At 37.8% G+C, this 122,710-nt stretch overlaps 1 protein-coding gene and 1 long non-coding RNA gene across 4 annotated transcripts; one reads left to right on the top strand and one right to left on the bottom strand.

Annotated features, from left to right (window-relative positions):
• Nucleotides 1-31,570: 31,570 nt before the first annotated feature.
• Nucleotides 31,571-38,986, bottom strand: LOC135417889 (uncharacterized). Its single transcript, XR_010432259.1, has 2 exons — nucleotides 38,903-38,986; nucleotides 31,571-32,129 (listed from the first exon to the last, which is right to left on the bottom strand). It is a non-coding gene; the product is annotated as an uncharacterized LOC135417889 (long non-coding RNA).
• Nucleotides 32,826-94,881, top strand: SH2D4B (SH2 domain containing 4B). 3 transcript variants are annotated; one of them, XM_064662524.1, is made up of 8 exons: nucleotides 32,826-34,205; nucleotides 46,873-47,032; nucleotides 48,151-48,298; nucleotides 56,679-56,823; nucleotides 64,970-65,180; nucleotides 67,998-68,125; nucleotides 91,059-91,279; nucleotides 94,646-94,881. In XM_064662524.1, the coding sequence occupies exons 1-8, from the start codon at nucleotides 34,022-34,024 to the stop codon at nucleotides 94,736-94,738; spliced, it is 1,290 nt and encodes a 429-aa protein (XP_064518594.1). In that variant the 5' UTR covers nucleotides 32,826-34,021; the 3' UTR covers nucleotides 94,739-94,881. The 3 variants fall into 3 exon arrangements, with proteins under 3 accessions (XP_064518594.1, XP_064518596.1, XP_064518595.1); XM_064662526.1 differs by lacking the exon at nucleotides 32,826-34,205 and adding an exon at nucleotides 40,945-41,024; XM_064662525.1 differs by lacking the exon at nucleotides 32,826-34,205 and adding an exon at nucleotides 45,467-45,582.
• The last annotated feature ends 27,829 nt before the right edge of the window (nucleotides 94,882-122,710 follow it).

The following is a 122,710-nucleotide window of genomic DNA, read 5'->3' as shown; positions in this document are numbered from 1 at the left end:
CAATACCTGCTGCAGGTTTGCAGCTGTTTTATTTTCGTGTTGCTTTGTTTCCTGGAGTTCTGAGTGGTTATCTGTGGGATCCAAGGTTCTGATTTAGCAAGGTACTTAAAGGCTGTCTCAGTCTAAATATATGGGCACATTCATCTGCTTGAATTGCAGCAAGCATGGTTCCAGCTGATTACTCTGCTTCATGCTGAATTGAAGCACAGGTGGCAAAGCAAAGAGGAAAACAGTTTCATCTTCTCTGACTATAAAAGGCTGCTTGCGTAAGGCACGGGAAGTCAGGGATTAAGATACTATTCCTGAGGTATGGCCTAGCAATTAATTTTGCAGGTAGGAACAGCATCTTTTATTAGAGTAGCAATTAGAATAGTCAATTCCCTTAGCCTTTTTTCATTAAAAATACAGCTAGCTGACCTTAATGTAGTTAATCACTATCTGCCATGAGATTCAAATAAATGCAGGTTTATGTGTTTTTAGGAGAATGTGCTGAGACTTTAAGGACTTTTGTATAAGGAGACTAGGAAGTACTTTTTTAAATGCCTGACAGGGTCACCCTCAGTTAATCCTAGGAGTCTATAGTAAATAGAAGGTTAAATCTGGAATTTCTCTGAAGCTTCAGGTGTTTTAGTGACCAGTAGCTTTACTTGGTCACAGATAGATTTGTGATTTTTGTACAGAGAGAAAAGATAAACTATAATAAAAACAATAAAACAAACCAGCCTGAGGACAACTATATGTCCAAGAGCATCCCCTTCTTGCAATACAGGTTACCACAACAGACAAAACCTGCAATGAATGCTTTTGGATTATGCAAACAGTTAAATGTTAATCTGGAGTGATACTTAGCTATCTTCAGTAAGAGCCAGGAGAATCCCATTCAAACTTTCAAGGATCTGATCTTCAGCTTCTGTATCGTTTCCACAAAGCCCAAGGTATTCCAGGCGCTTACTCAGGGTTTCTAAGCAGAATGGGATAGAAAATGGGGGTGAGCCAGTATAGAAAATATTTTGAGTTCTTTACGGTTGTTCTTTTCAGTCCCAATGGCTGACGAGAAGATCATTTCCTGAAGGGTTGAGTTCTAAATATGCTCATTAAATAACTCTTTTAATCCAAGAGCATGAGGTCAAAGGCTTGGTCCACTTCTCCAACAGCACATAGCTCTTGTACAGGCATAAACATGCAGAGATAAATTCTATCTGGAAAAAGAAATTAGCATGTAATAACTGTGGCAGAGTTTGAGGTGGGGAGGAGAGAGGAATAATGAGAGGACCCACATCGAGCCTGTCATTTCTAAATACTTGTTTATCATAAAGATAGTATCTGCAGTTCAACCTGCTGAGTGTCTGCTCTGATAGTGGCCAGTGGCAGCACTGGAAGAATGCAAGACACAAACAGATGTGATAACACACTTCTCCCTTTGTTTCTGGCAACCTGGACCATAGATAAATACCTAGTATTTACATCAATACATTTAATACATTTTAATCTAATTTTATGCAATAAATTTGTTTACCTATTCAAGTTAATTCATAATTTTTATCTCCACAGAGCACTGTGACATTAAATACCACAGTTTCACTGTTTTAAGAGGAAGATACTTCCCTTTGTTTTAAAATACCTACCAAACCCCTCAAAATGAATGGTCTTACTACCCTACTACTCTTACTATAGTAAGAGAAAGGAAATAAACTTTACTATTTGCCTTTCCCATGCCTATCATGATCAGAGGCTTTTTTATTATATCCCTCCATTGTAATTCCTCTGCCAATTCGCTTAACACTTAGAGAAACTTTTATTCTTTTGTTATTTTTTTTTCTTGGGTGAGGAGCTAGGTTTGAAAGTGTTCTCAAGATTCAGGTGAACTGAGGTTTTGTTTTCTACTCTGTTAGTCTTTTCTGCAGCTATTCCAAATGACTTGTTATCTTCTGGGCAGAGGGAATTAACTTAAACCCCACCAGCATTCATAATTAGGCCATCTTTTCCCTGTGTAGGTTGTCTTCTATTTACAGACACTGAACTTGATGTGCCTCTTTATCCCAAGTCATACAGGATGATGTGATTTTTCTGCAGTTCTGTACAGTGTTATTTGAATACTCCAGATAATAAAAAAAAAATCTCCTTACTTCTACTGTTTCTAGATTGTTTATGAATATATCGAATGACACAGGTTCTGGCAAAGATAACCTCTAATAATTTTGGCTTTCTTTAGTGAGAGCAATCTTTATTCTGCTCTTTAGACTTCATCAGATAACCTTCTCTCATATCCCAAGATAACTTAGATAAACCCTATTGAAAGGTTTGTAGAAATCGAAATGCATTATTAGCAGTGTCTCCTTTATTGATCTTCTTGCCAGGTCTTAAAAAACAGGTTGAACTTTACTTGCCTCCACAAAAGTCACATAGACTTTCCTTTTTTTATAGTGTCAATGTTTAGTAACTCTGTGCTTTACCATAATGCTATAATTTACCTACGCAGAGATCAGATTTCTGTACTTCAATTTCCTGCATTCTTTGCAACTGTTTTTTTAAACTCATCCCACTCTTACTGCTTTCCACTCTATCAATTCTGTTGTTGATCTGAATGATATTCTGCATGTCACAGTTACTGATTCAACAGTTCATTTTTTATTCTATGTGAACTCAGGAGTATAACATCCATTTCTGACAGTGGGTTATCCCTTATTTTATTGATTTGTTCTAAATCTTCTGCCCTTTCAATATGAAGATTCCTCCATCTACTTCCTGAAGACAAAAAGACCTAAAGTGCTTGAAATTAATGTAAGAAATAATGCTGGAAAATTGATGTCTGAAGTAGTTAGTATAGTGGGATACAATATAGGATGTTACCAAAACTGTAGCAAAGTAGCATTTCTACTGTACAAACTGTTTAATTGAAAACAATGAGGCATGAATCTTGCCCTAGAAATCCTTTGCTGAGGATTAATAATTGATCATTCATTTTTGTTGTTTGATGAATTCACTAATTTCTCTTTCCTTAATGTATCCATTAGTTAATGTGAGATTTTTTTTAAATTAAAATGCATGACTTTAGTGCATACAGGAATTTACTTCAGAGGAATGAGAAGTATTTTGAAGAAAGGATGAAGCAAAGGGAGCGGAAGTAGAACACAGTTAAGGGCTGTTACTGCCCTTGAGAAGAAAATTTATTTGACTTAAAAAATTAAAAGCAGTTTTTTAAGAACAATGACAATTTTTGTTTTTGTGCTTTAAACAAAATGCCATCTTTAGACAAATGGCTGGGTTCATCAGGTCCAGTTCTTCCGTCAAAATGTGCTGAATAAATGATTTTATATGAATGAAGTACAGTAGAATGCAGGTTTTTCACAAAAAACAAACAAAACCAAAACCCCCAAACAAACAAACCCCAGACCCCCTGACCTGAACAACCTGACAGTTGAATCAGCTTTGATCTTAAACTGGATCTCAGGGAGTGGGTGGAAGGCGGCTGTTAGCATTTGGCTCTTGTATTCTCTAATTAGAGCAATAGTGATATTTACAATTACATTTCTGATATAATTAGGATCTATCAAAAGATGAAAAGACAACTGGATCTCTTAAGTTGGAGGAGATTGTTTTACAAATAGCAGGGAAGAGTCTATACTGGTCACTCATTGGGTTGGTGTTGTGATAACTGGAAATCCAGATGCTTTGTTGTTTCTCCAGGGAATAGATCAGTAAAATAACACCATATGCATGATGACAAAGTCCTTGTAAAATATCCCTCTGGTTATAGTCTGTAGTGTTTTGAAATGAGTAGTATGAGCATCAAAAATCGACCAAGTAGCTGGCTAAAGAACTACTTTTATAAAAGTCTTGCAGAAATTATAGTGTGGCATTTAACTATAACAGTATTAAAATGCTGAAACTTTTTCTCAGATCCTCAGAATTTTATCATGGTTATTATTTATAAAACCTTGATTAAATTCATCAACATGGGACTGATTCCCCAGTACTCCCTGTGTTTAAATCCATGCTTCTGGAGAGGAATTGAAGCAGACACTGTAAGACACAGCTATTTTGGTGGAGAGGCAGTAGTACACATAGAGATTGTGACTAAAATTGACCAGAAAAGGCTATTTTTGCTTCATGGAAAATTCTGCATTGTTGACATTTTGTTTCATCCCATGCTGGAACAGAATGTTGACATGGTGGAACTTCAGGCAAAACAGAACAATTTGTTTCAGCTCTTTTTTTTTTTTTTTTTTTTTTCAAATGTGTTTCTCTGACAGCCTGGGGCTGCCTGGCCGGCTGGTAGGCAAGCTGGAAGGGAGCCAGCCAGGCCAGCCAGCTGGTCAGACAGCAGGGAGTGCCTTCTGCCTGGCTCTTGAGGAGGGCTTTTAGCAGAATAAACATGTTCTCAAGCAATATTATTCATTCTCTTGAATCAGCATTTTTATCAGAGTGTTGCTGATCAGCTTTAGTAATTCACTATAGAAGCGGGGGGCGGGGGGGGGGAAATGGGCTCAGGATCTAATTTTACTTTCTCACTGATTACCTGCAGGGTCCGAGTTTAGAAATCTCTTGAGATTGAAGTACAGAAGGCTTTTTTCCTGATCTGAAGGGATAGATTATTAATTCACACATAAATCTGTGTATAAGATACTGAGTAGAACCAGACTTTTGCTGCGGGAGTCGGTTTTTGATAATCCTAGTGAGAGTAGAAACAATAATGCAGAGAACATGCTTGTACCATGGAGATTTCATCTGGTTTCTGCAGTGGGGAAAGAGACATGAAGTGTGAGCTCTTTGGATCCCTTGGACCATCACTTTGTCAATTCCCAGTGCAGATTTTGACCTATAAAGCATTTAGGGAGTGAGAAAAAAGAATCCCACGTGTCTCTCAGTGACTGATTATATCCCCTTTAAAACAGTAATGACTTATCTAATTATTTTCCTCTTTTTATAGCCTTTCACATATGTAGGAACTATCTTCTATTATTTTCTAGAGGAAGTATAGACCCTATCTTGCAATATAAATACTACATTGAGTATGACTTATTATTGTCTGGATCCTGAGCAGTGTGAAGTCTGTATGATCCAATTTGTTTGAGGGCTTGAGGCAACTTAATCCAGTCCAATGCCTTGTCTTTCACTGCCACTTCCTTTAGTAATTTCACATACTAAACTTATTTTTCTGCCACTTACCTCTAGTATACTTTAGAAAATTCTTCCACAGATTATTATCATCATCATCATCATAATTATTCAAAGTGGGAAAATAAGATAATGTGTTTTTCCAGAATATAAAGATATGGTAACAATAAAGGTCTTTATAGCTCAGTGTAATGTCTCTGGTAGTAGATGATTAAAGAACAGTAAAAGAAAACATTGTGTATCCTTTCCCAGGTATAGTTTCCTAACTTCATAGGGGTTTTCTTTGCTGGAAGTTTCATCTCGTTTAATTGCATTTAAATTGATTGAAGTATTTATGTTGAATGTTGTTTTGCAATTTAGCTTCCAGAACATGGACTAGAGATAAGTGCCACAAAATAATTTTGGATTGAGAGAGAAAATAACTCATTCTTGTTTTCTCTTATTGAAATAGTCATCTGGCCTTCTCTTGGCTCTGCTTTTCTGTAAATGTATTATATCTCCAGGGCAGGAAACACAAGGCTCTATTAAACATATCCTGTGTAACAGCTGAGGGATCAGTCCATATTGATGAACTGCTACAGTTCTGCAGGTCAAGAGTAGCTCAAAGGTATAAGCTGTGTCCTGAAGAAACCAAAAATTTAAGTCCTGATATTGGAAAATACCTTTTGGGTCTATCTAGCAATGTAATTACATGCAAAACAAAAAGAAAGGTTGACCTGTGTTCTTATTAGCATGGCTGCCTGCCAAATAATGTAACTGTAAGCCTACATTTTGTCACAGTATTTTTTTAATGCTATTCCCTGAAATAACAAAAATAATTCCTAGTTTGTGGCATCTCCCGTATAAACCTATGGTAACAAATGTACCTGCATGCTGAGTAGAAGAATTAGAATATAGTAGTCAAAATAAGGTTCCAGGTCTCCTTGTCTGGGAATATGATATTATATTTACTTCATAGAGGTGTAAATTGGGCATGGAAGAATCTAGATGGGCTGGTAAGTATATGTGTGTTAAGAGCATCTAAAGCCTGTAAGGTCAAACACGTTCCTGCTGACTGTGAATGGTGCAGCTGTATGATTATAGCATTTTGCTGTAACCATGGGAAGCAAAAGCTGCTGCTTTTAACTTTGTTACCAGGGAAGGGAGGAGAAAGGTGCAATACAATTTGAGGAGAGGTTTATTTATTTATTTTTTTAAAAAATTTCTCCATGGTGAATTACTGTATTTCATCTCTAGAAAGCCATGCAACTGTTTTGGGACTGGGCTGACTTATATTCTTTCCAATAGAACTATCTTATCTTGGTGCATGAAGTAAAGTATTGGAGGAATAGATCCTCCATCTCTTCAGACTTTCAAACCCATGGCAACAAAATTGTCCTATAAATCAGATAAGCTATTATCTGTGTCTCCATGAAAAGCCACTTATGGCCATGTTAAAAGATATGTTTTGTGTCTTTGTCACTGCACTCAAGGGTGATGAGATGTAGGAGAAAAATCACAAAATTAAAAAGGAGCTGGGGAGAGAATTTAAAACCAATATCCTGAGGATGAAAGGGATATAATTATGAGCAACTCCTGACCTGGCTTTTTTTTTTTTCCCTTCCTTCTTGTTTCTCTCTACAGAGTTTTAGATTACTCATGTCTGTTCTCTAGCCATAAAGAATTCACAATAATAATAAATTTCAAGGCTTCCTTTGGCTGAGGTTTTTAAGTTTTTTCTGCATGGAAGTTACTAGACAGAAAACATCTGTAGGTAAAAAAAATAATTCTGCTTTGTGGACAAGTTTGCATTATTAAAATTAGAAAAGGGGGAAGAAATATTTTGGAACTTTTTTGAAAGCTTGAGACAACATTTTAACTTGCACTTCTCCTAGTGAATGTTCACTGGATTTTCCTTGATTTAAGTTACCTGAACTGAGTTTAAGGTTTGATCCAGTGTGTATGGCAGCGTGGAGGTTGAAATCAAAGCTGTTGTTTGTAATAACAACAGTTCATTCAACTTGTGCAGTCCTGTAGTTTATGGCCACGTGGGCTTATATAGCTTTTATATCTTTTTTACCCCTGCATCCTTCAGTGACTCTCTTCAAAGAGGAAAGGAGTAGGAATGGGTGATGAGTATAGATTGTCATTGTCTGGCAACTGAAATATCTCCTGCTGCCCGCACTCAGAATCTGAAAAGGGCCATATTTTCCCCAATATTCTGTTCTCCTGATCTAGACTATTTGTAATTATTCTCAATGGGCAAATGCATAACAGTTTCTAAGCATGATTTAAAAATACTTGCCGCCAAGAACTGGACAACAGAGGAAAGCCCACTGTGTTGTCCACAAAAACTAGCCTTTGCTCATTGCATTTACAGCCTTTCTGGACTGCACTGGCCCATCCTGAACTCCTTAGAGCATTGCTCAGTGCCTGGGATCCTGTGGGATGGGCCTTTGAACAGGTTTTGAAGGAGATTTTTGCTGTTTAGCCTGAGCTGCAGGTTGAAAGGATGATGCAGACAGGAATTTAAGCCCAGCTGGCTAGCACTTACATTAATGCTCTCTATAATCACAAGGATTTAAAAAAAATTCCAATAATCCATGTCTAAAATTCTCTTAATTGTCATAAATCAGCCAGGACAGTCACAAATACTCTCTTTGACGTGGTGTCATGCATGGCACTATTTTTTTTTCTTCAAAAAATGAGGTAAAGAAATCACCTAGCAGTAAAGTAGAAAAAGAAAATGAACACAGAACGTAAGTGGGTCATCATCTGGTTACCATGGGTGAGGAGTGTTGGATTTTTAATGCCTGAACACCAACCATTAAATAGAAAGGTTGATGCAAGGAGGTGGCAAGCAGAAAGTATTTGAAAGAGAGATTTAAAAAGAAGAGAGTGTGCTGATGCAGAAAGGGATTTCAGTTGGTAACACATACCTTTTGAGAACCTGTACGTAGTTCTAACTTGAACAAAACATAAGTGAATAAAGAACTTGAAAATGGAATCAGTTAAAGGAGATGTAAAAATATTGCATTATTGGAGTGGGAATTATACAGTTGAAGCTTAGAGTTTCAGAGTGCAGTAACTCAAGTATGAAGCTATAAGTGCATAGACAAAGGCTTTTTTCTTTGTTAACAGTAAGAAACAGAGATGGACAGAAGAAATTTGCAGAAAAATAATAGAGATGTGCATACTGATATTCCTTGTGGTAATCCAAATTGATATATTGTCATGGTGAAAAAATGGCAATTGATTTTGAAATGTAGATTGTTTGGCGGGGGGAAACAATTCTATATTTTTATAATTTTTGTCTTTATTCTTGGATAATTGAATTCCACCAAGGAGGGAATACAGGAAGGAGTGTGCATGAGGAAAGCTATAGGTAGACAGCAGATCCTATTGGCCTGTGGCTGGTGCTACACCTTGTGGAGTCAACAAGAAAAATGGCTGCAGAATCCTGAGTGAAAACAGATAAGTGGAAAAATATGATTATCCTAGTATAATATAAAACAGGTCAGTGAGATAAATCAGAAGAAACCCAGCCGAGTGCAGTCAGGGAGAACATATGTGCCCAAGGGATGACCTATAGCATGAAAAGCTGCTTAATTGTATTCTGTTAAATTTACTCCTTTTTTTGCGGGAAGGAGAAGAAGAATAAAATTCACTTCAGTGTAATGGAATCAAAATGTTGTAAACCTGTATGCACCTTTTTTACGTGCCTGGTAATTTAACTGTGACTTAATGCTTAGGGAGTAGGTCTGTTTGACATACACCAACTTCATAGGCTAATGCTAAGCCTGAGCTCCCAGCTGCTCCAATTCCTTATGCAAGGTAAGGAAATGCCAGCTTTTGGATCTGGAAGGTAGACTTACAGGAATAACCACACATGTACTACACTCAAAAGCAATTAGTAATGGACTTAAATATTTCTTTCTTCATCAGCAACAATTTGTGTTTCAGTCATATTTTCGGGTAGATTTTTTTATAAAAAAAAGTGATCAGAAAACTTGCTGGTTTAAGTCAGAGTTCAACTTCTTTCATAGTTGTTTAGTTCCAGGAGGTGTTGGTTTCATCATATTTTGTGAAATATAAGGGTAAATTGTCAGTGCTGGCAGAGCTACGTATGAGCAGATAATTGATAGGACAAATTGGGACAGATGGGAATAAATCGACTTCATTTATGGAAATGAATGAAATCTCTCTGTCTTGCTTGCTCACTGGAGATCTAGTTTTCTGCATTTGTTATGAGTGATGTTGGTCTCTAAAGATAGCTTTGATCACACAGTTAATATACATCTAAAGTATGTTGCTTATGTGGCGGGCTTGCTATCTGCTTACTCTCTGTAGTTTTGCAGCACAAAGTGAATTAAAGGAACCCTTCCCTATGGTTATTATGTGTGTATGGGAAGTGGGCCATAGTCTCAGCCAAATAGCATTCAGCTTAATTTCCCTGGCTCCCTAAATTTAGCTTGAAGAGCTGTCAGTGGAGGAAAAACCAATTAGACACCATAGCAGAGAAAACACTAATTTCCTTTGGCTGACAACCCCTACAAGGGGTTTTTCAGCAAAACAAAAGAACAGCTGTGAAAAAGAAGCCTTTGTGCTGATATCAAAGTATCAGCCGAGTCCTCAACTATCCCTGCTAACCAGTCTGTTGGGAGCATGGGTGGATGTTGGAGACTATAGACAGTGACAAGAAAGCTGTGGTGCCCAGACCCCAGTGTGTGTTGTCAAAAGAAAAGATGTTGATGGGTGTTGGAGGCAGACCACAGAATGGTGAGCTGGATGGCTGGGAACATTTCATCCCTGACTCCCAGCTGGCTGCTGCCTCTGCAGTGAGGCAGAAAAGTCTCATCCCTGGCCATGGCAGTGCATGTAATCCAGTTCTCCACAGGGACTTGTAAGGTCCCCTGGTTGGCTGTAGATGGTTTGGTTGGTGTATGGGTGTTACTAGAGTGTAGCAATGCACAACCAAAGCCAGAACTTGTGTCTGAAGTAAAGAGAGCATCACCATGCAGAGTCTTGGGCTGGCTGCACTGGGAACCCCAGCCATGTGGAATGGCTGTAGGAGCAAGGAGGCCCCACCAGGGAGCCCAGTAGCATGAGAGATGGCAAATAACAAAGCAAATGCAATTATTGGCCTTTTGTGCCTGAACTCCACCTAAACAGGCACAGCACAAAGGTCCCACCGTCTGGACAAAAATTCTTGAACTTCTAGGGTTTAATTAATGATTGTTTTCTGTGCAAGTGAACTCATAGGCCTGAGCATTAGTCTGTTCTGCTTGTGTGTGACAAATTTTGAGGTAGGTGTATCTCATAGTTTTAGGAGGCTCTAGTACAATGATATGTTGTTGGACTTGAGATGGTATTCTTGTTTCCTTTGCTTCTCTGATGCAATGCCAAAAAAAAGAAAAAACAATATGTTTTTGTAGTTCTTGAAAGGACAGATCTTTTGTCTGCAACTCATCCTCCACCTGTACCTATCTTATCCTGGCTGATTGCTTGTATGACTCCACCCAAGATCTGGAAAAAACCAGAGAGGAGGGTCTTGTCTCTGCAGTGTTGAGAAAGACAAGGCTATGACATGACCTGTGGAGTGGGGTTCCTTATTGATCTCAGAGGTTTCCAGAATAAAGTGGACAGTAGTGGGAATTCGCATGAATTCTGTCAAATGTAAATTTTTTTGTGGCACTGTCTGAAGATATTTTTTTAGTACTGAGTATTATAGTGTCAATCCTTGTGTGCATTTGACCCATTTTATAACCTGAGAGAGATGTGAAGAAGATTCTTGGAAGACGGTGTTGAAGTTGGTTGCATAATGGATGCACTAGAAATATTTTTTTCCTGGTTAGTGGGTGTGTTTGGCTATTTTTATGCAATATAAGGTACTTTGTACTGAAAAAAAGGATCATTCTCAAGTCTGACACACATTTTAAAAGTTATGGCCTTATAAGGTCTGTCAGTGCTCAATACAAGTAACATGCTCTGCTCTAAACCTGAGTTGCTCAGCAAAATCTGCTTATTGGTACATCACTTTATCAGTGGCTGTAAAGGGTTATTTTTATGCTTGTTTCCAGCAGAGCAAGAAGGATCAGATTTTAAATGTATGCAGGTGTCCTAACAATTTGGAAAATCCAATGATTTTTTGCTGGGTAGTTTTTTGTTGGTTTGTTTTAACTTAATTTATGTTGACCGGGTGTTACTTGTGTTGCATGAATAGGTTTGAGCTCTGCTGCACAAATGGGTTGCATTGCCTGGGCACTGAAGAGGGGAGGGGGCAGGCAGGGAGGACTGGAATGCAGCCAGAGTTCTGCAAGGTCTTGCTTCTGGGACCTCCCAGTAACTGTTGTGTGCTGCCAATGTAAGAGGGTGATTATATCACACAGTATGTTTGAAAGGGAGCAGGCTTACACAGATGAACATCTTGGGAAAATCCTGGTTGTATTACTGAAATAGATTCAATAAAGCAGTTAGCACACATTGTTATAAAGCATTTTAGGGAGTTCATGTCTATAGTTCCAGGATATGCAAGATAACATGAGCAGCTTTTATCTTGGGTATCTTTTCCTAGGCTGAATATTGCAATAAGGTTTTCATGCACAAGTTTATGTTTACATAATGTTATACAAGCTTTTTTGAGAGTACCTAGTTGAAAATCTTAGTATCAAGTTCAAAAATCTTTGCAGGTTCTCTCACTTTTATTTGCCTGGCAGAAATGCTTGCAATCATTACAAATTACCTATGTAATTTTTTAAAATACCAAAATGATTATCAAAGTGTATGGGGGAGGCTTTAGAGAAAGGCAAAAAGGAAATGTTTAATAAAGGGAGGGAGGAACTGTCTGTGAACAAGTCATAAGATTCGTTTTGCTGTGGTGAGCTCGTGCATTTTAGTCAAAGCACTTTGTGACTGAATTTCTTCCTATTGTTCTACTTCTCTTGCATAAAGAAGTTAAAGAATGATAAAATGCTTTTGATGAAATAGTTTTGGGGTGATAGATATTTCAACAACTGTGTTGAGCAGTGCTGATTCCAAATACTTGTTTCTGGTATTTCTTACTGTCTTAAAATATTCTCTAATTTGTAACATGAGCTAATTTTTCTTAAGTGGGTATCTACTTTTTCTTTCTTGGATTTGTGTTTTTGAAGGAGTTTCTACTGGTCTTTCAGTAAAACTGAGCTGCTTTTATTCCCAAGTATTTTTAGACTGAACAGGGCAGTTTTACACTCTGAACTACCATAGGACCACAGGAAAGTCCCCATACCAGTTTATAAATAAGAATATACTGTCACTGTACTTTTGCTGGACTGAGTCCTGAATAAAGTACTTTTTCTCTGTAGATTTTACTTTAAATTGTATCTTGATTAGAAAAAAGCTCTCCTCAAAAAATGGATTTTTATATTAGAATAGTGAAAGATAATTTATCTCTTTCCAAGCAGCGCTGTATTTTACTGCCTTAATTTACCTTTCTTCAATGAAGGTGGAGGGGATCCCAAAGCACAAGAACCATAGTTTTAGGTGAGTGAATATTAAAAATTACTTGGATTGTCAGAGAACAAGAAGAGGTGGGTTGGGTTTTTTTCAGCTTGTTGGTGACCTTGCAATGCAAACGAATTGTTAACAGAGAAGCAAAGATGAAACCACAGATAGTGAAATGCTGCTCAGTATGGGCCTTCAGCAACCTTCTCAAACCTTCCTCAAGTACAAGAGCTGTGTTTAGCAGAGTACCATGGAAATGATGCTTAGAGCCTTTGAGGAGTTTGCTCAAAACTGGTGTTTGGAACCCTGTGTCTCCTCCTTCAGCCTGCACAGGTCAGGATGGCTTTATTGACTTTGGTGCAGTCTAGATTCAAGTTCTACAGAACAAGAGTGGCTGAATTTTCATTAGGTACTGGAGAGCAACAGGCTTTGTTGACTGCAATTTATTTAAGTGCATCTGACACAACGCTTTAAAAATCTAAAAGAAAAAAAAAAGCCTGAATTTAAAGCAGCAGCTCTGGGATTTCCCTATGGTGTTGATGTATTAAGGTTATAATGTTCTTGAAGCAAATGGTGAGATGCTGAGGAATGCTGAGAACTGCACACACAAGGAATTTGTAATATTGTCTAGGCTGGCTTTGGTGTTCTCAGTTGTAAGGAAGGTAACAGCTTCCTTAAAAACACCTAAAAATTGCTGGCATTGTTACACGGTTTTGAATGAATGAGTATTTATTTTTAAAATATAAGTTTGATAAACCTGTATTTAGAAGTGTATGGGTTTCTGTTTGTCATTTATTATTGTACTGTCCAAAGTTTTCTACTTGGGCAGCAGAAACTGCACTGTGTGAGCAAAAGGATGCTGTAAAGAGCACGAACAAAAGTGGGAATAAAAACTTTGAGCCATGACCAGCAAATATTTCAAAAGAACAAGCCTTCTGAACAGAACATTCAGAAAATAGGACAGGTACATATAAATGATGTAGGAATAGAAGAAATAATCCACCCAAGTTCAGTTATCCACCTGAATTGCAATAGAAAGTCAGTTCTACAGAAACGACTCTACAAATAGAGGTGGTTTAGCCCGAAGCAATACCTATCTAATACTTGTTTAGTTCACTTATATTTCGTGTCCATCTCTTTGAGTGTTTACAGTGCTTTTAAATTAAATTTTCGCCTGCTTTTTTTATCAGTGTCCCTAAACTACTGAAATGTTTAACTTCACTTCAATAATCATTTAGTTGACTAGGAAGGTGATTACCCTAAATGGCAGCTCAGTTGTCATACTGCTTTTCGAGACAGATTATTTCACCTTTAAACACGTTGAGTATTACTAAGATTAGTTCTGCTGATGTCACGAGGTCCAATTGTGATGTAAATTGCCATTATATCAACGAAGGTGGAGGGCTGAACCCTATGATCCAGTTGACCAATACCTTTGAATGATCTGGAGAAAAATGGAAATTAAATTCTCGAAGGTATATTTTAAATCTAATATGAAAGGTGTTCCTTTCACGTGGAAACACTGTAGCTTAGTGCTTATACTCCAGCTTTACCTAGGCTGAGACCTGAGTCATAAAGAAGCATTTTCCAAGCCTGGACTGCTTAAATGCAGCTCCAGTCTCTACAGTAGTGCTTGGCAAACTTCAATATATGTAAGAGACACATATAAGTATGTTTGCTTTGATGTACATTGTACTGCCAATAGAGAATGATGAATTTTAGTTCTCTTTCAAGTACTGAAATTTCATAAGAACTCATAATTTTCCAGTACTTTAAGTTCACTTTTCATTGCCATTCTCATAATTTGACATTCTCTTAGTTTTTTCTTTTGAGTCAAGTATTGTTTGAAATAGGACACACAAGAATTTTAGGTCACCTATAGCACTGCATTTATCACAGAACTACACTTGAATATTTAAATGATCCTAAATTAGTTTTCTATTTCTGTCACATACGTTGGAAATTTCTGGATGAGAGAAAATTAATCACAAAGCAGAGATCACATCTATCTATAGTTAACAAGAGCTTTACTTACCCATAAAAGCTGTAGCTCTCCAGAATGGGGACAATAAAGAATACCTGATCTGTACTGTGAGCCTGTGTCCTTTACAGCTACCAAGCTGTGAATAAGGGGGGATATTTTATAGCTTTCAAGTTGATGAGCAGCCCACAGCATGCTCACTCTCTTTCCTCCTTCTGCCTGTTTCTGTGACCCTGCTCTTCAAATGCATCTAATACTCCATAATTACTTAATCCTCCACCACTGCTTTTGTTTCCAGTTCTTAGATGTCATTAACAGAAATGGAAACACAGTAATTATCGTGCTGGGAGAGAATCTTTCAGATCTTCAAAATAGTTTATATTGAATTTCCCTCTACTGTCATTCAGAAGAGTGATTATTGAATCTAATAAGGGACAGAATTTTAAGGGAGACCAGATTCCTCACTGGTATCTAAGTACAGCCAGGATTAAAAGTGTCTGACTCCTAGAAGCTACTCTAAAATCTGGTGATATTTTATCCATGCCTGGACCTCACTTGGTGGGTTCTAAAGCGCTTGAGAAAGCTTCTCTTATTCTGCTTCACACTCACCTTTCAAGTTTGCATGGCTGAAGCATACGAGAGTATTTGTTTTGTTTTCTGTAAAGACAACAGATCCTGAAGCTGCTATCTCTGGCTTACTGTTTCTGATGAAGTAGAATGTTTTCTGAAATATTCACAATTATTTTTTTTTTGGTAATTGTTATTAAAAAATACTGTTTTTCAAGTGATGGTTTGAAAAAACATACTTTTTTTTTTATTGCCTTTCTCAGACCACTCTCTGGGAGAGTTGAACCTCTAATAAATTAGAGCCAGTTATAGGACAGCTTAGGAAGCATGTGCTGTGTTCTATTCAGGATGCATTACAACCCCCTGGTGTTGCTGCAGTATGAGTTAGAGGAAACGCTGTCTGCCAGTTAATACTATTTAAAGATTGTTCCAGTAAGCAGATTGAGCTTCCCGGTGTGGTGCTGCTTGTTGGGGGCTGTGTGTTGCAGTGTTTGGGGTAGTGGCAGTGGCTGCAGGTCTGTAGCGTCCTAAAACTTCAGTGCATCTTGGAATTCTAATCACTGTGGTGATTATAATGCTGGAGGGAGTTTAAATTGCTGACTCTTAAAAAGCAATCTGATAATGAGTTTGGAGCCTGAGGATCCTGTTAAGCAGGTGGGGATGTTTTACTGACTCTCTTGCTAGATAATTAAAAAGCTAGTCCCTTTGGCCGAGCTTATGGAGAGGGAAGATGAGCTGAATTATGTCTGGCCTTTTTTTTTTTTCTTCAGTTGTAATCACATGGCTTGCCAAGTTGCATATGAATTGAAAAATAAATGTCCTTGCTATTTTACATCTTGTACTGGGGAAATTTCTTATGTGTGTATTGCCTTATGTGTTTTCATTGTCTCATTCAGAAAAAAATGTGTTCTACAGATGCTGTATTTCTACAGAAATATAGTCTGTATGCTTGACTGCTGAGATCATTCATGAATAAGCTGCGTGTCACAAAATGGTGAGACTTTCCTTCCAGTTCAGAGATTGGCAGGATGAGCTGGTTCTTGTCTGCTTTTGGGTATCAAAGGTACTGCTGTTTATCGAGGTCAGAGTGCAGACTGAGGCTTAGGCAGGATTGCCACATGCTGTCAGCATGGGCAAAGGTTGGGATATTTCTGAAATGCAAGCAAGAGGAGTAAATGTTAACGTTTTATTGGCAGTCATGGTAAACTATGAAGCCCTAAAACAGACAAAAAACAGAGGGGATGAGTAGGTGGTGTTACTGCAGTATTAGGCATGCTAGAAGCATTCAGCCTCCATAGAGGCCAGTTCTAGTGTGTTTTGAAGTCAATGGGAATTTTTTCAAAGAAACACTGGATTTTCAAAGAAACAGGAAAATGGTAATAATGAAAAAAATTAACAGCTTTCCTTGATAAAAGATTGAAGACAACAAAGGAAACAAAATGAGGTATATAGTAAATGGGTGAAGACAAGTAAGAAATCACATCAGATAAACACATCTTCAGTGTCATTCATCATCTTGCTGCAGTGAATACTAATGAGGAAACAGAGGTTCATAACACTGCACAAAGCACTGACAAACAGCCAGGTATGGAAATTCTGTGCCAAATGAACTGTGATTTTATATGCAGACTAATCAGTTTCAAAGATTATGGAAAAATAAGACAATCTGGGAGTCTAAATTTATAGAACAGCACTGTTGAGCTAATACATCCTTTCCATTTGAATATAATCCTGCAAATCTGTTGTAAGAGGCACTGCAAAAGGTTGTTACCAGCATCAGGTGCTGATTATGTTGGGTGCTGTACAAATGCACAGTGAGCACTTTTTGCACCAGGAAAGTTTACAACCACACTGAAAAATCAGAGGATATCTCATCAGTGTCCTGGTGGAGGGTCAGTGGTGGAGGCAGTGAGAGGAGCCAGCAGTGTTTCTTGGGTGAGGGCGGCCCAAGCTCTGCTCTGGTGAAGCATCAGCTAGTCAGCACTGCTGAGAGAGACAATGTGCTTGGGTCTGAGACTGACTGTGTGCCTCTAAAGCTTCTGAAGTAAAGCTTAGTCATCAAGACCTCCACCTGGGGCACCTGAGGTATGTTTATGCCGCCTCTTCTAGGCACATCTCAGGACTGAGAGACATGGAGAAACTATTTTCTCTGCAGATGCCAATGAAAAAAACCTTCTTTTCAGCAAAAGAAATTATCTAGAATAAATGGTGGAGTCTTTCTTCCCCTCTTAGTTGATGGATTGCTCTCTGTTAAGTTAATCTAATATTCTGCAATGTGATGTATCTCTTATCTGAGGGTTAATTTACTGCTTTAATTTTTTACAAGGTGAAAATGTGATTTGATTTTGACTTCAAATAAACTGTCCTCTTTTCAGGGGAAAAAAAAGTGGACAGTAGGTACCTGTGTTGATCTGAGCCATAAAATAACAGAAAAAGACTTATTGGAAAGGACTCTACACTGGGGAATGTACGCTGCTTTCATACAGGGTAGTTTCTCTTCTCTGCCTTTCAATGCTAGTGAAAGGGTATTTTATCTGGTTCATGGGTCTAGCAGATGCAGCTATTTTGGGAAAATCAAAAGATTTTTAGAAAAGAAGCTATCATCATTTTACTTGCTCAGCATGAAACTTTTGTAACTGTGATGAAAATAAACCTAACAGAACAGAAGGGAAAGTGGAGGAGTTGGAGCAGGGGGTGAGTGTATTGGAGAGGAGAAGTGAGAGCCTGTGGTCATGCTTCAGTAAACTGCTTGGGGGAAAGAATTGGAAATAAGCTGATCTACAACATGGCATTAAGGTGCACAGCCAGCCCCGTTCTTTTCATGGGGACACGTCAGCACACAGGGGATAGTGCACAACAACATCACAGTGCTGTGAGAGATGGGACTGCAGTTCTCCCAGCGTGCTGCAGTGCTGCTCAAGCTGTGTAGAGGACATCAAAGATTTATTACTCTCTGCAATTCAGATTACTTGGAAGTACTTTGATGGGGAATCTATTTTAGCAAATACCATTACTGAGTTTAGAGGTATGCTTCTGATTTATTATGAAAATACTTATTTATTCTTCTGTGTAAAAACAAGTAATCACAGCTTCTGTCCAAGATTTCCTGAAAAGAAGCACCTCTATTGTGCACTGGATTTACTGTACATGTCCCTGTGCACGTTGGATGTGATATGAGCAGGCTGTTTGTCTTGGATTTCTTGATATTTTACAATTCTCTTGCAACTCCAGGCCTGAGTAGGCTACAGATATTACCAAATCCAGGACAAATTGTCATTATGGACCTGGAGCACTCTGGTCCCTATGCACATGCTAGAGACAGAATTTCTGCATATCTAGGGGCCATGTCTGGAGTTCTGGCAGTTTGGTCAGGGTTTTATTGGGATGTACCTAATGGTTATATTCTCAAATTGAGTACAACATTTCCTAGTGGTGAAAAAAGACTTGTTCACTGAGTGTATAAATTGCTACTGTCACTGGTACTTCTTTTCAACATTTTTTTAATTAATATACCTCCAATATTATGAGAATTTGGCCACTAAAAGCTCGTCTACCCACTAAAAAGTTCTAGCTCTATGAAACTGAGGCAGTGGTTCATCAGAACACTCTTATATCACTTTGAGACTGGCTTAGCTTGGTATTCCTAATTAATTAAAAGCAGCAACACTTATAATACGGTCAGTAGTACTTCAGGTACATTAGGGTTGTCCTTTCCTATACATCCATGAAGTACCTAGATCCTTTGAGCCTGTTTGTTTTTTAATAGTTTTGTCTGCCTTCATTCTCCAATGCTGCAATTTTTATGTACCACTCTTAGCTTTCTCTTTTGTGTGGTGCCGGTGCAACAAAAATACACATACACCCACAGATTTTTATGCTTTTTAGTACATAATAAAAATAGCAAATGAAAATGGAAAGCATCAGATGCCTGTCGGTTGGTGTGAGTATCTTCAACTGAGGAAAAACCACCAGCATATCCTGACTTTCCCTTGACTTGCCTTTTAAAGAAGTTTATTTGGAGGTTTCTATGATGGACAGAGACCTGAAGGAATTGAAATCTGTGATTTTTAGGAACCAGAAAGAAAATACCCTCTTTAAGAAAAGGCAGATGAAAAATACCAGTCATTTCAGTCCTCATTTCTAAGAGATGCTTCTGGAAGGCAAAGAAACGACTAACAGGAATAGATGTAATAGTTACAGAATTTAACTTTGGTCAGGAAGCTTGAACATGAAGATTCTAGTTGGTGGAAATGCTACAGTGCTCCTGGTTTCTTACTTTATGTGAGTATATTTTTGAGGCCCACATGCTAATGTTTCTCAGAGTAGCCAAAACACTATTCCTAGCCCTGTTTGGTATTGCAATAGTGTCATGGAAGAAATTAAGACTAGCTCTAAGGCATAAGCACCATTAGTTTCAGGATGATGACCAAATCACTGAGTGCTAAAGAGTAACTCTGTTCCATCCATGCTGGATTTGGATTTATTATCCTTCACTTCTGTAACATTTTAAGGAGTGGTGTTGGGCAAATGGTTTCTGCAGTTTCACTCCAGAAGGTCATTAATATGCTCGAGTTTCACTTCTAATTTGTCCATGTTGCACTTCTATCATAGTGGATCAAACACACCTTTATTGTGATAATCTGTTGCTATTGTGTGTGTTTATTTGGAAGTCTGGTGGGTTTGTACAGGTGCTGCCAGTGGAAGTCCTTGGGCTGCTTGAAAGGCCATTGCACAGACTTGCACCTATGGAGCTGCATCTGAAGTGCTGTGTGGTAAGATTTATTTCTTTGTAGTTTATCATTAAAGGGGTTAAAACAGGGTTAATATTTGCCTCTCTTCCTGGAAGATTGAGGCCTTAGTATTTAGGCAGTGAATAAACTGACTTGTAGTGAATTAGAAATCTGTGAGTTGCATTAAGGTAGTAAAGCCTATGGAATCTTGATGTGCATGCTCCTGAGCTCTGCTCAGGGGGGCAAGAACTGTGGATCCTTGTGACCAAAAGGCAAGTATGAAATCCTGGGTTGTCAGAGGTTCACTGTGAGAGTTTATTCATATAAAAAAGAAAAAAAAAAAGAGAGGAGAAGGGGTATTAACTTTTCTATAAGTTCCCTAGCTTTGTTGAGGCTGGGAAATGTCATGTCCTTTTGTGTAACTTACTTTCAAATCCTTTTTCCCTCAGGACCTTGGTGAGTAACTTTCTGAGAGAAAATTAATGATTTTTTTAATTCCTTCTTAGAGACTAAGCAATGGTTAGAGGCGTATCAGTGATGATCTGAAGGGCAACTGAGCAAATCCCTTATTTAGGAGAACTGTTCTGCCACTATGTATTTGGAAAATATTTTGGGTATTGTGTGTACCAGGCAGATTTTAAATTAGCTATAGATTTTTCATTCTTCGTGTCTGGTTCAGTAAAAAGATAATTTGCCTTATAGCATGTGTCACAGTAGCAGCTGACTGCACACTACCAGCTTGGTTTCAGAAAAGTTTTTTGTGGTTTTGACAGTTCATTTTCTTCTGCATTGGGAAGATTTCATCTTCATTTTTATGTTTCCACAACCAGAGCTTTAGTGGGGCATCATCTCTGGAGTTGAAACCTCCGGATTTCAGTTAGAACATTCTGGGTACATACCAGTCTGGTAAAGCTGGTTTGGGAATGGACAAATGCACACACCTCTGTTCTGCCTACTGTGTGCTGAGAATAGGTTTGAAATGAGTATTCATCCAGGTACATCAAAGATTTTAATATTAGGGCTAGTGCAATGAGAATGTCTCACTTCCATAGACAGACCTAGCCCCAACAAGCCTTTCTTAATGAAATGTTTATTGATAGGTCTCTGAAATACTTAGGCTTTCACAGACCTTTTTTTTGTTAAAGCCATTCTGATAATCACTAATTATTTCCATCCATGTGTGACAACATGTAGAGCACAAAAGGAAAGGTAGATCCTACTTTCTGCAATTAGTACATTTATTACTCAGTGAAAAGGCATAGAAACAGGCATTAGATTCAGTTATTTGTACTTTATTTCTGTCAGACTCAGAGAATTCGTGTATTTGACTTCAGAATTCAAACAACACTGTAATAAGTAACATTAGTGAAATACTCAATAACTTCTACGCCACTTTTTAATTACCTATTTTTCTATAAATCCTGCTGTTCTTTTTCATTTTATAATGGAGACCAGAGGAACTTCTTCACTGCTGTTGTGGATTTTCAACTCAGTCCACTTTGATGGTGAGAACATATTATTAGACATAAAAAGTTATGAGATTAGAGTTTTTTCTTCTTGAATGGAGTTGCATATATAATTTCCAACAGTACTTGTGTTATAAGAAGTGTGTAAATACAGAAACATATCCTTATTTATGGTTTTGCTTATTGAACGTTTAGAAAAAATTACAAACTTATTTTGTTAAAATATAACACCTGCAGGATACAATGGAGATTGGATACAACCAGTAATGGAGAATCACCTTTGCATTCAACCTGCTGTTGAATTAAAAATAGATAATTTGTTCATAATGAAGAATAGACCATAGTAAGTCTGGAAGTTAATGAATGTTTGGAAGGCACACATCATGGAAATCTGGATCTTGTCTGTAATTTCAGAATTTCCACCTGTTCAGCACCTGCAGTCCTTATGCCACAAAGGGATCCCTCTAGCAGAATAGTTTCTGATTGTAGATCTAGAGTACAGTGACATTTTTGTGGTTAAAATTTGGGTTATTGCTTTATAAAACAGAATGTAGTCTGTTTATTTTTAGTTTGTAACACTGTTAGCTCTTCCTTTCTCCTTTTTTTCCAGTTCAGCTCTGACCTTAAAATTTATCAACCATCTGCATCTTCATGCAGCTTGTTTTTTTTCTGAGTAGGCATTTAGTCCCTGTTCTATATACTGAATGTCTGTAGTATCACTTCTAGAGACTGCAAGTATTGCACATCTTGCTCTACAATGGATTTTATTTCCAGAAAATAAGTAATTTTGATGTATCATTTTTGTAATTGTACAACAACAGCTAAAGTAATATGGTCTCTGAGTATTTCTGTAGAATCATAGAAAAGAGACTGAAATAGAAAGGGAGAAAATGCAATAAATGACAATCTCAAGGACCTAATTTTCTGTTTAGCTGAGCCAGACTCTTTGTATACCCTTGGAGTCTGTGGGAAGGGCCTGGAGTGACGTCGGGGCAGTTCAAACTCCTGTGTAGCCTATTGAAGCCTCAAGATTGTTATAGTGCTCTACCTACTTTTTCTAGGCCCCAGGAAACCTGGATATGCATATTTTCTCTAGATAAGCCACCACCTGTTCTATAGTGTCCTGCTGATGCTTTGTAGCTTGTCCTTCAGCCTGTAAGTTTGCTTGGTTTTGTGAGCTGTTGTATAGACTATGGAGCAACACCCCCTATGGCATGGGGAGTCCTTGGGAAACTGGCTTAACTGGTTGTATGGTCCCTGTGGCTTCCAAAGAGCTATATCTGGGATAAGAATTTAGGCTGTATTTCCCTATTCCGCTACATATCACGTAATGTTATGTTCCTGGTAGTTACAGGGCTTTCTTCAGGGAGGATACAGTGTCTGATCCCATTTCTTCAGTGACTTACAAAGCTCTTTAATATTACACAGTCTAGCTAATCCCATTGATTTTACTAGAATTGACTATACAGCATAAAGTTAAATGCTTGCTTCAGTCTATATTTTCTTTAACAGCTGGGTCAACAAAGGAGACTCTGTCGGGGACAAATATGCAAGAAAATCCAAATAATGTTAAAGAAAGCACTCTTGTTTTCATTTTTGTAAGAATTACATCTATGACAATTATTACTTTAAATGATTAAAGACTAAAAATAAAATTAGCGGTACGAGTCCTGCATCACTCCAATGCCTTCTGGCATTTATCCTGTTTAAGTGCTAACTTCTTTTTGCTGCTTGATGACAACTCCACCCAGGAGCAGTCTGTCTCACTCCTGGGTGAGTTTATAGATTCATAGTAAATAAGCCAGAAGGGACTATTGAATCATCCCGATCATCACAGGCCATTACAGCTTCCACCAGTTATCCATGTAGCATTTGTTCTTAAGGCCGACTAAACAGATCTGTGATCTTCCTGAATTTCATAGGAGAAAATGGAGTGGCTTCATGTGGTTCATTGGAGCACCCTAAGACTCAGAATTGGTGGTTAATTTAGTTTGCAAAGAACTGTTTGTGGTGCCAGTAGTGAAAAATTAAAAGCTTCTCACTAACCTACCTCATGTTAGTGTGTGACTCATCTCACTGAGAGACTAATAATTATCAGTATAATTTAATCAAAGGAGCTCCTTGTATCCCTAAGATGTAACCTACTGGATGAGTGAGTTAAAAATCCCCCCTCCAGCAAATTAATCACATTTTACCAGTCAAATCAGAGGGACCAGGTCTCTGTATTTCAGACTTTGAGCCACAATGCAGTTTGTTATGTTGACTATAAGAATTTAGGAATTACTGAATTCCCCGATGTCTCACCTTTACTTTCATGAGCTGATCTGCTTGCTTGCTGTCATGAGGAATAAATGTTCTCTTCTACCTAAGAGGTTTAGCAGGGAGGTAGCAGTACACTGAAGGGTAGCTCCAGGGGCCAGCTTTGTGAGCAGCCGGGAGAGCTGGGCCACAGACTGTGCAGACGGTGGCCATAGGACTGTGTGCCTGCTTACCTGCCTGGACACTGGGGTTGTGAGAAGAGGACTGAAAGAAGGCTGAGGAAAAAAACCAATGAGCTGCTTTGAGTCTGGAGCAGAACAGTTCCTTTAGGCTTCTGTGTACATGAGGTGTGAGTGGAGAAGACCTCTGAGCTGTTTGGTTGTACACTCAGGGCAAGTGTACTCAGGGAAGAGAAGACAGGACCTATTAGGAAGGCAGCTACTAATGTGGAGTATGGTATGTAAGCCTTGGTCTGAGACATCACAATCCTGAAAATATCACAGCAGCTGAATGATGTGCTACCAAACTTCAAGGAGCTCTGGTTATTCCAGTTGTGGTAGAAGTGGACCTATAGGACCTACAGGTGGCTGCAGCCACCTGTGAATGGCTTTCAGCTGGAGACTCGAACCATTACAGGCATGACTGTGCCCATGACTGAAGCATACTTTGGGAGCTGAAGTGTAGCAGCTACCTGAGTCCTACTCAAGATTTCTGAGGGCAGCTGACAGCAGTTTCTGTCTTTCAGTGCTTTGCAGGGAGCGGAAGAGATCCCAACTGCTGATGATCCATATGGATCTTCATGAGAGAGTAGAAAAATATGAAAAAGTAGTAGTGGTACACTGTCTACCTCCTGGATTCACTGCCCCATAGTAAAATAAAGAGGTACTTAAGGAATTCTAAGATGAGCATGTGAAACTAATCTTGTTTGGCAATTAGAAATAATATATATTTTTTAAAATCTCAGAATATCCTCCTGAGGGCATGTAGGTGGCTTAAGATGATTTACCTAAAGGAAAGAAAAACTGGAGCAGTAGCCATAACTTGCTTGTATCCATTTTACTCAGGAGTGGCTAGAATATTTGCCCAACATATGCTATAAATCTCTTTGCAGGAACTACTTTGTATGGTACAGCGCTAGCTTCACCAAAGCAAGAGTTTCTGGAGAAAGAAATTCCTCAATCACCTCTGCGTACTTTGGTCATTTTGTGGCCATATTCTATAATATATTTAATATAACAAAGTGTATTGCCTCTGCATATTTGGGTCATGGGGAACGTAGAGGGCACATCTTCCTTTTGGGAAAGGGGAAAGGTGGGATGCCACAAGGACACAGTCCTTGGTTGCAGTGGGTGGAGCAGGGATGAATTTGCTTAAGCTGATCATCTTTCTCAGTCAGGAGCTGCTGACAGTGGGCAGAGGCTTAGTGCAGGAAGCAGCAGTAGAAGTGTAACATGCAGAAACTTAGAAGGAAGGAGGAAATAAAAGTGTGAAGAACTGCAGTGTATGACACTGTTGGAGAAGAATGAGGAGGTGACTCTCATGACTGAGGGTATGATAAGGGAAGAGAGAATGAAGTAGAGCCATGAGGGATTGATAGGGGCACATCCCTATTGTGAAACTTGGATCTGTCATGATGTTGCAAATAACTTTGAAGAGGGTATTTTCTGTCAGGTGAATGGAGCACAGACATGACTGCCAAAGCTGCAAAGGCTTGTATTGTGAAAATGAGCCAGTGGGCTTAATCCAGGTTTTGTGGTTTGAGACTGAAGGTGATTAGAATTTAAAAAAAAAAAAATCAGATAAGTTTCAGCAATGTCCTGAGCTGTTCTTTGTCCCACAATATGTGACAGGAGTGGAGAAGGTCTCAAAAAGGCTCTAAGTGAAAGGGAAGGATTTTCAAAATCCTTTAGATACTGCTTTTTAGACTTTTGAACAGGACCTCAGCATCGAGATGTGGAAAGTGGTGAATATGATCTGCAACAGAAAGTTCAGCACTTATTTGCAGCAGAGTTTTTCCCACCTTAGGAGGGGAGCAGCAAGTGAAGCTGAAAACTCAAGAATAAAATTTTGTGGATTTTTCTATTTGACCCTTGAAAACAAAAAAAAATTCAGTTCTTATGGTGAGTGAAATTTTAAAATTAAAAAAAAAAACAAACCACAAAACCAGAACAAAACAAACCCACTCAAAACCTCACCAGAAACAAAACTACCTTTGTCTAGCTGGATTGTTGGCCAGGTTTTGCAAACAAGAGTCTGATAGTCAAAAGAAATCCTTTGAAGTCAGCATTCAGATGATACTCTGCCTTCAGTAATTCTGTAGGATTGTATTGCCAACAAAGATGACAAGAAAAGAAAGTGGCTTAAATGGACAAAAATGCTATTCCCTGAAAGTAAGTCACTTGCATGATGCCACTAAAGCAAGACATTTTGTATATAAAGCTGATGAGTCACTTAAATGATTAAAAATTTTCGTATCAGTGGCCTTCAATTACACAAGTAATCAATTTAGCTGCCATAATGCAGTGTCTAATATGATGTGAAGTTGATATGATATGACTGCTGCATTATGTATAATGCAGCTAAATTATACCAGGGAGTATATTAAAGAAAATTAGCTTTCACATGATACATTTTGATGCACTTATGGTTAGGTAAAAAAAAGTGAATTAACTGAGCGTTTTCATAAGTTAATATGTATCTGAGAGAAGAAACTTGCATAATTCAGTGCATGATACCTCTTGGGTAGCTTATTGTAATGAATTTCACTGAAAACATAGCAAATGCTGGAATAATTTCATGTAGCAATTAGGTCATGGAATTCAAAGGTGTCTTGGGCTTTGCAGATACACAAAGCAAATAATTCCTATAAAGCAGAATACTGAATTCCTGCTTGAAGATATATATCCTGTCAATATGCAGAGAGCTGGATCTTGGAAAGGTGTGTGCTGGGGGGACAGGGAAAGAAGAACAGACTATACTAGTGCTCTTTAGACAGCTGTTTGTACTTGGAGTTTCATCCTAGGTTAGCAGCTCATTACAAAGATTGGATAGAAGTAAATCAATAAGAAAAAAAGGTGTGTAGAGCCTTAAGAAAAACCTGTCACTGCAGAGTTGAAAGGCAACCAATCCTACCATGGGTGGCCTCCCTCAGTTATGGTGACTTCTGCTGAGAAACAGATGGACTGATGTGTTTTGCACTTGCACCGTGCAGGGCTGAGCTGCAGTGTGAGCACGCAGTGTCTGATACAGTGCAGTGCAACCTCAGGAGCTGACACGAGCAAGGCAGTGTGAATAGGAGAGCAGGAGGCAGTGCATTCTGCATCTTTTTGAACTAAGGAATTCCTTGGAGGCTGTTGCCAGCGGGCCTTTTAATCTATGTTAAGGCTGGATCCCTGCAGACATTTAGTGAGCTATAATTGCTTCCTGAGTAGAGCCTGCTGCCTGCCAACCGAGTACACCCCATTTGCAGCTGAGGGTCCAATCTGAAGAACTTGATTACTGCTTTATAAATGAGATGAACACCAATAGGATTAGACAGCACAATCCTAGTGAGAGGATGGTGAAGTAGTGAGAACTCTGTTTTAGTTAACTGCAGAGTATGTGAGTGGTTTGCCTTCTTTTTCTGCCCCTTTTCTGCAAGGTAATGTCTCTACAGTGCCTGGCTCATGGAACACTAGTTGTTACTTGCAAGCCTACGTACCATGTTTTCTTAGATGAATTCTCTTAAGGAATCTTGGCTTTTTTCTGTTTGGTTTACTTTACTAGCTTTCACTTTGAGTTATTTTAATAGTGGATGTTTCATTCTCCATTTGAAAAATTATGATGGGACTTGCCAGCTCTTTGATGTATTGTGCTATTGTGAGTATATTAATAGCAATGAACATCAAGTATGTACTGTTCTAATTTGGGTTGCATCCATGTCTGTACTATAGAGGTATTGAAACAAGTCCAAACTTACAGTTAACAAACCTGTATTAACCTCGGACCTTTGTAATGCCAGTCAGAACTTCAAATATCTACTATCAACTTGAAGAAAAATTGGAGAGCTGCCCTTTCCCCCAGCTCCCCAAACCTATGATAAATTGTGCTGAACCATGAAGGCATCACAGACTCCAGTGCAATTGTGTGTACAACAGCTGTAGCATGGAACATGAAGGGATAGACCTAAAGTAATCTTGCTGGGTAGGATTGCCACACTGCCAGGCAAAAATAAGCACTGATGTGACTTCTGAAGGGCAAGTGGTGTTGCAGAGTACAGAATTAACCTTGGGAGAGTGGAGTAATGAAGGATGGCTCCATTCTCTGCAGCCATTGACTCCAAACACTACCTTTTCTGGGTTAGTTCCCATCCCTTTTTCTTTCCCTACTGTCAGTGCTATCTATATTTAGGATTGTCTAATTTCCATGTGGGACTGAGGAGTAACAGATTTTAATTAAAATAAAAACAACCAAAATACCAGACAGCTGATAAGACCCCTGCCACTGTAAATCATCATTACACCATTAAAATCCTGAGTTAACATCACTTCACCTACAGCTCTATGACCGACAGCTCTTCTGCTGCATTTCTTTTCATTAAGATGAGGTTTTAATCAATCTATTTAATTCCTACTTTGCTATACTTATCTCAATTTTTTTCTTCTCTTTTTTTTAGTTATTGGAGTGTCTTGTAGAAGTAGCAGTCTGGAACCAGTACAAAGAAGATGATGAATATGCAAAGCCTGCCCATGCTCCAAAACATGTCGTAGCCTGATTTACTAATACTTGCCTTGTATAGAAAAGGAAGGTCTGGAAGAACATACCCTCATTCTTGCTTTATGTGATGCTTTGTAATGGAATAGCAGCTTCAGAGAAACAATCATTCTGATCCAGCTGCAGACTGTGCTGTTGAGAGATTCATTTTAGCCCTTAGAGGGAGCCACAGCCTTGACTATGGAAATGGAGTGAAAACAGGCAGGTTTTGTTACACACAGATATCTGTGATAGAGGAGGTGGGGAAGGGTTGGTTCTCAATTGGTTTTGTTTTCTCTAGCTTTTAATTGACGGGAACTTGTGAAGCAGAGACAAGACTGTTTTGTTGTGGGGAGTGTCCTAACATATTTGCTTTTCTAGTGACAGATTTGAAGGGTTTGGAAGATGTCAAACGAATGTTCATTTTACCTTTCCCCTTTTACATGATCAGCTTCCTCCTGCACCTTTTGGTTCCAAGTTCTACTGTTCTCTTTTTGATGCTGATACAGCAGGACTTGAACAATTAAAATGCTGCACACTCCTTCCTCATAAAAAATGAAAAATACAAAGACACAAACCACAAAAAAAAAATTGATTAAGGCCATGTAGTTCACAGTCTGGAAATCATGATTGCCACATTTTTTGTTTACTGGTTTTTCTATTAGTTATATCCCTTTCTTTAAGGAGAGAGTTTCATTACACCCCTTTCTTTCCCTGTAATGTGTGGGTTATAGCACAATATTTTTATGTAAATGACATGGCTGAAGTGAGTTATATGGCTGTGTCATAAAATCCAAATGAAAATGCTGTTCTGCTGGCTCAGCATTAATCAGCATTGGCAGCTATTCCCTGCAGGGAATGGAGGCTGCACATGCTCAGAGCAAAACGGATGAAGAGATTTGCAGGCCTTAGCCAATTAAGCACTTCCTCTTTTCTTAGAAAATGAAATTAAAATGTTTTTCTGTGCCTTTTCCTCTCCCTCCCCCTTCCCCAGCAGATGAATTCTAGTGGAAGTGCTGAGGAGTGCTTAGCCAGAAAGATGCTACACCAGAGATGGGATGGAGTGTGTCTAGTCCCAGAAGATTCCATTTAAGATTAAAGGAAACACCAAACTTAAATTTTAAACAGCTCTGAGCTCCTTGCAGAGAGTGCTAACAGTTAGATCATCAAGTTGTATGCCAGTAATGTAATGCCTGCGAACAAAGAACTGCATTAATAGTCATTTTTATTTTGTGTACAGGCCTTTGAGATGTAATGTCTTTCTGTAATGATTTTAACTTAGCTTGGTCTGTTGAACGAGGTGTAACCAAGGTGGAAAAGCACTGGAGACTTCATTATCCTTTTAAAATATTCAAATACTTCCCAGGAAGGCTGGAAAGATGATGGATGGCCATAATCAGGAAGTGGGTATCCTTACTTCAAATTTCCCCTGCTCTTCTGAGTCATTAATTAATCCAAATATTAATCAGGCCTGGGAAAGGAAGGAAAGAGAGAAATTTTTCTTTTACAATTTTGTGTTTTGCCTGAGTTATCTCCTGTCCCTTAGCTTACTGACTGTTGGCTGGAGCTGCAAAGCTCATTCATTACAAAATATAAGCTAATCCTAGAAATAGCAAGAGGTTTTATAGAAGGTTTGGTGTTTCTTCAAGGTTGCCAGTTTTAGACCTCATAGAGTTGTTTAATTTTCTGAGAAATCAGGATGATAATTTCTTCACAGTAATTCAGACTATGTATTTGAAATATTTATGAAAAGGCAAACTATGATGAAAATCAGTGTCTACTAGGTTAAAAATCCAGTTTTGAATTGGCATAGGTTACCACTGGGAACATTTCATGTACAGAAAACAGATTCACTGGGATACAGAAGAGAGAAGCAGCTTTATCCCTGTAACAGGACCATGTCTCCAAAGCAGAGAAAAACTGTTTTCTTCCTCTCCCTTTGAAAGTATAAGTTCAGAGTTATAAAATCTGTTCTTGGTTATGGAAGGAAATCTGTGACCTCTCATTTTTTGACTTTAACTATGGTGTTTTCTCTGAATTTTTGATTGTCAGACATCTCTCTCTAACTTACCATTAGTGAAGAGGGTGAGCAGGAAGCAAAGCTGCACAGATGCCTGTGACATCCCTGTGTGTTATGGGAGTGGGCTGTGAAAACACTACTGTTAAAAAAAAACTAAAGGAAGGATGTGAAGAGGGCAGTAGCATCTGAAATGATGTCTGCACAGGAAGGAAGACAAGCGGTGTAGAAATACAATGGTTTTACACAAATATTGTTTCATTCCAGACAAAGGATCACAGCTTATCAGGATAGTTCTTACATTTGGACTGCCAGCTGAGGAAACTGGCTTCTCAAGAAGCTTCATCACAGTGGGCAGGAAAGAAAGTGGAGAGGCTTGAAAATAAACTGGGCTGGAAAAAGAATGAGGGGGAGAATTTTCCTGCAGTCCATCTTCTTCATGACTGTTATGACAAAGGGGCAGATGACTATGTTTCGTGTAGTCAGGTTTTTTTATTCCTTGCAATGCATGTTTGGGGTCATTCTCACTGTATCAGAGAGGTCCTTTAATTGTTTCCTACTAGTGCTTCAAAAGTATTTCTTCAGAGGGGACAAATGTAATTCTGAGAAGATTTGTCAGATGCAGGAGAAATTTGAGGTACTGGAACAGTGGTTAGTGATTAAACTTACTTGTCTGAATTATTTATTACTTCTTAGTGCTTCTGGCTTGGTGAGGGTATATAGAAGTTGGACCTACTGTCAAATTCTCTCATATCCTGCAAGGTGCTCAGCATAGAATGGTAGTGTGTTGCCAGCTCCTGATGAGGGAGCTTCAGCTCTTGATGAAGCCAACAGGCTGGACCTAGTTTGGCCCAAAATATGCAAAACATGGATTTCTCAGAGCGCCATCCACCATTACTGTTTTCTAATAAGTGGAACATTGGATGATTTCTCAAGCATGCCTAGTATTTACTCCCATGACTGAGGTTCTCTGTACCTTTGGGGGATCTGCAGGGAGGTAACCAGCTCTCTTCTGCCACACGCTCTATTCTCGGATTGTTATCAGATCAAATCAACTATTAATTAGTAAGGGAAAAGAAGGGACTGGTGAAAAAACCTTGATTCTTTCCCCTGATTCTCCTGGATTTTCCACCCCATAAAGCAATGCAAGTCATGAAACAAATTTAGCTACCAGTGATAGCAAAGAGAGAGAAAGAGATGATGAAAAACTGTCACTCGTGTGGGAGTCCAAAGACCAAGCGGTATGTAGCAGAGTCTTTTTATCTTGGACAGGAAATTAAGGACAAAATTTAAGATGTATCTTTCTGCTTCTATTGGATCTTGGCTTATGGCAGATAGGGTGTTCTTTTATCTTCCTTGCTTCTCCTTTGTATTTCCAGTTTTTTATTTCGGGATTACTGCAACCCAGAGAAAAGCTACGTCAGGGGAAGTCGATCAGATTCACTGCTGTGATTAGATAACACTTCCACCTCTAAGAAAACAAAATAATTCCCCCACAGATTAATTCCACTTGATCATTTGGTTACCATCTTCAAATATTTTTGGTGAATAATCTTCAGGCAATGGATTGTTCATCTCCTTGCTTTTGCTGTTTTTGTTGGGTGGTTGCTCATTGAAAATTACCAGTAGCTGCCTGAAAATTTGTTTGTGTGCTGTCTTGTGTCTCCATCCTGAGCTACTTCTGCAGCTGAATGCAGTTCAGAAATGATTCTTCTTGTCATGCTTAAATGCACATAATCCATGATGAAGAGTTTGTTTTTTGCACTGTGATAGTTTCTGATCAGGATTTGATTTCTGGTCTGGAAGTCAAGTAAAATAAAATAAGAATGATGACAAATGAGTAAAACAGCAAAACTGCTTGCCCTGAAGCCTTTGAAAAGGTGAGTCTTTTTCAATTAGTGCCAAAATGTGGAGCCACAGCACTAATATAATTGAATAAGAGCAGAGGAACAAAGCCAACCCCCTCAGGGTCTCACTTTTCTGTACCTGACCAAGTGAAATAAAGAAGCAGTAACAAAATCTTCCTTACCCTAGGATTTTTTTTGCCAAACCCTGTTTCTTAAAAAATAATAATAATAGAAAAGGTATTTTGTTTTAGGAGATAAAATCTGTACATAAGAGAGATCCTGAATTGCAGAGTAGCATGTGGACTTGAACTCTTTAAAGCCCAAACATGGGTTCTGAAATTCTGCTTTAACTGAAGGCATCATTCAAGCTTAATCTTTGGTTTCTAGGTGAATACAGTGCCACAATCATGCTTCTAGGTGATACAGTGTCTTCTCTGGAATTTTGGTTTATATCAGTTTTGTTTTCTGCCTAAATTAGGACATTAGTATTTTGCATACATCAAAAGAATGATACATGAATAAATGGATTAGCAGTTAAGTTTTTGAATATAATATCATGGAAGTCATATAAGACTTTGACAGCTCCCTATTTATAAAGCAGGTTTCTCATGAGGAAATGCAGACTTGCTTTTACTCTTCCTTCTTGTGCAAACATCAAGCAGAAGGATGTGGCTCAGCCTGCAAATGATCTGTGTTTTGTTATGACTCCGAGTGGCCAGGTCTTAGTTCGTCTCAGAAAGTGGCCCCCTTCCCACAAAGTGCCACCCTTCCCTGGAGGAGCTGAGAGCTGAGCCCCTGTCCAGTGAAAACTGGCTCCCAAATCCAGAGGGTTTGCTTTTGCTTTGTTTTTTATATAATTAATTGTCTGTTGGCCCTGGTGCTGAAATAATATTGTTTTACCAATTTTAATAAAACTGTCACATAGTGAAAAGCCATAATCCCCTGGGAGAGCACCATTGTAACTTTCTCCAGCCACCAAGTGGAAAATGAATTACCATCAGGGCTTGCAGAGTCTGCATGAATTGCTGAGAACTTAGTCTTGTTTAATTAATATTAATTTATTTATAAAGTGATAAGATTCATGTGGCTTTTGTTACATCTGCTTTTAATTTTAGAGACATTTTAATCAGTTTGCTGCGTGACAGTATTTGTCAACACCAGGTAAATAGGACCTCTAATATGACTTACTGTGTTGAGACTAGTTAACAGCCTAGACTGGGAAATAATACGCAAACTCGTTTCTCCTCTCTTATCAGGAGAGATCAGTTCCCAAAGCGACATAGATATTGTTAGTGTAGGTGATACCTGTAGCCATGACATCACTATAAACCCCTGGCAACACTTACACCCTTGGGAATGTATTGCTGCTGAAGGGAACTGCTTGACCTGAAAGTCTGAGACTTTCTCTCCATTGAATTTCCTTCTGCTCAAGGAACAAAGCTGATGGGTTCAAGCAAGAATCCCTAATTTTTAGTGGTTTGCAGTCAAGACCACTGAAGTGACTTTTTTCTTTTTTCTCCTGGAGTTTGCACTTTATGTGTTGTTGTTATCCTTGTCTGTTTCTCCTCCTTACGTTCCCTTGACACTTGTCCCTACCTTTGGAGGATGAGATAAGCAGAGAACTCTGTCCCTGTGAAGTCAAAGAGCAGAACATGTCTGCACAAAGAGGGCCAGAGCAAGAATCAAACCTCTCCTGGGTAGGCAGGTGTGGGAGAGCTCCTTTGTTGCAGATTGCTTTCTGGAGTGCCATCAGTGGGGTTTTGTCACTGTACTGACAAGGATAATTAGAAGCAGATTTCTTTCTTTTTCATTTTTTTTCCTCCTTTTTTTTTTTTGGAGTCACCATGCTGCAGCAAATTTTGCGTGATATGTATATTGACCCTGAGCTCCTGGCAGAGCTGAATGAAGAGCAAAAGCAGATCTTGTTCTACAAAATGAGAGAAGAGCAGCTGAGGCGCTGGAAGGAGAGGGAAGAAAAAGCCCGACTGGAGGAGGCTGTGCTGAGAAAGACAGCGAGGCGCAACCAGAGTAAGATTTGTGACCTCCTTCTATACTCAAGGTCTGGGGATGGTGGGCATGCAACTGGCTGTGGCACAGCAGGGATCTGGAGGAGACTACAGGGAGGAGTGCCATCTGTCCCCATAGGCAAAAAGACAGTCCGGGACAGCAGAAGCACTTTGTTCCTGCTCCTTATATCTCAAGGCTGGTTCTTTCTTCAGGGAGTAATTTAATGTTGGAGCAAGTGGAATCGTTTTCAAGTGCATGTTTCAGTCAGGAGTTACTGCTGCTATTCTCTCAGTAACAGATGTACCATGACCAAGTTTCCCCTCCACTCCTGTGGGTTTTTTCTTCACCTGCCCTCCCCCTCCTCACTGTCAGTCAGGCAAAAGCCTGTGCTGTTGAGGTTTCTTGAGTTGGCATAAAATGTTTCCAAGTAGCTGGAGTAGGAGATAAATTTATGAATTTCAGCTCGTCAGGAAGGGCTGTTTGTGAATAAGACATAATGTCAAAACAGCCATGCCATATGAGACTAAATTTCCAACTGTACTAATGAACAGTCTCCAAGAGATTACGTCTAGGGAATAGGAAAATAGTGTGGCAAGGCTGCAAAAAAAGTAAACAACCAAAACTTAAGAAGAAGAAACCAGAAAAAGCAAATAAGCAAAATACTGGAAGAAATATCAAAAAAGGCCTCTCCAAATGTAATTTTCAACTGACAAGTCTTGGGTCCAAGTGGTTTGAAATAAACAGAACTTCTTAACTCCTTGCTCTTTTCTCTAAGTGACTTCCAACTCTCTCCCCAGTCACAGGATGATGTTGTTAGGCTGGTGTAAGATAGAAAACATTTTCAGCTTTGAAATGTAACTGCAGTGATTCCTCACTCAACAAGGAAATGTCAGAGATATGTCAAACACTCCTTTCCCTGCAAAATGCCAAAGATCTTATCCTATCTTTAAATCTATTGAAACTTGAATATTCAAAAATTTCAATAACTTTTGATAGCTGATTTTGAGAAAGTGCTTTAATGGTTATGGGACTGCAGTCAGTGTTTAGTGTTGCTTATTTTAACGTGCTCATGGTAGAAAGCACCCCAATACAGAGAGATTATTGGATTCAGTTGTCAGACTTGAGATATTTAGAGCTTCTGAACCTTACAAAGTGCCCATTAGATAGTTATCAATTCAAAGACTTATTAGAAGTGTGTTACAAAACAAAACTCTTTTCCAAGGCTCCCTTGAAGCACAGGCCTTTATGAAATTACTAGACTAAGTTACAATGGCAGTCTCAAAATAAGGAGGGAATGTTCAGAACACCCTAATTGGCCATAACAAGAGTTTAAAATGTCCCCTCACAGATGGCAAGGTGGATGTTGGAAAACCTCATTCTGTTTAATTTCTATTTTCTTCATGTTAGTGCTCTCACTGTGAATGGTGCTCTCCGAAGAGGGATGGCATCAAAATAGCTTCTCTCATACAGCACAAAAACCTTGTTCGTGTTGATTGATTTGTAGCTGAGAAAAAATTAAAAATGCGGTTCTGCCCCACGTACCAAAATAACGTCTTATCATTGAGATAATCTGTTATGCTCATTCTTTGTGGAAGACAGATACAGAAAAATTTAACTGCAAAAATATTTACATGAGGATTTGTCACAGTGTTGACACCTAAATTTCCATATATAAATTATACATTAGACCTGCTCAGCTTCCTACTACAGGAGACCATTTTCTGGGTAATTAATTTTCTGATTTATAAAGAGTGAGAGAAAGAAGAGCTGCAGAGTAACCTGTAGATTATATTTGCTCTGACAAAGGTATTCACAAATACACATTCAGTTAAATTTCACAATAGCCACTTTCTGTTTTACCATCTTAAATTGCCAGTTTAAGGTATTGCTTAGGTCTGACTTTTGCCCACTCTTAGAAACTTCCTGCTTCCTTCAGAGCTGTATTGAAGAACTGCTGGAATCAGATTTGCAATTCAGACACTTGGTTCTGCTGAAAATATCTTTTACTTTCGTGAACTGATGTGGACCAGAGTTAGAAAATACAACTTCTTTCAGGCGTGCTGGTCATTAACTGTACAGATACTTGTAATTGATTGCTACTGTGCAGTTCCATAATGTGCTGGTAAATGGTCTCACAGTGGAGCCAGCTTCTTGTTTAAAAAAGAAAAGCTGAAAAAAACCCGACCACAAAATATGGGTATAAGATAGGAATTACTGTGCAATATTCCTGCCTATATGACTCAAAAGGTCAGAGTAGATCACAATAATCTTTTCTTATCTTAAAATATGTTTTTTTTCTTTAAGAAATTTGACATCAACTTTTTTTAGACCTTGAAGCTGCTTAATTTTCAGTTGCCATTGACGTATAAATGAATTTTCAAACATTCTTCCCCTGCTACACAGTGTAGAACGTAGAGTGGTTTTATTCCTGTTTTAAATTAGTGGCTACCAAAAAAATGCAAAGCTACCACAATTACGTGTTCCTTATTCCTTTGAAACTGAGGGATTTGACCTGTTTCATCTGCAAGTGTTGGTTTTGACTCTACTGCATGACACAGGTTTTATATTCATGCCATTTTGTTGAAGCCAAGAGTTACTCTGGCTTTATAGAAATCTTGGCAGGTTGACATAGAGCAGAATACAGATGTGAGACTTTGATATCTCTAATGTTGTTCTGAGTTTCTAAGAATGTATAATAACAGGAAAATGTGTATGTTGCTTGTGAATACCACATTGCATTTGTATAAAATAATTTTATACTAATATAATTGGAATTGTCTTTATAGGACTGCCTTTGAAATCCTTCTGGTTTTTGTTATAGTTTGAATAGCTGCATATCCCCCCTCTTTGGGATGAGATATGGTGATATTGAACAAAAGAAGTTAATGACAATGAGCACTTCTGTAGTTAAAAATGCTTTCTGCTTGATCTGGAGTTCTATACCCCAATTGCTACAATTGTCCATCAATTCAAGAGCTTAGGTTAGCTTATCTTAGCTTCAATGGTATGTGTGCATCCAGCAGCATAGAGAAAGAGGTGGATTTTCCAAAACAGAGCCGTGATTGTGAATCCAGTCTTGATTTCCTACAGTGACTTGAGGATGAAGTGTTCTTGTGCAAGGTTTAGGTGTACTGTCTTCTTGAAACTGTAAGTGCAGAGTTGGGACAAAAAGAGTGGCATATGCAGGTCAGAATGGCCTTGTGCTAGAGCTAAAATCATCAACAGGTTTAAGGAACACTCATTAGCATGATAATTGTTTAAATGTTTGGAAACTAACTAGCAAAAGCCCAAAATCTGCATTGATTTTTACAGAAGTGCCACTGAGCACAGCTTGTCCATAAATGTCCTATTCAGTACTATTAAATTTGCAGTGTAGAAAACAAAAGCACGTCCAAACCATAATAAGATATAAGTTGTTGAGAGTGTTTATCAAGCCAAATAGTGTACCAGTTTGTGTAGCTAGTCTTATTCTTAATTTCTAAAGAAAATAATATTAGTCACCTGCAGTGAATGGTAAATTGTGCCTGTCTTTCCATTTGGATTATTTAGTTCCCTGTGTCTTGAGGAAAGGTTAAAACTGAAATTAGTGTCAGAATGAGTCAATGTTAAAGAAATTATTTCACTTTTGGGGGTGAATGGCATGTGTTCAGATTATTAAAGAGTTTTAATTTCTTTCCCATTTTAAAAACACAGATTGATGTCTAAAAGGGAGCAGTATATAGATAACACTTCAGAATGAAGTGTTTCCTTTAGAAGATACTGAATAAATTGTTCCCATGTTTTTGTTATTTGTATCTTGCCTAAAATTATTAGCAGAATTTGGGCATCTTGTGGGTCCTTTCAAAATTGCAGCATTTAGTGAGATTATTCAAGGTAAAAGAAATATTTTGTGGCTCTAATTAAATAATGACTGCTGGCTGATACTGGAATATTGCCACAAGTGAGTTGAATTCTTGGAGGTTCATCTTCAGTTCACTTACAAATTGCTCCTGGGCAGATGGTTGAGGAACATATCTTCATTGTAATGAAACAGTTTGATTGTTCTTACTGTGCTAAAATCACTGAGAGAAATCTCCTCAAAATTTCAAGATCCCTTTGGGGTTTAGTGAGAAGTGACTGACAGGCAGCTTTGCAATTTGCAAGCAAACATATTTGTGATTAGGCAGGAGCCCTTTAACCACTACAGCTGAGTTGGGATTAAGCAAAGGACTCTGCCAATTTGGATTTTGATGTTGATGTAGCATCTAGAACGGTCAGCATTCCCAAAACGAGATCTCAAAAAGTGTTGAGCATTAGGTAGCTGAAGGACAGCCATGTGGGAGGAGAGATAATGCTGGTCTGCTGCTCCTTGTTCTGACATTTATTCATTATGAAATGCAGCTCGTGGTGTTCAGTTGGGAGCTATTTGTAAACACTCTTATTTACCTGTCCTTAATAAGAGTAGCTGTGAGAAAATAAGGTAGGCTTATCACAGCATGGCTAGAAAATAATTTATTTGTATAAATGGTGTTTGTGTTAGAAAATCGTTAGAGAATTGATGGTGCTATTTGGAAGCAAGTGTTTCAAATATCCCAAGTGGATGGTTGGAGGATACATCAGTGTCAGATGAGAAGGCCAGTGAGTGGGTATGTGTTTCAGTAGATGTACATGCACTGACAGTTTTTTCTGATTTTGAACTCAGAAATGTATTCTTCATCTATGCTAAGGCCTCTACATACCCTGGTAATCCTATGGAGACATGCTCCTGTCATTGTCCATTGTCTCTTTCTCTGTATCATTGGATGTGGGTCTAACCAGAGACATCAGACCGTACACCTTGGGGCCAGAGCTCGGCTGCTCAGAGCTCGTGCTCAGTGTGGCTGAGGAAGAGGTACAGTCAGACAGGAGCTTCTGAACTCTCTGTTCACTTCTCCGGACCTGGGGCCTGCAAGACACCTCTAACTGCCATATGACCTAGATTTTTACCAGATGGAACAAATCCAGAGGGAATTCTCTGCCCTCCTATGATTAGCAGTAAGTCTGTGCTTTTTAGTCTCATATCTTGCCCTGCAGCTGACTTCTCACTTTTGCAGAAAAGTGACAGCAGAATCTTGCTGGCTACTTGGGCCTTCTCTTGCATTCACACAATCCTCAGTGCTCCTGGTATCTGCAACATCTGGCATCTGCCACTTTTTGAGAGAGGCTACTGGGTTAATGGAGCCACTGGCATGGAGAGTATTCCTGTGTTTCTCTGCATCGTGTGGACACAGGGGTGTTAGATGGGCTTTCTTGTACATACTAGTGCTCTGGTAATGATATGGGTTTGTCACTGTCTGCAAACTCATAAATACTTGATATGGAAAGAGAGCAGGACTGTGGCCAAGGGGAGAATGGGATTCACCCAAGCAAATTCAACATTTTCCTGCTGATTGTGCCAGTTATCAACAAAAATGACTAAAACATTCAAGGACAATGGCACCAGCTTTTGAGAGCAGGATTTGAAAGATACGGAAAAACTCAATATATTCAAGTCAGCAGTGGATTTAGCCAGACACTGATGGCAGTTCAATAACCTTTGAGTCCACTTGTTTGCTGTGGTGCTAAAAAGCCTCACTATAGTGGTATAGTTCTCCCTGCTTTTGTGTTCCTGTGTGCCTGATAAAAGGAGTCAGTGCAAACCTGCCACGCTGCATTAAGTAGGAGAGCCTGGTGCAGAAAGCGATCCATAGTTCTCTATTTATTCTCTGACACAGAGCCTTTATCCTTCCCCTTTGAGTTTCCAGCACACCCTGAAGCAACCATGCAGACTTGGTTTTATCTTATGCTCCAGCAAAAGGAAAGTCTGGAGGCTTTGTGAAAGGTCTGTGTGAGAAACCAAGCCCTGTATATAGCTTTTACTCTTTACACGAGTCAATTTTGATTAGGAATCAGAAATGATGGGGCTATGTTCTTGCCTTATTTTTTTAATGAAGAGAAAAAAAATCAAATGAATCATACTGATGTGAATGATTTGAAAACCTTCAGTTTTGCTCTGATGTTTACTTAGATTTTTATACTGTTGTATACTTAGATCTTTTCACTGTCATGGTTTGAGAACCCCAATATCCAATTCCCTAGTCCCTAGCCCTAGTGTGAGATGGTTTCCAGACACTACACGAGACTCAGAATGGCAAAAAGGGAATATATATTACAATGACTGTACAAAATGAATACTACAATACATTATATACAATCTTAATTATCTGTACCATGACAACTGTTTACAGTGAAAAGATCTGCCATTAAAAAGGACAGACAACAGGCTAGCTCTAGATTATACCAGGAGTTAGAACAATATCTTTAAGAAAGAGTTTTGAACGTTGTCTCCCAGTTGAAAGTGGGCAAATTACAAAATTGCTATGTGTAACAGCATGTCTTGGCTAGGTAGCCATGAAATTATCTGGAACATACTAGATAGAGACCACATAAATGATACTTAATTTCTGTGTTTCTTTTATTTTTTTCTTCTTTTTGGTTTAAAATGTGCAAATCTATAAGTATATGTTGCATATATACATACCCTGTGATAATGCAAACCCACTTACCTTTGAGTGTTGTGTACAGTTACCCTTGCTACATTTCTTAATTACCAGAGGCTTATTTGAGTAACTGCTTCCTCCCTTAGTATTTGCTCTCTTCAATCACTCTTCCTTTATTTGATCCTGCAGGGGTATATTGCAGCATAATTATTTCCATGGTAACAGGCTGTAATTCCATAAACAGAAGATTGAGTTTGTTATATGATCAGGAAGCAGCTGGGGAGCCATGAGGGCTGATTTTTCAGCAATGCTGAAATCCTGCAACCCTTGTTGATATATTAATGTAATCAGCTGAATTTCTTTCTCCCTTCGCAAATCCTCCCCTAAATAGAAAGACACATCACACAGTGTTGAAATTCGAGGGTGTGTAAACTGGAATGTTAGGGGGCAGAATTTTTGCCCATGTTCTTGTTGGTTTAAGAATTGAAAAGAAAGGATTTTTTGAATGTATTTTTGGAAGAGAGGGGTTCATGCTCCTATGACTATTAGCAGGGGCAGAGCACAGATTAATTATAGCAAATCTTCAGTTTATTGTGGGATGATGTTATTTTTATTACTTTCCTCATTACCATCTAATTATTGTCTATATATTTTAATGGATTTACTGCAGTTAAGATTTTGAGAAGTGCATTCTGTCCTTTGAACAGTCTCTCAAAAACATTCACAGAAATTTCCTAGGTTTTCTCCTTAGAAAGAATTGAGGTAATGTGCATCTATTTATGTGTTTGTATAAAAATGAAATATAATTAAATCCTTGTACTGGCTAAGCTCAAGGAACTGAGAACAGCCTAAAGCTCTCATTCACATTTTCATCCTAATCAATGTGCTTCTAACATGTGTCCTGGAGCTAATGAAACTCTGAATGGAACCTCATCTACCCTGTAGACTATCAAAATTCAAGCTTCTATTTTAATGAAACCATAAAAATAATTTGCTTGGAAAACCAAGAAATCTTATGTAAAAGACATTGTGCTCAGACCAAAGTATAGCAGATATCTGAACAGCAGGACAAAAAACCCCAGCCCTACAAACACACTAAACTCCACAAGCTATGGTTTAGTTCTCCATGGCAAAAGTGGATCAGACTGATCAGCTTGATGTCAGCAGTGAACACTCATGCAGCCCATTTCAATTGTATAATAAGTTTCAGGAGTGTTTTTTCTACCACAGAGAGAGAAAAGACAAAACAAGACTCTGTTTTCTAAAGCAAGTCAAACAATATTTGTATGACTACAAAGCTTTCCAGCAGGTGAGGAAGGAGAGTCAATTGTTGCTGCAGAGATATGTAGCTGCCAAGCAGGAGAACTATGGTGGGAAGCTCAACCTCAGAGAAATAAGTTTGTTCATGGAAATAGCAAATTCTTTTGAAAAAATTTCAGCAGACTTTGTCCAACGTTTCTGAGACCATAAATAAGTGATCTTCTAATTTTCTGTAGTATTCCCTGTGACAGAAAGGCAGTAGGGCACTTGATGCTCTCTATCTGCACCCGACTAAGCAGGCAGACTGTGACTGAGTGACAGCCCAGCTGGCAATCTTGACACCAGATCAGGCCTCTAATCGTCCTTGGAGTAGTTCCCTTGTAAACACTGGATATGGATCATGAATGGGAATTGTTGGGGATGCTGTAACTGTTAAAGCAGTGGCAAACAAGCTTGGAGGAAGGAAGCTGACTCCACTAGTATACTGTTTGCTCTAATTGTCATCATTTTTAAAGCACTTTTAATTTAAACCGTGAGAAAATGAAGGCAGATATAACCCAAAACCACAGAAAACACACTGAAAAACCATAAAACTCCTAAACCAGAGGTTCAACTCCTCTGTTCCAATTAGCTGAGACAGTGTGTGGCCCAGTTCTCCTTTGTATAACTATTTGTTTAAAGCCCTAGTCCCAACGTGGAGCTGATAGAAAGTGAAGCCCAATGCAGCCTGATCATTGCATGCAACCAGGATTCCCCATCCCTGTGCCATCAGCTGCTGTCCTCCTCTCTCTCCCACTAGGCAGTGCCCATGTTCCCTGGCAGAGCTCAACCGTGGCAGTAATGATGCCCTGCTGACACCAGGGTGACACAAAGGCCAGGAGCAGCCTGGGGTGTCCTGCAGCACAGCCCGTGGTAACACTCCAGCACTCTGGGTGGGTGTGAGATCAGCAGTGCTGCTGGCAGAAGCTCACAATCCTTGTGGGTGAGAGCTTGAGTTTCCTGTGGCTCTCCAGGGAATTGTTTTACATTTCCATTGCTGTTATAGAATTGACTCTGTAAATTCAAACAAATAGAATTTTTGGTTGTGTGTGTTTATATGTGCACACCTGAGTTGCTGTTGGTTCACGTTTTAGGTCTCCTAGAAAGTTTTCATTGTGATCCGCTTGCACTGCAACTTTGAGAGACCTGATTTTGCATTTGTCTGATCTGGCATCTGTTTGGAGTAAGGAATATTATCCAGAAACCAATTTGCTGGTCTCAAAACAGTACAGATGTAGATTTAGAGGAATTCCATGTGAGATACTAATTCATGGATGCACCAAAAAGGTTAAAAGAACTGCAAGAGTTAATGCTGTCTTCTTGTGGTGCTACAGAGTTGTTTTAGGTGAAAAATGGTGGAATATTAAAGCTGATAATCATTGATCTGAAGAGTAGGGATGGAGAAGACCTGGTAAATTATTCAGTAAGTTTTCCTGATGAAGCAATGTTTGTTTCTGAAACACTTCCATTTCTACCCTCCAATCCAGACTAATTTTGATGTCCACTACTTCCTAGTGGTAATTATTTGCCACCTGTTATAGTCTCTCCAGGAAGAAAAAAGTACTTTTGTGGTCAAGGCACAAGACTGGGGCTCAAGAGATTTAATTTTTATTTCCTGACTCTGTATTAGTATTTGTGACTGGGCTCAGAAGCATGCTTCTAAAAAGGAAACGTGAGGTTCTCTTGCCTCTTTATCACTTAGATTTCAAATTTTTTTTGTCAGGACCTGTCTTTTCCTTTTATATTTAGTTGAATCTTTATTTTTCTTTTTCTGTTTCACTTGGAAATAAAATGTATTAACAAAACATCTTATTTTGCAGAAAAATTTAATACCTGAGAGACATTTTAAAGCAGAAATTATTTTGTTTGAATTGGCCCTCGATAGTAGTAATTCTCTGCTTGCAAAGCAGACAACACTAGTTTCCTAAAAGTATTAGGGAAGATAATTTTCTGTACTTTCATCTCGAATGTTGCCATTGATTCTGCAATTTAAAAGTGCAAGACCAGTATCATTAGCCTAGCAGAGCTGACACTATCACTGTGAATGTGATTCTGGAGACTGCAAAGACTTTTTGTGCGGCAGAAATTCTGTTTTCACATTGCCAGATTTTCTCCCTGAGGCGCTTGTTTCTTGTTCTGCACGCTCATTTTTTATGTTATTATGTGCTAAGAAACTAAAACATAAAGTTTTATGATCAAAATGTACAGTAAAGCCCATCTCCAGCTTTATGGGAGCATAGGTCTAAGGGAAGCTTTACACGGGACTCATTTCTTAAAGTAAAATAGGTGGTTGGATGTGAAAAGGCCTTTTCTTCTAGAGAAAACCCTGAATAAAGGCATATGTACTCAAGTTGAACTGTTTTAAAATTGTATATATGGAGGTCTGTCTGTTTAATGCTAAAGCTTAAAATTTCCAGGTTGCTTGATGCTGCTGTGACCTTTCAGCTTGAACTGTGGGTGTGTACAAAGCAGTGTACTGTGCTGGGGTGTGCTGAGCCAACATGTTATACTGGTAGTTTCAAAAGAGTTTATACATCTACTGTCTATAGCTTTAGAAAAGAGATCCATTGTTTTGAAAGAAGAAAGAGAACAATTTCTCAAGACATCTACAAATCAGCTGTTTTACGGGGCTGGGTTGGAACGGTTAAGTTGTGTCTCTGAGCAACACATTAATAAGTCTTTGGCACAGGAAACCTGGAAAGAAGTAAAGATAAAATTTTTCTGCTTACCTGAATAGATGGGTTTGGGGTTTGGTTTGTTTGTTTGTTTTTAATTTATTCTCTTTCCATCTGATAAGGTCATAAATGAACAGAAGTAGTGAAGTTGTGTGAGAACAGTAAAAGTATTTGCTATCTACCAGTTATGGTACAGGCATGTGTTTTCCAATTTTTTTTTTAGAGTACCAAATAAAGAAGAGCAACTAGGATATTCAGATTCCTTATAGGAAAGAGGACACGGAACACTTTTAAAACAAAAGCTGTCATTGGTTATGTGGGACTGGTACTCTTGGGAAATTGTTCCATACTTCTTAGGATGCTTTACCATGAAATGCAGTAGGTGAAAACCTTTCAGGCAAATACTGATATGACCAGTCAGGTCTCAGCAGACGGTATTCAAATTCTGTATCCAAAAAATGCAGCATAAATGTCAGGTTGACAGGAACACAGAAATGTACAGAATAAGAACGGCAATAGAACACATTCGCATTTATAACCTGAGACATAATCTGATAGACTGGGAAAGAGCAAATGCTTTTGAGAGTTGTTGAAGGAAAACACTATTAGCTTAAATTTCCAGCCCCCTTGAAGTCAGTACTGTTAGGCTAACACTGGGAATTCGTATAAATTACATTTTCCAATTTGATATAGAATATTAGCTTTCATTGTGAGATCGGATACGTTCCCTGCCTTCAGTTCCTATTGTCAACACTTGTGAGTGTGGGCTGGCAGGGGCACTGCCTGCTGTCAACAGCCCCACTTCCCTTCCTCCTGCACTTGTCTGTCTGCAGTCTGGGATGTCAGAAACACTTTATTGATTGTGCCTTGGGAAACTTAATCCAGTTAAATGGATACTGTCCTATTGCAGAATAAGAGAAGTTGAGGGTGAGAGTAGCTAAGCTGGTGATTGTAGAGAAAGATGTGGAAAAAGCAGAAGCAGAGCCTGACCATTTAAATAGGACCAGGTTTCTTTTAACTCTTATGGGAACACTGGGGAAAAACTACTTGGAAAAATGGTGCCCTGTCCATTTCTTCACATTTTCAAATGAGGCAAGGTGCCTTTTAAAAACCCACCATTTTCTAATCTCAATATTTGGGTGAGAGGGTGAAATCTAGAGGACTGTAATATACAGGGAGTGATATGAACTGCTGAGCATTTATGACCTTGTAGTGTGCATTGTTTAAAATAAATCCATTGTCCATCTTGGCAGCAGTCTTTGTGGTGTAATCCTCTATTGTTTGTTGAAGGACTGTCAACAAATTTGCAAGAAATAAAACATAAAAATGGATGTGTAAGAGATGTTTCTACAAATTCCTTATTATGAACCTCTAAAATGCTTTTAATATTTGAGAGTTATATGCATAAAAGCAGAGGGAAAAGACCTACAAACTACACTGAATCAGGTAGTGTATATTACTGTATATGAATGTATTCAGATAGGATCTAATCTAGTGCCCTTTGCAGTCCTGTAGTTTGTTCTTGAACATGAAGATTCACCAAGTGTAGTCTGTTTTGTAAAGAACTGTCAGGCTTTTTTGGTGTTCTTAACATCATTCTATCAACACAGTAACTGTAGATTTTTGCATGGTGTGTTTCTTGAAAGCTGAACCAGAAACTTAATCCCTTTCGATTGCCTACGTGAACAGAATAGGCTTTGCAGTGCTGAGTGGTGTGCTCTGAGTATTCAGCCTCCCTGAAACTCTTCCTTCACACAGCGGCATCAGGAAATTCCTGGATTTTTTGCAGGTGTTCTGGTGAAGTCTCTCTATGCTCAACACTCAACATTTTCTGTGCTTAAAGGATTGCAAGTCACATTATGTCACTGGCTGTTGATTTTTGCCCCATTTCTTTTTCCATGCTCTTCATTCATCCCTTGCTGAGTGAAGAAAGAAAATATGACAATTAAGTAGGGATCGTTACACCGAAATTCTGGGAAATGTATGCCAGAATTAATAACTTTTATTTTTGTGGGACAGTGAGTGTTTAAAGATTGTGTGATCTGCAGCATACAAACCCAGAAGATTTCTTTCAACCTCTAAGTAACGTTTTATTCTGACTTGTAAATTGCAAGCTTTGTTGTTTCTAAACTGCAAATTTGCCATCTCTTCACCTCTATCTGTGTGAGAATTTGAGCCAGTCTTTACATTTTGGGTTGTTCTGGGTGGCTGTTGCAGGTAACGGCAAACACGTGCAGTGGCTGCGTGGGAAGGATGGCGAGGTCTGGGTCTGGGTGATGGGAGAAGGCCCAGGTGACAAACCCTACGAGCAGATATCCGAGGAGCTCATAGCAGAGAGAGCCAGGCAGCAGGCACAGAGGGAGGCAGAAGAACTATGGTGAGGATTTATGAAACTGAATTCAGGGTCCGCTTGGCGTAATGGGAGACGTGACCTTGTAGAAAGGTTGCGGGTAATGGTGGGTGGAACTGGTAAGTATGTTCTGTGAACACTGGCTTTGACTTGCTTTCGCAATTTTTCAGCGTGTAAAAAGTGTAATTTTGTTTCTCTTGAATATTGAAAAACAAAAATCCTCTTTTACAAAAAAAAAAATAATAATAGAGCAACTGTTTTCCTTTTGGGGAATTTTGCTAAACCATTGACAATTTTGTAAATAAAGAAAAACGAAACAATTCTGAGATGATTAAATTTAATATGTTTGTTGTATTACAAATCTGAGTCCACAATGGGGATTTGGTACATAAAATCCTTTTCAAAATTGATTTTATTTGCATTTTGCTCGCATTAATTCTTATTCTGGCAGTTCAGAAACTGATTATACTAAGTGCCATGCTGCTGTTTCCAGCAGGGCCTTTCCCAGGTTTGGGAGAGATTCAAAAATGTTTTGATGCTTGATATTGTTAAGAAGTAGGCCACCTGCCTCATACACTTCCTTTAGAGCAGCGCTGAAAAGTGACAGTTAAATATCAGGTTATTCTATATTATCTCTTTTTGTATGAGATTCTCCTTTGCTTATAGTAATTGCATATTTAAGCAGGGATTAAAGGCCTCAACCTGATCTCTACATTCCTTTTACATTGTCAGTGTTAATAAACAATCTAACATAAGAATTTGTCAGACATTTGCATTGATATTTGAAAAACAATAAATTCCCAATCGTGCTTTGCTAGAAAAAAGTGACAGAAAAATCTATTTTTGCAACCAGGGACAGAAAAAAATAAGGTATGGCTCAAAGACATCCAAGAAGTACTTGTCTAATTTAGAATGTTTTATTTTAATTAGTCATCTATCAAAAATTGTAAGTTGTCTGCTTTCTGGATGGTTTCCTCAAATCTGATTTGTGGCAGGTCTCCTGTTAAATATATTTTCTTTCCTTGCATAATTCCATGAAGTCTTATGCTAATTGTTTGTGGCAACTAGTGAGTAAGGATTGATCCTCAATTTAAAAAAATAATCAGTGGCTTAAATTTTTTTTTATTTTCACATCTTTTCTGAAGGAGGCAAAAGGAAGCTGAAATTACAAAGAAATTCCGGGATGCTATGGCTCAAGAAAAAGCCCGAATAGTGGCAGAAAAATGGAAAATAGAAACAGAGGATCGGAAAGCAGCCAAATTGGAGGAAGAAAAAATTCAGGAGGAATTAAAGGTTTGCATAGAGTAATTTGGTTCTTTTAACAGTGTTTTAATATAGACTCAAAGTTCTAGTCACTTTCAGTGCATGTTTATTAATAAGCTTTAAAATCCACAGTTGTAATTTTTCATTCTGGAATGTACAGACAGCTACATGGTACTCACCAGAACAGCTGAGTGAGTGATAAGAAAAAATTACAAACTCATTCAGAAGTGCCAGAACAATCAAACTGGTTATTCAGCTCACACCTTAACAGAATTGTTCAGTCAACTGTTCTGGGTGAATCATACTGGGGGAAAAAATGTCCAGTGGTGAAATACCTCACTTTGAGTTAGTTTGCTTGAACATATTCTGTGTGTTTTGGATGAGTTGTTCACGTATTGAACTTGAAACTTGTGTCACTACTTTCTTCAAAATAATCAGGGATGGATCCTTCTTCTATCCAACATATGGGAAAGATCCAGTTGGCTTTGCTAGGAGAAGTTCATTTGCCTGATTTTTATTGACTTCATAATGAGCTTTCCATGAGCTGTTACAGTGTTTTAAAGTTTTTTTGAAATAATATTTTTTTCACTTTTTTTTTTTGAAAATAACAATTTAAAAACTAAACAGGCAAAGATGGCCTCTTTCCACTCTTTTCATATTACTGAATAAAGATGAAATCTTGTTTAAAAATGAGAAAGAAAAATACAATTGGTTCAGCGTGCAGAGAAATTATCACAGTCCTCTGAGTCTGGGATGTGCAGGCTGGGACTGCACACGATTGGTGAGGCTGGGTTTCCATGGAGAAAGTCTGTAGCAAAATATGACTCCTAGGAGATCTGCATCCAGTTACTTCCATCTATATGCCTCTCCCCTGCTGACAGCTTGCTGTATCTCTCCTTTCCTTTCCTGACAGAGTGATTAAAGGTGTGGAAGGGGTGGATAGACTTCCCCCTTGTCCCGCTGGGATGGGAGGAATGCTGAAAAACTCAGTGTTAAATTTATGTGGTTTGATTACAAACTAGAGTCAACAAGGTACTTGTCACTGTAAACTGTGGGCCTGGGATCTGAGGGTGGCTGTTGAGCACAAAGCCAGGGCCGTTCCTGCAGCCTCCTCTGCACAGAGTTGCTGATTTACCTTTGCACAATTAATTTGAATTCACAGGAGAGAACGAGGCCTTTGAAATTCGATGTCAATGAGTAATGAAACTATACCTTTCAAGTGCTTTATTAATATATGAATAATGAGCAGAGCAACTAATTAAACACTCTTTCCTTTGCCCTCTGGAAAGCAAAGCCCTCTTGAACAAAGACTGATACAGTGTTCACTTATATCTCTGTGGTTGATTTACAGGGCACTCAATAGGGTAAATGTCCACAAGCTCACTGGTACTATTCTGTTTCAAAGAGACTTTTTTAAAAAGCAGAGTGAGAAACTTGTGAGACTTTTAGTGGCCAGTATTCATACTTTTCTATTAAGGAAAACTTGTTGTTCATTGATACACTTAACAGTAATGGCAACAAAATCTACTCCTTTTCATATTAATGGAAAGGTAATGTCTGTGTTCTGTGTTCCCACTGTTTCTCAGGACATGAGCAGGTGTCCTCCATCCAGCTGTGTGCCTGGTAGGAGCAAGGAGCACTGCTGTAACTGGGTTGAGAATATGGTTCAGTTTCTACTTTGAATTTCAAATACTAAACATTGACCAGCATTTCTTTAGGTCTGTTCATAAAGTTGCCAATATATTTATCTCATCAAAGAAATAGAAATCTTTTCTTCCCCTCTGGTTTCACTTAAATCCAGCATTTGTAGATAATATTTGCAAAAAATTTAAATAAGCAGACCAAAATTTTTAAAACAAGACTCAGCAGAAATGAACTCTGTGGCTTAAAAAATTAGTTTGGAAACAAGATTTGATGCAGTGGTTGTTTTTTTAAATGCCGCTTTATTGAGCTTGTTCCTGGCATTTCCTTTATTAATACAACAACACAGGCTAATTCCACTTTCAGCCCTGATCTTCAATTAGGTCTATAATTGGACATCTGTTAGGAGAGACTTGGACTGACATGGGGTTTCAGCAGCAGAGATTCAAATGCAGGATTGATTCCTTGTACTTTAACACCACTCCTTTGCTACTCAGAAAAGCAACTTATCTCTTACTTGGTCTTGAAAGAGCAGATCTTGGACATCGTGCTGTAGAACTACTTCAAGACAGTAAAGGCATTTCAAAGACAGGTGAATCTCACAGGTTCATGTGGGGGGCTTGTTAATTTTTCTGTCCACTGGCTCATTTAATCTCACTTGGCTTTCCTTCTCCTTCCCATTTTACTCTTTTTATACCTACTCTCGTGCAGTGGAAGAGCTGCATGAAATATTTGCTGGCTGAATGAGTGGATAGGTACCAGACAAGAAAAGAAAGTTATGTTTCTGGCATCCACATCCAACTACAGAAAGGGAATAGAACTAGGGTTCTGGGAAAAAGATGAATTAATGTATGACTTAAGTAATTGAAATAATGAAGAAATGGCTGCAGAATGAGATGCAGATCAGTTAGCAAGCCCACTTTAACAGATTTAAAATATTTAACATCTTGGTAATCATCCTTCTGTGATGATGACCTGATCATGTTTAAAGAGGTCTCTATATTGGGGTCTGAAAAGTTCAGTCTCTGCTAATGCTTCATCCTGTTGAGGCATTTTGAGTTGGGAAATTGAAACTGTCCTTTCTGCTGACTGTTTAATTTCTAACCATATTGTATCACAAACACTCCTTTTTAAAATGCTTTTATTCCTCTTGACCTATCATGGGACGTTAGGGCTGTCTGCACTAGATAAATGATATCTCACATATCAAAGTGAATGATGATCCCTATTTCCTTTTCCAACACTATTAGAAAATTATTGCTTTCCTTGGTGTTTCTTAAGCAGAAATGCCTTTAATTTATGATGCTGGAATATAAATGTTGACTTCTCTATTTTTGCAGTTTAAGGACAGCTATTCTTTTATGCACTTATTGCAAAGGACAAATAAGAAAGCCAATTACTATCACTAATCTTTTTGCTAATTCACAAAGGCTATGAGATCATAGGCATAATTTTCTACTGTTATCAGTAGCTGTCATTAAGAGTCTTGAACAATGTGCAAAGCTAAGGAAAATTAAAGGTATGAGTGTCAGCCAGGGACGAGTGATATCCTTCAGCTACATTTAGAATTAAAAGAGAGATGGTTTCTCAGCTCACTCTTCATGTGGTCTACATAAAGCAAGAGAATATTAATTGTAAAGTACTGTCCTTATGACAACATGAGATACCTGCCAAATTTAATAATATAAGCATAGTTGACAGCAGAGCTAGATTGCTTCTTAAAAATTCCCTGGGAGATGAAATATGTCTCTTCAAAGAAGACAGGTTGAGAATCAACCTTTAGAGAAGAACAGAATAATTAGTGCTTCAGTTCAGGAAATCTCTAATTAAACTTATGCTTAATAAAAAGAACACACTTCAGTCCTATTGACTTGGATGAGCTTTCAACATGTCTGAGTGCTTTACTGTGCCCCAAAGGGCTGTGGACCTGATTCTTCAGACAATTGTCAGGTGTAGAGTTTATGGATGCAGTGAAATGTCACCACCACTTGCAGTACTGTGGACTCCTTCTGATGTAGCTGTGAGCATTCTGTCCTGAGCTGAAAAAAAATCTGTCTCCAATAAAAGTCAAGCACTTGAGTGGGACTGTTATCTTTAAGAGCAAATAAGCTGTAAGTTCAGCTCTGTGCTTTGCTGTGCCAAGAAAACATTGAACTCTTTCCCAAAGACAGCATATTTGGAACCTAGGAATGTGACAACAGCTTCTTGTTGGGATTTGGCACCCAGTTCATTATGAAAATGCCTTAGTTGGGTTATTTCAATGGCAATTACAATAATTGAGTAATACCTAATTTTGTTTTCTTTTGTGAGACCGCAGTTCAGAAACCCTTTTTTTTCTATGCAGTTGTATCTTGAACAATGTTGGAAATGAGGCAGCTGTTAGTTACAGTTGGGAATTGGGTCTTCAGGTTTTTCTATCCTACTTGTGAGAAACTGTGATATTAATTTGAAAGAAAAATCTCTTCCCTGGTGACATCTGTAATGACTGCACTGCTGAAGCCACTGTCTTTCTTCTGGATTGCTAGTAAAAACGAGCAGAGCTTTGGTATTTTCCATGAGTGAATGGGAAAATCTGAACCACTAAGGAGGATAGTTTGCACGTTGGGAACTTAAGCTGTGAGGAGTCCCTAAGATCCAGAGACAAACTTTCAGTAGATGTTCACTGGAATTATAGCAAGTTACTCAAGCAGAGTCTGCTCCAGTGTGTGTAGTAGATGTCAGATCTCTCCCAACTAGGAACAGTCCTTAGCTTTGTTTTCTAGCTCATAGAACAGAAGGTCTTTGTGAACCAGAGTATGTTGTTACTTCCCTGTATGAGACATGCATGTCCTGGGACATACCCATGGCTGAAACATAGCTTCTTCTGCATAAAGCACGACTGCATTTAGTACATTTATTTGCTTTTATGCAAATACATGCACAGTGAAGTGTTGCAAACCCTGTATTCCTTTCTGAGACATTGGTAGCAGAGAAGAAAATAATGCCTCTGCAAACACTTTCTTTTCTGGTGCAAGTGAGACTATTTTCTCAGAAAAAAGCTGGGAAGGAGTTGGACATATTTCTGCCATTACTCACAGCTCTGTTGAAAACTGTCAGGTGGGTTTACAGGGAAATCTGATCTCTGAACTCAGCCAGCTGTGTTGGCCTTGCTGAGAGTGGGCTGTCCTACAGCTGGACACCCTGGGATTCCCAGATTTTCTTCAGAGGAGGGAGTCCTAAGGGCTCTCAGCTCTGTGGCAGGTAGCCTGCATGTCTTCCCTGGGGCAGAGGTGATTGCTGAGTGGGCTCAGGAGATTCGCTGCTGCTGTAACTTTCAGGGCTGCCAAAGATACTTCTCGCCAGCCTGAAGCATTGAGGGAATCCCAGGCATCCTTTTTGTTGCAACGAAAACGCCTTATGGGTTTTGCCTTGAGCATGATGCTGGTCATTCAGCTGCCCTGCACCCTGTGAGACTCCCCAGAGAGACCCCAAGACCCGTGGCAGCCAGGAGCCCGGTTTTCCATTGTAAAAAAATCCACTGCTCTATTTTGGCTTTTCCTCAGTGTATATTTTAAATCTTTCTGCAGCAAAAACTAAATGCTGACCTAATCTCCTCTCATCTGCCTTGGACTGAAACATTAGAACCTAACCATGGCTAATATTAAATATTATTTAGAGCTGTCCATAGTAAAGTTATCAAACACAGTGAGGCACACATAGACAGTAATAAGTTTGTGGTAAATTCTCAACTGCCAGAGGATAGATAAGAGCATTTAACATGTTCAAATTCTCCAGTGGAGTTAATACCTGAGAGGATTACTGCTGCCTGTTGAATTGTCAGTGTGATTTGTTTCTTCAGGTTGGTATTTCTTAGCAATTTAGCCACTGTACTGAATTGCCAGCTTCCTAATTATTCTGGAAGAGCTGAAAGGGACACGGCACAGAGTACAATCTCTCTTAACTGTTGGACAGAAGGTGATGTTTGTAGGTTATTACAGCTCTTCACTCTCAGCTCTGGTGTGCAGGATTGAGTTCATGGGGAGAAGCAAATAAACTGGTTGCTGTATTCTTCCAGTGGAGCAAATGTGAGAAGTCCAGTTGTTGTTCATTGTAAATACATACACTGTTTAACCATACTTGACAAAAGGATCACTGTTCTTTCCTGTGTCACACTAGCAAGGGTTGTTTCTTCTCACACGCCTTTAAGGAATTGTACAATGTACTTGTACATGCATCCATGCACTAATTAAAAAAATAGAAATCAAAACTTGTCTTTCTTTAGAAAGGAAAATTGTATGACAAAGTTCTGGTGAATTCAGAATCAAGTGGCAGTGTTAAGTTCTTGTTGTTGTCTCTTCTTTGACTTAAACCTTCCTCTTTTCAGCACAAAAAAAAAAGTGGGGGTAGGATTTTCTTAGTAGGCATTCTGCTTTCCATTAACAGCTCAAACTCTACCTGACTTCTAGTTTTTGGTGGAGGTTTTTTTCTTTTTTTAGATTGTGTATTTTGTTTGTTTGTTTTTCTTATACACTTCATCTTTTTACTAGAAATGCTTCAATTACAGCTACATTAAAAACCAAACCCCAACTTGTGAGAAAAACTCCGTGTGATTCAGGGAAACTGCTGTGAGATTGATTTTTTTTTTTTTCCTCCTTCCTCTATATTAAATTTTACTCCATGGTTTGAGAGGTTGAATATAAAACATTTTGATAACCCAGGATTACCCTTGTGTCTGTCCATCTTCCTGAAAAGATAGCCTACATGTATTGAATTGTTTTAGGTAGTGAAACCAAGTAAATAAATATTTTCCTCATAAGAATAAAGAATAACTGATCTCATACTTTTTCCAAGAAGGGAACAGAGCTATTTATTAGCAACTGAAATATGGAATCACTAATTCTATAGGGATATTAGAAAAGATTCTTTTTTTTTTCTTAAGGAAGCTGTTGGGCTTTGAAATCAGTGTTATATATAATAACTAACTTCAAAAATAATGACCTGTGCACTCAATTTGTGTTTTTAGGACTCTGGAGATAACTGTGGGAGGATGATGTTAGAAATAATCAAAGATGTTAGCATTAAATTCAATGGAAGAACAATACTAGGATTTTCTTTCTCGGAAATAAGAGCAACCTAATGTATTGTTCGTAGAATCACAGAATGTTAAGGATTGGAAGAAACTTTAAAGGTCATCTAGTCCCAACTACGCCTGCCATGAGCAGGGACAACTTCCACTAGACCAGGTTGCTCAAAGCCTTGTCCAGCCTGACCTTGAACACTGTCAGAGATGGAGCGTCCATAAGTTCCCTGGGCAACCTGTTCCAGTGTCTAACCACCCTCATAGTAAAGAATTTCTAACTCATATCCAGCCTAAATTTCCCCTCTTTCAGTTTGTACCATGACTCCTTGTCCTATCACTACAGTTCCTAAGCAGGAGTCCCTCTCCAGTTTCCCTGTAGGCCCCCTTCAGGCACTGGAAATTTGCTATGAGGTCTCCATGTAACCTTCTCTCCAGCTGAGCAGCCCCAACTTCCTCAGCCTGTCCCAACAACATTGTTTGAACATTCATAGTACTATATTTGGTTTGTCTTTGTTGTTTGTGCCCCGGCAGTTATTAAGATAGGACAGACAACCTTTGAATGAGGATTTTTTCAATGTATTATCAAATAAAAGATAATTACTGTAGGGAAGTGTTAATTAATATGTACTTTTACAGAATTAATATAGCTTTTGGATAGTTCTGCCCTTTCATCCTAAAAAGATGCAGAATTATACCGAAAGTTTATACGTAGTGTGAACTTTCAGATAAGTAGCATCTTCAAAGACTGAACAGAAGAACCTACATGGAAAAAGAAAAATGCAAGTTACTTTTTGCAGGATTATGAGCAACATCATGAAAACTCCATTTTGCATCTCTTGAACCCACAGACTAATTTTAGAGAATAATAAAAGTCAGATTTTGGCCTCAGTTTTTAAATCTCTCCACTCATATTTGTAGTACTTAAAATAGATCATGGATTCTTTTGGTCATGCTGTGGATCCTGCTGTGATGAAAGTTTGTTTTCAAACTTGGAAATATGCCCACTCACAAGGTTTTTAGTGTAGTAATATTATACAATGGAAGGTAAACATGTCTAATTTCCCTTTGAAAGCAGGAAGAATCCCATTTGATCATAATTTTCAGAATTTGCATCATACCATGTCTTAAGAAAAAAAATTACCAGTACAAAGTCTTTAGCTAAGAAACATTTGTTCAAATATATCAGCTCAGCTGATTGCTGGAATGTCTTGGTGGATTGAAATTTCTTTTTCAGTTTAAAGTAATCAAGGGGTTTTGTTTGCTTTTTGGTTTTGTTTTTCCTGTACTCAACTATTGCTGGTTCTAGTGCAATAGTTACTGAATTCTACAGATTCTGTAGATGATGTGTGCAGTGCTTGAATACAGCAGTATCTTCAATAGGAGTTACGTGTGGACTTAAAACAAGCTCTGCTTATGGACTGTAGGATAATACAGCCTTTGGAGTCACGTGATAAAACATTTTCAATATACTTTTCAGATTTTAGATACTTACATGTTTGTCATTCCTATGATAGCTGTGCATTTCAAAACATACCCTCCTCAGGTACAAAACTTCAATTATGCCTGTTGTGATAAGTAAAAGTTAGAAGAGACAGGGATTTGTCCAAGGGTAATGTAGCTCCTCTGTCACAGGAAGCAACTGAAGCAGTGTCCCAGCTTTTGGCATGTTCTTCCTCTTTAGTCACTTGTGCCTTACTTCATTTTGCCTAGAAAAGAGAAGAAGAGGAAAGACAAAAGGGTGAAGAACAAATCAGGCAGCAGGAAGAAATCCGAGCACAGGAGTTGTATCTGAGCCTGAAGCAAGCTCAGCAGCATAGTCAGCACAGCGACGATGACCAGGAGTGGGAAGAACAGTGTGAGTAAATTACCTTCACGGGATTAATGTGTTTCTGAAAGCAAACAAAAGGAGACTTGTAGGATGGAAAAGTGTTGCCAAAAATCTCTTCTACCTAGGAGCAATACAAAAAGCTGTATTATTTTGGCAGAAATTACCAGCTTAACCTTATAAACAGAAGTTTCATATTTCTTTTTGAAACCGTTTCAATGCCTTACAGAAAATTTTTCTTGTACAGTAACTGAGATCATTAATTTTTTTCTAAAGTACTTAATTAACAGTTTTGGCTTAGTAATAATAATTCAGGAAACAGTTATTTTGACAGCTTGTCCATAGCTATTTCTGAAGAGGTAAAATCTGTCTTCATCTGTATTTTAATTGCTTCCACATGGTAACTAGATGAAGCTATGATATCAGTGCTGAAACTCACTTCAGTACAGTAAATAATACTTAGATTGTTGATCTAAAAAAAAAAAAAATTCTTATGATGATGATCTCACTCTATGGAGGTACTGTTCCTTTTTAGACACCGTAAAATTCTTTATAATGACCATAATTGTGATTAATTTAATTTTTTTAGTGATTTTTAAAACCTTACAAGGAGCAGAACAACTATATTACTGTATATGAATACATTAATACTGTAAATAAGTAAAGGTCCACATTATGAATCAATGATATTTAATAGCTTAAATATTTAATGAAGTGTCTGTCTATCTGTCTATTGTACAGTTGACTTTGGAAGTAGGAAATTTGTTTGCAAGAGGAATTGTACATTTTTTGGGGGGGAGAAGAATATTTTCCATTTCTCACATCTATACCAACTTGATTACTCTGCAGAAAAAGGAAGTGTAATGACTGGAAAGTATTAGCTCCTGTGGGGTTATTGTAGTAATTATATGTAACACAAAAGTTAATCAACTAATAATAAAAATGGAGTTTTAGGGAGCTGATATGTTGTGCAAGAAATACCTCATGGAGTAGAAAAAAATACTGCTGTAGTGTTACTTATTTCCTGACAGGGGTAAAAAAAAAATTTCCAAATATACAATGAGTTTATTTTATGGTTTTAGCCATCACTTCATTAGTTCCTAAGGACTAATTATTGAAGTGCTATTACCTGGAATTGATCTGATAGTGAATAATTCTGCACAACATGAATTAAATCTATGTAAGATACAGTGGTGCCATTTTCCAAACTCATAACAGACTATGCTTTTTTTTGATCAATAAAACCTCTGTATATTACGCTGTCAATAAAAAGAGAAGGTAATTATTTCCCAGAGAATTATCTAAATCTGGGTGTATATATTTATATGGAAAGAAAAACTGTAACTTTCTGTATTTTAGGTATTTAAGAGCAGAATGAGTTGGGGAAAAAGTAGCCCTTTAGTTTTGTAGAAAATTATCATCACCTGGCAACCCAGCATCGAGAGTAGTGCTATGTACTTTGACATTTTTTTGATGGTACATAAGGAAAAAAACCCTACATTTACAATCATGTTGTTAAAAAAAAAAAAAAAAGTAAGTCCAGTCTATCTTTACACTGAAATTGGCAATAAAACAAAATAATATAGACTACTGAAACCAGGAATCTTTCCTTACTATTGCATTAAAGAGGTAACTGAGGATTTAAACTGTTGCTTCCGTTTTCTCAAGGAATGTTCTTTGTATAGAGACAGACATCATTAATGCAATAGAGGAATTATGGGAGAAGACAGAGAGAAAAAGGAATAAGCTATGTAAGATTTTGGCATTTTTGATCTGTCAAAACACTTGTGACTGCACCTCCTGGTGGGTACAGCCTGGCACCAGTGCTCCTTTCGTGTGTAAGCTTTGAGGCATTCTGGGGGCTCTGAAGGAATTGTATCACCTTCAGCCTGTGTGCCTTGATACCTGCAGACCTGTCTGCTTGTCCTAAAGGTGACCAAGGACAGCTCCCATGATTTCAAGCTGTGGAGCCTGGTCAGCAATAGTAGTGCTGCCGTGGGGAACAACAGCTCAGCACCTTCTGTGGTGGCACCAGAGCTGGGCTTTGCAGCCTGCCATAAATGCTGTGCTGCCAGAGTTTATGCTGTTATCAGTAATTGATTTAGCATTAAACTAACTGCAGACTAATGACTAGAGTGTATCACATCCTTGTTTATCCTCTTATGCTTATCTCAGTGTCTCAATTTATCCCAGTTGGTTTGAGGGCTTAGAACTGTGCTCCATTAGCAAATGGGTGTGACAACTGAAGATATGAAGATGCAGTGTTCAGTGCCTTATCTCACACCAGTTCCTGGCTGGTTTAAACCATGCTATCAGACTTTGCATTAAGCTTCCTCAGCAATATTAACACCTTTCATTTCCTTAACTTTACTGCACAAGCTAGAATGTCCAGCAGACAGGCAGTAGCAAATATCTGGAAACGGGGGCATTGGAAATTGTTATGGAATTAATTAGTACCTCAGGTTCACCAGATTTCTCAGTTTTTATTTCAGTTCCAGAGGGTTTTTTTTTTTTATTGTAATCCTTCCATTTTGTCCACAAGTACCTGTGGAACACCAAGAAACAACTTATTGAAGTTAGGTAAAGCTATCCGATAGTCATCTTTTTTAAGCAATAAATAAATGCATGACTGCATAAGAGGATTACAAGCAGGTGTAATATTTACATCTTCTGCCTCTACACTCTTGCAGTGGAAACCATATTGCTCATTAGGAACAGGGCCAGGCACCTTTGGATCTTACCTCCTTGAAGTCAGCCCTTTATGTTCAACAGTGCTGGGGGTCAGTACTGCAGAGGAGCAGTAGTGCTTGAGCAGCTATTGTGGAGAGCAAATGCAGCAATGATATTGATGACACCACTAACTTATTTAGTAGATGGAATTTAGAATGTGATGAGGATTCATCACTCCTCATCACATTATCCCTCAGCTGTTTATTGCCAAGGCAATAAGCAAAGTGTTGCTAATATTAGTTTCTGTTGTTTGGTTCAGTTTGCTTCTGCTGTTTGCCAGATAACAATAAAGGCCCATGGAACTGCTGTGTTAATTGAAATACATAATTTTAGTGCTTTTCAGTAGGGTAACTGACAAATGTAGAATAACTTAAGAAATCAGTACTAAAGGGGAAATATGATGCAAGAGCAATCATAGACTTTGATTTCATATAATAAATATATATTGGGTTATTTTAGAGGGCAGTTGTGAGTTAATAAGTAGAACAAGTATATTGGTTGGCAAATGAGAATAATGAAAAAGATTGATTCAGAGTGTCCACTGTTCAAAGCTCTTATTCTTTGAGACTGAGAAGTGAGAACTAAGGCTAAGCTTTGATAGAGGGGGGTGCATATTCTTATTAGTTTTGGACCTTTCTGTGGGCTGTTAAATTTTTTAGGTTTCTAGGGTGTTTAAATGTGACCTCTCTCTGTGAAAGCAGAAAAAGAATCTGCAAAACATAACAGAAAAAAGCTGTAGCATGAATATTCATCCGATTGGATGTTGCAAAAAGCATTCTGTTAGTACAGTTACAAACCCCTGCAAACTGCACCAAGCAGTGAAGTGCTCAGATACCATCTGACCAGCTTTACTCATCTGCAGACAAAAATTATTCCAGTAAAAATGTAAACATAGATGAGTGAGTTGATCTATTCTTATGACTTTCCCCAAGCACCCACTTTTGGTCTCTGTTGGAAGTAGAATACCAGGCTGACTCATTATAGCTTCTTTTATATTTTTATGTTCTTCTACAAATGTGTCTATGAATTTATTTTTTTGTCTGGCTTTTAAAGGAATTCATTTGGTCTTTATCTTCCACAGAAATTTAAGTGAGTGAGTTTACTGGCAGGAGCATTTGACAAAATGCTGAATTTTGAAGTAAGTAGTCCCCAGTTCAGCTATACATTAGCTAAGCAAGTGCTTAACATAAAGTATGTACCCTCTGAACTTCAATAGGTCTCAGAGTGCATTGTTGAATAGGAATGGGATTATTCAAATGCTTTCAGATAAAAGATTGCTGAACTGGAGCCATATTGCAGAGTATTTGTGCGAAGTTATTTTCCAATTAGGAAAGGCAAAAAAACACTTTGTGATTTGTCTGTGCACTCAGAAAATCTGAAGATTGGATTTTATCTATTAAGTAGTCATTTTGAATTGCTCATAAACAAGCTTCCAAGAATTGTTAACAAGGGTGTAAAGTCAAAACAAAATAATTTAAAAATTAGGATGTATAATCATAGCACATGTTGTTTTCTGCTTTCACATATCTCTGACTGTAACTGATAGCTCTTCAAAAGCACAAAATAGATTACAGAAAATAGAGAGTTCCTAGTCTTTCACAAATTATGTGATCAAGTTCAGCTGCAGTGTACCATGAATTAATCCTCATCTATATCAAAAGATTTGGTATTAGAACTTTACCAGGGCTGCTAATAGGGATTTACCAATCCAAAGCAAAAATTTAGAAGGCAATTTTGCATTTTCTCTCAAAAGACAGCTTAGGTTAGCATAGAGGAATAATGGATTTCCACAAACACTTCAGGGAAAACGAGGCAATTGCCACCTCTAGGATTGTAAGAGCTGTTGCACACACCATTTGTGGTTTGTTCTCTGCTGTTGAGAGTATGTTCACACTGCAGATCACATAGACATGTCTGAGCTGGCTTTAAACTATTCATTTCTAGTAATAATAACTGTCTTGGATATATTTGTTAGCTTTCCAGGAGGGTTAGGTAACCCATTTTTGGCCTGCTCTACTGAGGCTACAGTCATATTGACACCTAACCTGTATGAGCAGCTCAGGCATTTCTACAGAAACTGCAGTTCCAGCAGGGCAGAAGTGTGCTTCATTTTGCAAGTGCTGAAGGAAAGGTTTCCTGTTATTGGTATCACCAGCAGTGGAAGAGAAAACTAGTGTTGGAGCTGGTCTTACAGGGCCTGGCTGAACTGCAGATTTCCTGTGAGCTTAACAAATTCCTGGTTTCCCTGTCTTGTCAGTCCTTCCATTATTCTGTAACATAAAAGGAAGATTAGGTATATGTAAATTATTATTGATGTAATTCTTGATGCTAGATATATGGACCTGGGGTGATGATTCAGAGAGTGTAAGATTTTTTTCACATATCTAATCTCCCTAGTGAAAATATTGACTATTGAATTTAGTGTTTTGCACAGGGGTCATGCCAAAAATACGTTTGCTGTAAAAGGACAGCCGGTGGAGAACAATAACCTCTTCCTATTTGAGGGAGCCCTAGAAGTCCTGACTACTTTTGCTTTCTTATTGTGAGAAAGGCTATGATGTCTCTGAAAATACAAGTAATGCAGATTTTTGGCTTTTTCTATCTTAAAATATTTGTGCTAGACTAGATCCAGACATAAAGTTCTTATTCCTAGTGAGATGGTTCAGAGCCAAAGAGAAAAATATGAATATTCACAAAATTCTATTGTAAGAAAAATCTGCTGCAGAAATAGATCAGATTTACCTTCAGACTTTGAGTGACATTCTCAAGATAGAGAAATTTGTGGGAAGTGTCAGTATGGGAGGATGGTTCATGTGGCACACATTGCTTTGTCTGGAATGTAGTGATAAACCTTTTTGTAGGTTCCTGACTGCAATGGCTTTATCCACGGTACTATTTCCAGTCACCAAAACCAGTTATTTGTGCCAGTGACTCTGATTATTTACCTGAAAAGTCCTTTGACAAGTCAGACTTTTAGAAGTAACTTAGGATAACATAGCAAAGCAGGTCCACAGTAGAAGCTGTACTGAACAACTTCGAAAGATAGGGGAAAGAGGGATGTTTCAGGGAATAACTGTAAGGAATGGGAGAGGGAGAAAGTCAGGACTCCAGTAATGAGAAAAAAATGGATTGAGAGACCCTATGCATCCCTATGGTCAATGATAGAATTCTTCAGATACCTCACCTGGGAAATTTCAATAAAAATTCTTCTTAATGTGAAAGAGATGACTATATACATATATAGATATAAATCTAAAAATCTACATACAGCCTTCCCTACCCTGTATATACAGACACATACCCACAAACACATATACACGTGTATGGGTATGTTGATAAATGCAAATACATACATTCAAAAGGTTTCCTGAAAGTTGAAATGTCGATATTTAACTGTTGCAAACTGTGCTACCTCTCCCTGTAGTTTTGTGATAAGAAGCTCTACAGTTTGGGAAAATGTAACCTGGTCACCAGCCTCTGATGGTACAGATTTATTAACGAGCAAAAACTGAGCAGGAATGTCTGTTGAAAGGAGTGTTTATTACTGAGGAAAGTGAGCCATGAAGGTAGCTTGCTTTTTTCATTGCCAGGCAGCCTGTACATCAGTAGAAAAGAATCCCAGAAATCTCCAGGCAGTCTGCCCTCAATCTGTGTATTGTGATTGTGGCAATGACTGGTTTCTAAATGCTTTGCCAAGCTGCATTGCACTCATCTTCCTTGCAGTCTCTCCTTGTGCTGCAAACACAAAGTTCATATTTAAAGTGGCCATTACTGAGTGGCTTTACAAAGGATAAATCAAAGAAATGTTGTAACTAATATACTTGAGCCATTGAAGTAGCATATTTAAGTGACATTATCTACCCTTAAAAATAATGACCTGTGAGATAAATAGTGAAGTCTGTTACTCATGTTTTCTGTGCTGTACATTTGTTTGTTACTTTGTTTATCTAAAACTACAGGGTATGTAAAGTGAAACTGAAATCCTGCCAGTTGTATACATATGAAGCCCCTATGACTCATTTATTATACTATCTTGATGAGCTTTCAGTCCTGTATATCTTTCTACTTATGATATTATATAAATCTAAGCTTAAAGGTCCTTTCTCTTTCCCTTGTTTGCCCACAATGTTTTATTTAATTTCATTTGGCTTTGAGTGCTTTTATTGCTTGATTCCATTAAACCTTCTCATAATTTGGACAAATCAATTTATATTTCTGTTTGCTTTAAATTGGGAGTGTAACTCAGAGGGTTGCAAACAGCCTAATGAAATGCAACTGTGTGGTGTTATGTCATGCATTCCTAGTCACAGGTACAGTCACAGTGGAGCAAGAAATAGTGTGTACACTTTATGAACTGGGTATGATCTAAGCCAGGATAGTCATGGCAGGATTGCTAATTACTACTGGAGGCAATAGCTAACTTCTTTAATATTTGCTTCACTGGATGTTAAGGGTTTGTTTTGCACTGGAAAAATTTGCCTGCCTGCAGTTATTTGTGACTCAAAAAATCATCCAAATGGGGCTTGAGGCACCAGAAAAGTGCTGATACATGATGAATATTTGCAGTACAATTCTTGGTGCATTTAAGTTATACCATTTCAAAGACAGGATTGTTAGTACATTAGTTTTAAAATGAAGAAACTTTAGTAAAAGATGCCTGACCTGCAGTGGCCAGAGCAGCACTCTCATTTCAGGTTACAGAAATGGGTAACTCCCTGGTCAATACCATTGTTAAGTGTGTCATAAATCTTCCAATAGAGATTCTGGTTCTTTATATACAATTTTAGAGACTCAAGTGTGAGACAACCCCGTCCATAGTATCAGCATGCCCTTTCCAATAGTTACTAATTTATCCATTGTTACTGAAACCATTTTTAGACTGAAATTTTCAAGTTGGAACTTCTGTGACTACAAGTACTGTGACAAAGATAGCATATGCTTTTCAGAAAGAAAACAACAACGACAAAAAATGCAAACTACATGTTAGTTTTAATAATTGTAAATTTTGGGAGTAGCTTCTTCAATTCTAGTTATGTTCATAGAGGCAAAAAATTCTGTTAAACTTAACTTTAAGCAGCAATTAAAATCCTTTCTTGAAACATAGGACTTGATGCATTGCCAATGGAAAAGATGTCCTGAAGCAGAATTTCTCTTTTTACAGCCAAAGCAAGGTCAGATGTAATCACAGTATGTTAGAGGCTCAGTTATTGCCAGTACTGATCAAATTATTGATATCTTGAGTCTGGCAGGCTTCTTCTAGTGGTGGAGCTGTATTTGAAGCACGAGGAATGTCATCCAGCCTTTGGTAATGCGTTGTAATTTATACACCCTTAAAATGAGGTCACACAGGAATAAAGGTAGGAAGTTGTTCTGTAAGGAAAGGAGTAAATGGCTGTTTGTATTTCTAAAGTCTCTCCTCCCCAACCTTCCCGTTCACCCCACCCAGTGCGCCGCTCCAAGGCCGCAGACGAGGAGAGAAGCCACAAAGCGCGCAGGGCGCGGGATGAGTATCGACGGCAATCCCTGCGCGCCATCCAGAAGGGAAGAGTGGCTGGCCTGAGTAACTTGTTCCAGGGGACGAGCCTCAGCAATGACCAGGAGATAAAACTGAACAACAATAGTTCAAGTCCTTTGCTGTCTTTCTCTGCAGCGTCCAGGTTGGTTTGTACAGGAGTGACTTTGAAGCAGTTTTCTGTTGAATGGCTCCCTCTCCAGTTCCCATCATCTCAACGAGCTGTTCTTCAGTTGCTGGGAATTCTCAGTCTTGCTCTTTCACTATGACCAGAAAAAGAATGTTTAAAGAAAAACAAAACTAGGTTTAATGTGAACTAAATGCCATTTGTTTTTCAGACACATTCCTTAGAATTCACACAAAGAGAGCTGAGTCCTTGAAACGTCAGTATTAGATCAGTATGTGAGGTTGTGGCACAGAGAAATCAAATAGACAAATTCTTAGTCAAGTCTTAAGCCTCAAGCCTAAAATTGCCTGCTACTTAACAGCTCTGTTTTACAGAGAGCTGTCCAAAGTTTCAGGAGGTTTTAGGTTTTTGGGTTTTTTTTCCGGCCAAATCCAGTGTCTTTTTTATTTATTAATCTTTCATATGACTATTTAGGGAGCACCAGAAATTGCAGAAGAGGAAAAGAATCCAAACTGGCAGATGACTACTAGGAAGCTGACTAATCACTTGTCTCTTTTACTGGTTATTTCTTATACCATTAATTTGGCTTCGTGTGGGGATAAAGGCAATGTGAGCACTGACAGGATGGTAACATTAAATTCTAAAGAAACAACAGATATCCAAGCTCAGAAAGGAGAGAGTCCTATTACATTCTTTTTCCTTCCCAGTCAGTGTATCACCACAGATATCCCATTGTTTGGAAATGTGTTCTGCTTTGATAAGTTCTTTTCCCTACTGTATTGAGATATAGAAACTGTTCCATAACAGCAACCAAAACTCCCAGTTTGAGGAGGAATCACAATTTCATTCTGAGAGAGCAGGTTCTTTAAAGTTACCATCAAATCAATTTGTCAGAGGAGGTCTCTCATTATTTTCCCAAACCGCTTAAATTCTCCTTCAAACTGAAGTAGTAAAAACACCAGTAAAATGGCAGATTTTGAGAAAAGACAGTCCATTACTTTGACTGAAGTTCTGAGCTCTACCATGAAGTTATTTACTATAGAATTGGGTGGTGCTAGATATGATCCTTTTCAAAAAGGACCCGAAAAAAAGCTGAAAAGTATTCCGATCATTATCCAGCTCATATTCAGTAATATTTATCTGTTTCTAAGCTATGTTTATACTGCAAAAATGAGGCAGTAATTATTTTTTCTTATCTCTTAAGACTTCTCATTGTCTGGCCATTACTTGATTGTGAAGGTGTCAAGAAACATAAAAGTTGCTTTTAACAAATGCTTCAATAATGAATATATATAAATGTGTATAATTCAACTCACAGTTTACACAGGTATGGAAAGGCAGGAGCAGATGTGAATCTAAGATTTTACTTTGCCAGTGACCTGGGAGATCAAGGAGGAGATGCACACTAAGTTGTTATTTACCACAGCTATGAGACAGGTTTTTTTTTCCTCAAGAGGATGTAGGTTCAGTGTTACATCTCTAAGTTTTTCAACATGAAGTGTTGCTCCTGTAATTTTTTACCTTGCCTTGCCATTTCTTTTAAAAACCACATGAAAATAGTATTCTTTTATTTTTACATGAGATCTCTCTCTCTTATTTCTGTATAGCTATATAGAAAAACATGTGAATTTTTTCCTGCTGTCTTTTTTACTTTGCTGAGTATTCTCCTCTTGATGAAACTCTTTGGCCTGCTTGTTCACTTTTATCTTTTTGCCTACTGTGGGGTTTTTATTTTTACTTCTGGGGTTGTAGTTCTTTCTTCCTGCCCCTGTTGAACAAGCTGGAGCACAGAAGCTGTACAGAAACGGACACAGTAATTTTGAGATTTAGCCTAGGGCAGGAAAAATTATGGACGTGACAAGCTGTTCAAAACTTAACTGAACTAGAGAGAAATGAGTTAAGGAACAAGAATGGACTGTAGAGCCCCCTAATTCAAGGGATTTTTGTCTTTCTTTATATAATGTATTGAAAAATGAGATATAAGAAACGTGTTGTTTGGTTTTTTCTTTTTTTCAGTGTGTGTCTATAACTGAATTCTCACTTTTCCCCCTCACTTATGGTTGTATCTTCAAATTTTACAATGAATATTGGTCAGATCTGCTGACATGCATTCATGTAATTCAGCAATAATTGTTATGTTCACTGTAATAGTTCTACAGAACCAAACACTAAATTAAGTAACAGCAAGATAAACTGAAAGGAGGACTCAGCTGCATATCACCATGCTTGAATTTGATATGGTATACCTTACACCTTATTTGTGGTAGTTGGTGGATCTTCCACATATTTTACCTGATTTGCCTCCTACTACATAAAATGCACCGAAAGGGTAATGCATAGAAAGAGTAAGGGAGGCTTTCAAGTAGAGAATGCAAAGGGAATATAAGGATTTAAACAAGAGATTCCCTCTCTTGTCCTTAGTAATTTGGAGACACAATGTATTATAGGAGTATACTCCAAGTAAAAAAATAAGATTCGCACGTCAGTGTTTATCTTGGAATAAAAATGAGGTAGAAAAGAAAAACTGACTGAAACGTCCATTGCATCTTTTGTGATAAATTGGTTTTCAGTTTAAGTTAAGTTTAAGTGCTTAAAAAATGTCTAAACTTCCACTGCAAATGTAAAAACCACAATATTGTTGTTTCCATAGAAGCCCCAAATACTTTTACTAGATTTTAAAAAGGTTAAAGTTGTTCAGTGAGTTATACTGAACGGAAGTTATAATGGCCATTTTGAAGCTGTATGTTTTGTAAGTATGTAGAAAAAAAAAAAAAGGTTAAAATTTATATTGTCTCTTGTTCTCATGCACTGCTAGTTCTCTGTCTCTCAATGCAGTAACATCTGGGAGCGTCCGTCCCGACCCTTCTCCCGAGATGTCATCATCCGCTGGTTCAAAGAAGAGCAGATCCCTCGCCGTGCTGGATTTGAGAGGAACACCAACAGGATTGCTCAGTGGTTTCACGGTAATACACTCCTTCTTTATTTCTGGTATAACAAAGCTGTGAGCATATACTCCAGAAATAAATGTTTCCAGCTTTCATCCCAAAAAAGAAAGTCTACTGACATTGTGAAACTGAGTGCCTGCTAAAACAAGATTTTTGCATCTTTCCTATTAATAGCTCATGATTTTCCTGTTTTATTTTTTCTGATTAAGCAGACTAATTTGGGACTCATATCACCAGAGTTTTTTTGAGGAATATTTTGGCCAAAATATAGTTGCTGTAAAATAGTAAGCCAAGCAGGAGTAGTGAGACCAAGATAGGGTGAGACTCCAAAATAAACTGGCAAATAGTGTAGTGGTACAGTAGCTGGATGACTGACATTCAGGTTTTTAACTTATCTGATTTGCAAGAAGGACTTGAACTCATGTATGTTTAATCCCTTGTACTTCATAAACTTGGGCAGCATTTTTTATTTCTTGCTTCCTTTTGTAACAAAAATTATTGAATTTATTTTCTCAAAAATAATTGAGAGTGTGTGATTTTAGACAGTTTTCATGAAATGGGAAAAAAACCTCTGTGCAGGTCCATAATTTGCTGAGTCTGATTGAGTTCCTATCTCTGAGACTTTTGCTCTGTATAGAATTTGCCATCCAGCTAAATCTTTGATATCAAATTCACAGGTAGGAGATTTTATTTTCATAAGTATTAGCAATGATCTTTATACTCATTATTCTTAGATATAAAAAAAAATAATTCTGTCTTAATTGAGAAACTAGAACAACTTTAGAGTTTAATCTCAATTTTTCTTTTTCATTGCTGCTTTTGGTCTGATATAGCTTTGCTCAAAGCACTAAGCTGACCCTGATCTGATTCATGATTCTCTAAGCCTAAGATGAAGATGTGTGGGCATTCTAAACTGAACCAGACAAGGAAGATTTCTAAACAAGTTTAGTGTTTTATATATTTCAGATTGTTTTTTATGATACACAAATCCTTCTGTGTTAAAAGACATCAACAAGCTGCTGTTTTCATTGGTTTAATTAGTCAAAGACACTGGAGTCAGTCATGTATAGCTTGTAAATGCTACATACTTCCATTTTTATGAACAATGATGCAGACACAGTTGTTTGTTTTCTCACAGAAGACATTTGGTGTGGTTGCTTTCTGAGACACAAACTCATTAAAATTTCATTAGTGGACTTTTTTCAAAAGTACTTTCAAACATGATCTTTCTGTGTGGTCCAATGGTAAATGTTTTCCCTGCATGTGGGAAGTTGACATCCATATAAATTGCTGTGAGCAGTTATGAACATAATTCACACCTTAGGAAGGTATCTGGGCTTGAGTTAATGTGTGTACAGTCTTCCTACTAATTTCAGTGGCTTCTGGATTAGTCTGTTAATCACTGCAAGAACTGAGGCGTTTGTGATTATTCTTTAGTTTCTCAGACTGTGCTGTTCATGTCTTAAGAAGCTGTGACTATGCAATTACATTTATAAAAGTGAGCAAAGTACCTTGTTTCTCCTCCCGCTCAAGGAGCCTGACAGAGCACTGGTGCACTCCCAGCCTAAAGCTCAGTGGGTTTATTTGCAGGGATCCACGAGTGCTGCTTTGGTACCTGTTTGCTGGGTTAGTCATTTTGGCTTCCGTCAGGCTCATTGTAACCTTAGTGAGCAATGCAGCTGCCTTCTAACTCTTGTGCAGTGGTGGAATCCAAACATCAGGTTCTTACAGGTCCACTGGTCCGTGTTTGGCAGTGTTATGTAGTGTCTGTTGCATTTTGTAATGTAGACAAACTTTGAGGGAAAACAAACAAAAGCATTGGAACAAAATTTTAGGAAGTATGAACATATGAACTCTTTTTCCTGAAAAAACCCTTATTCTTTTCATTGAATTGGCCTCCAATTTGAGGGCGGGGGGAGATAGGGCGAAGAAGGCAACCAGAACCCTTTTGATCCCAACAAGAATAATTTTTCTATTTCTTGTTTACTTCTTATTAGAATTAAGCTTTTGATTTCTATTGTATAGACCTATTTGGGATCTTCCGTGTGTTATTTTGTATTATATTTAGGGAAATTATATATGATTTTTTATTATTCTTTTGTATTAAAAAAATACGGTGGAATGTATCTGACTTGTATGAGATATTGGCCATACAAACAAAAGCCATTCTGCAAAGCTAAGAATTATGACTGACAGCTTGAGCCACTGGGGCAACAATAAAATCATCATTTGGATAGGTGGATGTTTCTGTGGGAAGAACTGCTGCCTAATATTCGGTGTTGTCTAGTGTTGTGCTGACAGATTCTTAAAACCTCAAGCATTTCTCAAAAAAGGTATAATCAGGTCCTTCACGTCCTTGAACAATTTCTGTATTTTCTTACATCCCAATTTTGGACAACAAAATGGGAGCTTAATATTCTGCCTCACATTAAGGGCTTTTTAAGTGCAATGCACTAAGAGAGCTATTACACAATACCAAAAAACTAGATACTAGTTTCTTACAGAATTACATGTTTTTTCTGGGGTCAATAGACCTTGGCTTACCTGCTTTGACTATCAGGTTGTTCAGATTTTTAGCTAAATTTAAGCATTAGCAAATTCACTATCTTCAAATTGAACTATGGACATATAATATTTACTAGTTATACAGAGATTAAAGCCTTGAGGCAGAATGTGTTCAGCTAAAATAATGGAGTCCAAGTAGTAATGCAAAAATGTCTTTATCCTTATATATTTGTCATGCTTTCCACTTCCAGTGATCAAACTGACCTGGATTCTGTTTTAAAATGTACATTGTCTGGGGCATTTTCATGGTATGTGAAATAGGGTAGCATATGGCATGCTTAATGTACCTGAAGTTTTCCTTTTGCCTTCATTTCAAGAATCACTACAAAAGGTTTCATTTGAAGCAGTGTGGTAAAACCTGTAGTAAAATCTTTAAAATCATAGCATTTCCTTCTTTATTCACCAAAAATTACTCCTTAAGTGAATATTAACTTCAACTTCATCCATCTCCATTTGTCTCTTGAAATTATCATCCAGTATCTGAACTCCAGCAGATGTTTTTAGCTCATTTTGAATAGGGTTTACTGTTTTCTTGGTTAAAAAAATGGACATGTTAAAGATACAGACTGTAATGTACAGCTGAATTATGGATGTAAATTAATTTTTTTGCTATGTTTGAATAGTAGACCCCTGCCAAAATCTGGATCATTTACCTCTTCAGTCTAGAATGACTTTAAAAGTTTTTAAAGAAAAAATATTTAAATTATCTATTTTTAAATGGTTTTTATAACTTAAAACCATGTTTAATCCTGTCATAAATCATAAAAATTTATAATCTGGATTGGGAAGTAATGAACCTTTTTTTAAGGGAGTTTATGCATTGAAAGTCGAAAAGTAAGTTGGTGCTTAGGATGGCAGGTTTGTCTCTCAAAAGGGCTGAAAAAGGAGAAATACTCATTTTTGGCCAAGTTTAGCTTTGAACTGGAATTTTTTTTTTCAAACTTCTGTGTGACCCATGCCAAGTAAAGTCACCAGCCTTCTCTAGAGGTTGAAGAGTTTTACCAAAATTTACCACAGACACTAGCAAATTGCAATTTTCAGTTTACTGAGGCATAAGACACTGGGAGTAGAATTCCACATGGCAACAAAACTAGAGGCCCCTTCCTCCCATAACTATTTAACAAAAGGCTGCTGATGGCTGAAACATTTGTCCTTCTTTCATTTGTCCTTTAAACTTTCTCTTGTGTTTGGAATCTGCTTCATCACTTTTTTCCCATTCCAACTAGTTTGCCAGCTGTTACTTCAGATAATTTTGACACTTTCAGCTTCAGATGTTAGGCTTTTCACTCTCACATATTTTGTTCTGCGTTTGGTTATTTTCTACTCACAACATAGCAGTGTTGCTCTTTGCAAAGGGTGCTGATCTCGAAATATTCCCCAGCTTTAGTTGAGACCAATATTTTATGGTTGTTGATGTTATTTATCTGCAGTATAACAGGGATGTCTCAGATATGTGGTGAGCACAATACAGAATTTTTTCACTGCCTGTCTGTGGGGTGGCTGTGTGCATATTTGCTAAGCACCTGCTGTGGCACTATCAGATCTCCATTTGCCTCCAGGTTGAAAGGAAAGTTCAGAGGCTGATATCACAGATCTGGAAACATGAGGTAGTTGCCCTAAAGGTTGTACCTTTACAGTGTAATTGCATTAGCATGGATCCTATTGTGGAGAACTATTTTATCACGGAAAGTCAGACTGATAGTGCAGTTACTGGCTAAGGGAGTGTTGAGCTGTGAAGAAGCAGATCAGAGCAGGTTGAAGGATGGACTGAAGAATGCTGAGAGAAGCAGAAGCTGAGTAATCTCTGAGGTCAGGGGAGCCAGGGAAGACAGTTTTCAGAGTAACAGGAACATATTGCAGATATTTACAGATTAAGGTTTAATTTCAGATAGCTAATGTTGATTTCAAGAAGAAACCTGTTTTTAAGAGGAAAATCTAGCACACCTAAATTATGACAATGCTTCTGCAAATCAGGTGCTCTCAGTAAAGAAGTCAAGGCTTAATATTTCTGAAAGTCTACTGATTATGAGTCCTTAACAGTGGTGGCAGCACTAGGCATATTCATATAGCTGAACTGTGGGAAGTGCATCTTATAAAATACAGCTTTATTGTAATATTTTCTAAGGGACACAGAAATGGCAATGGTTTGGTTTGAAAAACATGTAACAGTGAATGAAGTTTGTTGCTTTGAGCATAAAAGCATGATTTTTCTTCTGCTCTTGAACCTTCCAATTGTTCAATGAATGCTTGTTAGGAAGATGAAAAGCAAGTGTTGTAAATCCAGCAGAAGTACAGCCTTCTTGATATTAATGATCTAGTTTCTAATTCCTTGCTTTATCATTATCTAGCTTTTACTTCTCTTTGAGAAAGCGCACAGACAGTCTCTGTTTAAGTGCCCCAGGGGTCTGGGATTTTTTCACTACTAGAATTGTTGTTGAAGGGGTATTCTGTCAGAAAAAAGATATGAAATCTTGTTAAAAATCTGAATTCATTGAGAGCTTTTCCACTGTCTTCTACAGAACTTGAAGGATGCATGAAAAAATAGCTATATGCAAACTTGCTATTTAAAACATTCTGTGTCTGGGAAACCTCTGGAATGGAATCTGAGAATTCCTGACTCAAGCGATAGAACCAGCTAAAATAAAAATTGTGAATGACAGTGTACCTGTTGTCTTGCACATATTTGCAGGACAGCTCCAGGTCTCTAATTTATGCCAGTAAATGAAGAAGGGGAAGTGTGAGATAAAGAGTTAGACAATATCAAAATTTATTTTGAACCACTGTCTGGGAAAGAATTAAAAAAAAAAGAAGACTTTCAAGACAGTAGATTTAAAAGAGGTTATGTCTTATTCTCTTCATCAAAAAAGTAGATTTCTCTGTTCTCTACCAGCCTCTTCTCAAAGAGAGAGGGCAGACACAGCTGTGATCAACAGCTTGAATATCTATAAACATTGGGGCTTGTGATTGCTGCAGGGATACACCCAGGCCGACGTGAGCTGCTGGTTATTGCTGCTCAGTTGACTTTGTGTAAAACAAGTAATGCCATAGTCAGTTAGTATCAATCATCATCCCTAATCTCCCCATCTCTAATCTGGGAGGTTTTCTCAAAAAACTTTGTTAGGAATGAACGTTACCTTCAAGGGGAATCTTGGCAGGAACAACAGTTAGGGGGCAAGTTTGGATGCCAAATTACACTCTCATCACAAAACCCTACATGAGAAAATGGGTCGAGGAGTTCCATTAGACCTGAGTGGGAAGGCATGTGCTGCTGTCACCTCTGGTGTCCCCATTCTGTGGTTAAACAGGGCACATTAGTTTCCAGAGCTGCTTAGTCCTGTGCTTTTCATCACTGAAAAGCAGGCAAGGAATGATTCAGGCACAGAATGATGATATTCATATCACAATGGTGACGTGGGATGAATGAGAGCCCTCTGCTGTATTAGATAAAGGAGTTGCTAAACACTCAGTGAGGCTGGAAAGTCTGTTTTGCATTTGAAGGACAGAAGGACTGGCTCACTCCAGTTTGGTACCATCACCTTTAAACAGTAACAATACTATTTTTGTGTTACTATTTTGTAATTTTATTTTACTTTGAAATAATGATGAAGCAGTAATTTTTATAACCTACATATAGAGATTTTATTGGGGCACAATACATGAACCAGTTTGTCCTTGCAGCTTTGTATATATTCTCTCTATGGGTGGATTTAAACATAGCTCTTAGAGCCAGTATTATTGTCATGATTATCTGTTTACTTGCTGTGAGATGGGACACCATTTTTTCCTGAACATATTCTTATCAAACATCTCCTGGATTTTCTGGTAGTATTTTTCAAAAATAAGACAATATTTGGAGTTGTGTTGAGGTCCTGTGGTGGGTTCTGGTACTTGATTATGGATGTCTGACTTAAGTCAGACCCAAAACCTGACAAAACCCAAATGCTTCCTCAGCTTTAATTCAGCTCTCAGCTTCTTCCTTAAGAAGTGAGAGGTGTTTTGCTGTTTTCTGAGAAATAAGATGATCCTTCACATACTAAGTGATTCCACTTGGGTCATAATGATTGTTTCAGTTTGTCAGTTCTTTTGAAGGCTTTGGAATTGTTTTTCTCATGCCATTAGAGTTCCAAAGTGTCTACACAGACAGGTTATTAGCAAACACAATAAATGTTTTAGACTCATGGCTCCCCTTGGAAGCGAGCAAAGTATCAAAGTGAGGTAATGTGAGCTGTAACATGCTGCAAAGAGAAAGGAAGCACAAAAGAACAGCAGGGAAATTGTAGAATGAGGCAATTGAATAATTAATGTAAATAGGCTAATTGCTAATGTGAAATGAGCTTTCTTATTCTTTTACAATGCATCGTCCTTCTTGACTGCTTTTTAACTGGAAGCTATATTCTAAACATTAGGCATGTTCTAAAGATAGAAGGCAGCAATTTTTTGGAGCAGATTTTGTAGACACTAAAAGTCAGAGATAATAAAGAACGTGTGACCATAAAGGGGAAACAGTTGTGATGTGTTAACAGTTTCATGGTCACAAACAAGTCAGGTGCAGAGCCCTTACAGTACAGTGCTAGTTAAAAATAAAGTTAAAAAGGTGTCCTTTCAAGTTTCTGTCAGACAATTCTTTGCATTTGTGAAGAATATCCAGCAGCTTTTTCATAGAGTTTACTTCCAGGCGAATTTACTAATGTCTTAATGAACACATATATAAAGTCAAATTGTTTTACATCCTGAAGATGTCTTGCCCTCTTTATTTAAAGCACTTTTAAGATTTTATTCTCCATCTGCTTCTACTACAGCATGCCACAGTGAGCAATTATAATTTTTGTTTAGGAAGCCATCGTGGTAGATTACTGTGTTTACCTGTGATTTTACATTACAGTTCTAGCTCTCTTTTGAACTGGACCATGTGTGAGTTCATTTTTCCATTCCTGCAGCTCCTTCAGGCTTTCTTTATCACATTGCATAAAACAAAAAAAGAAGTGTTTCTGAACAGAAAGATATACTGTTAGTGTTTGGAAATAAAGGCATTTATAAAACCCGTGTGATACAAGAGCATGAGTTATTTGGAAGAAACCATATCTAAAGACATAAAGTTGATACTTTTACACAAAATAAGGAATGTTACATACAAGTAAAAAGCTCTGACATCTACAGAGGTTGTTTATGGTAAGATTGGAAGAAATTATGACTGTTTATGGTGACCAAAGTGAATGCAGGTGGCCTTGTACATCTGTCCAGCAGCCTGAATTAGAGCTGTGGTGCCCTGTTACATCTATTGCAGTCTGGTCCTTACCTGCAGGATCATGCTTTCTCCTTTCAGTGGCAGCTGTGTATGTGTTAGTTGGTTAGTTTATCCATGCACAAGGCACACTCAGATGTCAGTCACTACCAGCATGAGACATTCAGCTCATACTGTGTATCTCTAAATGCTGTATCTGGATGTTTCCTGATCACCCCCTCTGGCATACCACAGGTGTCCTGTGTAGAACCTTGTTAGTCTTGGATGAATTGCTGATATCCTGCTTACTGTTAGTCCATATCTGACTGCTTATCAACCATGCCTCCAGCTCTTGTTCCCTTGCCAGCACACTTACAACAATATGCTTTCTGTTTCACAGGTTTCATTATATATTTTTTTTCAGCTTATGATAGACTAAGTTATATTTATTATTTTATCTGCAATATTTTCTGTTCAAAGCACAGCAAACACTTGCAGACCCAAGGTCAGTAAATCTCACTGATTTCCCAGCAGATGGATGCCTTACTGGTCCTTCTGTCTTGCTGCACTGAAACCACAGTCCTATTGATCCAGCCCCGAGGGGAAAGATTACAAGTTATTGGTTTGACAGCTCCTCTGAAGTAATACTATTTTCCTGCTAAGCATAGACAACTCTCTCAAACAGGGTACCAGCAGGTATTGTGTATGTAGTCATGCAGGGGTGAAGCAAGAGGCTGTGTGAAATTATGTTGCTGGTTTAGCTTGACTCCAGTTCACCCAGTTAGGAGCAGATCATGACACTTAAAGTGGTTTCACCGCAGGAGATAAACAGTAGGAGATGATATAAAAACAAAGGGAAGAAGTTTCTGTGACTCTGTAGGCAGCTAACCTCTATGTATGACTTCACTACGTGATGTTGGCATGGAAGCAGAATGATTTGGAGTGTGGGAAACAGAAATTTGCCCTTGCCCTGCAAACATTAAGGGAATGACAGCCTCCTTTCCTTCCCTCTTCTGTTTCAGAAAGGTCAGTTCTTTCTTCTTTTTTTAGTGAATGAGACTGTCGAATCACAAACTTATGAATCTTTTTAAGAGGTAAGAATCCAAAAGAGCTGTGCAGATTTGCACACTGATTAACATTGGCTCTGTCTGCTTCATACCCTACCTCTCTATCCAAGATTAGCATGTATAATATAATAACAACAGTTCTTAATCCATGACAGGGAAGACTCAGATCTCAATTATATGTAATTCCACAGAACACTCTTCCAGTGCTGTTACCACTGCTTCTCACAATTGAACACAGCACGGATCTTACATGAGTGTGTGTGGCTGTTGGAAACTCATTCCAGTATGCTTGATAAAAAGAATCTTTTGTACTTGAAGTGATCTGCAAACATTTATAGATATGCAATCCAAGCTACAAGAAAATAACAGTTCATTAGTTATGGGACAGAGCCTCCTCTCTTCTTTTCTCTCTTAACCATACTACTACTGTTTACATGGTGGGGAGAGAAGCTTTGAGATAGTGGTTGCAACAAATTATTCTGCATTGTAGCTATCTGTGTCCAGTTCCTCTTATCATATAAACTGGAATATTTTCATTCATGAAATTTAGCAAAAATGAAAGACTATTAATTCCAGACTCTGAATTCAAAATTAAGTAAAAAATTGTTTGCTTCTGTTTGTAACTTTTTCAGAACTTGAGATGAAGTTGGTTCCTCCATTAAAGTAATTTCTGTTACTAAGTAGTGGCTTCAAACACCTAATTCAGATTATCCTGCTGTGAATTTGAGCCTGGCTGCTAGCTCACTTACCTTAGTTCCACTGTTGTAGGAAATGAGACAATTTAGTGGCTGGTTTTTAGTGGCTTAACTGAGAACTGTGTCAAACCCCAGAGGATGTCCAGAACTGGATCCCTGTCAGAGCTGCATGTGGTTATTATACTGGCGCTCATTAGACGTGAAGTTTTTACTGTCCCAGTGTTGTTCTCATTTGACTTTCAACAGTGCTTCAGTGTCTGCTTCCCTTTATTGAGTGATTAAAGGTAAGCTTTCCTCCTGAGGAACAATGCACTAAATCAATATGCAAGAACATTGCAAGCAGCTGGAAAGCACTGCAATTAACAAAGTTAGCCTAAAGTTCCCAAATTTAGCCAAATGTGCGAGAAGAAAAATTAATTATCAATATTATCTATAGATTTATTTTTCTTTGATCTAGATAAAGAAGTGTACGTTCTTAAGCATGTACAGAAAGTGCTTTGTAGAAATCTATCTGGAATTCCTGTTTTAACCTGAATATGGGAAAATACTTCAGATACACCATGATTTAAATTTGTATCCCTTTTAGCAATGAAAGTTCTAATGATTACTTGATTAAAAATCATGTAGGAAGATTTCTTATGAGCCCAGTGTTGTCATCTGGAAGCTTCTCATGGATGTAAATAGATTTGAGATTTGACTGTTAGTGTACCTAAAAAAATCTATGCATTCTTAAACCTTACACAAAGGGAATATATTTAAGGAAAAAAACATTTTCCTTCACCTGTAAGAAAAGCATGAAAAGCAAAGAACACAGTATTATTTTCTGCCTAGTTATCTGCAGTAACACTCAGCTGTAAAATTTGAATTCTAGGGCTCCATGTCAACTGTGACTTTTATTTTTCTCCTTCTGTTGAGAGAGCTCTGCTGACACTGTGACTTACTAGTGCAGCTGTCATTTAAGTTTATGGAAAATTTATCTTGACAGCTTCTTCAACACCCATGAGATTATAGTGTTCTAGGTGAACTGGAAGATATATGTGCTTTTGAAGACCATTATGGTCATGTGTATGTGGTTGTACACATGTCCTTGTTTTGTACTTTTTGCATTCTATTAATTTAATTATAAAAATGAGAGGGGTTGATCAGATTTTTGATTGTGGGCTGTATTTTGGTAAAAAGAAAAAGAGAAGGTTTTTTATTATTTAAGACCAACCTGAGAATGCATTCCATTGTTTTTCTTCTGTCTAATTCACAGTCAAGAACGTTACCATTAAAGCCTGCTGAAAGTTTTCATATCTTATACCCACAAATTTCTCTGGTGATTGCAGAGCCAGTTGGAGAACTGTATAGTTGCCATTATCAGCTGGCATCTACTCGGTATATTCACAATACTCAGGTGTCAAAGTGGCTATGAACTGTCGACCCAATTTATGACAATAGTCTACTTTTTTCCTGAAATTAATAGTTTCATGCTGGGAGCATACAGAAGCCCTCAGCTGTGTCATAAGTTGCAAGGAGACATATCATGGGAAGAGAGAAGCTGGAGCTCACTGCCTTCTGTGACGATGCCATTCTATTCCTTCCCCACCCAAATGATCCTTGGGCTGCTTTTCTGGGCTGATGTAGAAGGGACTCCAGAGTCTAAAAGTCAGCTCTGGTTGCTGGAGGTTGAACTAGAGGTTTGATGAGTGTTGTTGGATGCAATGAAGGATCGAAATCTAACTTGCATATACTCAGATAAAAAGCAAATTGAAATTAAAATAACATAGCTACAAATCGGTATGAATATAAAAAGGCCAGTAGAAAACATGAGCAATTCTAGCAAATTAGCAGCTCGTCAGGGGCTGTAATGTAATATTTTGTTTACTACCATGGAACTCAATTAACTTGTAGACATTTCAGTGTCCCTTGACTGGGCAAATGCTCTTACAGTGAGACTACTAAATTAATGAAATTGTATTCCTAATGCATTCCCAGTGTACTGAACCTTCCTAACGCTCAAAACATGACCCACTTGTCATGTTTTAGCTATCACTTCTCTGTTAACCAGTAAAATTACAAAACCTTTCCCACCCAGCTGTGCATTTTGGGTTACACTATTCAAGAGCTCTGTTCACAGAAATTTGACATTTGCATAAGACTTACTAAGCATGGATGTGCTTGGAGAGATTTGGGTTTCAGTTTATGTACAAGTGGATTTTGAACGTCTAATAGGCCTTACTCAGGTCAAAATCTTACCCCTCTCTTTCAGAGTAGTAATTGTGAGGCTTGTTTGTTTTAGGTTTGCCTTTATGTTTTCCATAAAGGCAAATTAATTGCCTTTATGGAAAGTATTTTAAGTATTCATTCAGAGATGCATCATGTAGAAAATCTGAATTGTATAGAAAATTATTTGGATCCATCTGCTAGTCTAAAGCCAGTCCAGTTGCTTTCCTTTTTATAAACACTAACATGATAATTGTTCTTCAGGTGCTCTAAAATGTGCTTTCATTCAGTACATCTCATTTTTTTAAACTTTTTTCTAAATAGGATGAGGGTATATATCCCGTTTGCCTGAAGCCATAATCTGTATTTTTGGTTGTGCTCTGATACCCAAATAAAATATGTCAACCCTCTGATAAAGACAGTAAATCGAGTTTCTAAATTCAAATTTGAAGTGTTGGGCCTTATCTTAATTTTTTAAAAAATGGGACCAACCAAAATATATATTGAAGATATTTTTAAACAGTCTTTGTTTTTATAATGAAGACATTATACTGCTTTAATACCAGACACATTGGCAAGATGTATGGTAATGTTGAGAAGGAAAGAATGCCTGAGAATTTCTTATATTTTTTTAAATTAATTATTATGTTTTAACCATTAAGAATGACATGCTTTTTATAATTTGGCTCACAACTGAATGCACTGTTTTCCCCTGCTGTTTTATTTTGGTTTGGGTTTTTTTGTATGGTTCTTGGAGATGATCTGATAAAAGCAAGAATACCCATAAAATGTGGTGATATAGGTACATCTGCCTTGTTTTTGTTTGTCTTTTTATACTTGGTCTCTGCATCATGTAACCTCCATGATTTCAGAATATTCTTGTTCATTTTGCTGCTTCTCACTTGGCTTGATGATATTTGCCAGTAGCTTCCTATTTTTTAAGAAATTCATTCTTTTTCTTCATTTAGTAAATCCAGTGACTTTGTTTCATAGCCATTTACAACTATGGCAATAGTGGCATGGGGAACTATACTAGGACTTAAGGTTGCTGTCTTATTCATTCCTTTTGATATAAAATCAGAGCACATTACAATGTTCAGTAATTTATTACTGTTATTATTAGAAAGCTCTTTGGCAGCTGGTTCTCTCAGTTCAGTCTGTGTGGATAAGGGCCTGATTTCTTAATTTCTCTGTATTTTTTGCACTTAATTACATGATGGAAAAATGATAGAAGCTGATAAAAATCTGATGAGACATGTTTTTTTCAAAAAACCAATCCCTGAGACTGACAGTAGTTTTAACATTTGCAGTTTTTCATACTTGTCTTCCATTTGCAGAAAGTGGGAAATGGTAACATTTACACATGCTCAGTGAGCAGGTGTGTAGAGTTTTAGGTCCCAAATGCAGCTTGCATGGCAAGTCAGAGAGCTGGCACTCAGTTGTGACTGTAATACCTTCAGTGCTTACAGTGTCCAGTGATTGATGATTTTGAATTGCAAATAATTTTATTTAAATTCTTTTTTAAAGGAGCCTCTGATTCAAGAAACAATTACCCCCAATTTCACGGACTTTCCTCAGTTTCTGTGTGTTTAGAACTGTACTTCCCAGCTCTCCTACAGCAACTTCCCATCAGCCAGGCTCTTTGAAACCCTGTCTCTGCAGGAATGTCATCCCAGCCAAGGCTCTTTAGCAGTTGTGCTATTCTGTGCACTATTCCTGTCTTTGGTCCATGTGTTCCCTCTGGAGTGTCACCTGGCAGTGTCGCCTTGCAATGGGTCGTACAAAGCCAGGAAGGTTCTACTAAGAGACTCCTTTAAAAGGTTCCTTTTAAAGACTCCTTTTTAACTAATTCTTCTAGTTTGCCTTTTTGCAGAAATCCAGAGTAAACAAAAGTCTCCCTCTGGGCTTTGTTGTGTTTTGTGCATTGGTTTGGTAGAAGCTCAGTCTTCCATGCCTGTTCACATCCATGTTGCCCTCCGAAGTATTTAGGAGAAATGTGAACTTAACGATGGCTGGAGTTATGAGAACATAAATACATCCCAGGAGGGCTTTTCGTCTCCCCTCCTCTCCTTTCACATATCACCTTTCTCATCTTTTTCCTTGATTTAGCTACAATTTGCAGACTAGAAGATTTTTTCTCTCTCATTTTCAAATTCAGCAAAATTTGAGAATATAGATGAGAAGTAACAAGGTGAGTAATAGAAACAAGTGAAGTGCTTGCAGAAGATGCCCCCAAGCTAGGATTTCCCATTCTTTGTACTCTGTTGCCTGCAAGACCAAGACTGAATGAATGCAAACATTTTGTCTGCCTGGAGAAATGATGGTGAATACTGGCCACTAACCTTCTAAAAAAGCTGCCACGCTTTTCAATTTTCACACAAATCACAATGCCAGTGACTATTGTACCAGAACAGATGTGTTTTTCTTTGCTGAGCCAGGAGAAGAGCATAGATCAGCTTCTTTGCTCTGTTTTTATTACACCACTGTACAATTTCTATCCCTGTCAGGCTCTCATGAGGTATTACTGTTTGCTTTACTGATTAGGCAAATTTTCGTGTTTCAGAAGAAGATACAGAAAGGTCTTAATATCTACTTTGCATGTGTCACATCACACACCCATCACAGAAGTTTATTGATAGTCTGGATAGTTTACTATATTCTTCATACATAATAGAAATAAAAATTCAATCCCATCTGTATTGTAAGAAGGTGAATGCATCCTATGGGAATAATATTTTAAAAAAGTTCCCTATTTGGATCAGTGTACTGATATTTTCTCAAGGTTGGAGACATCCTCATGAATACACTTATTTTCCGTGCTGTTTGAAGGAAATGCCTAGAATGTTTATATAGGCCTGGGAGTACTTACTGATTTAAAAAAAAAAAACCAGCCAAAGAGAAACAAAATGAAACACCCAACCCCCCTGTTGTTGTTGATCTTCAATTGACTTCACTAGAACATAGAGGCTTCCAACTTTGAAACACAATAGTGATCCAATGGTGAAAACAATAAAAAATGAAATATTCTTCACCCATCATTTCTGTCAGTTTGCTGATCATGGAGAGTAAACTGCACACAGATAATTTAGTTTAAGAAACCACTGAAAATGGAATGGTTAACTCTTCCATTTTTTAACATGAGCTTCTTTTCAGAAGCTGTTTAGACAAGAAGAGAACACTCAGAAAAATTAAAGGATAATAGCAGAGGATTAATGCAGGAATTTCAGGTCAGAACAGCCTATATCTAAAGAAAAAATATATATGAGGTAAAAAGTTAAAGGTACTTTGTGCTACCTTTTTTCTTCTGATATGTGCAATTAATAATGTACAAAAAGAAGAGATTAAATTGTTTTCCTCCCAGCTAATGCATTCTGTAGGCTGATGTGAAAGGAAGGAAGGAAAGAAACCAACACTAGGCTTTGAGGAGACATTAACAGAAAAATTTACAGCTTTATTATACAGTGGTGAATTCAGACAAGTAATGCCAACGCCTTTCTTTTATGTGCTGCACTGCTTGCTGGTGAATAAGGTGTAAACATTTTGACAGTCTGTATAAAGGGGTTTTACAGTATTTGATAGTTTGGATGTAGAATGAACTTTAAAGGAGACAGTTAGGAGGTATATTTTCTGCAGAGTGCATAGGGAATTAACTGAACCAGACTGGCAACAGTGGATGTAGCACACCTGATTTTCTGTAAACCTGAAGAAAAATACTCATTATAACTGCATTACTCATTTAGATGTGATTTTTGAAGATTCCCAGGGGAGTAAGGCACCCATTTCTTTCAGAATTTCAGTAGGTTTTTAATTGCTTTAAAGAATCTCATTCTTAGGGAATTAAGAAAGCATCTGAGATCTGAGTTTTCTTTGTTCTAAGAACTGCAGTACCCTGACAGAACAGACAGCTGAATCCACATTATAACAAAAAGCAAAACCAACCAACCAAAAAACCCCACAACCCCTCCCTCCACCCCCAAACAAAATGAGGTGTATATATTTTTACCTATGATACTTTTCCTTGATAAATTTCTCTTGTGTATAGAGACTCGAGATAGTCCTGTGCACCCTCAAGGAGAGCTTGTTTAGGGCATGATGCATTATCAGTGTGCCTCACTCCTGCCTAAAGGGATCTCTTACCATCAGAAACATATTCCTCTGGGCCTTGATTTTCTACACGTGTCTGTGTGTAGCTCAGACCACATTTTCTATACTGAGCAAGGTTCACTGGGGAGGGAGCTGAGTTTCACTGATGTGTTGTTTCCCAATTCTGAGTATGACACATGTAGCAGGATGGTTCCAAAGGAGAGGAATGGTGAAGAATGGGTAATGGACTCCTGCTCACCTTTCAACAGGACAGATTTATCTCCATCTTAGGTATGTTTTACTGCATGCATGACTCCTGTGATTGTACACAAGGTTGTCAATGTGGAGCAAAGAAAGCTTTCACCAGAGGGTCCCTAAGAAGTGTCACTTCACTTGGCCTGTGTAGCTCAGAGGAGGATGGCCCCAATGACCCCTGAGTACTCAATTAGCCCATGTGATATAGCCAGTGTATTTGACATGTGGATTTTACCTGGTGATTTCTAAATGCATCCCAGCTTTGCCTTCCATTGCAGTTCTATGCAGATAGGAAGATTTTATTTACCCATATTTTAGGTTTTGATTTTTGTGACCCATTGAACATAGTTTCTCTATTATCAATATCTATAAATATTACTAGGACTTAGCTTACCATCATACAGCACAGCACGAAATAATTGCATTCCTACTAGCATTCCACAGGAATTGGGCAGCCCTGGGCTCTTGGACTCTTGTCATGACACTTGTGGCTGTGAAAAAATGGTTTTGAAAAAAAATAAAAAATCCACAACAACCCCCCCCAAAAAACAAAAACAAAACAACAAAAAAAAACCCAAACCAAAAAACCCCACCAGTCATTGTGCTGGGTTTTTGTTTGGGTTTTTATTGGATTTTTGTTGTTTTGTTGTTGTGTTTTTTTTTTTAAGCCTGGCCATTTATTTCAATGCCTAAATGGAAACAAATCTTTTGAAGATCTAGTCCCATGTGAGTTTATCCTGCCTTAACAGCAGATGGTGAATAGCTTCAACAGCTTTGTTTCTATTATCAGAAGTCTTTGATTTACTCCCTTGCTTCACTTTTTTCGCCTTTATTGCTTTTATTCTGAAATAGCAGAGGTAGAGCTATTGTTACCACTCAGCTACAGCTTTTCTCACACAATGCTATTGATCTCTTCTTTCACTCTTTGTTTTGTGGCACTGTCCAAAAAAGTATTGTGACTAAAAGGAAGGAGAGGATGAAACCTCTTTAATAGAGTAGTACACTGTAAGATCTTATTGCTGCAAATATTTGTGCATGTATTTAATTCTGCATGCTACTCCTGCTGGAAATACCAGACAAATGATAAGGTGTGACCTAAATATGTATGTTATCCTTTGACTATTTTAGTCACAACTCATTCCATAAACCACCATAACTGATAACAGCATTCTTTAAATTATATGTGACATTGTTAATCCTAAGGATAACCTAAAGTATTCAGTCTAGACACCACAGTTTTATAGATTGATGGTGTCCTACCCAATGAACAACCTTAAGTGTGTTCAGTCAGTTTAAGAGTCCACATACAGAATTGTACCTGTGGGAGAGAATTGAAAAAGTCAGCCTGAGGAAACTTGTTTTGAGTGATGTAGAGACTTCATTTCCTTGAGAGCATACACTATAGCTGTGCTCTAGTTCTTGCACTGCAGAGAAGCAATCACTTCATCTTCCCTGCTTTTATGCTTTTGATCTTTCTGAGTGGTTGAAGGAGCTGAATTTTTCGCCTTCTCCTAGACCAGAGATGGTTGGTAGTGTCATGCATTTGAGTATTTGTTCCATGTCTTTATTGCCCCACCTTGTTATGGGATCTCAAAAAGGTCAGATTTATTCTAAACCTTAGTTCTCCAGCTTCGGATTCCATCTCTCCTTGTGTTTATTCCTCATGTCTGTCTTCATATTCTGTGCGCTCTGAAAACTCTGCCCCCTCCATTAGGTTCACAGATTAGTTCTTAGAAGCTGTTCTTGCTCCTCCTGACCATGGTTTGTGTTAATGCTGGCTTGTTAACACAGGCTCTGAGCTCTTCAGAAACCACACTGGCTGCAGCTGAATCAATCCCTTCTGAATTTCTGTTTACTTTTCTGGTTATTTCTTTCAAAACTGATTTCTTTTATTCAGATTTTGATCCCAAGTAAGTTTGATTTTCCAACTACATGATTTTTTAAATTATAGTGAAGTAGGGAGAAAAACCCATGAGGTATTTTCCTTTCCTCAAATCAGAACTTTTTTGTTTTGATTCAGAATGCCCAAGAACCTAAAATATGTTCTATACAAAGTTGTTTTCAGGCTTTTGTAGTGTTCTTTTCTGAAATTTATTTCAGCTTTTTTTTTCCTCTTTTTTTTTCTCTTTTTTTTTCAACAGTGAAGTGTAATCCAACATTTGACTCTTAAACTAAGTCCTGGAGAGAGAAAGTTGATTTGGAATTTTTTTTGAAATTTGATCTTTTGCCACTGGGAAATGATTTATTCCAAATGAGATAGAGTAGTATGTCTGTCTAGCTCAGTTTTTCAGCTCAAAAAAATGGAGGGGATTGACTGATGCTTAGCAAATTGATCCTTTTAACCCTTGTGGCTGTTTTATCACTATCTTTCAAATTACTGACTAGATCTGCCTGTATAATTAAGCAAATATAGTCCTTTACATTATTGAGGAGTTACCTGCTAATTTTTCATAATTCCTCGTGTTTACTCATTTATTTTGTGTTTACACTTGCTCTATGTGTCTGTATAACCTTTAGCATGCAAGTCATTCATGCAATGATTGCCAGGAATATTTGTATTCATATGGGCTTTGATCTAATCCCCTTTGAAACAAAAGAGATGCTGGTATTGGCTTCCCTCTGCTTTGGATCCTGATTAGTTACCTAAATCACATGCTGCCCTTAGATGTCTTAAGTTGTATAAACAGGATGAATCTCTTTCTTCTTCATTGATTACATGTGAATATTCATAATTGTTCAACAAATCAATTTTGCATGATTTGCAAAGGCTTTTCATAATGGTCATGGAAGCACTTTTGGCATGATTGCTCTCATTACATTGCTCTCGTTTATTCATGCCAGTATTTGTGACACTTTTTCTCTGTGAATAAAACCTCATGCAATAGAGTGTTTGAGATCAAGCTAATGAAAAAATACGAGAAGAGAAAACATTGTCTGAGCAGGTACCTTCTATTGCAGGAGGGTAAATGAGGGCTTCTGGGCTGTGTTTGAACATGCTGTCCCTCTAATCTTAGCCAGCCTCTTGACATATATGAATGCACATTTGTATATTAAAATATACTGACCATTAAAAGCCAAATTATCTGTATATTTAGACATTATTATTACATATGGTACATTAGACCACTGGTAGATTACAACGATGGATATGATGTAACTTAATCTGTATAATAATGAAAAAATAATTTTAGTCTTGCCTTGTTGGTAAAGTTCATCAGCTTTTCTAGTTTGGATTCAGGGTTGTTATGGCATTCTTGTAGCAAATAGTTGTGTATTTCACCTCCTGAGTTTCACTCAAGGATGTATGGAGGATAATGCTGAAGGAAGAGTGGGAAGCTGAATTGTCATTGCATAATATTACAGAATAGCATTTTCTGCTATTGAGACTGCTGTAAAATTGGAAGGCAGCATCAAGACTTCTTAGCTGTGCTCACTAAATTCATAATGAACCCTCCAGTTCCCATGTGAGCCTAATACACCCTAAATATTAGGATGTTCTTTTTCCTTTTTGGAAGATTGGTGGCAGTGAAAAGAACATAATTACAACAAAGATGGTAAGACATGCCTAAAATCTAAAAATGTTTGTTATAGGCCCCGTATCTTATAAATGAGGCTGTTAATTGGGAACATGTCAGTTGATGATGAATATCCCATGATTCGAAATAACTGTCTTACAAAATGTTATCCTTTAGCTAAGAATTCAAAATGTTAATATCTACAAGCATTGCAAAACTAGAATGTTAAAAGTGGAGAGGTAGATGCATGTAATGTGATAGATGCAGTGAATCTGGGGGCAGGGGGCTAAAACTCAAGCCAACTGATAGGGTTTCCATGCTTTTGAGAGGAGTTATTTACACCTTTGATCCTCTCTCAGCCAAAACCCCGCTGCTCCTTTATGGTTTGTTACAGACAACAGCAGTTTGTACATCTGAGAGAAATTCTTTGGCATGACAGGTAGAAGATGTGTTTCAGTGGAGTAGCTGCTGTCCAAATATGCTGGGGTTTGGCCAAATGATGAGTTAAAATGATGATACTGATGATAGATCAATTCATTGTGAGATATTTATTTAAATGATTTATGTGAAAAGATTACTGTTTGACGCAGTGTTGCTTTAAACCAAGTGAAGATGTTGCAGTTTTTCCTTTTTTTTTTGTTTTGTTCATTTGTTTTTGGTTTTGGTTTGTTTTATAAGACAATATATAGCAAGATTGAAAATGAGGGCAAAATTAGTTTTCAAAGCATCACTGCTTTCTTTTCTAGATAATATTTCTAATTAATATCCTAACTAACACAAATAAGAGCATCTGTGAATCTAAACCTCTTACTGGAGCTTTGGGAAACCAAAGTTTCATGATTTTACCCAAAACGATTTCAAATGTTCATGTAGGATTTTCAGAGATGTTGTCTATCTCTACAGCTGTCTCAGAAGTGAACAGTGCCACTCTTTTTCCAGTTGTCTTGAGAACAGGATAATGTTTTTCAAAGGGTAGAGGGAGACTTTCATTGCTGTAATAATCACCCACTGAAGAATTGAACTAGAGACAAATAAAGTAACTGGCAGGCAAGAAGAGGGAGGAGATGGTAGGGAGAGATGGTTCCTCATGGGCTGTTAACAGAAGCAGAAGAGAGAAAGGAAAGAAAGCATCAGGCTGATAATTTATTACGTCATTTTTAGTAGAAAAGAAAATTAAAACAAAAAAAGAACTTGGCTGTGAGCAATGTAGCATTACTTACCTACTCAGTGATATAAAGTGCCCAGAACAAAAATAAGGTCTGGCAAAGAAGATTAACATCATGTGGAAGCCTGCAGTGTCTTAACTCCACTGGTAGGAGTTTACTATTGTAAAATGAAAACAGATTGTTTACTATTAAACTAATCGATGGTAAATGAATTTCATATTATATGCTTGATAGTGATGGTCATTCAAACCCTAGAAATATCCTAGGAATAATGTCCACTCTATAATAAAACCTCTACTTTTTTACAGCTCCCTTCTTTTACAAATCCTCTGTATTCATAGAGGCTAAATTATCTAGGCCACCTCATTCCCTATCCAGGCTGCATAACAGTTCTGACACTGCTTAGAGAACAGGTAACAGCACCCAGTTCCTATGCCAAAAATTACTAGTATGGTTTCAATCTGGAATTACAGTATAAATATTGATTATTGTAATGAATGCAGTATTTGCTGGTGATGGGACTGTTTATTCTTTCCTGTTATTGAACGCTCTGGGCTTGTTAGTGGGGCTCATCTACGTTCATTTCCAGCAGAGATTTGTCAAGGAAATAGGCACCATAATCACTAATAAAACCTTTCATGTATATTTAAATTAGGCCAATTTGAGTGAAGACTGGGTTAACAAATTCTGTGATTTCAGAATCAATTTTTGTGTAATTCTTGGCACATGGCACCTGATACTGTTGTCTAGTGATACAGCTTCACATAATATGCTGTATAGTATGGATTCATATTGGTACTATCTTTTTATCTGAACAGAGTTCAGGAATTTTTAACAAATCATCTTGGAATACTTTCAATAAAACTATTTTTAATTTTACAAAGTGCAGCAATTGCCACTGTTGGCTGAGCAGTTACATGCTGTTTCTAAACAAATGCTTATGTTTGCATGTTTACTGCCTGTTTCGCATGTGTGGTGCACAGATGCTGTAGTATCCTTCAGAACATAGAAATGAGAGTCATTCAGCAAATTATATGTGTGTATGTTTCTTCTTAGTACTGAGGACATTTCAGTAGGGACCTCTGAGCCCCATTGCATCAAGTAAAACTGTAAAAGAAATTAATTTACTTAAAGTAGACTCTGAAAATCTGAATTTGTGATACTTTCAGCCTGGCAAATAAGTTTGTCATGCAATAAAGGAATAAATTCACCTATAAATCAACTGCTTGGTGACCAGGGTACAGGGAGAAAATTTTTTTCCTGATTGAACTTGTCCAGAGAGGTAAACTAGCTTACAGAGAAAGTGACCACAGGATGACACATACTGCAAGAAGCCCCAACTAATTTTGTCTTCTCTTGTTGTAGAGCAAGGTGCATAGGTCATTATTTTTCACTATGAATTATAAAGATGAAATCACTTCTGGTCAACAAATACAATATTCAATCTTTTCTTTGTGTAGGGACTCTTTTAGCTCACAGCTACAGTTTTTAACTGGAGGAGATTATTACTCTGCTATTAAACCTAAAAGGTCCCAGAAGGAAATGCAGAATGATCTTTGTTTCTTGTTTTCCTCTGTGACAATGTTTCCTAGAAATGCAAGCCTGTGAATAAGTAATCTAACATATCCATGTTTATGAGCAGGATTTGATTTCTTTGTGCTCCAGTTTATCTGTGTGCATCTATGGATATGTGTGTGTAGAAAAGCAGACAAATACTTTTTCTCCTGGCACTTGCTTTATGTTCCTTCTTTAGGACCTATAAAATACTTGTAAGGTAACAGTCCAAAAACCTGTAATATAATTGCAATTACCAGCAATGTATTGCAAATTTAAATTGCAATGCCAAAACATCCTAATCTGCTTAAATGGTCCGTACAGAATTCTCTGGTCTGATAGGCCAGTTGCATTCATGCACTTTCTTTGGAAAAGCAGTAAGGATGGGAAAAAAAATTCTTAATCACAGAATTAAAAAGCTTATCCCACCAGACTCCATCTTATAGCTATCCTTCAGAAGCAAATAGCATAAATATTATCTCCATTACTTCTACTCCTGAATGTAAACATTTCAGTCTTCAGAAGTGACACCACTTTAATTTCACCACTGCTCTGTATTTGTTGCGTTTGGTTGCCTCTGGCAGACTTGTTACCTGCATAACTATAGTTTGGGTTTTTTTACCAGGTATTATCAGCCGTCAGGAGGCAGAAGAGTTGTTGATGAATAAGTCTGAAGGCACATTCCTGGTGCGAGTCAGTGAGAAAATCTGGGGCTACGCGTTGTCTTATCGCCAGCAAAGTGGCTTCAAGCATTTCCTGGTGGATGCTTCAGGGGATTTCTACAGCTTCTTGGGGGTAGATCCAAACCGACACGCAACACTCACAGATCTGATCGATTTTCACAAGGTAACACTTGTGCTAGGTAGAGATCAATAGCTGAGTGGAACGAATTAATAATTTAACGAGGAGCTGCGTAATTTGAAACCACACTGGAAAATAATAATGGCCATAGTGGGGAAAAGAATATTCTGCACTAAGCCTAGTTGTAACGTTCATAGTGTGTGTCTCTTGTTGCAGTTAATCAGAAGGCTTTTCTCCTTCTTTAAAATGCTTCAGCATGTATTTGTGTCCTCTTATACAACACATGCTCTCCTTGGCTACAAATGGACTAATAAAGGCTCACAGAGCTAATGCTTTTTCAGTTTTTTTCCTGTGGAAAATTGGATTGGAAATGCCATAGAAAGGCCTTTCAATGAAATTTCAGCATTTGTCTGATGTGAGGGCTGTAATGTGCAAAAGCAAGGGAGCAGGGCCCTGCAGTAAAGAGGGTGAAGAGAACATGGAGGGGTTCCCTTTTAGGGACATATTAAGGGTCACTCCTTATTACCCAAAGCAATCTTACAAGAGTAATTTACTACTCGACTTTACGTGGGTTTGAATTACTTTGCCTCTGACTTTTGTTTCCTGTTGCCAGACTGTAACTAAACAGTAACACTGTTCTGATAGCATAAGTTGTTTTCATGATCTTGTATCTCTCTCCATCTTCATCAGTTTTAATTGCTTTTTTCTTACCCACCCTTATAATTTCTCTTCATCCTCTCTTTTCCCTTTTTTATCCTTTTCTCACTCTTGTCTCTAAGTATTTTTATACATTTTTTACTCCTCCTTTTCTTCACAGCTTTTTATTTTTGAAGTGTTCAGCCTCACAAAGGTTATTTTTCTTCTAAATTCCCCCTCTTTTAAATCTTTTTTTTTACCTTACCTAGTTTGCAACATCTGTTTGGTGTTGTCTTAATGTCCCCTCACAGATCACTATTACATGTGCACAAGTTGTATTTCCACATGGGGTTATAGTAGGTGTCCCGTTTGACTAAAAAATACGTCCTCCCCTAATTTGATGAAATCTTCTCTCAATGGCCACCTTGGAAGCCAAAATCCCCTGATCCCTTCTTCTTCCTCTGCCTCAGTTTTTATTGCTGAGCATGACATTATATGATATGGAATATCCTTTTGGCCAGTTTGAGTCAACCAGCAGGACTGTGTCCCCTCCTTGATTCTCCCTTATTTCCAGCCTACTCTGCCAGAAGGGCCCAAGTAGGAAAAAGAGAGCCTTGATGCTGTGTAAGAACTGATCAGCAATGGCCAGAACCATGGTGTGTTATCAATACTGTCTTAGCCACAAATTCAAAACACAACATCTCAATTCAGGAGAGGCTGCTGTGAAGAAAGTTAACTCTACTCTAGCCAGACCCAGTACAACTGGAAAGAGTCAAACCAGAGGCTTATCAGGGAAAGAAAAGCAGATATGCAACACCTCAAATGCAGATTGTCAGGTGCTGGATGTAGGACCTCTCGCTCATGTAGTATCCTCTCTGCTCCTGTAGAGGGGTGACGGTGACAACCAATTCCAACCAGCTCTGCTCCAGCCACGTTCCTGTATTTTCATCACAGCTCATGCTAAGCAATCAGTGTATTAGAGACACATCTATTTACAGACAGCAGTAGAACACTTGTCAGAAGCAGAATGACTTTTAGTTCCTGCCATTAAAACAAAAAAACAACACTTTCTTAGGTGTCCCCTGATAATAGTTAATAGCTGCCCCTGTAGGAAGGCTATCAGAGAAACTGGTTCATCTTTAATGTCAACACACAATTCTCTTAACTGTCTAGCTTATAGCTATATTAAATCGGTCTCTTTGGCAATCCCTTCAGGAGGCATCATCCTGTCTGTCACGTGGTTTTCTTTGAAGCTTTTCTTCCTGCTCTTTCTGGTGAAGTACACTGTCAAGAGTCCCAAAGTCTTCTGGTAACCAACTAAGCAATCTGTATGTAAATGGTTGTGCTCTGGGCACACTTTCTCTTGCAGTTATTGCTGTATCATTTGGGGAAAATGCTGCTTTCTTCAGGACTATTTTTGTCAAGAGTATACTTTCCCACCCCATGGGTTGCATGGACTTCTCTTTGAGGGTCTTTTTCACTTTCAAGCAAAATGAGCAGGACTATTATAATTAATTTTTTACTTGCTTATACTTGTTGATTCATTTTGCTTCATTTTGATTAAAGAAAATAAGAACAGGTCATTCATGCAACTCAGCTGACAGACACAAGTGGTAACCACTAGCTGAAAGAACAAACCTTACAGAATAAAGTGCCACTGTGAATCTTCTCTTTTTATTATTTTCATTTAAATACTGTGTGGAAAGCAGCAATAAAATCTCAAAGATAATTGCTAAATATTTGCATTTACTTCCTCATAATCTTATCTAGTTGACAAAAGGTGGTGATCCATCAAAGGTTAGACTCAGTGATCTTGGAGTCTTTTCCAACCTAAATGCTTCTATGGTTCTTTGATTCTGAAAATCATTTAGTTTGGGTAGTAACTTTCTGAACTTAGTCTGATGTAGTGACTGGGAAGGAATGACAACTGGAAGCCTGCATGCGTTTTGAAGAAATCAGGCACCAAATTTGCATTGAATTTCAATAGAAACTAGATAGCTTTTGAACATGTTAGGCCCATATATAGATCCATAACTTGGATCTAAATGTTCATATGAAGGGTTGCTATTTTAGTCAATACCATGTCTGGATCCTGGCTCATTTTGGTGCATCTATAAATCTTAAACTTCTACAAAACCAAAAATGGACAATAGGAATAAATGCAAGGACCAGGTTATCTACTTTTACAGTAAGTGAATTGGTAATCAGTTACTGGAAATACACACTTGGCATGTGAGTATTTAATTAATGAGAATAGGTGCTATTTGTAAAGACTGTCTTCATCCTAGTAAGGTTAATGTCTCACATTTCTGTAATCAGTCAGAAAGTTGTTCGTGTTGTGTGTGAGCAGTCAACGTTGAACTCTTGCTCTGTCTGCCCAGGGAAGCTTCTTTCAACCTGTGGAATGACTGTGGAAATAGCATAGGAAGACTGGCATATGTCTGTTAAATTAACCCATGAGAACATCCTTTATGGGCATCTGTAGCCTGTTTTCCTAAGTAGTGTAGCAACTTGCAAGTAGTACAAACCTCAGCCTCTTGCATACACTGATTGCATTATTTGACAGTAGCACAGGTTACTACCAGCATAAGTACAAGATAAACAAAGCCTGAAGAAAATGATTAGTTGATAGGATCCCTTTTCTGATCTGTAATTATTTTATCAAGTGTTTATTCATAATTGGTTGCCAGTGACAGTGGAGTGATGGTCTTTATTGCTATTAGAAGATAGGGAAGGCTTAGATCTTTGATATTTTGATTGGTTTTATCTTTCCAGGAAGAAATCATCACATCATCGGGTGGGGAGCTACTACTGGAACCATGTGGACAGCAGAAGAATCCACCAGACTATAGTCCTTTATTTGAATAACTGATCCAGGACTAACAGGGACGCATTCTGGATGACTGTAGTAATAAATAGCTACAAAAGTAAACATTGAAAGTATTTAACAAACTTCCAAAGCCACTGGTCTTGTGGCCAAAAAGTATCCTCAAAAGAAGGCCTAAACTATTCCTGTTTTGCATCTGATTTATCATTATTATTCATGTTGCAAGCAAGTGAAAGGTGAGAAATTACCAACAAATTACTAAAGAGAACTACTCCCAGAAAAATTTCAAGGTATTGTGGCCAATTGCACTGAATGCTACCTTCCTATCCTAATTTTTTCATGTCTGATGCAGCAAGAAGCACGGCCAGGAACTCTTCATAGAGTACTGTGTGAAGTATCAGTGTTGGTGAACGGATTCTTTTTTCCAAAGCAAGGTTTGTCAGGTTTTGTTGACAATCTCATTACTTGGTGGTGCACTTCTGATAACAAGAGAAGTAGCCTTAAAACATCCTTCTGCAGTTTGTGATTGCTTAGATAGGTAGGTGTAGCTTGAAACTTGGCATTATGCTTTTGAATTCAGGCCTACAAAATTCCTCATAGCGGAGACAGAACAAGGTCATACACATTATATTTACAATTTCATGCAGTCCAGCAGCCTTGGAAGAAACTTTACTCCTGTACAGTAAGTGGTCAGTTTATTCTAAAGAAAACAGTTTGACTTGCTGCAATTCTCTCACTGTCCTTGTCATGTTTTCTACTTTTAGATGTGCAAGAGACACACTGGACATTTCTAGCTTTACTTTGCTGTAGGACTAGGTATTTTCCTTAGCTGAGTTATAAGTGATAGTGGGCTGGTATATTTGTACATAGAAAAGGTACAACTAATTACATTATCATCATGCTATTTTATGTTTAAAAAAGATGCACATAATGTGTTCCTCATGCATTTGCTATATGTATTAACCCCATGTAAATAGACCAGGAGCTGAGATCTGTGGAGTAGTTGCTTAGCTTGCGGACTATAAATATAATAAAATATCATCACAGTAGTTAATTTGTCCTCTTGAAATTTGTGTCTCAACCATTCTTGCACTCTGGGCTGTCACATGGTATAGATGTAGTCCTGCATTGTTTCATTGCAGGACTGGACACCACTAGGGCAGTCAATTCAGAAAATGGAGTGAGAGACCTGCAAACCTGTTCCTATTACCTTCCTGTGCTCCGTTCCCATGAATGGCCAGATAGAAACTGCTGAATATAGAAGTGGGATTTTTTCAGCTCCAGGCATTCATTTTGCAGGGCAATATTTCAAATAACAGGGTTGTGACAGTTTTGCATGTAACTGATTTGTTTCAAGAGTGAAGTGGAAGGTGAGGGAAGTAGATGTGTACCTGTTGGATAGTGTCAAAGCTGTGACTTTAATAGGCAGTTTCTCTGTGCTTTTCATACGTGATGTGTATTTTGAGGTGTAATGTGGACCAATCCATATGTGTTACTGTAACTTCGTGGTTAATTTTTCCAAAGAGCCTCACTACCTACCAGATGCTTCCTCTGAGAAACCAGCTCTGCACTTGTTCCATCTATAAAAGGCATCTCTAGAATCACCTTGGCCTGGAATTATTCACGTCTGCACATGTTCCATCACAGAACAACTGGATCCCTACTTTGAAGGAGAATGGGAAGGGACTTTTAAAGTTAAGGTATCCATAGACTTACCCTGAGGCCAGAAAGCAGCAGCTGGCTGTGTAGGACAAGGGTCCAGAGGTGGTACTGAACAATTAATGTGGTATTTAGACACCTAGGCATCTTTGCAGACTGGTGTTTTGCCTTTATGAACTTAAAAAAAACCCCCACAAGCAAACAAACCAAGAACAACAAAAAAACCCCCACCATAAAATGCCACCTTCTCTTTGGAAAAGGTGCTAGGCATGCTAGAAGACATGCTAATCACAAAGTTTTTGGAAGCTTACTCAACCCATGGTACACAATTCTGTGAATATTTATAGACACAATATTGAAGAACTCGTTCCACATGGAATTCACATTCAGAAACTGAAAATAATACATCTATCTATTTCTAGTGTCACACTTCCCAGCACCTGCTTGTGTTTTGTTTAGCCATTAAGAAGGATTGGAAATACCAGCTCTAGCTTATGTGGCCTCTTGTGATGTGATTAAAATCAGAACAGCATCATCATTGTCACTTCAGAGCACATTCCCTAAATTCTAATTTTCTAAATTTTTCTATCTGAATTCCATCCATTTCTCATTCTAAGTTTTATCTAGCTTTAAAAATAAAGCCCTTGTAAGTTCCTCTGCACATGATATTATGTAGAAAACTGCAATTTCTTGAGAGTTTTATTATGCTAATAAATGGCAGAATTCTAAAGTAAAGAAATTGCTTTTTTTTTCTCCATAGCCCTGCAAAATTAATGAAAAATAGCCAGTCAATTCATAGAGTTACAGTAAAGAAAAACTCAACAATATATACCCAGGAGCAGCAGCAGCAAGGAAATACAGTGCACTTAACTGAAGGTAAATTTTGAGGGAAACAAAAGGAGATTGTAGGTAGCAGAAATTAAGAAAAACAAAAGCTTTCCTTGGTAGAAATGTGCAGCTGTTTCCAATATATTTGAGTGAAGTACAAGCATGAGATCTTTTCTAAGCTAACAGATGCTTCTTGCTGCCTTCCAGAAAATAAGTGGACTATGAAAAGGTAAGCCAGTTAATAGGAAGAATAGAAGGAAAAGCCGGAGTAAATATGGAAAATTAAGAAAATAAGAAAGGGGAAAATGTGCTTATCCCATTGCTTTGAAAGCATTTTGGATTTTTTTTTTTTTTTTCTACTCTGGGAGGAAGACTGGGCACTGCTCTCTCTGCAAGATTTCATCTTTGAGCTAACAATCTGCCTTGGAGCTAGATTTTACACTCTTGAATCTTAATAGTTGGGCTGGTCTGTACTGCAGCCTTGAATGCTGCATCTGCTTCACTCTGCCTCTACATGTAGTGCTATCTGAAGCTGTTCATCATTGGGTAAAAATATGTTCATAATGCTGCCATTTCCTTGTCTGCAATTGCTGCCTATATTTCATCACACGATGACCTTCCAATCTTGCTTTTTAACCTCCTTTCTAGTGGTACCTGTTGTTGAGTCATAAGAGGTGCATGTTATGGATTTTCATTGTAAGATTTCCTGTCACTATTTCTTGTTGATGAGACCGTTGGGAATACACTGAGAGACCTACCGTGGTAATTGTGTTTCATAAGGAAAAATGCTACAGCAAGAAGGAAAACTTAAATGAATTGAAGTTTTCTCATGTCTGTTTCACACCAATGACACACAAGGTCCCAAGCTTGTTTGAAGGTATCTTTGAAAAAGCATCTCTTGAGGATTTGTTCTTGCTTCTTCCTGGATCCACAGATCCATCTGTTCTTTTGAATTTTGTTTTAATCTGTTATTGTACATAGACATCTCCAATTTAATACTGCTCTCTTCTCTAAAAAAGAACAAAAACCAAGCAAAGAAATGGACAGCAATCGTGGAGATTTTCAAAGCTACTCAAAGAACATAGATGCCAGTCTATTACCTCATTATTAATGAAATAATGATGTAGTATGAGTATTTATATGTTAGTTTTATAATAGTTGTCCTGGATTATTATTTGAAGTACTAAAACCCTATTGTCCTGAACAAGTATTAAGCAAAAGGAGATAGCATCTGCCTCAAGAAACAAATACCTAATTTTTTTTTTTTTTTATAACAGAGATTTAGTTTCAGGCTTACTGAGTAGAAAGTCTTTCCAAAGACCTGATTCAGAGTGAGAACTTCCACTAGATTTCAATCACTTTGAATTGAATTAATAAAACCTATTCCATTGCTGAAGTGAAGCAGGATCAATAAACTGACTACAGTAAAAGAATTTAATTTTGTGTGAACTAGGGATCCACTTCTGCTCAGTTTTCCCTTGGTCACCACAAGCGTGAATGTAGAGCACTAATGGAGTTAATCCACTCTTCACTGCAGCCTAAATTCTTCCCTTTACAGAAAGCCACAATAGAAACCTCATCTTGAGCAGAATGTGGCAGTTCACAGTAGGAGAAGCTTTTCTCTTCCTTTATATGAATAAATTTGTTTGCATTATTCACAGCTTAGAGTTTATTTTTCAGTGATTTTCAAGGACTGACTTTCTTTACTGTTTCATTATGCCTTTGCTTTAAGATTCCTTTTTCCCTTCCCAAGAGGATAAGGTAAGTGACCTCTGTGAATGATGTGTCCCTGGCTGGGCTATAAATTGCAAAATGAGGTGTTTGCACTTGACCAGATGCTTGGTTTGTGTTTCCTGAGATGAATCTCCTGGATGCATACTGTCTGGTGATAATGATGCATAATTGATTTTTATAGCTAATTTCTTGCCATGCAAGTGCTGTGTGAAGCCTTCTCTTCAAATATTTGTTTACTGCTAGTGATTAATCCTGTAGCTAGTATATTTACATGATGGCCCATAGCTAATGCAAATTTTCTTCTAGGCTGGAGCCTTCAATGAGTTGGGTTTTTTTGCTCTTGGAATTCATTCCATAGTTTTAAATGAAGGTAACATTCTTTGGTATCTTTATTATATATCAAGAAGTGATTTTTCCTATGGAGGAGAAATAACATCAAAAGAGACTGGACACAGAGTTTGGTCCTAATCATGTTCTTTTGATCTATGTACAAAGAAAACACTCAGCATGTTAATGTTTCCTTTAAAGTTTACCTGCCTTTTCTCCCCTGTTCTCAGTTTTAGTGAGAACTGTGTGTGGGAGAAGGTCATATGCTCAAAACCATGGAGAGAAAAGAGAGAGGAGGCCGGGCTATTTTATTCCATGTAATTTTACAATTCCATGTAATTTTACAGGCAAAGCTTGAATGAAGTATTTCCTGTGAGATTCAGTGTTTTTCCCACTTAGTATTCAGAGGACCATTGCTGAGACCTGTGGTTACTGTTTTCTTTACACAGCAGCAACAGGAAGGTGTTTCTACTGGGTATGTAAAGGGCACAAAGGGAGTTCAATGAGTAATATTACAGTGCCCCAGGAATGGTACAGAACTATGCAGATCAAGCACATGATAAAGACATATTTTGTGCATAGGTGTGTAGAGCAAGGAGTGGCTGCAAAATCTTGTTTGCAGCAAGTTAATCCTTCTGATTGTATGATTGTCATCATTGATGGTCAGTGCACGTGAAGACATGGCCAATCTTAATGCACCTCTGATTCCACAAATTGATAGAACATAGATTGCCTGAAAGGAAAACCAGACATAGTTGTCTTAGACAAGTGTTAATAGGTAGTACTGTTGGATATTTATGGCAGAAAATTTTTAAATGTATAATGCATGTCAGGATACACAAATGCTAAACACTGCTTACCACATAAAGCATAATGAACTTCTCAATGTGACTTTTACAGCAATTAAAAAGTCAATGAAGAATAAAGCTATCCTTGGTTATACTTCTCTCCTGTAGGAAATATCAATACTGAAAACAAGAAAATGTTTTCTCATTTAGGAATTTAAGCTTGATAATGGCCTACAAGTCACTTCAGAGAGCTGTGCAGTGATCTCCCATTAGTAAGATAGCCAGCCTGTTGCACTTATATCTGTTCTTGATTCTCAAAGTTGTCTTGCTTGTGATAGCCTGAAGCTAATGAGAAATATATTTTTACCAAGTCACTCAAATCCAGTGTAATGGAAGATGTGTTAAGGTGTATGTTTCATTATCATTTTTACCTAGAAAAAAAAAAATTCTGACAGTGAAGGTCTGACTTCTAGATGACATTTTGTCACCTGTTATGTGCTGTACTCACAGCATGCTGGTTCATTCATTTTGAATTTCAGAGATCTATGTGCTACACTGGAACCTATCTCCATTTTTTAATAAGAAAACAGTAGATACATGTGTGTGAACGAACTGTTCTGTGGGATGAAAATGTTCACTGAATTCCAATGCTGAGCCCCCACAACATTCACTGGAGTTCATGTGGCAGTCCTTAGTTGATAAATATGAAAATCTTTTATTAGGGCTGCCTGTCAGAATCATTTTTCACTTTCGACAGAAAGAAATCGAGCTACTCTAAAATCTCCCATTGATAATTTTTAATGGAGAAATTTTGTTTTCAAAATGAAAAGCTCCATGGAATTTCAATTCAAAAAAAATTTCAATTCAAAAAAATTTCAATTTTTTAGAGTAAAAACAACATTTAAAACTATCTAAAGACATTTTTAATTGCAGAAAATATGAAAAGTAAGCAAAAATCTAGCACAGAAAAATTCTATTTTTTCATTCATCCCTAAAAGAAAATGTGTTACATTAGGCTCAAAATTCAATACAGATATTCAATGTTTTTGACATTTCATTAGGTATCCATTCTCTCCCTTAGTGCTAGTTTTCTTTTAAGGGAAAATGGAAATACCCAGGGAGCAGTTATTCAAAATGTCAAGCCCATTAAATATCTGATTTGATGACTGAAATAAATTCATGAAGGTTTAAATAAGACCCTAGATAATTTTCTCCAGAAAAAAAATCAAGCTAGGAAAACGAGTTCAATAAAAAAACCTGATGTATGTCATTCACAGTTTTGAATATTTGGTGTTACATGCTGGGATTCTTACAATATGATTTACATTTATACATTACTAAAAAGTGTGAGCACTGAAAAATAATTAATTTAAATAGAATAATAAATAACATAGTGGAAATTAAGCCTGCTGTTCCACTTTCTCTAAAAAAGACTAATTCTATCAATGGTTATGTAAAAGACTAAGTCTAGTTATGAGCTTCTGCAAAAAAAAGGATCTAATTTTCTAAGTAGTCATTGTGACTATTCACAATAGAAATCTCATCCTGGATTAAGGTTTCTGATTAAGAATGCAAAGTTCTGACTACGTGTGCAAATACAAAATGGAAACATTTGCAATGAACCAGTTATGTGTAAAAGTGAAACATCCCACAGAATAGTCACTGTAGTGTGGAGAAAATGAGTAGCTTGGACCCCAGTCGTTCACCTCAGTCTGGACTAGAAACAGACTTCATCCAGAGTTCCAGGTCAGTGTGATATCAGCTCCTCTGCCAAAGACCACTGATTATTCAAGGAGACTTGGGGTCAGGAGAGAGTGTGAAAACTTTTGAAACTTTGAAAAAAAAGTACATCCCCCTCCCCACCCTAGATAAGGATCAGTTTGCAAAAGGAAAAAAGAGGCATTATGGAGCTGGCAAGACATTGTTTTCCTCTTGGTGAACAGACATGTTCGCAATTTGTTGAAGTCAATGAGAAGAAAGTGGGGAATAAGGATTTCACAGCCGGGTCATTTTTTGTTCATTCTGTTCTACAGCACCACACATATAGTCGTGAAGTGCTAACCCATCTGTTCTCGGAAGCAGTTCAAATCCAGTGGGCTAAAAATACCCTGTCTGCCAAGGAGACAGTCAAGGTGGTTTGAAAAGGCTTGAATGCTTTAACTTTGGGACACGGATAAAGGTGATAAATTAAGAGGCATCAGGGCTTTTTTTTTTTCTCTCTCTTCCTCCCCCAGACTTATTAATAATGAACCAAACTCACAACAACCAAGGAGAAACCTGCCTGCTGGCTAATACTCTGTTTGTAATCCTGTGTCTGCACCTGCCCTCAGTGCTAAAGTTCATTTCAAGTTACACTTCAGTAATTGATGATCACTTGCCATATCCCTTTATAAAGCTTTTTTATCAATGTCTTTAGTGGTTCATTTTCTATCAGCAGCAAATCAATGAAATTTTAATGGAACAGAGTGCCCTACTTGAGACTGAATTATGTTGCTTTACCTGTTTCAATATCAGATGAAGTTCTCAAAGGCTAGACAGATAATAGTTTTTCAGATTTTTTTTTGCTGATAACTTTGTTTCTGTAGAATGGTGGCATCCTTGTAATGAGCTGTAATAAAGATTGAAGACATTAATAAACTTGTTTCTATTGTGAGAGACAATGGAAAAATGTGGGGTTTGAAGCTGGTAGCTGGATCCTTGTAAATTGCACAGTGGTGCAGCTGGGAACACATTGACTCTTGGAATACTGGCTGGGGATTCAGGGAGGATCTGAAATGGTTTAAAAATCTGCAGGGTCATGCAGTAATTAACTATACACAGGGAAGTACAACATGGTCATGAATAGAGTTCCCTTCTTGAAAACTGCAGTTACAGACTGTAACTGTTGTCAGAATAATCCCCCAGCACTGCAGGAACAGTGCCATCCACAACATCCCCCTCAGCCCAGCCTGGGAAGTACAGATGTCCTGCCGCTGGCCTCGGCAGAGTATGGGTACAAGGGCTTTCCGTGTGTAAATCCTACCAGGCTATGTCTGCCACAGATTAAGAAATTTAAGGATCTTGAGAAGCTCCAACAACTCTTACATTGTCTTGGAACCATCTGTACAGCAAAGTGGAGGAATTATTTTATTCCTTTGTAGAAATTCTTTCTTAGTCGTCCTCTAAGCCACGTGACCTAATCAAGTGGTATTTCATAATGTTTTTGTGCTACTGTATATCAATAAAAAAATATGACAAGATAATACTACTTCTACTGAAGCTTAAATTGACTTTTCCTGACAGTTTAGCTCCAGACCTGTGCTCCACACCCCAGGCCATGTCACACAGGGTCAGCACTGGGCGATCCTGGTACAGCACACACAGGGGAGCATCCACTGGTGCCTCGGCGTGATGTGGGCGAGGCAGTCTGAGGTTTCTCAGAGCTACCTAAGGATAAACATCCCCTGGAGATGAGTCTTTGAGCAATGATGGGGAACAATGAGGTGTTGGGTGATAACACACAGTGGTTGTGGGGCAGACCTGCAGCCATGGAGCGGGGCAGGCTGAGGGTGGCCACCCCGAGAGGAAACTTGAGATAAGTATCGATCAAACACTTCTCTCTTTGTTGGGGTAAAATTCACTTGATCGATGTGAACTCACCTGAACCCCGGCCCGTCTTGGTCACTGTGAGAGGAGTCTCCCTCGCTGGATATTCCAGAGCTGTCTGGATGCAGTCCTGTGCCATGTCCTCCAGGATGACCCTGCTTGAGCAGGGAGGTTGGACCAGATGACCCACTGAGGTCCCTTCCAACCTGACCAATCTTGTGACCTGTGAGGGCTCGGGATAGGATCCTGCGGCTCTGCCGCGGTGGCTGGAGGGGCTGGTGGCTGCAGCCGTGGAGGAGGACGAGGATGCAGGATGGAGTTGTCCCACCACACTTTGTTCATCACTGCTCTGCAGTGAAGACTCAGAGGCTGAGGGCTTAATTTTGCAGCTTTGCAGGAGGGAATTTCCCCATCAGTTTTCCTCTGCCAAAAGCCTCCTGTTTCCTGAGCCCTACCGAAAACCAGACCTGAGAAAAAGGCCTGACAAAATCTTACTCCATGTCTTGATTCCTCTCAGGCTGAACAGAGCAGATAATTTACACATTGACAGGATGAAACTGGCAGTAGGAAACACTTGGGAGAATGCTGAATTGCTCTGTTTTAAGAATTCTCTATCTGATGAAGAGGATTTAGTTGTGCTACTTGTGGCTGGACAAGAGAAATACAAAGACTCTCAGGAAGGAAGCTGCCCTGTTGCCTCCAAAGAGAAGGAAAGGAACCCTCTTCTCCAGTAATATTTACCTGATGGAGGCAGACCAGTAGGTAAGATGCTTTTTTTTTTTCCTGGTTTATCTTAGAGTCTCATAATTGTCAGGGTAACAGCCCTGCAATGCTGGAAAGATACTAGCTAATTTTTGAACAGCAAAACCCACGGTGATTGCTAAAGAGGTTATTGTTCAGTGCCCCAATTTGTTAACCACGTCCAAAGTTTGAGTCTGATGCAGAAACAATCTAAAGGAAAAATTGTCCAACATGTTTGTATCTCCATGAATCACTAAACACAAATCACATATTAGTTCAGTATTGAGGTTGTGTACAAAAATGTGAATGTTTTCCAATGATTCCAATGGGATCAAGCTTTGAATGCAAAGGAAGATAAATTTGCCTTCTCACCTTCACAGACACAGCTGAAGCACACATTATCAGGGCAGCTTGTGTTTCCCTTAATGGAACTGTTTCTATTTGATGAAATAAACTATATCAGACTCTGAAAATGTAAATCTCATCACTAACACCTTTCTCCATACAGCACTAAACACAATTTCAGATACAGCAGAGGGAAAACTGTCTGAAGACTTAGAAATGTCAAAATAAAAATGTCCAAAATAGAATTGTTGTGCTAGAGAGTGGAGTGGCAAACAGCTATGTTCTGGTTGATTTGATGTGCTTTGCTACAGTCTATAAACTTTCAAAAACTGGGAATATATAACACATACTGAAATCATGCTCAATAATGTAATATAACAAAGCTTTCATATAATAGGGAATGTTGTAAATGGCTACCAAGAATGCAATTTTGCCTGATTTTCACAATGAAATTATTCTGTTTTGATTTTTTTTTTGGTAAAGTAATCTCAATATGCATTTTCACTACAGGAGAACAAGCTACAGAATATCTAAACAAAGTTAATGCTTTCTCAGCTAGTTCAGATGGAATGTTTATGTTAATATTTTTTGGGTGTTTTTCATGGTAATTTAATTTTCAACAAACTGAAGAGTACAACAGAGAAAATAAAATGTGAACATATGACACTGTAATTTTAGTTGAATAGAAGCAGCAAATAGAGGATAAAGACTCTCCTGTGCTCGTTCTACAAAGCACAAAACTTGGTTAAAGAACTGCTTCATGACATACAGGAAAGGAAGCTGCTTTTAACTCAGAATGGAAGAATTGTAGAATCATAGAATAATTTGAGATTTTAAGGGATCTTTGGAAGTCCTGTTTGTACTAAAATTTTAGAATATCTTCCTCTGGATTTGTGTGGAGTTTGCTCAATTTTCTCTAATCTTTCAGTATCTGGAATTTTATTTTTTTCCTTGTCACCAGACCCTCTGGAGGACCATAGCTGATTAATTTGTTGGTTCAATCAATAGATCTGCCCATTTATTTTCATTAATTTCTTTTATATTGTCATTCTTAGAGCTCATCTTTCCATAAAGTTTTTGCCATACACCCTTTTTTTTTTTTTTTACTTTTAATCTTACATTACAGCAGAGCTGCTGGAATTCATTATGTGTGAATACAAGCAGAAATTCTACTGAAAAAAGCTGAAAAATATTTTACAGAAACCAACTGGAAATTCTTGCCCATATTTCATTTTTGCAGTATTAAAATTCTTAATATGTATGTCATAGAGCTATAGAGGGGTGTTTTGTTAGTGGTTTTGTTGTTTTGCTGTGGTTGTTGCTAGTGTTCTGTTTTGTTTTGTTTAAAAAAATATTTAATGGGATACTAGAGGATTTGTTGAAGGCTTCCTAAGCCTAGATAACTGGAGTTTCTTCTTTAAGCTTGATATTTTACAGTGACTGCTGTTGTTTCATACCTAATGAAATGCTGTTGCTAGGAGTTCACAGCTACAGATGTGGCTGAGAAAGTGTCTGGGGGGTTGGGAAGTATATAAGAAAAAAAAAAAAGCAGCCCATTTCTAACCAAAGAATGCAAAGACACAATTTGTTGCTATTGACAGCATGAAAATGAATAAATATTGCAATAGTTACATGTCTACTCAACAAATTTATACCAGCAACTGAGGGATGTCTTTTCTCAGGAAGGCGAGCAGACCAGTGTTATCAACTTCCTTTATGGAGATCCTTCCTTTCAGGCAGTGAATTTGTGGTGTGAAATCAACATCTTGTTTATCAGTTTTCTTGTGTTCTGCCTCTTCCTAAAGTAGTATGCACATTATTACATTATACCATGTTTAAAAAAAGAAATAATCTTAGTTGCATGTCAAGAGCTAGGCTCCAAAATTCACCATGGAAAAGGCCAACTGAGAAGTCTCAGATATTCCACATAACGTATTTGAAAAATTATTATTCAATACAGACATTAACAAAATGAATTTTGAGCTTCTGTTGAGGCACAGAAAGTTCTGACAGTCCTTGTCAATGTGTTTAGACACATACTATGAGTGTTAGTCACTGATAGTAATCATAAGGCCATAATAGCAATCAGTGGATCATGTTTCCTGAGACAACAAACAGCTTGTTTGTTATAGCACAATTGTAGCACAGAGCCTATGTACTGGTTCACTATTTCTACTTCATTCTTCTTGTTGCTCCATTTTACAGGTCCATGATCTTCTGCTGCTCTGCTTCTTTCAGAGACATTGACATCTCCCCCTTCTTGATTCCTACCTCCTGCCTGCCTTTTCTTCCTTTTTTTTCCCCTTTTTGTTACATTCTAATGTTTACTAGTAAGTTTCAGTCACTTCAGTGCCCCATCAAAGTGTGCTTGACACATTCCTTTGGCAACCGTACCAGAGTAGTTATTGTAGAAAAGTTATTGTAGGAAAAGTAGAGAAGAAAACCTTGGATAAACAATTCATTTTAAAAAAGCAAAACAATTTCAGGAAAACTGTATTCGTTCTGGTTTTATAGGTAACCATAATAGAACTCTCTTGTAGTTAAAAGTTCTGTGCCTCCACTTCCAGTCCCCTTAGGGTCTCATAAAGCTCCTGGTTCTTACTAGTTTTGATCTGAGTGCTGAAAGGATGCTCTGTTAGTGCCTGCCTGATCCAAAACTCCTGGAAATCCATGCAAGTCTGCCTTCATCTTACAACTTGTTTAATGGCTGATACAAGAGGATGTATAAAGAATGGCAAGTCTCAAAAGAAGACCTTGATGCACCTCAAAGACCTGAATTCCATGAAACACTTTCAGACGAGGGTCTGAACTCTTGTGCTTTATATAAAAGCATCTGAATTTTTGAGAACGGCCAATCTCTAATGAAAATGTCTTTATGTATTTTTTAATCTATCCTGCTACTTTGGATGGTAAATCCTTTAAAAACTCTTCAGAATACATCAAAATGTCATACTGTGCCAAACACCTACTTTTTTTCCCTCTGGATCCTAGCTTAAAAATGAATTCTGCAGAGTAGGAGATCACTTTGGATTACAGAACAGCTTCTTAAAATGTCAGTGGCAAATAGTTAGCAAATCCCTCATTATCAATAAAATGGCACCAATATGCAGTTAAAAAGTCATTTGTAATACTTCAAACCCATATCCTCACAAACCTTCTATCTTGTAGCAGTCTCACCAGCACCAGGCAAAATACAGTTTAATGCAAGAGGGACCCTTGGGGTTTTTGCGTGCCTCATGAACTTAAGCAAAAGCTTTAGAAACTCCTGATGGACAAAGGACTTTGATTTTAATAGTGTTTTAAATGAAACAATTTAAAGTTGTTTTTAAGTCATCATCTTTCATCACTGTAATAGGTATAAAATCCTTTAGTATGTTTTCAGATACCATTAATTTTCTGGATAAGAGTCTATTATTGTTTATGAAACTGCATTCCTCTGAATACTAGCTTCAATGTCACTACATTAATCTTGTTGAGGGTTTTGATATCTGACTTGTGTTTAGTTACTTTATTCATTAACAAATATTCCTTAAAAGCTCTCTAACGTGTGAAGTGAAAAAACCCCACCTCTCTAGTGTAACCTGTGTGGAAATTGTAACTCAATAAGCCTTATGCTAGTATTTCTTCCATGTAGGTAAACTGTAAAATTCTCACTGTCTTAATTGGCAGAGGAGTTAGACCTATATGAGAAACAGAGAAAGAAAACAAGTCAGTGGAAAAAGAGTATGAAAATTTTATACTATCAGAGAAAATGTGGTGGTGTTCAAAACAAAAAGTGCAAGCGCAGTGACAGGCACTGGTGTTGCATTGAAGAGTGCAGGTTTGTTTTATGGTAGTGCTGGGCTTTCAGCACCACATTACTGTAAACTCATCTTCTTTCTGTAGATTTTATGGCTGCAAGGATTAATTTGACTCTATACTTCTGACTTACCCACTGAGGCTTTCTGACTGGCAATTAGGTGGCTGTTTATTGGGAATCCCATTAATGGAACACAGCTCATCTTACATTAACATCTGTGAGTGAGCAGCCTGAACTGAGCTGTCCTTGAATATATGACTCACAAGGGCAAGTCTAGGTGTTGGATTGCAAGCTGCTGGCAGTCAAACATACCTGATGTATTAGGAGAGCTTGTAAAATATAACTCACTAAGAAAAAAAAGCTGGCCAGAAGATTAATAGATCTGTAATTTTTTCTCCAAAAGAATTACAATGAAAATGATCTTGTAAAATGCATCTGTTATGAATTGTTGCTTACCAGTAAACATTCTTTCAGTAACATGCAGTACTAGGGCTCAAAATAGAGATGTTTTTGAAAGGAAAAACTCCCAAATTTTTTGAATAAAGAGTGGCTAGATTTGACTTTCAGAAATAATCCAGTCTGAGTAAACCAGTGTCATGAGTGTGTGTCAAAGTTATTCTCCAATATCAAACCATTTTAAAATAGGATTCATGAGTAGGAGGTAAGTTTCAAACACATGCATTCTTTTTTATAACACATTACTCACGTGCTCATGACAAAAGTTGTAGACCTCTGGTTGACTTCACTAAACCTGAACCGCCTGTGTAGCTTTTCTTGTGTTTCCTGAAAATATTTTATGATTCTTTCTGCAACCCCTATTTTGTTCTAAGCTGTCAATCATGCTCATAATTGAGCAGTCAGCAGTGCTGACAGTGAATTGTGTAGTTGAATCTCAAAACACTTTCTGCTGGGAGTACAGATTAGACTGTTGCAGTGGTATCCTTCATTTAACACTTGAGTTGGGAACAGCCAGGGCTGAACTTACTTGAATAACTCCATCCAAAAGGATGGAATGTGCAAGTTCCAGAGGATAGTCTAGACACACTTCAAGATGTAGAAAGTAGAGTTTTAAGATGTAAAAATGAGGCTCTAAGGTTTGGTGGTCACCTCAACAGCTCCTCTGAGGTAAAAGTAAGTAAATGCATGTCAAGCTGTTTCCATAGTCTAGTCTATAACTTGGTTGTTTTGACTCTAAAGAACATGATCCTCAGCTTCAATTCATTCCCTACGTGGGGATTTAGATAATCTTCTTCCCCTTACATTGCCTAGTCCTCTTATCCTACCAGAGAAAAATTCGAGCTTATTCAGAACAACAGCACACACCCAGTGGAGATCTTAAAGTACTGTTTTGAAGTTTCTGATCAGATGTGTAGAGGGAGTTGGTATCCTGGGAAAACTGTAATGGTGCCTTGCCATGAACACAGTGTTTCCACAACCTGTTAGAACAAGGCAATTGGATGTGGGCTAGAGACATAAGTGGAAAGAGTGTTTGCTACATGGCGGGCTGCAATCCAGTGAAGGTCCACCAGAGCAACAAAGTAATGATGAAACAAGTTCAAGCCAAACATTAATACTTTAATACAAAATGTTAGGTACCAAACGTTTACTTTGCTCAGAGGGTTTATTTAAGGCTACACAAAACAGTACATCCAGTTTGTGAAAAGGTATGCGCTGCCTGAGGAAGAGAAGTGTAATTAAAACCTCATTAAAACTGATGTAAAAGGAAGTGCTTTGAAAAAACTACTCTTTCAGAGGTTCAGCATATCTAATTTCTTTCCTTTTGAGACTAGTGTACAGAATCTGAAAATGAGAATATGGTCTAAATAGTCTTATTCACACCGATATCAGTGAAATCTTTTGCTTTGCATATTCCTGCTGCAAGCAGATGTAAAAGTATTCCTCTTGTACTCAGAGACCTGAAGTCAGTGAGCATAGTGCTGAGCCAAACTAGTAAACCCTGAACCATGTGTGTGTATATTAGCTCAGCTCTGACACTGTGCAAATTGTTAAGCTCAGCTCATCATTTTTGGTGCTCAACTTGATGATCATCTATAACTAATAATGCTGCAGTCAGGAAACTTCTGATGGGCCAAAGTTAAAGAAGGAGGAAAGGGGAAAGAAAGATTTTGCCAGAGCTATTCCATTTTAATTTCTCTTTTTGTTTTTTTTCCCTGAAGTGCATGAACCTGCTACTGGGTTTTGTCCAACTTGCATAATTCACCAGTGATGATTATTCTCAACTGTTAGAGATCTTCTTGTAAGCTTTCTTCTAGAAAACATTTTTATGTCTGATAGTATTTATTCAAATATTCAAGAGATTTAGTCACTAGGACAAGCATCCTGAACTGGGATTGTGTAGACAGGACAATTGTACTTTGGCTAGTTGCAACATCCTTTAAAAAAGTATTTTACTGAACCAAGATGCCAGATCAATGTCTTTCTCGTTTGTTCTTGGTATAATAGGAGATATTTGAGTGACTGTGGCATTCCCTTGTAGTTGGGTCAGTTTCATAATTATATATATATGTATATATACACACACAGACAGAGGAATAGAGCAGGGGACCCCCTGCTGCAATATTCCACCAAGATTTAACAAGGGTTTATGACTCATCATAAATGTTTAATGAGTTTTGACAGGTATGGAGTCAAGTAGGTTGCATTCTGGTTTTGTCTGGAGATTCACAATTAAACCTTTCTAAGGGTTTGGCAGACACAGCCAATTTAAGATGTTTCAGATCTCACTAAAATTGAAACAGGCATAAAATCCTCCTTAGCTAGTGTGTCACTGTCACTGCAAACGGTCTGAGTACTGAAATGTCAGTTAATTCACTTGCTCATCACCCTTCTACTTAGGAGACAAGCAAACAGTACCCTCTGTAAAATAAATATTTTAATAACATTATTTTCTTTGGCTTGCATGTGGTTTTATGCCTTTAAAATTAAAGCCAGAGAACAAGAGAAAAATTGACTTGTTTTGTAGTAACAGTAACCATTTATGAACCATGATGATTATGTTCTTCTAAGAAATGTAGCAGACAGGGCTGACTCTTGGCAGACAGTGCTCTGCAGTTCATGTATTTGGATTTCACTGGGCACATACTACAGCCCAGCTTTTCAAATGTGATCTGTTTTTCATTAGAGCTTCTAAGGGAAATTAAGGGTCTCAAATACGGTTATCAACAAAAATGCTCAATTGATGAATACTTTTGATGTATGTTAAATATAGCACACAGATGCAATGCTGTAACCCAGTCTAATCAAGCGAGAGTGTCTAGGTCCTATCTAGCCCACCACCATCTTTTTGAGAAGATATGGGGATGTGTTGCCAAAACAGTAACTGCTCCTCCTCATCCAGTGATGTGTAGAGAAGAGGTTGTTTTTGCAAGAACAGGAGTGTGTTTGCCTACAAAGGAGAGGAATACTAAGAAATACTTCAGACCTTTTGGCTGACTCAGTCTCAGCTGGAGGATAGCAGCTGTGATGCCCCTGCACCTCAGGTGAGGGGGATGATGAGGGCTAAATTGCCCCACCCGTTCATTGGTGTCTCCACTGGTCGATGCAGATTTAGGATGTCTCTTCATTTCCTTTCCCCTTTGATGGGAATGCATAGGAAACTTCAGTGCAAGGTAAAAGACCTCGCAGACTGAAATAAAGTGGAAAAAAAAATCCTTGCTAGCAAGTCTCCAGGCAGTAATTCATCTAGGAGCCAGGCTAAAGTTCTTGTCCCTTTTTCATGATTTGTTTCCACTGCTGCTTCTTTTCTACATCATCACTGCAGAGAGTTGTCCTTTTGACTGTGTAAGCTTTCAAGGTCTTCAGGTAAGTGTTATTAGGAAACCTATTTTTTTTTCATGAAGAATATAATGGACTAGAACTATGATTTTTGTTTTGATATATCAAATTAATTTCAGTATTTTAAAGTCTGATTAAAAATGTGAAAGAAGTTTATCTAAAGTTTCACAACTCTAATGACTACTGAAAGTAGTCAAATCCATGGACACCACTGAAAGCTGTCTTAAAACAAGAACTTGAACTTCAGCCTCTTACATCAGGTTGCAGGTTAAATATTTAGTAGGCTTTTGGCTATCTTGGGTAAAAGCTTTTTCTCTGTTCCTCCCTCCCTTCCTTACCTCTGTATTCAGAGAGACTGAATTTGTGTAATCAATGTATCTTCTTAATGTATCTTGTAGACTTCTGGCTGTGCCACTAACACCAGATGAAGACATCAGAAATAGATTTATTGTCTGGGGGAGAGGTGTGTTTACGGGGGTGTTTCTTTGGGTTTTGTGTGTTCTCCCGAATTTCTTTCTCCCCAAACTTGGGCAAGAGGCTCCTAGCTGAAAAAAACTGGGCTCAAGAAGTTAATGAGGGGAATAACTGGAGGATAATTGGCAGTGGAGGGTGATGAAAGTGTTTCAGCATGCAGGCAGCAGAAGGCAGATATATATGACTGTATGCTTATTTGCATATCTTAAGCAATTACCTGCAGAGACAGTAAGATTGCTAAGCAGTACTAAATTTTGGGAATATGTTTGTAGTACACTACAAGCACTGCCAAGGCTAAATTGCAGACATAATGGCTGGAATAACATACCATTATTAATCACATTTACTAATTAAGAAAATTGCACTGTTCCCCCCAAATATCATTAGAAAGAAATTACACAGTATTGACATTTCCATGAAAAATCAACAGTAAAAACAGTGTTGTTTTCCTGATAATACAAGTAATTAAATAGGAGAAAAAGCAGCATCAGCACTAAATTCCGTGGGTTTCAGACATGATAGCAATGGACATTGTGAATTGGGGTTTAAAAAAGAATATGTCTACTGTGAATACTTTATATCTTGTTTACAAGATTCATCTACAAAACGCCAGACAGATTTAAAATATTTGTTTTGAATTGCAGAAAATGGCTTAGCTGTTACTCAAACTCTTTCAAAGACAAAAATAAGCTTAAAAAGGCAAGCAAATAAGCTACTTATGGTGAAATTTTCTATTCAGGACTGGCACATACATAAACCTGGGAAAAGTTACTATTACCTATCATTCTCACTGTAAAGCTGCGTGAATGTGTGTAGTGCTCACAGCTTGAATGTGCAAAAGAATACACTGTGCAGGACAGGTGATGATCAATGCAACTTAAACATTTCATGGAACATCTGGGCTTTCAGTTCTTTTAAGATGGAGAAACAATGGCTTGACATGTTGACTGTGAAACTGCAAATGCCAGTATTGTACAGTATTTTTCAGTATTTTGTTTTGTGTCTTTCAGTGAAAGAATGCATACAAATCTTAGAAGTGTAGCATTAACAAGAGACATTTCTATGTAGCTCATCTCCTTTCAGTGAGACAGCGTTCATGAGAGATGTTTTGTCCATCATTGTCTAAGCAGTGACAGAACTTCCGTGGACACTAATGATAAACACAGAAACATTGTGAATTAGAATTTTTTCCCCAAAATTTCTGAAATCTCTTCTGCAAGCAAAGTTGATTTGTCTTTTCCCTTCTCCCAGTGAGAGCAGAGAACAATTTATAGCTACAGCATTTTTATCAGCTTTCACATTAGAGAACTGTTGACGTGTTACTTGGAAGATTGCTCTTCTCTAGACTAACCCTACTGAATTCCTTCAGCCTTTCCTTTTAGTTCCCATTTTTAAACCTTTATGACTTTTAATGTTTTCCTCAGGATTCGGTAGTTTGCTTTTGTCTGCCTTAAGTAGACAGACCAAAACACAGTCACTGTTCTTGCTCAGCTCTCACCAGGGCGAGGAGAAGCAGAGTAATTTGCTCTGCTTCAGATTTAAAATACTCCTGTTAGAACATTTCAGAATAAGTGCCCCAAAATGTTGACCCTTATTCAGGTTTAAACTTAACAACCAGATTTTTCCTGGCATAATCTGATGGTTTGCTTCCCTTCTTTTATTTGTGCTCTTTATTTCCCCTTCCTATGGGTAGTGCTTTGCTCTGATTCCAACTGAATTTGTCTTACTGATTTTAAACCGTTTTTCTAATTGTCCAGGGTTATTTCAAATTTTGATCATCTCCTTCAAAATCCTTTTAAATTATCCCAGTATGATGATTTTTTAATGTGTGTTTATTTTATTACTCAAAGAATTTATAGACCTTGTGGCTTGAACAGTTAAAAAAGTAATTACAGGGCAAATCTCTGAAAGACCTCACTTAAAGTCTCCTAGTCTGATACCAAGTCATAAACTACTAGTTTTTGAAATTGTTTTGCTGGCCATTGTGCAAATATTTCTAGTTTTTTGTAATGTCAATGTCAAATACCTCACCAAAGCTGAGGTGTGGCACATCTATTGCTTAACCTTGTTCATGGGGCCAGCTATGAACAAGCAGGAAATTCACTTGCTGTAGGATCGTGTTTTGTTTACCTCATGGAGGGGATTATTTTATTTACTTATCACTGTACTCAGAATGCTGCAACTCTTCCAGGATCTTCATAAGTATCAGATAAGGCTGAGTGGTCTGTGATCCTCAGGTACTCCTTTACTCTTTTAAAAATAGGTATTCTTTTCCCCTTCTGCTTTTGCAATCTCAACCTTACTTTTCCCTGAATATCAGGATCAGTTTCTGATCTTGAAGTAAAAGTGTGTACACCTGTGTTTCTGGGGGAGCTCCTTCCAGCTGTATGTTTATTCGCCTTGCAGACTAATTAATTGCATTTCTCTTCTAGGTGTCACTATCTACACATGCATACATGTATTCAGGCACTCCCAGAAGTCTTTGTATGAAAGAACTGAGTTCAGAAAAAGCAGGCTAGAGCCCACAGAACAATACAGCTTTTTCAAAAACTATCTCACAATATCAGTGTCTAAAAAAACATACATGAAGGAATGTTTTTAGGGATGGAAATTTAGCTGTAGTGTGTAAAGCGGGTGAGATACTTACTAAGGTTCCACAGAATACATAGACTTAAGTGAACATGCAAAGTTCTGAACATTGGATAATTATTTTCTCCATTTCCACATCCTAAACTTATGAAGGAAATTAAGAGAAGTGTCTCAGAAAAATGTGAGCTGTGACTGTGACCACCAGAAAGCCAGTGCTCCTTCTCACGATAAGGCCATGCAGACAATACTGAAAGCTGTTAGTACAGGGAAGCCATAGTCCCAGCCTGAATTATAGGGTTATAGAAGGATTTTAACTACTAAACAAAACTAAGCCAGTCTGTAGTTTGTATAGACGAATTTGGAACTGCAAACATACCCTGCAATTCCCCCAACAATCAGAAAACTCTTTGCCTGGTCCATAATGGAGGGGTAGAGGGAGGGCAAGTGCACAAGGGTGTCTGTGTTGTTATTAGATATCATACACTTGATGTATTCTGATCATAGGTTACAATCCAATGGGTGAATTAAGATGTTTTTAGTGAGATACCTGTTACAGGAAATCTCCAATTGAATGAGATGGTGGAAAATAATAGCAAAGTAATAAAGCATGAGTTAGGAAAGTTGCAAAAGCTACCTTTGCTCTGCAATATTTATTTTAATTCAACAAAGGGTCAGCACTGTTGCACAGATGGTTATTTGCTAGTATTTATTTAAGAATTGAAACAAGAATGCCTGCATTGTTAGAGCCTAGACTGGACTGTTGTCACTGGATATGTGCAAGCAAATAAAGTGAGAGCAAAGGCATAAGAAAACATTCAGGATATTTCAGCCTGCTGCAATTATTTGGTGAAAATGGTTCAGAGCATATCTAAGTCCTCAGGAGTTTTCAGGGGAAAACTGTTAAGTGTATGATGTTGATACATAAATACCTGAATTCCACAAAAGGACACTTAGAAATAGAGGTCCTGCATAAGAACTTAGGGAAGCACTATAATAGATAGAGAAGGTAATCCTGGCTGAATGGTGTCAAAGTGCTGTTACTGATGTTTTCATGTGCTGACATAGGTCAACTTAGTGATCAGTTGAATCCAGGAGATTTTTTTAATGAGCTCAAATTACAAATATCACTAGTTTATTAGTATGTCAGAATGATTAGAAAGTATGTCCTGGAGCTCTGGCAATAACCCTGGGGCTTGTTTAGTGCAAGTAAAATGTGTCTGTTGCAAGGGAATGGAGCAGACCTTTGCCAATGTATTTTTTTCTGAGGTATTTCTGAGCACTGCCTCACTTGCAGTGAGAATCTTTGTGGGAGGCTGAGACTGCTACCAGGTTAGGGAAAAGACTCTTAAAGCAGGATTTACTTTGAAGTAATCTAAATGACTAATTAGATGATCGATACACAGCTTAGGGCAAGGTATCCAGAAGTAGTCAATACTCTCTTCTGAACTGAACTCTGTATCTCCCAACAGAACAGAGGTTTGTGAAGTCTCATAATCAAATATTGGACCTTCAATGCAAGTTGCCCAGCTTCCATGGGATCAGCTGAATTTTATCATTGTACACCAGCTGAGATTTTCTCCCACATACTTGTAACAACGGGAGATTGACAGTCAGATAAACAAAATTCACGTGTCAGGTTTTCTTTTCGGGAGCTACAGTTTATCTGGGAATTAAATTTTAGTGTTATAGGGGAGAAAAAGCCTTTTAAACATGAAAATAATTAACGAACATTAAGCAGCAGCTAAAGCAAAATTAAAGTGGATAATCATGCCTTTCACCAGTAGTTCAGATATATGTTGTTATTTTTCTTTCAGAATGTTCAGTCAAAAGGATTGAATTAAAGAAAGAAAGATAATAATAGCCTTTAATTTTAATTGTAAATACTTATTTCTACATCAAAGACTCCATTTCTGCTTTCAATACTGAGCAGAGAATGTTTTGAAGATTTAATATTTTTTCCTAAGCCTATGTTTTTTCAACTCCAGCATTCCAAAACCAATTCTACTCTCCCAATATGTGGTCTTTCATCACACTGTTAACTTTGAGAAAAGTCTTTCCAACATTTCAGAAATTCTTTAATAGAATAAATGGCTGCAGTTACAATAACTGTTTCTTGTAGCCCATGGGGGTTCACGTGTCTAATAGTTGAGGAGCAAACATCTTTTTATGTGTTGAAAGGGAAGAATGACACATTCAGGCTTTGATGCATGTTATTGCCTGAGACTTCATCACGTTCATTAGGCCTTGAAATTAAAGTTTCTTGTAAAATTGAATGGGCTTCTATTAAGATTTGCCTGGGAAAATACAAGAGCATAGTTGTACCGAAATAAAAAATGCCTTTGTTTGTTTTTGGTTTAGTAACATTGAGAGCTACAAGTTGTATGTTCATTTTATGGGTTAAGTAAAAAGCTGCATTTTTCTGAAATGTTACCATGGTTTTAGGGATAGTAGCTCAATATGATAATTAATTTTCATGTATTCTCTAAAGGAACTTCTTCATGTGGGAGATGTGAGACAGAAACCCTTATTATATTCATCCTTTACAGCTCCTAGTAGAACCTTGTGACTGCAGCTTTCCAGCATGACTTATTTCTTCCTCAGAACAATAAGGAGAATTAGAGATAAAAAGTTCTGGTTCTGGTTTTTGCAATGTCTGTCTGAATCAGCCAAACTCTCTGGAGTCCTTTCATTAATTTCAGTGATTTGCTATCAGTGCATTTTAGGGGCTGATTTGATGCCCTAGGACTATAAAAGGACTTAAAAAATTCTTAATGACATTATTTTAATTACTGTTTCTTTTATGAATATTTTACTTATTCACTTGTTTCTCCTAACTATCAGTCTTACAATCCCCAAATAAATGTTGGTGCCATGTCTTCTCAAAGTTATATAATGAATTCAACAAAGCCCTTGTGGTTTCTTTTTAATAAAAGATTGCTTTTGATTTTAAATATGTGGGATGAAGAAGAAGGAAAAGAGAAAAAAAAAAAGAGAGTTTCCAAAAAAGATATAAAGCTCTCCATCTCATAGTAAATTGTGGGCAAATTTTCCATGAAAGCAAAGTAACTTTTTCCTCTTGCTGTAGTTTGGAATTGATTTAAAAAACAAGTAGAGGCTTAAAGAGGAATAACATTAAGACAAAGAGGACTATATTGAGTACATTTAGCTAAATAAACAAACTCACTATCCCCAGTGACTTGATGGAACACAAGAACAAGATTTTCTTTGTTACCACTACTTAGAGTATAAAGTATACCACCCTCACTTCTTTTTATATATTTCTAGATCTATGCACACACATACTTGTTCAACATGTATGTAAACATGCATAATCTGCAGTGACAACTGTGGCGTGTGTTGGAGACACACAAGTGGAATTATTAATTCTGTTTGTTCTCAGTCTGAAATCTCTATTGTCTATAAGGAAGGTACAATATCTAAGCCTCAAATTGAAACTGGTGACCCTTAATTATAAAATCAACTAGGGGAGAATGTAAAAAAAAATGGTGCTAGTAGTTAATACAGAAAGGAAATGGTGCATGTGCAACATTCCCCATAGTAATAGAAAAATTGAAGTTCCATGTTTTAAATTAGTCCATCTAGACTAGATCTGTTTCTTACTTACACCTTGCTGAACATTTATTCAGAATGAGGCAAATGAATAATCATTCAGAATTATACCTGCAGATTAATAACGTTTAAGAAGTCTTTGGTTAATTTTTTGTTTGGTGAATTGGGAAATTGTAGAGGTATACCATGAAACTACTGAAAATAAGTAAATTATGCTGGTTCAGTTGACATTAAAGCTTGGAATGAAACTACACATGATTTAGAAGGATACCTTAAGGAGTTCAGTGTATTTTTTCTTATATACTAAAGTCACTGTGTGCAGTAATTCCTAGGAAGCTCACAGTACAATGCAGCTGTTGATACTTGAAATAGTAGTGGAACCTGGGTGTTTGCATTGCCATGTTTTTGGAGCCCGTGTTTACAAGTAACTGTTATAAAGTCTATAATACAGTGGCAGAGTTGCCATATAGAGAGAGCTCCATGCTGTTTCTGCTGTGACTAGAACTTGAGTGGAGTAATCAAGGTGGTTTTCTCTGTTTCATCTGGCTCTAATACCCCCTGGTTAAGGGTCAAGACCCTTAATCAATTCTCTGGGAGTCCTGTGTATCTGATTTCAAGCTGCCCTGATTTGTTCCATAGAGAATTCTTGCAATCTCTCATCTACTGCTATTACCATCAAGAATTTCTGTTGTCACCCAGCAAAATGAGGTCAAGAGAACTGAAAGCAAATCAGGAGAAATCTTGTGCATTTTAGGTAATCACTGTTGTACTTCAGTAGACTTCTTGGAGGCACACAGTAAAAACCAGACTGAATAGCAGTCAGACAATGCTGTTTATTTTAGCAGCCCAACAAGATCAAAGTTACAACCTTGAAAAGAGATATTGCAAACAATTAAATATGTCTATTACCAATCAAGGGGGGGGGGTGTAAAAAACCTAGACTTTGACAATAATTTGACTTCAGATTTAGAAAAAAAATCCCTCCAAGGAAGTTTGGGAAACTGATGGTCTATGATGAGCCCAAGAATGAGAAAACTCAAAAAAAAAAGGGGGGAGGGAGAAATCCCAAATGGAGAGTAAACAATGGTTTGCAAGATGAAACCTTGTACTGTATTAGATGTCCTGATATATTGAGCTTTTTTTCACTTCCAGTTATGTGAAGGACGATTCACTTTGTAATGGTAACATTTGGACATGGTGTACCTGCCTGCATAGGTGTCACTGTTTGTAGCTAAGGTTTTATACTGTTCCTAGTTCCTTTCTAGTGTTTGCAGGAGTTCCATAATAATCTGGTTTGGTACAATGTAGCATAAATGTCTCCTTTACATGATGCCAAAGCAGTTGTACCACAAAGGTGCCGAGCAAAGATTTCTACTGGGCAAGTTACAGGTTTGGGCAAATTACAGGTCTGTCAAAAGAATAGCTGACACAGGTGTAGAAGCTGTGGGAGCAGTGTTGATGGTTAATTGTGTTGTAGCAGAAGTGTGTTGACTGACTGGGATGAGCCATGGGCAGCACTGTGTGTTGAATGCATGTCAAACTGATAGAGGGTGCATGTTCCTCATCAGGTTCCTCAGAAGATCTTGATCTTGAAAGACATACAAACTAGGAAGTGGGTTATTGCTGTTCTGTCCGCTTAGTGTGAGTGCATAAGTAGAAGCACTGAGTCTTCATGCCTAAGTATCGTGGTGTTCATTGTTTTGGGTATCGTGGTGTTCTTATCCCAGCCCATTCAATCTCCACATCTGAGAACACTCTTCACTGCTCTGGCTCACACCAATTTCCTACACACAGTGTGTAGGCTCACATCCTTCTTAATCTGTTCTTCTGAGAACACTGTGTTTTCTAATCAAATATTAATTTCATTTATTATGCATGGTTTCAAAACCTACATTCTAGTCTAATATTATTCAGGAAATTTTAATACGATGGAGTCTTGCAACATTCATTGTGATGGAACAAACACAGCATTAAGGCTAGTGCTTGCAGCCTTAGACAAAATTTATTAGGATTCATATAGAATTTTATAACAAGGATAAATGTTTCAGTTAAAATCCCAAGGACAGGTCAAACAGCTTTTAGATAGAATCCTGTTTTCTATTAAAGTTCTACAAGCAAACCTCACATTTCTTATTACCAAACAGAATGGATATTCTTACTATCTAATCTTATAGACTATATGTCTGTTCATTTTTCTTTGCACAGGGTGACTTTGCTGATCCATGGATATTTAGTATGTAGGTGCTTTTCAGCTTTGAGAATAAGATATGAAATAGAACTTCAATGAGCTTTCCTCTTGTAAAGATTTTTGGGTTGGATCTGGATTTTATTTTTTTATTTTGAAAGGGCATCTGGCTTTACATATATTTCAAGAAAATCTTGACTTACTGTTGTTTTCAAGAGACTTTGATAGTTTTGGTCCCTTCATCCATTATTATTTAGTATTACAATGTTTTGTTGTTGCCTGTGAAAGTACTCTCTGTTTAGAAACAGATCAGTGGAAAGTGTTATAGGTGGATATTTAGAAAGACTCCTTTTGCAAGTGGGTTAGCCATGATTCATATCATCTTGACCTGATTTGGGATAATAATGAAACCCCAAAATAATCTTTTTTGAACAACTTATTTTATAATTCTATTGGGCCAAGGATGTGAAGGCGAAACTAGCTGTCCCCTGATAGGTGATAGGGACACTATTCTGAAAAGTAGTCACAGAATTTTGTCAAATTGTCTCGAATTTCATTAGTCAGATCAGCCTTTGAGTTGTAGTCAGAGGTTTGATACCTGTGTCAAATGACCTGGGTTCTATGGCTTGGTTCTGTTTGTAGAGCAGCAATAATACTGCCAGGCTGCAGCACGTGCTGTGAAAGGCCAAGGAAGCTGATGCTGAGTGCCAGGCTGGATGCCCACCTCTGCACGGTCCTTCTGGCTGTTTGTAGGCTTGGTGCTGCTGTTCTGCATTAGAACATTCATCTGCATTTCATTGTAATGCTGTTATGGTAATAGCCCTGGCACCCTTTCACTATACAGATGCTTCCATGACTCTGCTCATCAGGCTGCTCACACGCCTCACCAAGACAGAGCGCTAAAATTCCACAGAGAGAAGCTTTTTATTCCTTCTGCCAGCACCATCCAGAGGCAGAAAAAAAGTTATCTTGAAAAATGAGTGAGGCTTTTCTTTGCAAAATTTCGCATAAATTCCCATCTGCAGAAACCTCTTTCCAAAACCAAGAGATTTAAAACATTCTCTCTGACATTGTTTTGGCAGCTAATGAAGCTTGAAGTTTAAATGAATTTGAACTCAAACAAATTCATATTGTTGCCTTTAGAAGTGAAAAAGAAAGTCATTAATAAAAGAGATGATTAAGGAATTATTATTTTATATTATCTATTCAAGATTATTCTGTCCATCTTCATTGTTTTGGATATGATTCTCTTTTTCCTCTCCTTCATTTCTGGCTGAATAGTCCTATGCAAGTCTGAAGGTCTTATAAAGTGAAAAAAAAATAAGTTTAGGTAAACTGATGAGGCCACAGTTCCACTGTCTTAGGTATGCAGCTGGCTTACAGAAGAAGCCTAAACAGCCTGAAGAAAAATAACACTGACTTCCAGCATAAGCTGGAATTTGAGTTTAAAGTTTTTTTAGCATGTGTGTTGGGTAACTTTATCACATTCTAAACCATTTATATGTATTAAATCTCAGGGAAAAAGGGTTCTATCTTTACCTCTCTACCTCACAATCTATGTGGTATAGAATTCAGTAGTTTTCTCTGGTATGGA

The sequence above is a fragment of the Pseudopipra pipra genome, chromosome 8, assembly GCF_036250125.1.
Source record: "Pseudopipra pipra isolate bDixPip1 chromosome 8, bDixPip1.hap1, whole genome shotgun sequence".
NCBI classification, from domain to species: Eukaryota; Metazoa; Chordata; class Aves; order Passeriformes; family Pipridae; genus Pseudopipra; species Pseudopipra pipra.
The sequence above is the reverse complement of the archived record's forward strand: the minus strand, read 5'-3'. Positions and strand labels throughout refer to the sequence as shown.

Coding starts and splice junctions, on each gene's coding strand:
- SH2D4B (XM_064662524.1), top strand. CDS start 34,022: ATGCTGCAGCAAATTTTGCGTGATATGTATATTGACCCTGAGCTCCTG. Junction 47,033..48,150: donor AGGGAGGCAGAAGAACTATG/GTGAGGATTTAT, acceptor TCTTTTCTGAAG/GAGGCAAAAGGAAGCTGAAA. Junction 68,126..91,058: donor GATTGCTCAGTGGTTTCACG/GTAATACACTCC, acceptor TTTTTTTACCAG/GTATTATCAGCCGTCAGGAG.